The sequence below is a fragment of the Rattus norvegicus genome, chromosome 1, assembly GCF_036323735.1.
Source record: "Rattus norvegicus strain BN/NHsdMcwi chromosome 1, GRCr8, whole genome shotgun sequence".
NCBI classification, from domain to species: Eukaryota; Metazoa; Chordata; class Mammalia; order Rodentia; family Muridae; genus Rattus; species Rattus norvegicus.
Window position 1 is genome coordinate 269879028 of NC_086019.1, and position 124087 is coordinate 270003114.

The 124087-nt window shown below is 41.7% G+C and overlaps 5 protein-coding genes, 2 long non-coding RNA genes and 1 other non-coding gene across 26 annotated transcripts; 4 read left to right on the forward strand and 4 right to left on the reverse strand.

The window, feature by feature from the left end:
• Window positions 1-4685: 4685 nt before the first annotated feature.
• Nanos1 (nanos C2HC-type zinc finger 1) lies at window positions 4686-8584 on the forward strand. The gene has a single exon (NM_001400932.1). The coding sequence runs from the start codon at window positions 4962-4964 to the stop codon at window positions 5751-5753; it is 792 nt and encodes a 263-aa protein (NP_001387861.1). The 5' UTR covers window positions 4686-4961; the 3' UTR covers window positions 5754-8584.
• Window positions 8585-9702: 1118 nt separating this feature from the next.
• Eif3a (eukaryotic translation initiation factor 3, subunit A) lies at window positions 9703-46758 on the reverse strand. Of its 2 annotated transcripts, none has more exons than XM_063282821.1 (22): window positions 39766-46758; window positions 31992-32182; window positions 31705-31841; window positions 31198-31361; window positions 30637-30840; window positions 28727-28931; window positions 26792-26963; window positions 25694-25798; window positions 25257-25355; window positions 23802-23918; window positions 23427-23612; window positions 22613-22960; window positions 21781-21885; window positions 21328-21441; window positions 20401-20523; window positions 19357-19510; window positions 17997-18181; window positions 16840-16928; window positions 15528-16219; window positions 13134-13335; window positions 12027-12226; window positions 9703-10903 (listed from the first exon to the last, which is right to left on the reverse strand). In XM_063282821.1, exons 1-22 carry the CDS (start codon window positions 39812-39814, stop codon window positions 10680-10682), a joined length of 4065 nt encoding a protein of 1354 aa, XP_063138891.1. In that variant the 5' UTR covers window positions 39815-46758; the 3' UTR covers window positions 9703-10679. The 2 variants fall into 2 exon arrangements, with proteins under 2 accessions (XP_063138891.1, NP_001040552.2); NM_001047087.2 differs by having other exon boundaries at window positions 9790-10903; window positions 28727-28935; window positions 30641-30840; window positions 39766-39998.
• On the reverse strand, window positions 24229-24360 carry LOC120093054 (small nucleolar RNA SNORA19). The gene has a single exon (XR_005500142.1). It is a non-coding gene; the product is annotated as a small nucleolar RNA SNORA19 (small nucleolar RNA).
• On the forward strand, window positions 40496-56406 carry LOC134485268 (uncharacterized). Of its 2 annotated transcripts, none has more exons than XR_010063332.1 (2): window positions 40496-40633; window positions 55794-56406. It is a non-coding gene; the product is annotated as an uncharacterized LOC134485268 (long non-coding RNA). The 2 variants fall into 2 exon arrangements; XR_010063333.1 differs by lacking the exon at window positions 55794-56406 and adding an exon at window positions 48092-49651 and having other exon boundaries at window positions 40500-40633.
• A 1589-nt stretch (window positions 56407-57995) lies between these two features.
• Window positions 57996-81479, forward strand: Dennd10 (DENN domain containing 10). Of its 3 annotated transcripts, none has more exons than NM_001127681.2 (9): window positions 57996-58078; window positions 60680-60896; window positions 63990-64069; window positions 66964-67112; window positions 67855-67966; window positions 71970-72070; window positions 76653-76760; window positions 77914-78008; window positions 80100-81479. In NM_001127681.2, exons 4-9 carry the CDS (start codon window positions 66995-66997, stop codon window positions 80271-80273), a joined length of 708 nt encoding a protein of 235 aa, NP_001121153.1. In that variant the 5' UTR covers window positions 57996-58078; window positions 60680-60896; window positions 63990-64069; window positions 66964-66994; the 3' UTR covers window positions 80274-81479. The 3 variants fall into 3 exon arrangements, with proteins under 3 accessions (NP_001121153.1, NP_001385731.1, XP_063144375.1); NM_001398802.1 differs by having other exon boundaries at window positions 60700-60896; XM_063288305.1 differs by lacking the exons at window positions 57996-58078; window positions 63990-64069 and having other exon boundaries at window positions 60758-60896; window positions 80100-81475.
• A 2020-nt stretch (window positions 81480-83499) lies between these two features.
• Sfxn4 (sideroflexin 4) lies at window positions 83500-105822 on the reverse strand. Of its 15 annotated transcripts, none has more exons than NM_001108527.1 (14): window positions 105645-105781; window positions 104481-104546; window positions 102735-102809; window positions 101351-101377; window positions 101211-101265; window positions 99763-99788; window positions 98735-98788; window positions 98594-98650; window positions 98417-98482; window positions 97076-97154; window positions 95806-95921; window positions 89045-89130; window positions 86875-86992; window positions 83500-83841 (listed from the first exon to the last, which is right to left on the reverse strand). In NM_001108527.1, the coding sequence occupies exons 1-14, from the start codon at window positions 105681-105683 to the stop codon at window positions 83764-83766; spliced, it is 942 nt and encodes a 313-aa protein (NP_001101997.1). In that variant the 5' UTR covers window positions 105684-105781; the 3' UTR covers window positions 83500-83763. The 15 variants fall into 15 exon arrangements, 8 of the variants coding, with proteins under 8 accessions (NP_001101997.1, XP_038940686.1, XP_038940688.1 ...); XM_039084758.2 differs by having other exon boundaries at window positions 83501-83841; window positions 105420-105761; XR_005489383.2 differs by lacking the exon at window positions 83500-83841 and adding exons at window positions 94745-94806; window positions 94922-94994 and having other exon boundaries at window positions 86941-86992; window positions 104481-105746.
• A 2841-nt stretch (window positions 105823-108663) lies between these two features.
• On the reverse strand, window positions 108664-121084 carry Prdx3 (peroxiredoxin 3). The gene is made up of 7 exons (NM_022540.2): window positions 121022-121084; window positions 119421-119556; window positions 117448-117589; window positions 116342-116477; window positions 114295-114398; window positions 109796-109961; window positions 108664-109333 (listed from the first exon to the last, which is right to left on the reverse strand). Exons 1-7 carry the CDS (start codon window positions 121055-121057, stop codon window positions 109280-109282), a joined length of 774 nt encoding a protein of 257 aa, NP_071985.2. The 5' UTR covers window positions 121058-121084; the 3' UTR covers window positions 108664-109279.
• LOC134485269 (uncharacterized) lies at window positions 117935-121077 on the forward strand. The gene is made up of 2 exons (XR_010063334.1): window positions 117935-118642; window positions 120918-121077. It is a non-coding gene; the product is annotated as an uncharacterized LOC134485269 (long non-coding RNA).
• Window positions 121085-124087: the final 3003 nt, after the last annotated feature.

A 124087-nucleotide genomic window follows, 5' to 3' on the forward strand; every position in this document is an offset into this window, starting at 1 on the left:
ATGATAGATTCTGCGCTCAGTGATCGTGTTGTCTGTTGATTCTAAACTAAGATTGTCTGGTTATTTTCCTTCTGCGGGGCCTCAGGTGGGCCAAAGGGAATGAACATAGCAGAGGGAGAATTCGGCCAGGCTTTGGGACCAGAAGATTGGGTAAGGACTGAGCTGAAGGGGAAAGGTAGCGAGCGAGCAGAGCGCAGTCCGGCGAGAATTTGCCCCCAGCTAGCCACGGAAATTTGGGATTGTTGAGTGGGTTTGGCAGCAGCCAGCTGCGGGGAATAGATGACTGGGAATAATGCGAGCAGGTTCTGCGGCAAGCAAACCGCAAGAAGTTGGGCAGATGCTGCATGGTGTTAGCCTCGGGAGCAGGGAGACCACGGGGCCAGAGAGTAGCCGGCAATAGCATGGATTGATTCTTTTAATAGTTATACAAAACACTTCATGATCTTTTTCTCCATGTTTAGATTTCCTTTCCGGGTCAAACTCCTACAGAACGCTTGAGAATGAGTAAGGGTGGCAGTGGGAAGCAGTTGTGTCCCAGGATATTCACACTTCTACATCCTTCTAGGACCTCTCTCTACCGTCACCCATGCCTTGAGGCTGCAGGTACTAGACAAGGAAAGCATTTGATCTTACTCATATAAACATTTTAAACTTGGGCTGTCAAGATGGCTCAGCAGGTAAAAGCACTTTCAATGCAAGCTTCACAGTCTAAGCTCAATCCCTGGAGCCCACTCAAAGGTGGAAGCAAACCCTACTCCTGAAAGTTGTCCTCTGACATCCACACTCCTCATGCTGCAATGTCTCTCTCTCTCTCTCTCTCTCTCTCTCTCTCTCCCTCCCTCCCTCCCTCTCTCTCTCTCTCTCTCTCTCCCCCTCCCTCCCTCCCTCTCTCTCTCTCTCTCCCTCCCTCTCTCTCTCTCTCTCTCTCCCCCTCCCTCCCTCTCTCTCTCTCTCCCTCCCTCTCTCTCTCTCTCTCTCTCTCCCCCTCCCTCCCTCCCTCCCTCTCTCTCTCTCTCTCCCCCTCCCTCCCTCCCTCCCTCTCTCTTTCTCTCTCTCTCTGTCTCTCTCTCTCTCCCTCCCTCTCTCTCTCTCTCTCTCTCTCTCTCTCTCTCACACACACACACACACACACACACACACACACACACACACACACACACACACACACGGTGAGCACACAAAAACACAATAATAGTCTTTTGTAAGCTTTATTCTTGCCCAACCCAGGGACTAAGAAACATTTGGAGGAGTACAAAAGTCCTGTTTCTTGTTTCCTCTAGCCTGTCTGAGAGGAAGCAGACATAGTAACCATAAGGCTTAAACTTTTTTTGTTGAAGTTTTTCTCAGAATAGAACTCCCCTTCTCCAGAGCTTGAAAACTTTGCACACATTGAAAGTACACAGGCAGCATAGGCAGATGTACAGAGTGGAATTTTCCTTTTATAGAATAATAATCTTCATACTACTCTGGGGGCCACCATGCTTGTGATAAGAGCTCAAGTTCAGTGTCAGCAAACCTGCCAGGCTTCTGTGGGAGACTGTTTATTTTTGGTGTTGGTGATGGGTGGGGATAAAGGGTGATTTTGATCTTGAGTTCAGCACAAACTTTAAAAAGAAACTACATTGCCTGGCTTCAGATCTCTACCAAACTGTGGAAACTAGGACATGAGAAAGAACATGAAACCCGTATCTTCAAGCCGTAGCTTAACGGTTGATGAAAACAGAAGTCCTTTTCTTGCTTCAGGTTCTCCAGTGGGCTCTGTAGAGTTCCCTGCAGGCAGGAGCTCATGTAGAATCTCTTGCACAATCTATGGAAGCATCATCTGTCGATTTAAAAAACCTATGACCAATCAGCTGAGTTAGGAAATAGGAGGTGGGGGGTTGGGGATTTAGCTCAGTGGTAGAGCGCTTGCCTAGCAAACGCAAGGCCCTGGGTTCGGTCCCCAGCTCCGAAAAAAAGAAAAAGAAAAAAAAAAAAAAAAAAAAAGGAAATAGGAGGTGGGAGTTGGGGGAGGGGGCAGTGGATTATGGGAAAGAATTAGGCACAGGAGATTTGTCCCAAACTCAGAGGAGACAGATACAGGAAACTGAGAAGTAACCAGCCATGTGGCATTCATAGAATAAAATAAACCCCAAAACACTGAAGGAGACAGTCACACGAAACTGAGAAGTTAGACTACAATGAACGGGTAATTAAGCTATAAGCTAGTCAGGAAATAAGCCAAAGTTATTGGTATAGGCATTTATTCTTATAGAGTCATTATTTCAGGGAACAAAGAGGCTGAGTGGAAAAAGCACAAGGCTACAGGCTCAAGCAAAGCCACACCATTCCAACTCACTTTCCAGCTACCAACTGATGCAAATACCAACTTAGCCTAAAAAATCCTTCTGTGTTGTGGTGTTCGAGGAGGTCACCTGGCCCGAGTCCTGATTCTGACTGTCACATAGTCACTGTTTGACCTTCAAGAACTCCATCTCAGGCTGGAGAGATGGCTCAGCAGTGAAGAGTACTGACTGCTCTTCCAGAGGTCTTGAGTTCAAATCCCAGCCACCATGTGGTGGCTCACAACCATCTGTAATGGGATCTGATGCCCTCTTCTGGTGTGTCTGAAGATAGCTACAGTGTACTCATATAAATAAAATAAAAAAAAAAAAAAACTCCATCTCTTCTTGGGGTCTCATTTTCTTCACCTGTAAAGACTAGCTTAGACGATCCCAAAGATTCCTCTTACAAATTACCTGTTTCACCCATACATTCACTCTAACACTAATCCAAACCAGAACCAAGTTCTGAGCATCCTTTGCTGGGTACAGCAAGACATGTGTGAAGTGGGAATTTCTGGTTTTGTTGGAGACTCAGTTGTGTCATGTGATGTTTTTCTGAAAACTGTCTATGAGAGGATGTTTTGCTGAAGCAGACACACGAGAGGATGTTTTGCGAACAGATGTGGTGTTTTTCTGGAAGCTGCCTGGTAAAGGGCATGTGATGTTTGGAAAGAGTATGAAGTATAATCCAACAGACCATGGATGAGGCTGGGCGTTGCTTTGCCTTACTGGTCTTCACTGGACTTTGCTGACTGACACTGGTCTTCACTGACAAGGCTCTGGCATTGGTGCTCCTTGCTTTCCCTTTCTTTGCTGATCTTCACTTTTTGTGACTTCATAGAGACTAACTTGCCACAAAAATCTTCTCATATTTTGGTGGCCACTTCTGTGGACTGGTTTCTTCTGGGTCAATCTGCTGCTACTGATTCATGTTTGGTGACACTACTGAACTGGACTGCTGATATCCCAAAGATTGAAATCACCCCCAAAGAATTACTTCTGAACAGGCCCATGACCCTCTTTGTCCTATTAACCTTTCTTCCTCCCTTACCTTTGGTCGGCTATAAGGGAGCTTGATGTGTTAAAGGACCCTTATTAAAAGTAGGTTTGTGCGGCTGGAGAGATGGCTCAGTGGTTAAGAGCACTGACTGCTCTTCCCAAGGTCCTGAGTTCAAATCCCAGCAACCACATGGTGGCTCACAACCATCTGTAATGGGATCTGATGCCCTCTATATAATAAATAAATAAATCTTAAAAAAAAAGTATGTTTGTAAAAAAAATCTAAGCCAAAACATGTGAATGTGGTTTACCACCTAAGGAAAGCTGATAGCATCAGAGGTCCTATCACCTTGTGCAAAATCAGCTCTCTCCTCTGCCGAGCAAACAAAGAGAAGGCATTTTCTGTTCCTCATTCTAGGTCACATTCCTGAAGAGCCCTCAGCGCCTTTTCCTAGTTTCAAATTGCTTTTTGAGGTTGTTGGTGCTTATCATTTAAGTTGCCTCTTTTCTAGAAAGGACAAGACTACCTCTTAATCTCCTAATAAGTCCTTTATTTTCCAGGGTTTTACCAAAAAGAGAAAATTTTACCTGTTTCAAAGCACTGAATATGCTGTTTTTCAAGTTCCACAGACACTGGATTTCCATATAAGCACCCGGAAGAGGAATTTCACACAAACTGACACATAGTAAGAATTTCTGGTCCAAGTTGTCACCTCTACGGCCCCAGTTTCTGAACACCTACCTGTTGGACTTGCTGTGATCCTCCACTATTCGCTACCATATAAACAATAAAAATCATGAGCTTCCTCCCTGAGCCTCAAGGTTTATAGGAGGACTTCACCCTGTGGAAAGAGCGCCAGAGCGCTATGCCAACTGAAGTCACTGGGTCTCTAGCTGGGCTAGCGTTGGGAATTAGCGCCTAGCCTTGCCTCTCACAGCTTTTCTTGCTGATGATGATAAAAAGCAAGGGGAACGTGGTGGCTTCAGACCATAAACCCGGTCCAGCCAAAGCTGCAAGTGGATGCACGCATCCCAGTGGCCTCATCGCGATCTGTGCCATCCGCATCCTCAATATCCCGCAGGAAAACAAAAACAAAAACAAAAACAAACAAACAAGCTGGGTCACCAGTTGAGGTCTCCACGCTCGTGCAAAATCAAGCACCAGCCACCGCCTCATCCAGCCCCTTTCTGCACAGCCATCCCCTCCCCGCAAGCACCGCCCGCCCCTTCCCGGATAGCCACCAATCAGCGTCCCGACCGGCGCCCGCGGAGTCAGGTCGGTAGCCATTGAGCGCCAGGGCCCGAGGCGGCGCCTCACCCGCCCCCTCGCAGGATGCCAGGCGCCCCGCAGCTGGTGAGGTGGGCGCAGCGCGCGGGGCGCAGGAAGCGCGCGGGGCTGGAGAAGAGCGCGCGCCCGCCTCCGCTCCGCCTCCGTCCGGGGGCGCGGGCGCAGTGGCCCGGGCGGAGGATCGCAGGGGGCAGGGCCGAGACAGCGAGGAGGGGCACGGGAGAAAGCGGGAGCGATAAAAGGAAGCAAGGGTGCCCCACCCCGCGGCAGGCCGGCGGGCAGGCTCCTGCGTCCCTTCCGTCCGGCCCTTGCCGGCGGCGGCGGGGAGGCGCGCGGCCCGCTGCCGGCCCATGGAGGCTTTCCCTTGGGCGCCACGCTCGCCCCGCCGCGCCCGCGCCCCCGCGCCTATGGCGCTCGTGCCCAGCGCCCGCTACGTGAGCGCCTCGGGCCCGGTGCACCCGCAGCCCTTCAGCTACTGGAACGACTACCTGGGGCTAGCCACGCTCATCACCAGGGCTAGCGACCGCGGCTCCCCGCACGAGGGGCCCGGGCCCACGCCGGCCGGGCCCACACTGGGGCCGCCGGAGGACGATGAAGACGACGACGGCGATGAGCCAGAGGCCGGGGGCCGCTACCTGGGCGGCGCGTTGGAACTGCGCGCGCTAGAGCTGTGCGCCGGCCCAGCCGAGGCCGGGCTGCTGGAGGAGCGCTTCGCTGAGCTGAACCCATTTGCAGGGCGCGCCGCCGCGGTGCTGCTGGGCTGCGCGCCCTCTGCCTCCGCCGCCTCCACGGCCGAAGTGACGCCGCGCGAAGAGCCGAGCCCTGCGTGGGCAGCCGAGCCTCGTCTGCACGCGACCTCCGGGGCGACCGCCGCGCGTCTGCTGAAACCGGAGCTTCAGGTGTGTGTGTTCTGCCGGAACAACAAGGAGGCGGTGGCGCTCTACACCACACACATCCTTAAGGGCCCGGACGGCCGGGTGCTGTGCCCGGTCCTGCGCCGCTACACGTGCCCCCTGTGCGGCGCCAGTGGCGACAACGCACACACCATCAAGTATTGCCCACTCTCCAAAGTGCCACCGCCCACCGTCCGCCCGCCGCCGCGCAGCACCAGAGACAACCTGCCAAGCAAGAAGCTGCGCTAGAAGCAGGCTGCATCGAGCTGCGTACACCTGAAACCTGGACTCTTCTCCCGTGGCTCAACTTGGGAAGTCCTCTTGGTTTTATGGAAGCCGCAGGGGCATAGCACTTTCTTGTGGAGTGATAGGTCTCTGACGTTGAAATATTGGATTTTGTCCCTAGTTTCTAAAACGCGCATCCAGAGTGGTGAGGGCTGAGCGGTTGTTCCACTGGCTGAAGTGCGGTGAATGAGGCGCTGTTTACTGTATACGTCAGCCTATTTTAGGTGCGCATCCGTATGAATTGTCTCTGATCTTGGATGTTTTCGTTTTATGAATGGAGGCACTTTATTAGGTCTAGAGTATTTTTAATAGCCTCTGAACTGAGTGTAAAACAATTGTATGGAATGTCGGCAAAATGACTATTTTATTGTTTGATGCAATTAATTTATTTTAGTTTCTCATTCTAATTGCAGGTAAAGCAACTTAGTACACTTCCCAATATTGAGAGGATGTTCCTCCTCGTGGCTTGTTTCTGTCCTAGATGGGAGGCTTAAAGGCACAATCTGTAGCAGGTAGAATACAGTTCCTTATCATTTTATGTATCAGCTATTCTACTGAATTAGCAAGTAGTCCTTCCAACCCTTAAAATTAACTGTGCCAAGGCTTAATCATATCGTGTACATATTTGGAAATGGTGCTGTTTAAGAGACGTGTATTTATACAGTGACAGTATTATGAATCCATTAATCTCCCCTGTAACTCCTACTTAGCATTTTCTCTATGCACCACCCCAAAGGTCCAATTCTGATGCTAAGGCGTGCCCTCCTCAGAAAGGAGGAAACCTTTTAGAGCAGTGTTAACCCACCTTGATTGCTCAAGTTCAGGGTTCCTAAATAGAAAATGGGGAACTATAATGCAATAACTCGAGTTCTAGAAAGTTCTACTCTGGGCTGTTTGCCTTCCAATTTACAGAGGGTGTACCAGAATAAATACTTCGATGCTGTAACAATTGCAGTTGGATACAAGTATCATAATCTCCCCTCTTGGTGGTTCCACTATTACTGAGAGATCCTAGTCTGCTTCCAGAATACTAAAAGATCTTCATGCAAAAGTTCCTAACCCTTTGTTCTCCTGTAAATCTATCATCCTGAGTGCTGGGATGTGGCACAAAGCCACTTACCATCTAGACAGAAAAGGTGAGGGTGAGTTAACATAAATTCAGACATGCACCAACACCACTCTCTGCAAATACCAGTCAAAAGATTAAAGCTTGCAATAGTCAAATTTAGCTAGGAATACAAGTCAGGCTAGACTGCCTTTCATATTAAGCAGCAACTTCACAGCAAACTTACTTTCTGTATAAAAGAAGTCATGTGAAAATACTACCTACTGGTAAAAGGGAGGACATTCTTAGCAAGGAAGAAATCTATCCCTGTTATAGCCCCACAGTCAATGGGCCTGGGCCTAAATTTAATAAAACCATGTTCCTTGTTTTGCTAGAAAATATACAGTTTGTTTTGGGGTGAAGTTTTTCAAGTCAACATAAATTCACATCCTCTAACTGATCTGCCTGTTCAAAAAGGTATTCTCGATATCAAAAGCAGTAGGTATCAAGCCAGGATTGCTGTAATCCCACCAGATGTTTCCCAAGGTGTGTGTGTGTGTGTGTGTGGTGCCAGTATATAAGTACATGAGCTGAACAACTATCATGTGTACCTAATAGCAACTTTGAATTTTTGGCATTTTGCCGGAACTAAAGGATGCTGACACTGGCCCTCCTGCCCTGTGGAATATATTGAGGGATCTGAGAAATATCCTCAGGTAGCTGTTAACAGGGAGATGCTATCAGAAAAGTGCTTCTAAACACAAGGAGCCTAGTTCTACCCCAGCACCTACATGAAAGTAAGGGAATAGTCATGCGCCTATAACCCCAGTGCTCATGAGGCAGAGGCCAGCCTTGCTACATGGTCTGAGTAAAAACATCATCTCATAAACTATATGGTCATCTGAAGTTGGACCTCCACATTCATCTGCTGATTTGGGATAATTTAAGCCAAAGGTAGCTGTGGTATCGCTGGAGAGTAAGGGCGCTCTGCCTGGACTCACTAGCAAGGCAGTCTAGCTCCAGGTATGAAAACTCCAATTCAAAGAAACACCTTGTTGAAACTGAAGTAGAATATGATTGGGTAGGGTAACCTTTGACCTCTGACCTCTATGTACTTGCACACAGTGTATCCCATATCGTGTTCTCCAACCCATGCCAAGTCTGTTTCCCAGCTAACAGATACTGAAGTGTACAATATAAGCAAAAAAAAAAAAAAAAAGTCCTTGTTTTTCTAGTGTTCTAGAGAAAACTTACCCCTAAAAATAATCTTTTAATCCTGACGCTCAGGAGGCAGAGGAAGGCTAAGCAAGCCTTGCAATGTTATAAAGGTTTTGCAAAAATGTTTACAATTGATATCCAAGTTTAGGGCCAGGGGTTTTGCTCAATGATAGAGCACTTACCTAGAATGCACAGAACCCTAGGATCAATACCCATTATTAAAGGGACAAAAATGAAACGTAAAACCCAAAGTTTCATGCAACACTTTGATAAAGTTGGCTTCTGCCCTTAGTAAGAATGCACTGTGGATCTGGCTACACCACAAAAAGGCACAGCATTGTAACAGCTTCACCATGGGCAGAGGCACAGTTTGTGCTGTGCTTTAGCCTGCATTTGTCTGTCCAAATGATTTTAACAGCTTTTTAGTTTTTTGTACTTTATTTTTCCTATAAAGTCCTTTTCAGAAGTTAAATGGCTTTGATTAGAACTTGTCAGATATATTAAACCAAAACCATGTATTTCAAAACTAAAACCATGTATTTCAAAACTATAAGAAATTTGTTTATTTCAAGATTGTTGTCTTGAGTTTTCTTAATAATTTTCTCTGTAGTGTCTCATAGTTCTCTATTATAACTTTGTCAAAGTGTCTTTGGGGAAAACATTAAGACTAAGTTTCACCAGCCAGAACTGACCTGGAAAATTCTGGTATTACAAGCCATGTGACACTGGTGGTTCTTAACTAACATACCCGTTTGATCCCCCTCCTGGATGGCAATCTATAGATAAGCTTAATGTAGATCTAAGGGGTCTCTCTACCTTCAAGCACAGCTGTAGATGCTTTAAAGCTCCATTTGTTTACAACTGCAGAAGCCACAGGGTTCACCTGACACATCCAGATTAGTCAGCTTTCCTTTAACCTGTTTAATGCTGCTAGGTTGGTGGCAGAAGAACTGTGGTAGTAGGAACCCATGAGCTAGACCACAAAGCAAAAGCATCAGATACTTCTGCCTCCACCCTTTTCTCTGGGTTCTGTCCCAAAACAAAAAGCAGAAAACATCTGGAAACCCCAAATGAGCTGCAAGGCTGAGTCTGCAGGAAAACCTGCTCCCCAAACTCTGCATTCACCTAAATGTAGCTGATCAGATATGGCATCAGCATCTGGGGCTCACGAGTGAAAACATACATAGGCAGGTTACGGCCACAAATAAAACCAGTGGTCTTTAAAACAAGCACACCCACAATAACCAAAAACAAACAAACAAACAAACAAAAAAAGTAGTCTGTAAGTACTTTTACTTGTTTTGACTGAGTAAGCCCTCTAGCCACAACAAAACTTCCATGTTTGAAATTTCAGGCCTTGGTACCAAAGTAGAACTATCTACTCTTCTGGCCTGACCGCTTTTAACAGTATAGTATTTTAAACCACTACTTAATAAAAATTATAGGCTTACAGAGCCTGTAAGTTTGTTGCAAAAATCCTCTAACTATTTATTGGCTTTTTCCCCCTAATTCCTGATGAAACCCAAGGAAATGTTTCTGAACAAGAACTTGCTAGCTGCTACTATTTGCTTCCGTTGATAACAGCACTGATAAAAATTTACAGAAACTTAATATATGGAACATAGCACCATCAACAAATCAACACTAACACCAATTATGTAAGTATTTTATTTATCACCAAAGAAATAAAACACAGCAGCAAGTTCTGTGTTGGCTTCAATAAGACCAAATGGTTACTTTTTTTTTTTTTTAAAACACAGCTACACACTCCAAAATTGAAGTCAACACAGTCATCACTACAAATTACTTGTTGAAATAATCTATCCTGAAGAAAATTAGGAAAAAGAATTTAAACAATTCCTCCAAACCACACATTTATAAATATTGTCATATTTAAAATGCTTGAAAGGCATGAATTAGTGGAAAAGCAGTTTTCTTTTGGCAACAGAAAAAAAGAAACCCACAACAGTTTACCAAATGCTCTAGGGACCCAAAGCTGTACTGTTCTGGACCTGCACTTGAGCAGCATCGTCATGATGATGACTAAAAAATGCTTTTATACTCACCTCTCTCAAGTAAGTCTATAGAAAACCCCATTACAGCCAGTGTTTGTAATGTCTACCACACTGATCAGAAGCTATAAACTGCCTAAATATATTTAACAGTAAATACCTAAGAAGGTATATTCCCACTACTACTGATGGGAAAGCTGACAGATCAGTTGTCTTAAAGGGTTTTCAAATGTTTCAAGAGAACCTTACCTTATTCCAAATTAATATCTGATACTTCAAAATCAAAACAAAACAAAAAAGATCAATTGTATACCAAGATAAGGTGTTTACACCTGAAGGGTTCACATTTTTTATTTTTTAGTTTTTTTTTTTAACAAATGATTGATGAAATAATGCAACACCTTAAGTTCCAGAAAATGGCATGGTTTTACAACCTCCTGTGAATACAGTGCATGATCAATCTATTATATATGATTAATACAAGTTCATGCTTTTTGTGTTATGGTGAGACAACATTAAAGAATTCAATTTAGACTGGTTGAAGCACAAGTATAATAATCCTTGAATGTGAGCAAACCTATGCGAACCACAAGTTTGACTCCATCGTCTTGTGATTTAACGTCGTACTGTGGTCCATCCATCTTCATCAGTTTCATTCTTAGTACGACGAAGGGACTCCCTATCTTTCTCAGCTCTCCAAGATGCTTTCTCTTTCTCACCTTCTCGATCTCTCTCTCTTTCTCTCTCTCTTGAAAGAGTTGGGGGAGGAACACGACGAGGTGGATCCCTTTCTTCAGTCCGGTCATCTTTCCTGTCATCAGTGCGTCTCCAGGAGCTTGCTAGAAAAGTTCAAACACCTTTAAGTGTAGGCTTGAACTATTTTTATTGGTTCAAAATGAACAGAAATGAAACTTAAGAAATGCCTGCCTGAAACTATTTAGAAAACCAACAATTCAGAATCACACTAATAGCCCCCACACTTTAATTATCTGTGTCATTTCTGACCAAAGTCTTGAACTTGCAGACATAATTGAAAACTGGAAGGGCTGGAGCGATGGCTCAGTGGTTAAGAGCACAGGCTGTTCTTCCAAAGGTCCTGAGCTAATTCCTGGCACCCACATGGTGGCTCACAACCATCTGTAGTTGGATCTGATGCCCCCCCTGGTGTGTCTGAAGACAGCTACAGAGTATTCATATACATAAAGAAATAATTTTTTAAAAAAAGAAAACGAAATATTTGAATGGTCATAAACCTGACAGGGTAAGAAAAAAAAATCTAAATTTGTTAAATCAAAATATTTTTGGCTCTTGAAGAATTTTTCAAGTAAGTTATAAAATGTGAGATTTTGGGGTTGGGGATTTAGCTCAGTGATAGAGCGCTTGCCTATCAAGTGCAAGGCCCTGGGTTCGGTCCTCAGCTCCAGGAAAGAAAAAAAAAAAAGGGACAAAATAAAATGTGAGATTTTAAATTAGTTTTAATACTCTTCTGATTCTACTGAGCAAACTTAAAAGTGTGTGAGGAAAATAAGTACAATGGACACGTTAATATCACTACAAGTACTTATGGATATGAATTTGTAGATTTCAGAAGAAAACTTTCAGGGAGTGCAGTCTTTTGCTACCATGTGGATCTCCCAAATTGAAGTCAAGTTGTTAGGAGAGAGAAAACACAGAGCCCCTCTTCACTGAGCCATATCACCAGCCCTAATGTCTCCACATTTATACTCTTGTGTTTATCCACAAGGATCTTACATCATTAATGCTGTCTCCATTTTATTAATATCAATTTCTGCTGCCTCTCATTTAAGTCTACTGCTACACTCACCTTAGAGATTACATCACAACCTGACAAGTACACTGAATTTACTCATCATCAGGGTTCATATTAATTTAAGACAATTATAAAGCCCCCATCGGGCCATAAGCAGTTTTTTAATATTCCAACAGCCAAAATATCTCTACCTTCTTCTCGCTCTGATCTAAGGGGAGGGCCTCTCCGATCTCTATCATCTCTTAAATCCCTTCTGTCTCTCAGGTCTCTCAGATCACGACGATCATCTCTGTCCCGCCGTCGGTCATCCCTGTCCCTATCATCACGGCGACTTGAATCTCTCCAGCTTGAAGATTCTTCTGCTGGTCCTCTTCTCCAGCCACCTTCATCCCTGTGGCCATTTAAAGTGACAAGCTCAGTTCTTCACAGAACATATGGATAATAATAAACAACACACCATCTGGGTGGTGTTACTGCTTATCTTTAATCCCAGCACTTCAGAGGCTGAGGCAGATTTCTGAGTTCCAGACTAGCCTGGTATATAGTGAGTTCAAGGATAGACACATCCCCCCAAACCAACCCCCCAAAAGAGAGGGGAAAAAAAGCAACACACTAAATTCAGTTTATTAATCTAAGTTTATCAATCTGAGTTTTAACTAACACGTTAATATGGTTTGGTTATCTGAGGCATAGAAAGCAAACATACGTCACCTGTAGCTATTTACCTAAAGATCCTACAGTGGCACAACCACAACCCATATTCCAAGAGTTAGTGCACTAGCCACAAAAAAGTTGCTGGCTGCCATGCTAAATAAATAACACAGAGAGCTTTTTCTACTAGATTTGTTAGTGGCAAAGCCATTAAGACAGAGAGAACAAACTAGGACTTTCACTACTAATAAAAATTGAGTGTGTTGTCAACTGACTATAGATCAACATAGGTGGATTAGATAAAAACTGGATTTCAGGTCAACCTGAGCTTCACAGAAAGATGCCATCTTCACAAAACAAAACAAAACAAAACAAAACAAAACAAAAAAACTAAACTGAGTCATTGTTCTAAGAAGTAGGAATGGTAGATGTCTGGACTGGTTCCTTTACCAGTTATGTAACCTGCAAGCAGCCAACAGGTTAAACCCAATATTGTCATTTTCTACATGGGGGAAGGGAGTGTTAATCACTCATACTCTATGTGCACCTAAGTGGTAAGTGAAACCAGAGCAGTATTTCTCAGAAGTGATCTGGAATGCACAGCAGAGTTTGAGAGAAACCTGTTACCACAGTAGGTCATTACTAACCTGGGTCTTCTGAAACGATCCTCCCGGTCCCCATCTCTCTCTCTGTCCCTATCACGTTCAAGGTCCTTGTCGTTCTCCTCTCGATCTTGATTATCTCTGTCCTTCTCTTTGTCTCTATCCCATTCACGTTCTTCTGGTGGTCTTGATTCTCGAGGTGGACCCCAACTCTCTTCTCTAGCCTTTTCTTTCTCTCTCCATCCACCTAGTTTATAAAAAGAAGCAATTGTAGGTTTATGTGGTGCTGCTGGGGGTTTAACAGAAGGCCTTATGTATTCTAAGAAAATGCTCTATCATCTGAGCTCATCCCCACCCTTTACAAAGGTATCCTAGCATTAATTCATCATCCTAAACATAAATTGAAGATACTCTGAATTCCCCCCTTTAACAAAAATCATGTGTATCCACGAATGGTTGGTCATTTACAATTTTTGAGTTATGTATCTATAAGGTAACTTAAACAGTCTGGATGTAGTGTTTCATAAAATAGATACTATCAAATTTTTCCTGCTGTGTATGTTGACTGCCAGTATCTAATTTTACTAGACTACTCAGTTAAGCAGGTAACTTGCTTGAGTTTACTGGAGTGACCACCCAATTATGAATTTAAACCCTGTAACACTATCAAAGACTCTTCCTTAGTCCTGTCCTCTGGGACATTTGACCATCCAGTCATAAAACAAGAATAAATGCTTTGATTCAGCCCAGTGTTATGCATGAAGCAAGTGGTCAAAGCGAGGTATGTTCTCACTGTTAATGCATCAAAGCTACAAAGCTAATCATCACCATTGTACCTGACTTTCATATCAACGAGTGCAAAAATATAGACTAAATCCCACTTATATTAACTTGTTTATTCCTTAAGTCAATCATCATCACTGCCAAATTCTTGGGGGTTTTTTGGTTTTTGTTGTTGTTGTTTTAAAGATGGGGTTTCTGTATGTATACCTGGCTGTCCTGGAACTTGCCATGTAGACTAGGCTAACTTTGAATTTACAAAGATCCTCTCCCTCCAGAGTGCTGAGATCAAAGGCATGTGCCATTATGCAGAGATTACATCCAAAATATTTATAATTGCATAATACTTATGGCAATTTTACAATCATTCAGTTCAGCGAAAAAGTTGTCTCCTGACACATGTGATACCAGCTCAAGTTGGTAGCACTCTGCCTCCCAGAAATCAGCTTTTTACTATTAAAAAAAAAAGTCCTTTTAATGGCCCACTTATTTAATACTATGATTTTTCCTGGTTACTTCACTGTTCAAATAACCTTCAAAGCAAAGGTTAAAGTACAATCTCCAACTTTAAAAGCAAAAGGGTATCAGACAGACTGTTAAGGTTACCAGGACGGCTGGCCATAGACTGACTACTATAAATCAGTACTACATCTAATAAAGCGATTCAAACAGAAACACATCAACAAATTATGTATTGATGGATAACAGAATATATAAAGATACCTAACCTTGTATTTCTTCTAGGATTCCTCAATACTTGGTAACTTTTTATAGGACACACTACAATTTACTGAGTATCTATCATACTGTCAATCCCATTTTACAAAAGACATGGAAGCCACTTACTCTAAGATCACATAGTTGACAGTGAAATATGACCAAAGGCAAGAAAAGACAAAAAGGTTTGCCCAGATTATCACAACTGGTAAAGGCAAAAAAGTACTAATTACTGCAGAAAGAACTGGCAGTAGGGGGAAAAATGGCAGAAACCAATAGTAGGGCAAGAGTTCAAAGGAACAGAATGAGGGCTGGAGAGGTGGCTCAGTATATCTCCTTGCAGCCTATCTTCTTGCAGATCAATTCTCTATACCCATGTCAGATAGCTAATAGCTAAGTAACTGCCTTCATTCCATTTCCAGGAAATTTGATGCTCTGGCCTCCATGGACACCTGCATTCACATGTGCATACCCATATGTAGGTATGTATTCACATGTAATTTAAAAATAATACATCTTTTTTAAAAAAGAGCTGAGATAAATGACAGACTTAACACAAACGATGAAACAGAAAACAGAGAACTCCTAATTTACACATTTAAGACAGTGGTTCACAAGAGCAGGTGTGCATTTGGAGAATAGAGAAAAGCATAAGTTTAAGTATGGGTGAACATGCCCAGAGTTGACTAGAAGAACAAAAATGAGCTCCTCAGTATGACCCCATGGGTGGACAGTTGTGTGGATAAATATTTAAAAAGGGTAATTTTTACGTAAAAGCTACTGCATGGGCATAGGGAAAAAGACATGTATATGCATGTGTGTATACACACACACAAATGAATATGGTACAACTCCCATTTAGGCCTATAATTTCATTTACATGTTAATAAATATGTATCAAACATTCCACAAAGCATCTTAATTTTAATACTAGACTCTTACCTGGTTTGACAAATGGTCTCCAGGGACCAGGTCTTGCATCATCACCCCGTCTAGGAACCCGATCGTCATCCATATTTCTCCAAGGCCCCCGGTCATCATCTGCACCTCTCCTGGAAATCCTATCTTCAGCAGCATTCCTCCAAGGTCCTCGATCATCATCCAACCCTCGCCTGGGACCCCTATCGTCATCCATCCCCCTCCTGGGACCCCTATCGTCATCAGCATTCCGCCAGGATGACCGCTCATCATCAGCACCTCCTCGTCTTGGCCCCCGGTCATCATCCATCCCACGTCTAGGTCCTCTGTCCTCTTCTGCTGTGCGCCAGCTTCCTCTCTCATCATCCAGTCCCCGTCTGGGTGGTCTGTCATCATCCAGTCCCCGTCTGGGTGGTCTGTCATCATCTGTGTGACGCCAGCTTCCCCTGTCATCATCACCAATTCGCCTGGGAGGCCGGTCATCATCTGCATTACGCCAGGAAGGACGGTCATCATCTGTTCCTCTACGAGAAAATCTATCTTCATCGGGACCACGTCTAGGCCCTCTGTCATCATCCAGGCCACGCCTGGGGATGCGATCATCATCTGGTCTAAGAGACGACTCTCTCTCTTCATCGTCCCCCCCCAAGCGCCTCAGCCGATCCTCATCTCTCCTGTGAGGCCTCTCATCATCCCGAGTTTCTCGTCTCCACTCCCTGAGGAGAAACAAGGTACAGTTTTAAAGACAAATTTTTCAAAAAGAATATGGATCCTTGATTTTACTATTTCTTACAAATCACTAAGTCTAAATTCATTAATTCTGGTCCTTTAAAATTCTAAATAAAAACTATGCAAAATTCAGTATCTTAAATCAACACAGACTAACAATCACATAATAACCTTGAAAAATTACCCATATTTTACAATGAGCTTTCCTCTAAACTTTAATTTCTGCGTAAAATTAAAGCTGCTGTTCCCATCTACCACTAGCAGTTACCATTAAAAATAGTCCAGAACTGAGCAAGTTGCTTAGTGGTAGAGTGCTTTGCTATGCTAACAGTTACCAACCTTGGGTTCTATACCCATTACTACAAAGATTAAAACCAGGCATGGTGGCATAACAAGCTTGTAAATCCAACCCTTGGGAGGTAAAGACAAAATCTGGAGTTCAAGGTCATCCTAAACCTTCAAAAAACCCTGACCTTGGTTCAAATAACAGATGGGACTTGCATTCGATTCTTACAGAAACTTCATCTCCTTCTTTCTACATGTCTGATTTTAAACCCCAGACACTAAGATCCAAGAAAAAGTGCACTGATCCCCTGATTCTACTTACTTTTCTGGTGGGCCTCTTCTCCACTCAGAGTCAGCTTCTGGTCCTTTTCTCCAGGTGCCTTCTGAATCTCTATCTCCCCAACGAGAGTCCTACAGACGAAGCAAAAAGGTGCATACACAGGTAATAAAAATTATGATTACAACTACTGGAGTTAATAATAAAGCACTTCATTCTTTAAACAAACCTAAAGATCCTAAAATAAGACTGGTTAAAATGAGGCACTGCAGCTATAACTTCACTGCTTTACGACAGAGAGGCAACAGGATCAGGAGCATAAAACCAGCTGTGGCCATGTAAGACCCTGTACTCCCACAGAAATAAACTAGGGACTGGAAAGAGCTCAGTGGTTAGGTGTATGCACTGCTCTTTCAGAGGATCACAGTTCAATTCCCAGCGCTAGCATAAGATGGCTCACAATTACCTGTGACTCCTGCTTCAGTGAATCCTGAATCCAACAACTCAGTACTCATGTGCACATACCCCATTTACATAACTAAAAAAATCTATTAAAATATTATATTGGGGAGGGGGAAAAATCAATAAGCAAACAGTGTTTTTGTTTAAAGGGCAAAGCAGTAACTGGGAGTGGTTGAAGCATAAGCTGACAGCTGAAACTGGTGAAAAGGGTAAGTATGTTTGCCTTTTGCTCTAGGAAATGAGTACAAACCAAATGAAGCAGAGAGAACAGAGAACAGATTTAAGGGACACACCATTATGAAAACTGAAGCAAATCTGAAGGAAAGTATAAAAGGAGATTATGACTGGGAAACAGTTTAGGAATAAAGAAATGACACATGGGCTAATTAAAACTGAACTATGGGGTAACGCAACCATCAATTAGAAGAATTCAAGAAGTGAGAAAAATAAATCATTTTGTATACAAGTAATATCAAGGAGTCTGATTATATTGTTGTACTATACATCCTGAATGAAGTTGGACTGGACCCAATTATCTCTACCAAGTGATGGAGACCTTGTGAATGAATACAAACAGATCTTTGTATCTAAGTAGTCAAAGAAATCAGGCCAGTATCTACATGTAATTAAAACAGAACAAATGAACAAAAGCTCAGTAATAGGGGATTTGCCAGATAAAGCCTAGATTCATGCTCCAGCACCAAAGGGGGAAAAAAAAAGAGAATAACTTCTATACTTACCTTCCTAGAAAGTGGATCCTCACCAAGTCTCCTTTCTTCCTCTCTGCGTCTTTCCCTTTCTTCAATTTCCAGCTCTCTTTGCCGCTTTTTCCTTTCTACTTCTTCCAGTTTCTTGACTCGCTCCTGATATTCTCTAAGTTCTTCCTCACGTTTTGCTCTCTCAGCTCGTTCTCTTTCTTCTCGCTCTATGAAAATTTATCAGGTTACTCAAATGTGCTTCCCACCCATACCTTTTTCCTACCATCAGGGTTACTATTCTAGTTTAAAGCAGAGATACACTCTTGTTTTAGAAGGCAATAGGGGGTGCTTGGGGATTTAGCTCAGTGGTAGAGCGCTTGCCTAGGCTCTGGGTTCGGTCCCCAGCTTCGAAAAAAAGAACCAAAAACAAAAAAAGAAGTTCCCTTGGTCACGATGTTTTGGGGTTGGGGATTTAGCTCAGTGGTAGAGTGCTTGCCTAGGAAGCGCAAGGCCCTGGGTTCGGTCCCCAGCTCCGAAAAAAAGAACCAAAAAAAAAAAAAAAAAAAAAAAAAAAGAAGGCAATAGGATGGCTAGCATTTACATATAATCTATATGTATTTAATCTCAGAACCTGCATGAAAATAAAAGGAAAAAGCGGACTCTTCAAAGTTGGTTCTGACCTTCACCCATGCACCCTCCCCTACACATCACACATACCCAATTTAGAAAAACTTACAGAAATTTAAAGTAGACAGCAATTAGCCAATGGTGATTAAGATTAAAAAAACAAAGGAACAACCCCCCCACCCCCCAAAAAAACACTATTAGTCCACAATGATTTAGGATGGTCCTATACACTGATCGCATTTTTGTTCAGTCACACGAATCTAGGCTTAATTGGGAGGGAAGAATACCGACCAAGGAACTGCCTCTATCAGACTGGCCTATGGGCATGTCTGTGAGGATATGTTCTTGATTGTTGACTGCTGTAGGAGAGGGAATCCACTGTGGGCAATACCATGCCTGGGCAGGAGGCGCCTGGGCTATACAAGAAAGGTAGCCAAGAAACTCACAGGGAGTGATCAAAGAAGCAGCTTTCTTCTGGGGTCTCTGTTTCAGTACCTTGGCAGAAACTCTGGCTTCCCTCAATGATGGACCATGACATGGAATCCAAATAAACCCTCTCTTTATCCCCCAATGTGCTTTTTGCAGCAAGAGAAACCACACTAGAACAAATCTAGTGAATTTATAGGGTTCCAGGTATAGTATGTAGCTATAGGTTGATAGAGGACTCAGCACCAACACATTTAATGGACTGCATTATCTGATCCCTTGGTTTTCTAAGTAAGATTATGAAACATGGCACCTATCAGGCAGTTTATCTAATGGTTACCATGGTTACCTTTGAGCATCTGCTCCTCTGCCCTTCTCTGCTCTTCCTCTTCCTTTTCTCTGTAGTAAGTTATTTTGCGTTCTTCTTTCCGTTGCCTCTTCCGTTCTTCCAGGCGATTATGCCTTTCTTCTGCTAAACGCTCTTCAAACTGTTTCAGTTTCTCCTGAAAATTGAACAGTTACCCCCCCAACAGGTCAAATTTTTAAGATAAAATATGAACAACAGTTTTACACTTGTAAGTTCATAAAATCTGAAAGCCATAGAAAGTGATCACCAAGTAAATACAAAAGCAGAATCTCGGGGTTGGGGATTTAGCTCAGTGGTAGAGCGCTTGCCTAGCAAGCATAAGGCCCTAGGTTCGGTCCCCAGCTCCAAAAAAAAAAAAAAAAGCAGAATCTCTTAATGGTTAAAGCAATGTAGTGTCATTTGTTAAATTATGAATTAATAATATCTACACACTGGACTAATATCACGGAGAGCTGAGTGCTTGCCTGGCACATCTGATGCAGTAGATTCAACTCCCAGTCCACCCCTTACCTCCCCTCCTCCCCCAAAAAGGTCACATTTTACTTATAATAAAGAAATCGACTTAGAGCTTTTAACAAAATATCTTTAATATAATTTTTTTCTTTTTTGAGACAAGGTCACTCTATATACTCATGGCTGTCCTAGAACTCACTACATAGACCAAGCTGATTCCCAGGTGCTATTATTAACAGAATGTACCTAGATGCCTGACCCTGATCTAATTCACTTCTGAATAGTAAAAATAAAACTTAAAAAAAAAAAATAAACCCAAACCACGAATCTGGAGGTAGCTATATGGCGGGCCTGAAAGTCCACTTTCAACTGCCCACACTTCAAAAAGAACAAAAGAATCAACTTTCAGCTTTGGAACATTTGAGAAGATTAAAATATCTCCCAACTCATCTATACAAATACTGAATAATTACCTATTAAACTTTAATTCAAGACAGACTGTATTAAGGGAAAATCCTCAAAAGAAAACTAAGTTCACAATTAACTTTTCCATAAACAAAACAGTGAGCTCACCTCATAGACAGACTGCCGGGCAGCTTTGAGCCGCATCACAAATAGATCTCTGTCTTCCAACATTCGTGACATCCGATTCTTATGTTCCAGAGCTTTTTCTCGTTCTAGCTGCATTGTAGTAATCTGAAAGTACAAAACACTAGGGTAATCTCCAAAACATGATATTACTAATTTACCCCAAGAAGATTCTAATACTGAGAAGCGTCTCCTTCCCCATTGTACTTTGCAGTGAAAACAGGGCATCCCAACAGACCCCCTAAGAGAAGTCAAGAGATTTTTATGATTCCTATGAGATTTTTAACAGTTTAATTTTATTGGAAATTAAGGCAAAATATGTCAGACTTTCTTTCTCAGTCCTATGAAAATACAAAAGCCTTCATATTGTCTGAAGTGTCTTCAAATTCTACTTAAATACTTACACCAGAGGAGAATTATCACAAAATCACAACTTATTCTTTAAAAAAGAGAAAGAACAACACATCCTTTTAACTTTCCAGATGGTAGACCCTGAGACTGCAGATGCCACAGAGCCACAAGTATGTCCTTTCTCTCATTTGTGTGCATATAAGGCTGTAATTAATAGTTTCTTAATTAACCTCTATCGTGAACATTTCTTTTTTCAGTAGCCGTTAAAACATTACATCTAACAAAAGAATTAAAAACTGGTGCTGGAGAGATGGCTCAGAGGTTAAGAGCATTGACTGCTCTTCCAGAGGTCCTGAGTTCAATTTCCAGAAACTACATGGTGGTTCACAACCATCTATAATGGGATCTGATGCTCTCTGGTGTGTCTGAAGACAGCTGTAGTGTACTCATACATGTTAAGTAAATAAATATTTAAAAGAAAAAGAATTTAAAAACTGTTTTTCTAGCTGACTTATAACTTAGCTTACACTCTGTGATACAACAATGAAATGAAAAGCTTACTCTTTCTTCTTCTTGTTGTTCCCACAGGTCCATGTCTTTAACCCTTTGTTCCTCGTAAGCACTCTTTATTAAAGGAATTTCTTCCAAACGCTTAGCTCTCTCAAAATAGTCAATCTGAATGGGATGAAAACAAATGCAGTGTTACAAAATAACCCCTTTTGTTGGCTTTTTCAAGACACAGGACTGCATAGTTGTCTGCCTTGGAACTTCCTCTAAAAAGCATATCAGAGATGAGCCTGCCTCTGACTGCCAAGGATATTAAAGGAATGCAAACACCACCTGGCCAAAATAAGACTCTTTTTAACTTATATGAGAAGATTAACAACCCCACTAATCAGAAGGACCAAGAATTCAAGGGCAATCTCACTTGCAAAGCAGTTTAAAGTCAGTTTGGAAACTTTGTGTAACAATAAAGGGGAGGGGGGAACATCAACCATCAATCCACCTTCTTACCTTCTTTTCTTGATTCTTAAGGCGTTCCTGAAGTTCCTTCTTTTCTTTTTCTAGTTGTTCAACTTGTTTGGCCATAATAAAATCTGGATCCAATTCTTCAAGGTCCTGATGGCAACACAAAGGCAGAATTGTTACAAACATTTTTATTTACTTATCTGAGTCAGAACTTCTCTAAATACAGCCCTGGCTATCCTAGACCAACCAGGCTGGCCTTGATCTCAAGAGATCTACCTGCCTCTGCTTCCCTGAGGCTGGGATTAAAGACGTGTGCCACAAGTCCTGGCTCTGAATATTTTTTTAGAAGACTTAAAGATTTAAATATTTTTTGAAGACTTTAATTATGGGGGAAGAGTTTAAGTGCACTTGAGTACAGATACAGATGCCTAAATGTCAGAAGTTGGAGACAGATTAACAGGTGACGGTCATAAGCCATCTGCTATGGGTACTGGAAACTAGACTGGGTCTTCTGTTAAAAGCAGTATATGTTCTGAACCATCAAGTCATCAAATTAAAGATAAATATAATTATCAGCTGAGCTCACTGCTTTCTAGAATTAAGTCCTACTTTACTTTTTTTTAAAGATTTATTGATTTATTATATATAAGTACACTGTAGCTATCTTCAGATACACCAGAAGAGGGCATCAGATCTCTTTACAGATGGTTGTGGCTGCTTGGAATTGAACTCAGGACCTCTGGAAGAGTAGTCAGGTGCTCTTAACCGCTGAGCCATCTCTCCAGCCCCCTACTTTACTTCTTTAAATGGGTACCCAGTCAGAAAAAATATCAAAATTAACCAAATGGGAACTCAAGAGTATAAAGAAGCTACGTACTTCAATGTCAATATCTTTAAATGCTTTGGCACCCAGCTCTGTCTTCTTGATCTGTTCTAACCGCTCCCGAACAGTTTTCTTCTTGATTTGTTCATGTTCTTGAAGGATCCGTTCCTTCTCTCGCTCCTTTGCCTCTTGACGCAGCCTTTCTTCTTCAGCCTTCCGTACTTTCTGGAGTTCAGCTTCCCTCTGCTCTAGTTCTTCCTTCTCACGTTGAATATTCAGACTCTCAAGACGCTCTTTTCTCTCCTCAATTGTCTGTCTCCGAGCCAGGATCCTCTGATGCTCTTTCCGTGAATTTTTAATATACGCAGTAACTGCCAACTGATGCTGTTCTTCTTTCTCTTGCTTCAAAAAACAATGCATTTACAATGATCATAAATATACCCTGGTATTAGACAGCAATATTAAAAATAATTGTGAAACACTGTCTTTCCACAAATATATGTATTTAGATAATGTTCTAGTACAAACTAGCGGCACTTTCAGTCTCTAACTAGCAATGACACAACCTAGGACACCATTTGCAAGTCTATTATTGTTCTTGGCACCAAATGTATCCTGTCAAACCAAGAAAAATATAAACAGAGCTCATCAACAGCCCAATCACCTCAACAACTGGGGCACGGCCGTGGTTATTACTATAACCCATGAGATATTTTTAAAGGCACTTCAATGGCTTGCTTAACGAAAACATCTTAACAACCAGTGAACAGGAAATCATGAAATCCCTTCTTCAGATTCCATCTCTAACCATATTATGAAAGATAAGTCCTTCAAACTTTTATACTTCATATCACCCCAAGACACATACCAGAATATGAGCAGGCTTGATGACTTCAAGCGCTTTTGCAAGTACCGAGGACATGGCTGTCAGTTGATTTCTTATTTGTTCTGAAGGCATGCTCTGCAGATGAGGACCAATTGGGGCATCTTCTCGAGTTGCATAATTTAAGTCTGATCCAAAACTCAGAGTCCGAGAAGTATGGTCAATACGAACCTTTAAAAATTAAATCACAAGTAACAAAGGATATATTACAACTGAATTTGAGAAGAAAATAGAAAAGTAATAAAAGTTTGCTCTATGGAGTTTTTAAAAGATGCCATTGTATCAAAAACAATGTGTAGTGTCTTTCTAGATCTCAAAAGGCCTTCTAACTTGCCAGTGCTCCCTCCTTATAGCACATACCTGCAGGTCACAGTGCCTAGCTGCATCTACTATGGCCCGTTCCAGTTGGAAAGCATCAACAAAAGGAACCAGAGAGGTCAAACGAGAAAACTCAATGCTCTGATAAATCTGTGCCACCTGCACAAAAAAACACAGGGTTAATAACAACAGCTTCTACTTAATCACACTTTTTCTGTGCAATTTTATGGTAGCTAAAGAAAGCAGAAATTATGCCCATTGTTCAGAAGGGAAAAACTGAAGTTCATACAATTCAGCCTAGCAATAGACTACTGGAACTAGGGTTTTAACCCCAGATTCCAAATCATATGCTATGACTACATTATACATTTCTGAATTTCCAATTTCATAAATATAAAGTCTAATGGTCACATAGTCATAGATAAAGGCCTGCCACTTACCTAATACAAGTATGTCCATTTTACTTTTTTTTTGTCTGAAGGGGACTGGCAGAATTACTATATGCAGTTACTCTGCTAATTAACCTTCAACTATTTGTATAGCACATAAGAAATAACACTGCTCACATATTCAAAAGAAAGCAGGTCAATGAAATGTGCAGACACAACTTAGTAACTCCTCACAAAATAAAATACAAAGCATCTACTCCACTAATAAACTGTATCACTTAACCATAGTCATGGCCTAACATGATGAAAACACTAACTAATAACCAGTCTGAACAAAACGACTATCCACTGATAACTGGTAAGTCTATTACATAAACCGTGTGACTAATTCCACATAGTACAGAAATCTCACTTAAATACAAAGACATGAAGGTGTTAGATGTTTGATGCTGTACAATTTCTAATGAGAAAACCCCTAAAAGGAGCTCCAGTGGTAATGGAAAGAGGTGTTTTCATTATTATAATCTGAGCAAGTGTACTATGATCTTTCAATCCATGAAAAATCATGTAAATAGATTTTTAAAGGAATAAGGGAGCCCTACATTAACAAAGAAAACTCAGGGCTGGGAATAGTGATGCACACCTTTAATCTCAGGACTCGGGGGAGCCAGTAACCCAAGGAAAACTCAGAACATCTTGAAAGAAAGTTAGGGGAGGAAAGAAGTGGTTTAAGTTAACAATTCTGCTTTAAAATAAAATTGGGCAGGAATTTCCAATTTGGTGGGCAGGAATTTGGTGTAGCTTTCACTTACTTCTTATGTTAATTCTAAACTTTTTTCAGTCATGTCATCAAAATAAAGAGGAATGTGGCTATGGATGACAGAGGATTCCCATCGTCAGTCAATCTAGCTAATTTGTGAGCTGCGTTCAGTGACAGACGATCTCAAAATAGAAGACAATAATAGAAAAGACAGCCATGTCCACCTCTAGTCTCCATATACTTACGTGCACATATACAAATGAGTATGTATAGACACATACTACATGATAACACAAAGTCAGGAGCACAAATCTCAGTTTCCCCATTAATCATTTGCTTTTATTTTACCTGTTGCAGAAGACGGAGTATGGTATTGTTCTGTAGTTGTGGCACATATTGTTGCAATTCTGGTTCTTTTTCAGGTTGTTCCCTAACCCAATTTAATACCTATAAAATCAATTAAGTTGAGAAAAAAATGCAACAGACGCAAGGACAGTTCACATTCTTTCGACTTCTTTATATATATAAAACAGCATATATAAACATGCAAAATTCTTTCAACAACACTTATCAATTCTTGTCTGAATGTAACTGACAGAAGTGGCTAAAATAGACATGCTGCTAATTTAGCTCTCAAACCTTAACATCAGAATTATCTTTTCTCTTGATATGAAAAAAATGTGTCTTCCTCAATACATAGGAGAACAATGTGTTCTTTAGACAAGTACAATGCCCAATAATGCCAGCCATATAGTAAAGACCAAAATGCCTATGCCAAAGCCTACCTTTGTAACTCTCTCACAGAGTTTTAGTGGGTTGAATTCCACCTCCAACCAGTTGTAAAGGTCTTTCACTTCTGGGACAACATATTGTAGCACATTAAACCTGACCTACAGTAAGAAAAGCAAAAAGTTTAACTGCTAACGGAAATATTCCAACTGGCAATCTGAAGTGACTATAAATTAAAACTAGATTATCTGACCTTAATTCCCTGTAAACTCACCAAATACCCAAATACCCCACCATGTTGTTTCTACTGATAATAGCAAAATTAAAAAAAAAAAAACCCAAAAACTTGAAGTATAATAAATCGTAATATGATATACAGCTCTGTTCTCGTAATATGAAGGACAGCTCTGTTCTTCTTAGGCTAAAATTAGAATTGCTCAGTGTCCATTAGAAGGGCAGTGACAGGTTCATTAACAGTTTTGGTCCCTCTTGGTCCCTCTATCATCAGGCTCTACATACACTCAGTCAGTATTTACATCATCTTCAAGAAAATAATTGCAGCTGTTTTAAATGCCCTTTTCTTGCCACTGTCACCTAACCATGGCAAATGATTTACATAAGTATTCTAAGTGATCTGGAGATAATTTCAATTTTATATGACTTTATACAATAGTTTGCCCTATTTCAGAATAGCATACTAGTTAGTGGGTTTTTTTTTTAAAGATTTATTCATTTATTATATATAAGTACACTGTAGCTGTCTTCAGATACACCAGAAGAGAGAATTGGATCTCTTTACAGATGGTTGTGAGCCACCATGTGGTTGCTGGGAATTGAGCTCATGACCTCTGGAAGAGCAGTCAGGTGCTCTTAACCGCTGAGCCATCTCTCCAGCCCTAGTTAGTGGGTTTTAATGTCCACTGGGATCTCAGTTAGTATCATGCAGATACTAGGTAAGTGATTAACCGCATACCCTATGAACCATTGCTTTAACCAATTGCCTCAAATGAGCAATAAATATATCCAATTCATCAGTGGTTTCTTGTCCACACATTAGAAGCCTGACAATGAATCTGAGTTCCTAGCATTTAATCATGAATTAAAACTTACCACAAAGTCTTCTCTACAAAGAGATACTCAGAACTTATACTAACCATATCATTAATAAGTCCAATTCGTGTGGGTGGTGCTTGAAGACCTAGCAATGTGGCAAGGCGCCGCTGCTTCTCAACTATAATACCATCCATATCCAAAAGTCGTGCAATATCAGTTCGCTCAGGAGTAATAGGAATGGAAAGAGTCGCCAAAAGGACTCTAGTAGACATTCTGTGGTGAACAAAGTTTTATTTGTTGAGATTGTAAATGTGCTTCTCTTTAATTACTTATTGTATACCTGATTATATATATTACATCATGAAAACTGAACTTTGAGGAAATGAATCCTAGTAGACTCAATCTCATCAACACTAAATGTGACCCAATAGCAGTAAAGAAACACTTCTCACCAAAATAACTAAAGGTAGCTTTAGAAATTAAGAAAACAGACTTTAAGTAAAATAAATACAATTAGAACAGAGAATGGAAAGGGAGAGAAAAGCTAAATTTTCACTTCCCTGAAACACAAAAGTCAACACTATAGAATGCTAAGGTTTCAGTGCCCAGAAGCCTAAATAACACACTCAATGACTCGACAGTAAGTATTACAGCATTTGTATAAAGAACAGTATTAATTCCATTGACGAGGGGGTAAAAAGCCATTTAGTTGATTTTTTTATCCTTCTATAAAACTAAAACAACATACACATAAAAAAGCCAGTGGAGGTTGCAAAGATGGCTCAGCAGTTAAGAGCACTGACTGCTTTACCAGAGGTCCTGAGTTCAATTCCCAGCAACCACATGGTGGCTCACAGCCATCCATAATGGAGATCTGAAGCTCCCTTCTGGAATGTCTGAAGACAGCAACAGTCTTTCCACATCCAAGAAATATGATAGGGTTAGGGGTCTTGCCATGTAATTTAAGCCAGCCAAGAATTTTTTTAAGTAGTTTTGAACTTTTAATCCTCCTGGGTAAGTCTCCTATGTGCTAACTGTAAGAGTTATATGCCACCACACCCACTCTATACTATGATTTTTTTAATAGCCTACAGGCTATGTTTCATGCTATCTCCCAAATAGTCTCCATTTTATGATTCATGTTATAAAGAAAATATATTTTTTGGCCAGGTAGTAGTGGTGCACACCTTTCATCCCAGCACTCAGGAGACATAGGCAGGCAGACTTAGATCTGTGAGTTTGAAGACCAGCCTCCTGATCTACAGAGCAGGTTCTAGGACAACCAAAGCTACAGAGAAAAGCCCTGTTTCAAAAAGCAAAAATCAAAATAAAACAAAAACACAAAATATAAACTATTTTACCATGGTCCCCAAAAAAGGAAAATTTATCTTTACCTTTTGCCAGGCTAGTGAGATAAATTGTAGTATTCTTTAACACTTAGGCACTGTCAATCATCAATGAATGAGCTATAGTTCCTAGCCATGCAATCAATCCTAAGAGTAAACAATCTCTCCACTCCCCAGTACACTACACTGTTGACAGTAGGTAGTGTAACATTGCTTAACATATTTTCAACTTACAGTCTGTTCACCACAATATACTCCTACCACATGTCAAGAGCTGTTTTATATTAATGTTTTATAATTAGGAAGAAAAAAATTTAATGGAACTAATTACTTAAATATCCAATAGAATCTACCAATACGTCGATAGAAGGTTCACATGCTAACACTACCTCTATGAATACATAATCTTCTCATTTAGGTTTCTGGTAGCATTTTTTCAGGGGCCAGGAAGGATAGATGATGGCTCAATACTCTCCAAGGAGAACAATGGAGACACTTGGTAGAGATAACTGGAGTGCTCTCGGCTCCTAAGGAGTAGTCTAGGAATAGTGATCAACACCCTATCAAGCATTAACAGTACACCAAACAGGATTTAGTCAATTTAAAATGTTTAGAAGCCAAGAAACTCTGGGATTAGACCATACTACTGCTTAGCTTAACCTCACTACCATCCAACTGTAATGTTCTTACCTTTGCATCTCATCTTGTGTAAGATTCTTTCTCATTTCTCTAGACAGATGATAAAGACGATGAAGTGTAGATGCATGAAACAAAGCATTTCCAGATTTCCAAAACACCGTTGAAACTTTGTTATAGTAATTTGCCATCAACTGAGGCTTAGGTGGTTTTTTAGACAAGGAAAATAGTCCATGAATATCTTCCACAGCTTTGAAGGCTTCCTAATATGTTGGGAATTAATTTCTAATTAATTAAGCAAATTTTTAATTTTAAACAAATTTTACACAAAATCATTTATTAAAAAGCCAGATGCAAATCTCTTACAAAACTAAAAACAGATTACAAAAAAAAAAAAAATAAAAGCCCTGTACCCCTGTCAGCTCTCCTTCAAGTTCCTGACCTCCTTTACCACGTTACTTTTGCATTGTATTGCATTTTCTGCTGAATAGTGTTCGTGCCTATAATTTAGGTCCCCAGTCATTGCTTCTAATTTTACTACTTAAGTAAGCAGAAATAAGGAGATCAACTTGATGAAATTCCAAGAAGACTGAAGTTGACAAGTGAAAAAGTTGACGAATTTTAAAGACTCATCAAAGGAGGCTGGAGAGTTGTCTCAGTGGTTGGGAGCACTGACTGCTCTTCCAGAGGTCATGAGTTCAATTCCGCATTAACCACATGGTGGCTCACAACCATCTGTAAAGGGATCCCATGCCCTCTTCTGGTGTGTCTGAAGACAGCTGCGGTGTACTCATATAAATAAAAATAAATTAAAAAAAAAAAGCCCAACATTTCTAGAATGTCTGATAAATTGCAATAATTATAAAAATGCTATCTTGAAATCTTTAAACAGTTGAGGTAAAGGTATAATTATAACACAGTAAGAAAATATTTGCTTATTTGCTAATTAGCTTACTACTTGGGACAATATAAAGGAAAAAAAATCAGGAAGTAGACACAATAGAATACATTTGATTGGGGTATTAGAGAAAGTGAGGGGAAACTGTGGTCATAAAATAAGTGAGAATAAATTAGTATTAAAAAAAAAAAACAAAGAATCCAGGTGATCTGTGAGTGATGGAGCAATAGCTCAACATTTCCTTAAGCCTAATCATTTTTCCTAATATAATCATGTTCGCTTGTCCTTTTTAAGTAGTAATTTAAGATGGGTGTCCCTATAAAAAAGACTATGTATGGACAAGAGCAAAAAATTAAACCAATTTTCACTTGGCCCATTTTTTAATTAATCCCTTATCATTTCAATTGATTTTTATGTTAAACATAAAAGACTTTAAGTTATAAATCAACAAAATACTCTGAAACTATCCCAAGGAGGAAGAGGCCAGGAAGCTTTTCAGTGTCACTGCCATCTCTAAAATGAAGATCATATGATGGATGTGCTTCCAAACAGAGAAAAGGACGTGTGTGTGGTTTAAACTTCCAATCACCAACAAATGCTCATCAAGTACAATGAAGTTAGAATGTATTATCAGATTAAACACAAAATTATGAAGAAACTCCTAGCTGTCTCTGGATGTAATCATCCACACTGCGCATGCCCCCTGGGCTTGGTACCCAGCATGGAAGGGCATGCATAAGCACAAACAGATACTAACTTTCCCTATACTAAAACCAAACAAAATGGGGTGGGGGGAGACAAAAGCCTCCATCTTTGCAATGTTTTCCCCAGCAGCTCATAGAAAGGTACCAGATTTTATCAGTCATAATGGAGGATTGTTTTTCTTTTTTCATAAAATGAAATTATTACATGATTTGGCACAGATTTTACAAGCAATTAACTGAAATATTGAAATACTGAAATATGAAGTTCCTGTTTAGAGCTCTTCTTGTTCCATCAAACAATCTTAGATTCTCAGGTTACCTCCTGAAATTAACCAGTAATACCAGTAGCGATGTGATACAACTTGCCTGCCACAATTCCATGCTGATAGCACTGTCCAGCTGAACAAGTCTGGTTTCCAAATGCATGGACTGGCTCTCTGGATTATTAAGATTGATTGCTGTACTTTGGTTATGGTGGCGCTGAATCTGGGATAAGTGCATTCGCAAGTTGTCACACAGCTTGCGGAACTCAGCCTTGCGAGTATACTGGAGGCAGAATTTGAAAGCTGTAAGCATAATTGTCAAACAAGAATTAGATATTTTTGGTCAACTTAAATATCTGTAAGTTTTATATGTCACATATTAAGATCAACTTTAACAAGATTTACTAAGCTCACCATTAACTCCCTCCATGTAATACCTATAGCACAACTCTGAATCCTAAGCAAACCAAAAGACATGGTCATCATTTCTGACCCAAAATAAAATTTACAAATAGGAAATGAATAGAATTTAAATTTAGGAAAGACTCTAGAGCTGGAGAGATGAACACTAAGAATAAAACTAGTTCCATTTTTACATAGTATAGAGAACAAAGTCAACTTTTCAAATCAGTTCCTTTACATTTCAAATTGTCATTTTACCTTGTTGGGCGATATCATGGTAAAGACGCTCTACTCTAGAATTGTTTCGAAGAAGGTCCAAACACTGCCTGTATGATTCCCACAGGAACTTGACCCAGGGAGTCAGTAGCAATCTGTCAGTACGATCCTGAGTGTCTTCCCCACTTACTGCACTTAAGAGAACACTACAAAGAAAATGCATTGAAAACTATTTTAGATGTTTTCCTACTTTGTGATCAGAAATTCCAAACCAACACTGACCACATACAGAATTTCTTCCCATATATAACTTCATATACACTGTAAGCACAATTCTCAACCTAAATTTTAATACATGTCCTACCCCAAGGCATAAATTTTAAATATTGCTTACATGGTTCCCGAAGTATATAAACTTTAGACTTTAAAGATAAGCAGGTTTCCCCCTGATAATTATCTACTTCAAAGGGGGCAGGAGACAGTGCCCCATGTGCAGAAAAACATTGTGATAACTATCAAAATATTTACTAAGGGCTTAAAGTCACGTACCTCTCAGGAGTCTGAATATTATCCAGATCTTCTATGTCTAACACCATTTGTTGGGACTCTTCTTTAGCAGCTTCTGTTTTTTCCTCTGCTAATTTCAAATATGCCCTAACAACATCTTCTAAAGATTTAATGTTTACCTACAAGAAGGAAAATGAATTTATTTTTCTCCAATGAACCAAAAAAAAAAAAGTTTAAAAAGCAAATCTTGATATAAACTTTAATTTAAAAGGTAAATTCCTCAGAAAGTTACTACAAGCACTTGAAAATCACAAAAACAAACTCTGTACCTGCTGACAAATGTTCTTATATTGATATAATCCTTCCTTAGCCAAGTGGCTCTTACGAAGATCCACACATAGTTCCAAGTATTTCAGCATAATTGGCTCGTGTATCTTCTGCCATGTTCTGTGTTTCTTACTTTTCATAACATCATAAAGAACATCCAGGGCAGGCTGCTTTTTGCCAACCTCAAGAAATTCTGGGGGGGAGGGGAATCGAATTAAAATTAGCTGTACATATTATATAAACATCTAAATGACTGACCAAAGAAATTGACTCAATCGACAGGTAAAGGTCCTTGCTGCCAAGCCTGATTCTCTGAGTTTTATCTCTAGAACCCACATTAGCAGAACCCACTCTTAAAAATTGTCCCCTGGCTGCCACATGCACACAAAAGATTTTGTGCATGCCCCGTCACTTCCACAAATTAATGTAAAAGAACTTTAAAAATGCTTGCCTCTTTGCTGATTGCTTTAATTTGTTGACTTAGTTCCCAACTTTTTTTCTTTACATGTTTGGCTTCTAATAGCAATCCTATAATCACTCAATGTATAACGGTAACATGATCTGAAAATACTATATGTGGAAGAACTCAGTGATTTTAAAATTCCAGAAACTGAAATCATGGATGGGAGAATCTCCCATAGTATCTAAAAGTTCAAGTATGACTACATCTCATTTCTATAGCTGAATAAATTTCTGAATAAATTTTATTATATTATTTTATGAAGATAGATTGTCTACTTTAAGACCAGTTGACTACATTTAAATTTACTTCAGGACCTTGCATTCCATCCGTTCTCAAGGAATTTAGTAAAGTGTTAGAATTGGATAGTAAGTGCTCCTACTTTGCCAGTTGGTATCCATTCTCTAACATAGATATTTCCATACCTATGTTTCCATAAAACTTTTACAACCATCTATAAAATAGCTTGCTAAGATTTCGACTGGGATCACACTGAATACAGGTTTAGAGTTGGAAGTTATGACAGTCTATCCACCCCTAGTCATGTAATGGTCATGACAAACTAAATGAAAAGGGTTCATGGGTCTGGGAAAGATGGCTCAATTATCTGAGTCCTAGCTCCCTCACTCAAGTAGTTCAACTGCCTGTTAATGTTCAGTTCCGGGGGATACAATGCCTTCTCCTGGCCTCTTTCAACAATTCACACAGCATGTATGCACACACTTTTTCTTTTGAGTAGAAGGGTCAAACCATGGTCTCTCTATAGAAAACAACTCAAAAATAAACCTTTAACAGCTAAAAAGAGCTGCTGAACTTAGCATCACATACACCTTTAATCCTGGCACTCCAAAGGCAGAAGCAGAAGCTGAGGAAGGTAGATCCCTTAAGTTTGGAACCAACCTGGTCTACAGAGACTCAGGAGTCCTAGGGCTATACATGGAGACATGAGAAAGTTCATGGCGAAGTGTGATAAGTTTTGTTTTTTTTTTTTTCCCTCAGAGCTGGGGACTGAACCCAGGGCCTTGTGCTTGCTAGGCAAGTGCTCTACCACTGAGCTAAATCCCCAACCCCAATAAGTTTTTTAAACACTTATTAATTTTATCTTATGTGTATGTGTATGTTTTGTGCTCCAAAAATGTTTGGAACTAGGGTTACAGGGAGTGTGTCAGCTACCTAATTGTATACTAGGAACAGAACTACAGTCCTCTCCAAGAGCACCAAGTATTTTTAACTACTGAACCATGTACCTAGCTCCAGAAATGTATTTTTAAAATTAACTTTGCTGGTCGGTGGGTGGCACATGTCTTCAACCCATCATTCAGGAGCCATAGGCAAATGCATCTCTTAGTTCAATGCCAACCAAGATTAAAAGAATTTCAGGATAACTAGGGCTACAAAGAAAAATATTGACTTGAGAGAAAAATAAAACTAGTACTTTAAAAACAATTATCAAGAGAAATACTCATTAAGATTCAATGGTATAAATGTTTGTTTAAGTGTTCTCCTAAACTTTGGATTGACACATACTCCCTAACCAAATACTATTAGGAGTTGGCCTTTAAAGAAACAGCAGGATCAAAGAGTTCCACCTCTAAATGCAACAGGTAGCTTTTATACTAGATAATCTGATAGCTTCCTTTTTGTTCTCTCTTATCAGACAAGGGAACACTATTAATCTCCTCTGGATAACAGTAACAAGCCAGTCAGTTCTCTCCACATACGGATCCTGCTACCTTATCATGGATTTTTTTTTTAAAGCCATCAGAAATAAGAGAGATACATTCTTGGTTTTGATAAAGTACCCAGGATGTGCTACAGTAACACAAAGGACATTCTACAAAATGCAGGAGTACTTCTCAAATATGTGATGATGAAAGGAAAAAAAATAGAAAAGTCTGAGACACTGTGACAATGAAGACATGACAACTAAATGTGATGTGGTGTATGGATAGGATCCTAATGCCCAATAGGGAAACTGGAACACAGTCAACACAGGCAAATCTGTGAGTTGGAGGCTGGCTGGAGCTACTGAGTTCCAGGGCTACAAAATTAAGATCCTACCTCTACAAAAAAACAAAATAAATGAATAAATAACTTCAGTTGATGACTCCTTAGTTATAAAAGATGTAACAGATTGTAGATGTTCATTAATGGGAACTGGATATGATGAAAACTGTGCTATCTTTGAGAATGATTCTATGCAACTGAAACTTGCTCTATAAAATTTAAATTAAGGTTTTAAAAAATAAAAACTACAGGACAAAAAACGGTTGACTTTATGAGCTTGAAAGCATTGTGTGTAAATAACTAGATCTCCAAATCTAGCTGCCATATGTAGCAACTTTTCAAATTAGTCAACAGAAAAGACTCTAGATTAAAATGTTATCTTAAACTTGTAGTGGTTTATGCCTCTAATCTTAGCACCTGGAAAGCTGGGGAAAAAAAGCAAAAAATGCTAAATTTCACACAAACACAAAAAACTTTCACTTGGATATTTAAAACTTTTAAAGGAGTTAAGACACTAGTTTTGTTATCTCTCCCTTTTTTAATGTTTATTTTTCTCCTAAAGAATAATATTGGGGGCTGGAGAGATGGAACAATGGTTCAGAGCACTGACAGCTGAATTCAATTCCCAGCAACCACATGGCAGCTTACAACCATCTATAATGGGATCCAATGTCTTCTGGTACACCTCAAGACAACTAAAGTGTACTCGTATGCATAAAATTAATCTTTAAAAAGGGGCCAGAGATAGTGGCCCACACCTTTATCTAGTAGGTAGGCTCAGGCAAATGACCTGAGTGTCAAGTTAGCCAGCCTAGACTACGAAATAAAATCATCACCACCACCCTCTAAAAAGATAATCTTGAACAATTTTTTTTCTTTTCCTGAATAAAGTTGAATTGAGTGGAGAAGCTCTACCTTTAAACAAGCATGTTAGTACCCTTGGGTTGAATCCCAGTACCATTTTTTTTTTAAATGAACAGAATTGAGGCTAGAGAGGTGGCCAAGAGCACTTAATCCTCTTTTAGAGAACCCCAAGCTCTATCCCCACCACCCACATTGTGTCTCATCACCATCCCAGGACTGATACCCTCTCTCTTCTGATCTCTGTGGACACCAGACACACATGATGCATTAACACACACACAGACAAAACACTCATACACATAAAGGCCTATAAAAGTTTATTATTTAGAAGCTTACTAAACTTACAGGCTTAATGACTCTAGTTTCAGGAATGGTGCGTCCCAGTTCTTCCAGTGAAACAATATTGCTCTAATTCTCCCACATACTATGTTTATACTTGATCAAATCACATACCAAACTAATAACCAAAAACCATAGCATACTAAACATACCATATTAAACATCTTTACAAAACATCCCGACTTCATCCTATGGTTTTTCCTCCAGTGCTGGAGACCAAACCTAGGGGCTTGTCTCCAGTGTACCAGATCAAGACACAACCCTAGCCCTACTCCTTATATCAAATATGCAAACCAATACAAACACCTCCATGTTATATGTGGGGAAAGACCATCTTCACTTGGGCCACCCGGCCACCCCTGAAAACTAACACCAATCCTAAATGACACAAGGAAGTACAACTATATTGAAACAAAAATATCTTCCTGTTTTAAGTACTACCCTCTTCCTGGAAATGTGCCAAGGGTTGTTTTCCATGTTATTTAGACATTTTTCAAAACAATTTAACCCAAAAGTCCCTACAACAACAACAACAACAAAAAAAAAAAAAAAAGAAAATCAGTAAATACTGTAACAGCTAGATAGCTTAGCAATTTAGAACACTGGCTACTCTTCAAGGACCTGGGTTCTATTCCCAGCACCTACATGGAAGTTTACATCAATAACTCCTGAATCCCGATTCGGTATTTCCTGACACCCTCTTCTGACCTCCAAGAGAGCACTACTTGCATATAGTAATAGACATACATGCAAGCGAAGCACTCATACCATAGAAATTAAAAGAAAACTTGTAACGGCAACATTAAAATGACATTATACCTAATCCCTAACTTTACAATAAGGATTTAAACTTTAAGCTATTAGTGTTTACAATATGAAATACAAATCAAGTTTAAGTTCAGTACTAACCCCATGATAAAATTAAAATGCAAAACACTGGAAATATAAGAATAATCCACTTTCCCAATGTGTAATTTTTTAAATAGATATAAGGTGTCTTTACTTCTAAAAAAATACATTTTTTGTTTTTTACTTTATGTGTATCAGAGCTTTGCTTCCATGTATAACTCTGACAGCCTTTGGTTGTCAGAAGAGGATGGATCCCCTTTCAACTGGAGTTACAACTGATTTTAAGCAACTGTGTGTACTGGCAACCAAACCCAGGTTCTGCCCACAAGTGTGATTTCTTCCTGTCACTTTTAAATTCTTGCTTAGAAATTTGATGTTGTAGAATCAAATCTCTATCATTTGCACTGAAGGAGGTTGAAGTAATAAGATCAAATTTGAGAACAATCTGGGCTACCTAATAAGGCTCTGCCTCAAAAAAAAAAAAGTACAAAAACAAATAAACGTTTTATGACAGAATTAAAGAGTCATTTTCTTAATGATAGGTTCAAGTCCAAGCCCAGAAATCTAGCTTTTAAAGTTTCAAATAAGGAAAAAGACGCTCACTTGAATATAAAACATCTGCTTGGTGTGATGAAGCGATGAAGCATGCCTTTCACCTCAGCATGAGTTTTAGGGCACAGAGCAGCTGAGGACCCCCCCCACACACACACACACACACTCTCCTTAAAATCCCCCACCCACTAAGAAAAGTAAGGGGAGGGAAAATATAAACAACGAACTGAAATTCGAACAAACTCTTCATGATGATCCATGGCTGTGACTCGTCCTTACTCTTACAACTGAGACTGAGGTCCTTGAAATTACCTAATTAATATTGTGGGAAGGCTTTTGCAGCTAGAAGGAATTATTTCAACACTTAGTTGATTTCAAGATTTCAAGTGTCTATAAACCAAAATCCAGAATTATATGTATTATTAGAATAGGCACTCTGCATTTATCTTTAGGATTTGACTGAAACCATGTATCTACCAATAAAGAAAAGACTCACATCAATCCTTCATTTTTCACCAATTCCTGCAACAGATTAAGTATCTAAGCTATAATGTTACTACTTAGTTGTGGGGTTTCATAATATCAGTTTTACTTTTTTTTTTTTCTTTTTTTTCCGGAGCTGGGGACCGAACCCAGGGCCTTGTGCTTGCTAGGCAAGTGCTCTACCACTGAGCTAAATCCCCAACCCCTCAATTTTACTTTTTAAGGCTGAAGTTGTAGAGTGTAAGGGTAAAAGGCTTTGACATTTTCCCACCCCCTAATTACAGCTTAGAGTGACTTGAAGGGCTATTTATTAAAATAATGCAATAGATTAGGTCTAAATATCCCTGGGGCTACAAATGCTACAGATAAAACGTTTAGGTAAACAGATTTCTGAGGAGTGAAAACCCATTTTATCATCTACTTGTTTTATAAACAGCACCATGTGAGATAAGACAATCTGCTCCTGTCAAGTTCCTTGGAAGCTAAGGTATTACTCCTTAATATTCTGGCAACTGTAATGGGGCTGCACCAAGAAGTCACTACAGGTCTTAGGTAAAATGCACCAACAAGACCTAAGTTAGCCACACTGTACCACAAAGTACTACCCTACTTTGCTGATACTTTCCCCAGATTACTCATCATTAAGCAAGTCAACTTAGAAACTGTGAAAAGGAATTTAGAACACATTATGTAACCTTTCTGCTTTAAAAAGTTATTGAAATATTAACCAAGTTCACATGAAGATTCCAAACAGGAGAGAAAAATAGGGTCAGCATGTTACTATGTATGTATGTAGGCCAAAGACTGTAGTGCTTTAGCTAGACTACTATGGGGAAAATGACTGCTGCTGAATGTTACAGCTTAAACATATATAATAGCTATACTTAGTATGTCTGTCCAATTCCATTTTCAACACCACAACGTGATTCTAAGTTTCAAAACATCAAAAAGTCCTAAATTAGCTACAGTTCTAATTTCAATAATAAATTAGTGCTAGCAGTATTAGGTTATCCACGGTGCATTATTATTCTATTCCAGATTGCCTCCACAAAATAAAAAATATAAGTATGCAGCCAACACATCTTTATTCCTGACAAATTATCAGCAGTATTCTTTTGTAAGTTTTGACTCAAATGGCCTTTTCATAAAATGTGGCTTCCACTTCTAGTAATCTTGCCAAACACAAAACCGGCAACATAAATGGTTTATGTTTGGACTGGAGGAGTTAAAAGGGACACAGATACATAATTATCAGGTTTTATTTTAAAAAACAAAAAGCAGTTTTTAAAGGTCAGATCAGATATATGCACACGACTTTTCCACCACAATATCAGAGATCCGGGCAAGTCTTTCCTGCAAGTGCCAGGCTTAATTAAGCACACGTATGGAAATAGAAATAGCACTCAGTGGCACTGCGGTGGAAGGAAAAAAAGACAGAAGAGAAAAAGGGGGAAAAAAAAAAAACCCGAACTGGATATCGAGAGACCTTGATCTTAAGTTTCCTGACACTTCCAAGTGACCTTGGGGGAAACCACTCTTTCTGGAGCTTGTCTGGGGAGGATCATTTTTAAATCCCTAAAGAATATTAACTTTTAATGATTCGAAATACTTTCGAAATGACCCTTATCGAATCGTGGGGAGGGAAACACCACACAGGAAACAAGTTAATGGAGTAGAGGCCTGAAGTGCAAACTAGTAGTGAGGCAAGTAGACCCTGACCCAGAAGGCCTCCGCGTGGGATCTGGAGCCAGACGTGCCGGAGAGGTGGGGTGGAGGTAGACTAGCCGGGCTCCCGACCCCGGCGGGAGGTGGAGCTGAGGTTCTCGCGTGCATTGTCCCCGGGAGGGAGCCATGTTTCCTCCTCCCGGCACTCCCAGATGGCGGCAGGGAGCGCGGGGCTTCCCAAGCAGTCCACGGTCTGAAAGGCCAGCAGGAGGCCGATCGTGGCTAAGAATCGCAAGATCAGAGAGATCTGACCCGCGGGCCGTGGCCCTCCGACGCAAGCCTTGGGCCGCAGCCAGTGGACACACACGGGAGCGACGGTTCCTGATCCGCGCTTTCCGCCGCGGCCCGCTTGAGTAGGGAGGCCGTGTGAGACATGGCCGGGTGGCGGCGGCCGTGACCACTGGCCTCCACAGCCCGGGTGCGGGCAGCAGGAGGGGGCCCTCGAACTCCCAGGCCTCGGGCCAGCCCTGCGCGGCGCGACCCGCTGCCTTACTCACCGTTGGCGCGCTTGAGGGCATTTTCCGGCCTCTGGAAATAGGCCGGCATCTTGGCGGTACGCTCAGTTCACCCGGCGTCAGCGAACTCCCTAGTGGCCTGGACCGGGAGAGGAGGCGGAGGGGAACTAGCGCGAGCTTCCACGCGCCTCGCCAGCAGTCGCCCGCGCCCAGCCGGCCAGAGACGGAAAGGAAGGAGCCACGTGATTCCCTCGCGGCGGCAGCGCCGCCGCCCGAGCCCCGGATGTAAGAGGCAGGCCTTTGCGCATGCTCCGCCTTTCTCTGCGCGCAGGCGTGCTGGCGTCGCGAGCGTGAGCTGACGTGGCGATGGGTGCCGGGCAGCGAGAACAGTTGTGTTCTTTGGGTCGCGGGAGGGAACCCCAAGAAGTTTTCTCCGGCCACCACTGCTCCAGCGGACATAGGGTGGGAAAGGAAAATCTGCGGTCAGATCTGCGACTAAAAAAGGCAGTGTCTACAACAGTCATTCCCAAAATGACGTGCGCAGAATCTGGCCGCGTTAAGGTCGCAACGGCTGTGCGGAGACATCGCCTGGAAAGGTTCAAAATACTTAACGGAAGTGCTGAGCCGGTATCGCTGTCCAGTGGTGTTCGTTGCTAAGAAATAGGGCACCAGTCGCTTAACTGACAAGGAAGGGGAGGGAACAAGCAAATAATAAACAGAGTTATTTGGTATCCTTGTAGGGTTAGCGTCTCAAGGATTCCTGAAAGAAGACGAGCAGGGGCAGAGCCACCTCCTTTGAGTAGAAGACCCAGGAACACAGATAGAACCGTCTTGTATAGTGTTTGAAAATACGCGAGTGTCATCGATTTTTACATACAACTCACGTCACAAATACAAGAAATGCGTGTTGGTGAGGAAATGGCTTACTGCAAGCCATGTCTTTTATTGCTACCTAACAAATTTAGTGTTCATAGATTAATTACTATGCTTAGAGCTTGAAAGCCATTTAAAACCGCGTCGAATTCTGAGGCTCTTGGTAGGAAATTAACTTGAGTTCAGGGCTGCAGATGTAAAGTGGCTGAGCGCTCCTCTATCACGCACAGGCCCATAATCCCTGGCACCACACAAAGGTTCAGAGAAAATTCAGAAGGAAATGAATAAATTATTGCAAGTTCATTATATATTTTACAATAATATGGGATATGTAAATTAGTGAGATAGTGTATCAATGAATGAGGAAACCTTAAAAAGAAAAGTAAAACCTTAAGCTCAGTGGGAACCCACACCTTTCATCCCAGCACTCAGGAGGCAGAGAGAGGCAGATCCCTGTGAGTTCGAGGTCAGCCTGGTCTATAGAGTGAGTTCTACACAGAGAAACCCTTTCTCGGAAAAACAAATTAAAACTATTTTTAAGCTATTTAAAGGTCTGAAGAGATACTAATCTTGCAGAGCACTTTAGTTCAGCTCTCAGCACCCACGTTAGGTTGCTCATAACCACCTCTAATTCTAGTTCCGTGCGTATCTATCATCTCTGGCTTCCCCAACACTTACATTCACATGAACATACCCAAAGACACAGACACATTAAAAACAAAGAATACTTTAAAGTTGATTTCAAGAGTTCTTCCTCCAGAATACTTAGACCATGCTAAATGCACGAACTTTCACCTCCAAAAGCAAGTACCAGACAGGACTGATGTAAAAGAACATCTAGTGTTACAAGCTTTAGCAACTGTTTTATGGGCATGATCAAGGGACTTCTTTGTGTATATTATAATTAAGTCAAATTTTAAAAGTCAAACATAAAGAGCAAATGGTTCCTTCTTGAAGTTTTTAATTACATAATAGGCTAAAGAAAGATGCAAACAGTAAAATCAAAAGAAACTTGGTCTAAATATCAGAAAAGGCTTTCTACACATTCTCGATTCCTTTATTACATCAGAAAATAGTAAAAATAGGAGCTGAAAAAATGGCTTAGCAGTTAAGAGTACTTTCTGTTCCTGAAGAGGATCCATGTTTGATTCTAAGCTTCCATAAGGTGGTTTATAATCATCCATAACTTCAGTTCTAGGGTATCTGACACTTTCTGACCTCTACAAGCAACAAGTGCACAAACATTCAAAAGGCAAAATAGTCATAAAAGTAAAATGGGTTCAGCATTACCTATGTAGTAGGCCCACAGTCAGATAAGCACTAGAAAATTAAAAAAATGAAGTGAAATGAAATATCTCTCATACTGATAATTTTCCCTTCATGTTATTTAAAGCATAAGAATCATTGGTGATGTAATAGCCAATGATCATGTAAGTGCATTAAAAAGAATGAGACAAATTAATTGTATACAGTGGCTGGTATCTGGTCCAAGCCACTCAAAGCCTAAGACAGAAAGATCACTAGAACCTCGGAGTTCAAGCCAGCTGAGCAATAAACAAGACACCATCTCCAACAATTACTTAGAGTCTGGTACTCTTTGTTAATGAAAGTAATAATGTTGATTACCAGGGGTAAATACATTCCACCAACAGGTTTTTGGTACCAGTTAGCAGCCATAATGTTGAGTGTTAGAGATGTTAAGATTCTCAATGCTTGGGGTTGGGGATTTAGCTCAGTGGTAGAGCGCTTGCCTAGCAAGCGGAAGGCCCTGGGTTCGGTCCCCAGCTCCGAAAAAAAAAGAAAAAAGAAAAAAAAAAGATTCTCAATGCTTCCTTTCAAAGAATTAATGATTCCCTGATAAAAATAGATGTTTATACAATGAAAATCAAGATAGGATCTAGTTGGACCAAGAGAAAAGCATAATTATCTGCTGATTAATGCTCATTTATCAGAAAACAACCATTCAGGCCTGGTAAAGGTTGAAGGATTTTTTTTCCTTCTCAAGTTACTTCTTGTACTTCCTGTGATAGTTTCTCAAATACAATGCAGGGGGTTTTTTGAGAGGGGGTTGGTTTTTCTCTTGTTTTACTTTTGAGATAGATCTCACTGGGCAATGAAAACATTCCAAACTGGCCTAGAATTTTCAATTCCCCCACCTTAGCCTGAAGTGTGCTCAAACAACAGGCATGAACCAACATGCCTAACATCACATTTATCATTTTATTTTCAAAAATATAACAATATTCTTATAAGCTTACAGACTATCATTCAGAGTAATGCACTCATTCAACAAATCTTTATCAAGTGTGTACCATGTGCCAAGCATAACAAATATACATTTCTGATAGGTGTGAGGGTTACAACAGTAAATAAAATAGTCTAACTTCCTAATTTGGTAGAGTCCTAGGAAGAAGCTGTACTTTATTCACCATAATCTCCATGAAGACAGACACCACTGCAGAGCAGATTCTCCTATCTGCTCCAGGCCCACATACTGTATCTTTCAGTGCCCTAAAAGGCCCTGCCCATCTCCTGCATCACATCACTTCACTAGGAACCAGTCATTCCATTTTATTTTATCTTATCTTATTTTATTTTATTTTTGAAACAGTCTCACTATGTAGTCTGGCTGGCCAGAAACAAGAGGTCCACCTGTCCCTGCCTCCTAAATTCTGAAATTAATGACTCCTACCCACCTAACCCTACCCTTGCCTCATTCCTTGTTTTTTTTTTTAAGATTTATTTATCTATTATACATAAGTACACTGTAGCTGTCTTCAGACACACCAGAAAAGGGCTTCAGATCCCATTACAGATGGTTGTGAGCCACCATGTGGTTGCTGGGATTTGAACTCAGCACCTCTGGAAGAGCAGTCAGTGCTCTTAACCCCTGAGCCATCTCTTCAGCCCCCATTCCTTGCTTTTAAAACCAACCTTCTCATTCAGGTTTTGCTTAAATGTCACTTCCTTCAGAAATCTTCTTTGGCACCAGATAAGGTTAGATGCCAAAACTACTTTAAACATTAGCTGAGTATGATGGCATATGCCTTTAGTCCCAGCACTCAGGAGGCAGACTTGGGCATCTATGAGTTTCAGGACAGCCAGGAGTACAAAAAGAAAAGAAAAAAAATATATGTGTATATACATATATTTATAAATATGTAAATATAAATAAAACATGTCTTATCCTTTATCATACTTAAGAATGGATAAGGATGAAAATTTTCTATAGTTCACTGGTGTATATGAATGCTTGGCAAAGCAACAGTCAGATAGGCTGTTTACAAACTAATCATGGAGGATTAACAAATGAAAATCCACATCAATATTTAAATAAGACTTTCCAGTTCTATCTGTAGGGAAGAACAAGGTTAGAAGCCCAATATATGTCATCTTTAGTTCTTAGCACATATGTCCATCTACTTCCAGTTTCCCATATGCTTAAACACAAGAACACAAAAATAAATGAAAATACAGGGGACTGGGGATTTAGCTCAGCGGTAGAGCGCTTACCTAGGAAGCGCAAGGCCCTGGGTTCGGTCCCCAGCTCCGAAAAAAAAAAAGAACCAAAAAAAAAAAAAAAAGAAAGAAAAGAAAATACAGTTTTCTCTACAGAAAGCTCCTGGATACACCAGTTCTAAGCTAAGTTCAATTGTGATTTTTCTGAGTGTCCAAACATAGTGTACTTTCCTATACCCAATTATCAACCACTTAACACAATACTTCAGGCTCCACTCAAAGTGCTACCAAATCATTCTGCCTGACTCCCCGTGTTCTTGGCCCATAACCCCATTAAATTCCATCACAGGACCCATCGCTCTGGCCACCCTGCCCATCCTACAGCCCAGTGAAAGGGCTGGCTGCGTTCCTCCTTCAGTCTACTGCCCCCAGAGGGGAGATCAGACACCAACGACTGCTTCTCAGTAATGACTCTCAGAGCATTCTCTTTCCCTCCTCCCTGAACTCTGAACTTTGAAGCTCACTACTTTCAGATTAGTCCAAAGCTTCTTATGGGATTATTTAACCGAATGTGGTAGTTGCAAAATGTTAGGCAGCAGTGAAAGGTTCCTGAACACACACAGTCAAAAATTAATTTAAAATCGAATGCATAGTAAACCTGGGGCTGCTGGCAGAGCCAGCCCATGTTGCATCATACACCCTTGGTTCTGAACATGTGCACTTTGCACATTCTTTTATACCCAACCATGAAGAAAGCCTGGAAAACGCTAAAATTAGGGCAGAGAGTTGGCCCATCGGTTAAAAGCACTGGCTGCTCTCCATCAGACCTGGGTTTGATCCCCAGCACCCACTTGGAAGTTCACAGCCATCTATTCCTCAGAGCCGGGATCTGACAGCTTTTGACTTCTTGATGGAACTAGTCACACCAGTGGTACAACACATGAATTTCATGTGGGTGAAACACATGAAATTTTTAAATGAAAAAACATTTTTAAAAGATCCGAAGTTGGGCTGGAGAGATGGCTCAGTGGTTAAGAGCACTGACTGCTCTTCCAGAGGTCCTGAGTTCAATTCCCAGAAACCACATGGTGGCTCACAACCATCTGTAATGGGATCTGATGCCCTCTTCCGGTGTGTCTGAAGACAGTGGCACTGTACTTACATACATAAAATAAATACATCTTTAAAAAAACCTGAAATTAATATTTATACAAGAAGTTTTACTTATTCATATAGGAAGTTTGCTACTCTTAAAAAACTAATAGTTTAATTACAAAAATGAAGGCTTTTAGTATTTCCTACCATCATTCCTCAGCATATATCAAATTAGTCTATCTTTAGATTGTATTGTGTTAGACAAACAAGCATATCAACCTCAGTATGCAAATTTGCTTTAATCTTTAATAAAGTGTTGAATCTATATACATACCAAAAATTGTTTTAAAGATCTTAATGATTTATCAGTTTAATTTTTATACTTATTTTATGTACTTTGAACCATGTAAAAGTTTCTCAAATGAAAGGGATCAAAAGTGGTAAAAGTTTAAGAAATCCCTCACTAGACTACCTGATAATCCTCCAAGTTACAACCCGAAACATGTATGAATCCCAGACAATGCCTTTCACCCCCAGTCTGGGGACATGTGAAGAAGACATTTAATAGAATTTGAGCCCAATCTTTGAACATGTTAGGCAAGTCCTCCAGAACTGAATTATATCCTCATCCCTCTTGATTTTTTGAGACAGAGTTTCTCTGTGTCACCCTAAACTGTCCTGGAACTCACTTTGTAGACCAGGCTGGCCTCAAACTCATGGAGATCCACCTCCCTTTCCTCCAGAATGCTGGGAGTAAAGGCATGCACCACCATGCCCAGGATCCCAACCCTCTTTTTACCTTTTGTTTTACGATAGGGTCTTCCTAAATTGCTTAGACAGAGTCTTGAACTTGCAGTCTTCTTACACCAGCTTCCTAGGTAGCTAGGATTACAGGCTGGGTTGAACTTGCTAGGGGCTAGCAAGATGGATCAGCAGGTAAAGGCTCTGTGTACAAGCCTAATCTGAGTTCAATAGACAGAACCCAAGTAACAGTGGAAGGAGAGAAACAACTCCTGTATACTGATGTCTGCACCCACACAGTAGCTTATGATAATTTAGAATTTTCATTCCTTCAAGTCTGTATCTCTAAACTAGAGAGATATGTGTGGTATATCTACAATCACAGCTACTTGAAAAGCTGAGTCAGGATTATGAGTTCAGGTCCATCTGGGCAATATAATCAAATTCTGTCTCCAAAGAACTCTGCTTCCATTTTGCTACCCCTCATCCTCTATTTCCTCCTCCTTTCCCAACTTAGATTCTCTCATTGTTGGTGATATATATATATTTTTTTCTTTTCCAACTCCTCTCACTTTATTATCACCTAAAAAACTGCAGGTCAAATCTGACCCCATACTTCTTCCTGCAACCAGAATTGGCTAGAAAAAAATATGCAGCCATGGAAACACCTCAAATCCCAAACCAGAACCCTTACAACCCCTTAGCTATTCTTTTGAGCTTCTCTAAGTCACTGCCCATTTTTCCAGCCCAGTATCTCCCACCCTGTTCCCTGCTGTGCCATTTAGCAGGTTGGCCTCTTCTGTCTGGAACCCAGCTGCCTTAGTGTTGCACAACCTCCACCCTTCCCTGCTATCTGGCTAAAACCACCCTGCATTCAAACACTTGCTCCCTCACACAGACTTGACCACTTATCCTGAGAGTGTTAGCTTCCAGAACTTGGGAGCATTTTCTCCATATTGGCTTCCAGGACCTGATTTGCACCCCACCTTGGGGCTACCACTCACCTCTCTTTGACATCTGAAATTGAACTACCCCAGGGCTTAGACCTTGAACCTCATTCTCTGATCAGGTCTCATTTTCCTTGTTTCTAGTTCACAGTTTTAGACATTATTTCTACCCTGTATGAAAAATTGCATTAACATCCTTGGATTTCTCTCCTAGGAGTTAGGCTTGCCACACCACACCTGTTTTACATACCAAATAAATGTTTACCATATTATGTACATCTAGTGTGTTACAAACTGGACTCCGTGGTCTCCTCTGCCTTGACTCTTCCTTATCATCTTTCCCAAATTAATGTCAGCAATTCTGTTCTGCCACCTATGCAGATAAAAGATGCCGAAGACATCCTTGACCCCAATTCTCTGTCTCATCTCTACATCTAATCAGACAATACATCCAATTCCATATCCTGCAGTCATCACTATTACCTCAAGATGCCCGGTTCATGTCACTGACATTTCTCTTGTAGAGGAAACAGGAACCTGCTAAATTGGGTTTCTGGTTTTACGATGATCCTTTCCTTTTACCCCCCACATATCAGGAAGGAAATTCTTGTGAAGTAACGGTGAGTTAGTGCCTGTCCCCTGATGAAGACCTGTTTTGTCATTCCAGTTTACAGTGTCTCAAAAGGCCATGCACAGTCCCTGTCCTCTACCTTATCATGTCCCCACCACCACCATTGTCACCCTTACTGTGAAATCTTTTCTCACAGAGTAATAACAATTCCCTTTCTCCTACATTTCTTAGCATCATTCTTTTATTTCCTCCATAGCATTGATCACCATCTGATTCCCAATATTTTATCCATTTATTATTGCCTGCCCCTGTAAAATACAATCATCTTGACAAGGGCCAGGTCTGTTTTATTTGCCATGTATGTGGCACCTAGAAAGCACTCAATAAGTGTTTGGTGACTTCTTAGTTGTTTAAAACAGACCTTTAATGCCAGAGTGTCACACACCGGTAGTCAAATCCAATGGAAGCTACGATGGGAGTGTAGCATGTAGCCTGGCCAATGAAACAGACTTTCCAGGGAGAAAGAGAGAAATCCTCAGTAATGACTGGCCATTTGCTTGCTGATCTCCTGTGTGATCCTGGCAGTCTCAAGGAAGCCAGTGACTGGAACAGTTCATCATTGTATGCAGGTAGTGCCTGGTCCATGGGCAAAACTCAGAAAACATTATTCTCCTGTTTTCAGAGCACCTTGATTATTCCACCTGCAGAAAAAGAAAAAAGAAAAAATATTCAAAGCCTCAGCAAGTCCAATTAAGGTTGAACTCTTCGACAAGAGTGGTGTTGTGCCTGTACCAAACAGCTAAGTGGCTATGGAACTCGGCTTCTGCTTGGGGTTTTAGGAAGTTAGTCCCAAAGCTACCTAAATGAACTGGGCCAAAACAAAATGAGTAAGACACTGAAGAGTGGTTTTCGGGTGTGGCTTCAAAACAAATATCTCTGTTAAATATGTCAAACATGATTACAAGGCTACATGAAGCCACAGGGTGTGGGCTTTCATTCTGGAGAGGTAGAGATAATCTTTATGAAGATTTCAAATTGTGCTACAGAGCAGCTTAAAGGGCACCTGTTCAGAGAGCCCTATTCTCATACCCAAATGTAAATCTGAAGGTCATTCTGTTTCTCCTATAATTTAGACATTTTTCTGTATATTTTACTGTGGTCTTAGATTTGAATTATGCTTTTTTTTTAATTTTTCAAAAGAGTGGGCTGGTGAGATGGCTCAGTGGTTAAGAGCACTGACTGCTCTTCTAGAGGTCCTGAGTTCAAATCCCAGTAGCCACATGGTGGCTCACAACCATCTGTAATGAAATCTGATGCCCTCTTCTGGTGTGCCTGAAGACAGCTACAGTGTACTTATGTATAATAAATAAATAAATCTTTAAAAAAAAAGTAACTTCTGTATGTAGCCTTTGCTGTCCTGGAAGTCACTCTGTAGACCAGGCTGGCCTCAAAACTGACAAGAATCTGCCTGTATCTGTCTCCTGAGTGCGGGTGTGAAAGGCATGCACCACCATAGCACAGCTGTAATTTAGACTTTTTAATGGTGTTCATCTGTTGTACAAAGTAAGGTGTTTCATTATGACATTTTCTTTTTCTTTTTTTCTTCTCTCGTTTCTTTTTGTTTGGTTGGTTGGCTGGTTAGCAGTTTTTGTTTGTTTGTTTGTTTGTTTGTTTGTTTCTGTGTAGACGGGGCTGGCCCGGAACTCAAGAGATCTGCCTGCTTCAGCCTCCTGAGTACTTGAGAACTGGGATTAAAGGCATGTACCTCCATCACCCAGCTACGTTATGGCATTTGCATAAGAGCATATCTCGTGCTCTGAAATAATATTACTCCCCTTCCCCTTTTTCTTTTTATATCACTAGTTTGAATTTCCTACAGAATGCTCACCATTTGGTTACCGTGTCACCAATTCTGCCCAAACTCTGTAAAGCCTTGTGTACACCTGACTCAGGGACTCCTTTAACAGCAGGTTGTAATGGTGAGAACCCCTGAGATTGCGTTGTTGGTGCCATGGTCAGGTGAAGCTCAATGGCAGACTCAGGGGCAGAAGTCCAGTTATCAACTAAGGCTTCTCATGCCAGGTGGCATGTCGCAGACTTTTAATCCCAGCATTTACCAGTCAGAGGAAGGTGGCAGATCTGAGTTTGAGGCCAGCCTGGGCTACAGAGCGAGTTTCAGGACATCCAGGACTACACAGAGAAACCCCGTCTTGAAAAACAAAATTAAAAAAAAAAAAAAGATTCTCAAACAGAGTGCTCAATAGAAAGTAGCACTAATAAATACCAAAACTAATATATCACATCTAACAAGTCATGACAAGTCAGGTTTACCTGAAATTTGGTGCAGCAAAACCTGCCAGAGGGGTTGGGGATTTAGCTCAGTGCTAACAAGCGCAAGGCCCTGGGTTCGGTCCCCAGCTCCGGGGGGAGGGGGGGCGGGGAGGGGGGGAGGGAGCTGCCAGAAATGAAGCTGGCCCTGAACACCTTCCCCTTACATAAGATGAAGGTGAAAGCCATGAAAGTAAACAGAAGAAGGATCTCAAAGAGCTTTGTGGATTCTGCCTTTTTTTTTAATTATTTAGATTATTTTATTTTATGTCTATGAGTGCTTTGCCCGAATATATGTTGTGCACCTCATACATACCTGCTGCCATAGAGGGTGTCAGATCTCCTAGAACCAGAGTTACAGATGTGAAACACCATGTAGTTGCTGGAAAAACCAGGTTCTCTGAGAGAGTAATGAGTGTTCTTAACCACTGAGCCAGCCCTCCCCCCAGAACTTGTTTTTTGAATGAGCAATTTGAATATGATCTGCACATCATAAAACCAAGAGAATTCTTTTTTTGAGCTGTTCTGTAGCCCAGGTTGGCAGTCAACCTGTCTCAGCCTCCTGAGTATTTGGGATTTCAGGGAGGGTATCACCACAAGTGGCTCACCAAGGGCATTTAGCAGCAGTCTTGGTTCATGACTTGTAACAAATGTCTTGATTGATACAAGATTGACAGAGGAAACTGGGTGCAAGTTACATGGTAATTCTCAGTACTACCCTTGTGGCTTTCCTTTAAAACAGGAAAAGAAAGTTTTTTAGACACATCACTGTAAATGATAATGTTTTTTAGAATTCTCTGAGAGAAGTAAATAAGGATCTATGGCGACTTAAATGAGAATGACCCTCATAGGCACATATGATATTTGAACATTTGGTTCTCCAGCTTGTGTGAACCATTTGGGAAAGATTAGGGGATGTGGCCTCGTTGGAGGAGGTGTGTCACTGGATGGATATTAAATTTTCAAAAGACTCAAACTGATGCTATTCTGTTTGGTGAATCTGTCTCTTCTCTCTCTCTCTCTCTCTCTCTCTCTCTCTCTCTCTCTGTGTGTGTGTCTGTCTGTCTTCTACTTCACTATTATAGACTCTAATCTTCTGAAACTATAAGCCCAATTATAAGTTGCTTTGGTTGTGGTGTTTTACCACTGGAATAGGACAGTAATTAAAACAAGATTGCAACTGGCTTTAGTTACATTTGCCTTACTAAACTTTTTCTTTTCTTTTTTTTTAGATTTATTTATTTATGTATATATGAGTACACTTGCCTGTCACTCACTGTCTTCAGACACACCAGGCAGAAGAGGGCACCAGATTCCATTACAGATAAGACACCATGTAGTCGCTGGGAATTGAACTCAGGACCTTTGGAATAGCTGTCAGTGTTCTTAACCACCGAGCCATCTCTCTAGCCCAACCTTTTTTCTTTAACACAACAGAGCTCTAAGCTGGGTTTCTGGAGAGTGTAGCAGAGCATTCCTCATGGAAAAACCTCACTGTGATAGTTATCCTCAACTGTCAACTTGACTGAACTGAGAAATGCCTAGGAGATTATAAGGCACACCTCTAGGGAGTGGAGGTGTCACAGTATTTCCAGGGATATTCGCTCCTGTGAATTCTGACCTGACCAAGCCAGCTCAGTCAGTTAACAGGTTCTCCAGCTCAGGAACAAGGATTAAAAAGAAAAAAGACAATTAGATAACATTGTAGCATGACCCCAGTCAGTTCTGAGGCTGAGGCAGGTTTATTTTTTCCTAGTCTACTTTTATACCATTTTAATTACATGCAAGTACTAAGGTCAGTTCTAGGTTAAGGAACAAGCAAGAAAATAAACACAAATAGTCAAGGAACAAGCAAGGCAATACAGTTCTGTGATCACTGTTTCTATGGTCTTATCAGGATGACAAAATAACTGAGCCTACTTCCCTGTCCTAGCCCAAAGTCATTCTCTTGCCTGAACCATACTTCTTTGTTCTGGCCTAAGATCAGACTCCTGCCTGAGCTGACTTCCCGGGCCTGGTCCAATGTCAAATTCCTGCCAAGTGACCCAAGAAGCTCTCCACACTGACCAATACCTGGATTTCCCCCTTAAGGATCAATAACATAATGGCATTATTGTGAGGTGGTGGGAGGCAGGAAGCAATGCATGGTTTGAGGAGGAAGCCTCTCATTAGGGGCATGTCCTTGGGAACTGCTCATCACCATGGCTCCTTCCTGTGTTTCCCTTTCCCTGTTTTCTAGCCCCCTTGACATGAGATGTTCTGCTCAACCATGCCTCCATGCTACGCTGATACCTCTGAAACTATGACCTGAAATAAATGATCAAATGACCTCTCCCTGTAATATTTTAGATGTTTCGGTCACACCCATGCAAAACTAAATAATATACTTAGATATGATAGAATCCAGTTATCTTTCAGGATAGATTGTCAAAGTTGACGGAACCACCTTCTCAGTACCCTTTTATGAACTCAACAGCCTTTTCAGTACCCTTCAAGGAGTTGCTATTCTGATGGCTCTGCTGACTGAAAGACCCAGTGTCTCATTAATACCAATGATAGAAACAACAATAAAAGAAGAGAACCGGGCTGGTGAGATGGCTCAGTGGTTAAGAGCACTGACTGCTCTTCCAGGGGCCTTGAGTTCAAATCCCAGCAACCACATGGTGGTTCACAATCATCGGTAATGAGATCTGATGCCCCCTTCTGGTATGTCTGAAGACAGCGACAGTGTACTTATATATAAAAAATAAATCTTAAAAAAGGAGGAAGAGGAGGAGGAGGAGGAGGAGGAGGAGGAGGAGGAGGAGGAAGAAGAGGAGGAGAGGGCTGCAGAGATGGCTCAGCGGTTAAGAGCACTGACTGCTCTTCCAGAGGTCCTGAGCTCAAATCCCAGCAACCACATGGTGGCTCAGAACCATCTGCTGTAATGGGATCTGATGCCCTCTTCTGGTGAGTCTGAAGACAGCTACAGTGTAGTCATATACATAAATAAATAAATCTTTATTTAAAAAAAAAAAAGGAGAAGAGAACCATTCTTTCCTCTGGTGGTTCCCAAATTCCATCTGTGAGAGATGAGAGTCCCTTGTACACATAACCAGACAGGTTTGGGCCATTTTCCTTTGTTTGTTTGTTTTTGTTTGTTTTGAGACAGGGTTTCTCTGTGTAGCCCTGGGTGTCCTGGAATTCAATCTATAAACCAGGCCAGTCTTGGACTTTTTCAGAGATCCACTAGCCTCTGCCTCCTGAGTGTTGGGATTAAAGACATGCACCACAACTAACACCACCTGGTGATTTGGGGCATTTTCTAAATCTATACTAAAGTCAATGGCTTCTGACTCTTTTTTGGGAATAGAGAGTGAGCAAGATGTGCCAAAAAAAAAAAAAAAAAGTTGCTATACGGTGCTGGAGAGGGGGGCAGTGGTGAGAGTGCTTGCCTAGTATACATCAGGCCCTAAGTTAAAACCCCTAGCACCAATACATAAGTAAATACTTAGCTGAGTGTGGCAGCATATACCTGTAATCCCAGTAATTGGAGGCAAGAGTCGAAAGTAATAAAAGTCATCCCCAAATTTAGTGTGGTGGTCTTGAAAACCCCTGATTCTTTTTCTTTTTCTTTTTTTTTTTTTTAAGATTTACTTATTTATTTTATGGATATGTGTACACTGCCACTGTCTTCAGACACACCAGAAGAGGGCATCATATCTTTCTACAGATGTTTGTGAGCCACCATGTGGTTGCTGGGAATTGAACTCAGGACCTCTGGAAGAGCAGTCAGTGCTCTTAACCACTGAGCCATCTCTCCAGCTCCCCAGTCAGTGCTCTTAACCACTGAGCCATCTCTCCAGCTCCAAAAACCTGTGATTCAAAGCTACACTTTTCTAAAGTGATTTAAACTTTACTGGGAGAGGTGCACAGTTAAGTGTGTTTAGCTTCCTCTGATTTCCAAGGAGACAAGAGGAGAACTGTGATGTAAGTCAGGCTGTAAGCCTAAGATGCAGAGCAGAACTGGGCTTGGAACCTAGAAAGTCTATTTCTACACCCAGCTTTATCTATGATGGAAGAGGTCCGCCTTGCAGCTAAAGGTTGGCTGGTGAACTTGTCTGGCAGGTCTGACAGCATTAAGTAATGAGATAGGGAGGAAGGAAGGGAGGGAGGAAGGCCAATTTACCAGTTTTCTACTCTCTTAGTCACTGTTCTATTGCTGTGAAGAGATACCATGAGCAAAATATTTTTTTAATTTTTTAAAAATTTATTTATGGGGTTGGGGATTTAGCTCAGTGGTAGAGCAAGCGCAAGGCCCTGGGTTCGGTCCCCAGCTCCGAAAAAAAGAAAAAGAAAAAAAGATTTATTATTTGTTTCATGTATGTGGGTACACTTGCTGTCTTCAGACACTCCAGAAGAAGGCATTGGATCCCCATTACTGATGGTTGTGAACCACCATGTGGTTGCTGGGAATTGAACCTTTGGAAGAACAGCCCATGCTCTTAACCACTGAGCCATCTCTTCAGCCCCCAAAACAGTTTTTATAAAAGAAAAATATAATAATTTTAGAGGCTTAGTCCATTATTATCCTGGCAGAGAACGTGGCAGCAGGTAGGCATGGTGCTAGAGAAGTAGCTGAGAGCTGCATTCTGATCTGAGGACAGAGAAGGGGAAACCTCAAAGCTCACCCACAGTGACACACTTCTTCCAACAAGGTCACATCCCCCCAATCCTAATTCTTTCAAATAATGCCACTCCCTGGTGATTAAACATTCAAATATATGAGCCTAGCAGTGACATTCTTATTCAAATCACCAAACCTATCTTCCCATAAATCATGCCCCCACCTCTAGCCTAGAGTCTCAAAGCATAGACTAGTCACAGCCTTCAATATTCACCCCTCTGCACCCAACACCATCTTCCTTAAATCCAGCACTTAGGAGCTACAGACAGGAAGAGCAGACGTTCAAAGTCATCCCCAGTTACGTAGAAAGTTGGAGACCAATCTGGGATTCAGAAGATCCTGACTCAAAAGAAAAAAAAAAAGAATTTTACTTAATATGTCACCAATTCTCCCAGTCCTCTAAAACCTGTGTATCCCTGCTGCAAGGAGTCTATTAAAAATGGTTCTAACATAAGCTCCAAAACAAATATCTGGTAAGTTAATGGATAGAATATTTATTCGAGGATCTGTAGGGGCCTTTTCAGCCACCATGGCCAGCATAAGGCTGATTCCACTTGAAGCAAGAGGACAGTCCAGGTCAGTTCAACATGACTCAATAGATGGTGTTGGGTCAAGTATAGTCTGACCTTTAGTAGTTTGTTTTAAGCATATTTAAGCACAATTTAGAGAATGTGACTCTTTTAAAGTCCATGTGGCATCTTCCAAAAGATAGCTTCTATAGATTGACTACATGTGACATCTCCAAGGTCTGGGGAGAAATGGTGTGGGCTCAATCATACAGATAGCCCAAACTTCCACAGGCTGTTAACCACCTCTGTACCCAGGCTTCTGAATGGAAAACAGGTTATGTGTCTTTTCTGTTGGAGAGACAACTCTTTGTGTTAAACATTCCTGATTTCCCTGGTACTTACATGTTCCCTGTGCCTCCTACAAGGGACAATATCAAGAAGTTGGAAGGTCTGTCACTCTCAGAGCTCCATCTCAGGGAACCTGTTCTTTTAATAGAGGAGGTAATGGGGAGTTGGGTGGGAAGGTGACGAGGTGGTCTTCATCATTCAGGATGCATCCTTTCTCCTCTGGCCAGGACATCACAATGGACTTCAACATTTTGGGATCGGTTCCTTTAGTTCTTTTTAGACAAACATAACGTTTTTGTAAATCCCTCACAGCAAATTACATGCTTTGTCTTAGTCAAGGTACAAAATTCAAGCTCAATGCTAGCCTGGGCTACATTGCCAGACTGTCTGGGAAAAAAATGTTTTATCAGTAAAGAGCTAAGTTGAGGTGTGTCTTTACAACTTAGAATGCTGCACGTTACCTTTCTGTCATTGTGGCCGATATATCTGAAATAAAAGGAGGAAAGGTTTAATTTGGCTCATGGCTTCTTCAGTTTCAGTCCCTGGTGAGCTGGGATCCTTTGCTCTGGGCCTGGGGTGAGGCCGGACCTTGTGATGGGGAGCATGTGGTTGAGGAGAAGAGAGAAAAGGCTGGATATGATGCGATCCTAGCATTAAGAAAGCTGAGGTAAGAGGAGCTTCATGAGTTTGAGACAATCCTGGGCAACGAAACGACTTGTAGGTCAGCCTGGGCTAGAGTAAGGACTTGCCCCCCAAAACCCATATAAATAGTGGGCTCTTAATTCTAGTACTCAAGTAGTACAGAGGTATACAGTTCTCTATAAATTCACCTCATTCACATAGCAAGTTCCAGGCCAGCCATTAAACCCTGTTTTTAAAAAGCCAATATTAATAAGTAAATAAATGTGGTTAAAAAAATGTTTAAAAGAGTACTCCCCACCCCCACCCGGGGCTGGAGAAATGGCTCAGCAGTTAAGAGCACTGACTGGGGGTTGGGGATTTAGCTCAGTGGTAGAGCGCTTGCCTAGCAAGCACAAGGCCCTGGGTTCGGTCCCAAGCTCCGAAAAAAAGAAAAAAAAAAAAAAAAAAAAAAAAAGCACTGAGGAGACTGTTCTTTCAGAGGTTCTGAGTTCAATTCCCAGCAATCACATGGTGGCTCACAAGACATCTGTAATGGGGATCCCATGCCCTCTTCTGGTGTGTCTGACAGCTACGTGTACTTATAAATAGAATACATCTTAAAAAAAAACACACACACACACCCCCAATAAAGTCTTTCTTCCTCTAGCCCCACCCTCAGTTTCTGCCACCTCTTAGAAACACCATCAACTGGGGATCAAGTCTTCAACATATGAGCTTTGGGGGCTGTTTTAGGGTTTTCTATTCCTGTGAAAAGACACCATGACTATGGGAACTCTTTAAAGATTTTTTATTTATTATATTTATATTAAAGAAAAAGTGAAATGATACACTTCCAAGCATAGGTGCTTCCTTCTACAAACTAACTTTACCTTCATTGTTTAGGATTAAAGATGTGTACTGGGGCTGGAGAGATGGCTCAGCGGTTAAGAGCACTGACTACTCTTCCAGAGGTCCTGAGTTCAAATCCCAGCAACCACATGGTGGCTCACAGCCATCCATAATGGGATCCAATGTCCCCTTCATGTGTGTCTGAAGACAGCAACAGTGTACTTACATACATGGAATAAATAAAATAAATCTTTAAAAAAAATAAAGATGTGTACTAAGGGTGTGCTTGAATTCCAGCCTGAGAGATTAAAGGTGTATGTTAAGGGTTGAGCCACACCACAATTAGAAACAGGTTTTTGTTTTTGTTTTTTTTTTCCAGTAAATAACACAATCTTGGGGCTCATAGTGTGACCAAATATCCTGTAACATCCTAGAGCATTCTTATTATCAATGAATTCAATATTTTAACTATAACATTCTTGGCCTCCACACCCTCCAAATTAATGTATTGATGAAATCCTGGCTTTCAAGATCATGACTTTAGGAAGTTGAGCATTCCCAACACATATTATGTAGGGTAAAAGGGGCCTTGGAAAGAACACTCTGACCCTGACTTGACCCCTAGCCTAAGACCGGGGCCAAGAAACAGAATCCCACTAATCCCCGAGCTGGCCCTAAATTTGAAATCCTACCAATCTCCACCCTGGAAAGCTCAGCCTCCCAAGACACCCTATATGAACCCTGCCTTTTACTCAGTTTCCTACTGAATAGAGGCAGACATCCTCCTGGATTCAGCCCCTCCCCCCACATAAATCTCTCATGTGAGGTTTGTTGTGTGATGTGACTTTTTACTCCTTGACTCCCAGGATTGGAGGCTCCAAAGGATTGCCAGGATACCTCTCGGAGCAGATAAAGCTGGGGACATCATACCCTGCCAGAGCAGAGCTGCTGCACTTAGATTGGGGAAATAACACTTCTGTAGGGGAAGCCTTTCCCTTCAGAGCAGCAACACTTACTTATTAGATCTCTAATTATTATTTGTTTGTAATGAACCAGTGATCGGACACTCCATCTTTAAGGTACTAGACAAACCGAGGGTTTAGATATGTCCCTGTGAAGGAACAAGGACCTAAGTATTGAAGGGCTGCAAGAAGTAAGTTTGGCCAGGAGAGGGAAGCCTGGGACGGCACCTGTAGGGCCTGCTGCGCCTGCCGGAAGGGACGCGACTTGGGTATGGGCGTGGCCAAGAGCTGGGGCGGGACCTGCAGTGCGGAGCCGGGGAAGCGGCGGAAGATGGCTGCAGTTGTAGCAATGGACACCCAGCTGATGCTCGGAGTCGGGCTGATCGGTGAGGACGCAGGCTCTCTGTCCGCCAGGCCATGCCGCAGCCCCGCTTGGGTTCTGGGATCTCCCGGGCTGCCCCTCCAGGGAGGATCTAGATTTGTGCTGAGGACTTTGGCCTCTTCAGCTCCGAGGCTGACGTGGGGCCTGCGGGAGGGCGGGCGGGCGGGCGGGGCTCGATACTCCCGCTGACGGCCCGCTTTGGGACTATGGGGTTGGAGAGCCAGGGCCAGGCTGCGCTTGTTTGCGGCTCCCGGGAGTATGACACCCCGGGAGTCCCGGGTGCCATTGAGAGGACGTGCCAGGAAGTGGCGGAGCCGATGTTGGAACCCGTGCAGGGTGACCCCCGAGCCTCCACTCCTACCGTAGAGAACTTTGTTGATCCAGATGTTCCTTGAGTTCTTTCATGGTCACATGTGGGGCCCTGGCTAGTTAATAGGAATTCGTAGGGAGGAAATTCATAGGCATCTTTGTACATTCCAAACTATGTGTGAGCCTTGTGAAGCCCAAGCAGGTGGCAGATGACAGCACCGCACTGCACGAATGAATGAATCTTTATGAATTCCTTTGAATAGTCTCTTCTGAGGTTCTAATATACACAGGACACCATTCTTCCTTGCAGAGTGCAATCGCGTTGCTTAGGCTTACCAAATAACTGCTGTAATTATTTTCCAGGAGCTCAAATGGGTGTCTTTATCCTGTATTCACTTTTTCTTTAAAATTAAAAAAAAATTGGTGTGAATGTGTGCCTGACTGTATGTATGTGCACCTTGTGCATGCCTGGTTTCCCAGAGGAGGTCAGAAGAGATCATCAGATCCTCTGGACCTAGAGCCATTTGTAAACTGCCATGTAGGTGCTGGACAACGGACCCAGTACCCTTGAAGAACAGCCGGTGCTCTTAACTGCAGAGCTATCTTTAGTTCCCTTGCATTCATTTCTAATGTGATTTTTAAGCTGCTTGAAAACAAAACCTAAGTACCTCAGGCATCTTGGACCTGTCAGTACTTCAGAATTAAGGTTGAATTAAACTGTGAAGATAAAGATGACTTACAAATGGCCAGGGGGTGGTGCATGCCTTTAATCTTAGCACTCAGTAGGCAGAGGCAGGTAGATATCTGAGTTCAATGCCAGCCTGGCCTACAGAGTTCTAGGACAACCAGGGCTACACAGAAAAACTGTCCCAACAAAACAAACAAACAAACAAACAAAACCCAACATATTTACCTGCTCAACAGCTCTTTAGTTTTTAATTTTCTTTTTTTTCTTAGATTTTATTCTTCTGTGCACTTAAAGAATATTTATTTCTAAGCTAAGTGTTGATGGCCTGCTTTTAGCCTCAGCACTTGGGAGGCAGGCAGCAGGTGGATATCTGAGTTTAAGGGCAGCCTGGTCTATGCATGAAAGTTTCAGGAAAGCCAGGGTTACACGGGGAAATCCTGTCTAAAAAAAAGGTATATATTTTTTTTAAGTAAAGGGGTTATTAGACGCATAGTGACACAAATCTATAGATATCAACCACTTTGGGGACTGAGCCAGGCCCTCAAATTCTTTCTTTATTTTTAAATTGAGGTATTTATTTTGATGACAAAAGTACATGATTGGATAGCTTTTATTTTTTTTTTAAAGATTTATTTATTTATTTTGTATATGATGAGTACACTGTAGCTGTCTTCAGACACACCAGAAGAGGGCATTGGATCCCATTACAGATGGTTGTGAGCCACCATGTGGTTGCTGGGATTTGAACTTAGGACCTCTGGAAGAGCAGTGGGTGCTCTTAACCACTGAGCCATCTCTCCAGCCCTTGGATAGCTTTTATTATTGTTATTCTAAAAGTTTGGCGGAATGGTAGAGCTCTTGCTTAGCACTTAAGTTGCATTGGGTTTAGTCTCCAGCATTGAGAAAAATGTGAAGTTTAAATATCTATACCGTATGTATAAAATGAATTAAAGAAGGTTTCACCATCTCCTTCATTGCTGGGGAAAGGGATTAAGGATCAAACTTAAGGCTTCCAATGGTTCTGCCTATATACCTAGACCTCTCCATTTTTCCCTCTAACAACTCTTTGCTATGTATTTTTATTAAAGATTCTTCCAGTTGCATATAAACATAAGTCAGTAAACATTTTGTGAGAGATGATAGAGAATCTTACCCAATATCTAAGGCTGGTTTTGTGCATGTGAACATGTGGCAGGCTTGCCCACATGGAGGTCTGAGGACAGTTTTTGGGAGCCATTTCTCTCCTTTGACCTTGGCAAACACAGCACATCATGGTTAGCAAGCACTTTTACTTGCTTTGGCTAGGTACCCTAAAAACAAAATGATGGGGTGCCATGTTTACATTATCATGAGATTACATGATATCTTGGAATGTCAAGTCTTAGGAACTAGAATTAGGAGGTCAAGGTCCTCTTTGACCATATCATGTGACCAGCTTGGGCGCTAACAATCAAAAACAACTAAGAAGATACAAATCATGAGCCCATAGGACTTTTGGGTTTCGTGATCTGGGTTGTTTTGTGAAGTGGGGTGTTAGAACTGATTCCACAAAATGTTTCTGAGTAACCAATCAATTCACTTCCTTGCTGCTGTTTGACATTCTCACAGTGACCATCTTTCCACCATAGAAAAGGACACTAATGGAGAAGTTCTGTGGGTGTGGTGTTATCCTTCCACGACAGCCTCACTAAGGAATCTGCTGCTCCGAAAATGCTGCCTAACTGATGAAAACAAACTTCTCCACCCTTTTGTCTTTGGTCAGTACAGAAGAACATGGTTTTATGTCACTACAGTTGAAGTTCCAGATTCTTCAGTTTTGAAAAAGGTATGACTCCTTCAAGGTTGAAAAACAAACAACCAAAACCAAAACAAACAAACCAAAATATCTAAAAAGATTTAAGAATATAAGCTTTAGATTCTGTCTGATACACATTTGAAAACATTAAATCCTATTTTCACTGAAACAATTCCCTTTATCATTCCATTCATTGTGTGAAGACTGATATCCATTGTGGTTAGTTGTATGCTGAACAGTATATATATATATAGTCTCTCTTTATCACAGTTACAGTTACAGACTAGAGATATAAGGCAGTTTCAAAGCCATAAAAGCAAGAAATGTTTTCTATAATTGAAAACTGTTTTAGGGCTGGGTATGGTGTAATACACCTTTAATCCCAGCACTTGGGAGGCAGGTAGATCGCCATGAGTTTGAGACCAGCCTGGTTTCTATAGGGAGTCCCAGGCTAGCCTGAGTTATATAGTAAGATCTGTTTCAAAAACACAAAACTATTTTAGAAGCTGTAAGTGATAGAACATGCCTGTAATCCCAACACTTAGGAGGTTCAGGCATTAGGATTGCAAAGTTCAAGACCAGCCTTTACTACATAATGCATTCCAGGCTAGTCAACCACCCCTCCCCCCCCTTTTTTTAACTTAAGCAGTCTTTGATGAAGTCCGTATATGAAATGTTCTGCTTCTGTATCTTCTTGGTTGTTTCTTTCCTGTCTTTGCCTTTCTCCTTTCCTACCTGTCAGGACTTGGCTTTCCTTCCCTGGATCTCCTCGTCCAGCTTTAGTGTGGTGATGTCCACCTTGCTGAGGTGGATGCCCACATGGACAGTCATGCCAAATGCCCAGCCTTTCCTCGATGCACTCATTCAGTGTAGATGACATATTTCTTCCTGTACACTTGGACCACTTTGCCATCTGCTGGCCTTTGAGTGTCCTCGAACAACCTAAACTTCATTATCCTTTTGAATGAGCATAGTCTAACATTATACTTCTTACCTTAGCTTTTAGAAAGAGGGGAAGACACGATCTTCCTCCGAATGTGAGAAGGTGCATTGAAATACCATTTGCAGTTCTTGTTTTAGCGGTTGTGATACAGCGATGGCTGCAAAAGGGAAGAGCTAGTCAAAAACTTTTTAACTTTTTAAAATTTATTTTTATATGTAAAGGTGTTTTGCATGAATGTATGTCTGTATAAATATATGTGTGTCTACTGCCTGCAAAAAAAATCATAAGTAGATGTTGGATCTCCTGGGGTTAGAATTAGAAACAGTCATGTATAACCATGTGGATTCTGGATGTAGGACCCAGGTCCTCTGGAAGAGTAGCCAGTGTTCTTAAGTACTGAACCACCTCTTCAGCTCCTTAAAAACTGTTTTAAAGGATATAATTATTCTTGGTAGAGTTAAGAATTTTTTAATTTACTCGTAGATGATAAAGATACATTATGAACTTAAAGTGATTACTAAGAAAATCTTTTCATAATTATGTTTTTATTACTGTGTTTACTATAGTATTACTAAGTATAGTATTACTATAGTTTACTAAGTATCAGTGTGACTTTGTGAATATGTTATGAGTTTCTTTTTATCTTTTTTTTCCCAGACAAGGATTCTCTGTATATCCCTGGTTGTACTGGAAATCTTTCTGTTGACCAGGCTGGCCTCAAACTCAGAGATCCACCTGCCTTGCCTCCCCAGTGCTAGGATCAAAAGCATACAATACCACTGGCCGGCTAAATTATGTGGTTTCTAACTTAAAGTAAGCAGAGTTTTCCAAGAGGATGAATGAATAAGGGAACAAGCCCCTGAGGTACCTGGGGTGCCTCTTTTCACTTTTCAGGGTTAACTTTTGACATAATGGGACCATGTGACGTGATGTATGTCCAGAGTACAAAGAATAGCATTAACTTTTCCAAGTATAAACTAGGAAAACCATTTAGAAACAGTTATAGGGTTCTTAGAAAATGTAAGTTTGGAAGTTTCAATATATTATAAGATCTTATGAGATCTTTGGGTGTTATTCAGTAAGTTCTTTTTCTCTTTAATAGTTTGTTTTGAGACAGGGTCTTTTATAGCCGAGACTGGTCTCATGTTCACTATATAGCTGAGGCTTACTTTTAAACTTTTTTTTTTTAAGGTTTATTTATTTATATGACTACACTGTAGCTGTCATCAGACACACCAGAAGAGGGCATCAGGGCATCAGATCCCACTACAGATGGTTGTGAGCCACCACATGGTTGCTGGGAATTGAACTTGGGACCTCTGGAAGAGCAGTCAATGTCTAAACTGCTGAGCTATCGCTCCAGCACTGCTTTAAACTCTTGATCCTTCTGTCTTTACTTCCCAAGTGCCTCCATTATAGATTGTGATGGCACGACCCACTTATATTCAGTTTGGTGGGTTTGTTGGTTTTTTTTCCCCCAAATTTTATTTTTACTTTTATTTGTGTGCATACAGGATCATGTGAGCACAGATGTCTCTAGAGGCCAGAAGAGGGCATCAGACTCACTGGAGGTGATAGAGTTAAAAGCAGTTGTGGGTTGCTCTGTAGGTACTGGGACTCAAACTTGGGTCCTCTGCAAGAGTAGCAAATACTTTAACTGCTAAGCCATCACTCCACCTCCTTCATTTCTTTCTGAAAACAATCTTGATACAGCCTGAAGTGGATGTAGCTCATGTTTTGGATTACAGCAGCATTCATATCACAATAGTGTTTCAGATTTTAAAAACAATAGGGTTTAGAAATAGTTTAGAATACATGTTTTTCAAGAGAGCACATTGGCATACACATAGAATCCCAACGTGTTAGAAGGCTGAGGCTAAAGTGCTCGATTGAGACCAACATGGGTTACACACATAGAATCCCAATGTCTTAGAAGGCTGAGGCTAAAGGTCTCAAGTTTGTAACCAACATGTGCTACATAGCAAAACTGTCCCAAAATAAAACAAGGATAGAGAAGCAAGTGAAGACTTGTCATTTTGGTCTTTCTAATGTAGCTACATTGTGTCCAAGAGGTTCGTTAGAATACATTAGTACAATTAATCTGTTATAGCAAGTATCTATTGAATTCTATTTGGTATCTTTAAAAACTGTGCTTTTGTTTGTTTGTTTCTTTTGGACAGGTGACTCATTTTTCTATTGTTCTGACCGCCAAAGATTTTAACCCAGAGAAATATGCCGCCTTCACTAGGATATTGTGTAGGTCTGTATGAAAACTATGTTAAATGCTAATTCACCAAAACAAAGATCTCATTTAGTAGTGACCCAGCAAATGTCTACATGAAGGAAACAAATTCAGCCTTCAGTCTACCTGACTTGATCCATTTTGGCTTTGCAGAGTCTGATCTACAGAGTGTGACTTTCTCTTTGTTTTGTGGGTTTATCTATGATTTTGGGAAATGGGCCACGGGAGAAGAAGTAGCAACTTGTCCAGCTTTTGTAGTTCTTGGGCATCTCAGATTGTTTGCCAGTTTTGATCTGTTCTAATCTTTCTTATATTTTAGGGACATTAGCTTTCTAATAATTCCTTTTCCAACGTTGTAGCTTTCCTGTTTTTTCACTAGTATCACTAGCTAACATTCAATTTTAAATGTCATATGGTTCAGCTCTCTCATTCAATACTTCCCTAGAGAGCTGAAGGGAATTGTTTTTCCTACTGTAAACCTAATAAGTGGTTGCTTTTTTTGTCTTTATACATATGTACCCCATACACATGCACAATAAAGCAAAAATTGAAAAAGTAAACTCGATTACCTAAGAATGTCAGTCAGATTGTATTTTAATAAAGAGAGGTTTTACTGTTTATGTAACTAGCCATACTATAAGGCTTGCTGTGGAAAGCTAAACTCCAGGCAAATGGCTCTCTGTGGAACAGAAGCAGCTGCTGTTCTTGTGGCACTGACATAGGTGATGTTATTGATAGAAGGGTTGAAGTCCAGCATCTTAAACTGAAAACTGAAGAGGTGTTTTCTAAAAAGCTTGACCCTCCCATTGCATCTGACCTCCCTAGTCAGGCACAGTTACTCAGCTGAACTGAACAGGAGTGATTTTGGAGTTCAGAGGGCAGTGTTTCTTCAGATACCACTTCCGCTTCAGAAAGCTGAGAAGACGTCTAGTGCATTCTGCACGCTCTTCCCCTGTCACAGGGCAGAAGACAGAGTGACTCGGAGGCTGCCAGCCACTTCCTCTATCCCTGTGCTTCCTGCTTCCACATCCTTAGCCTCACATGTGTCTGATGCCTTTGTACACAGTCATGGACAAATACTTTTTCATGATGGTGAGAGAAGTGTCGAGGGGCTTACATTTATTTCTGAGGAGTGAACAGGAGGAAGTGTTTCCTGTGACATAGAGCAGAGGCCACTCACAAAGGCGTCAGTTTCTGGGTGGCATCTCCTAGTCCCTTTGGCTAGTGGGGTTTTGTGCACTCCTGGAATCTGCTGCACAGACCAAGTATGGCAGGCCTGAGTGTTCCTGTCTGAACGTGAGCCTCTGGGACGCATGTGTGGTTCTCCCACAGTCTTTTCAAGGGGGTCGTTCTTTTCGGACTCTCATGGCCTAGGGTTGTCATCTCACCGAATCTTATGTTTGACTTCTTCATTACTATAGTTGGTTTCTGTTCATTATGTTGACATTTTTTTTATTAAGAAGCACATAATAAAAAAGTACCAATTATAGGGCTGGAGAGATGGCACAGTGCGTAAGAGCACCAGCTGCTCTTCCATAGTCCCTAGCACCTATATGGCAGCTCACAACTGTCTGTAATTCCAGCTCCAGAAGATCCAATATCCACAGGCAAAACATCTATGCATATAAAAGAAAAATATGTAAATCTTTTTTAAAAATCTTTTTTTGATGCAGAGGAATCTTCAGTAAAATTCAAGATTCCCTCCTGTCTCTTCTCCAGTCCCAGTTCACATAACCCCTGTAACATCCTTTTGTATAAGCTTTAGTTTAAATTAGTGGGTTGGTGGCCATACCTAGCTCACAATATTTATTGCTCTCTACCTTTTTCTCAATTTGTAGCTTGAAATAGTAAGCATTTAGGGATCAGTAAAACTAGATTTTTTTTCAGCTAGTCTACAATAACTATGATTTTCAAGTAGTCAGATATAAAAATCAGTTTTCAGTTTAATTTTCTCTGTTTTCTAGTACATCAGGTTCTGAAAGGCCCAAGTATGCCCAATAATCTCTTTTTTCATTCCTCAGTGCTGCCGATCAAACTCGGGGCTTCAGGCAGGATAGGCCCACTCCTGACTACTGAAGTATAGCCTCAGTCAAGTTTCTCAAGCAAAATGTAGCTCTAAGCCACACACAGTGGCTTAGGCCTTTAATCCCAGCGCCCAGGAGGCAGAGGCAAGTGGATCTCTCATGAGTCTGAGGCCAGTCTGGTCTAGATGGCAAGTTCCAGGGTAGCTGGAGTAGTATACAGAGAGAATTGTCTCTAAACAAACAAATGGATCAATGTCTGTAAGTAAAAGAGAAGTAGTCTTAGTTGTTCTCAGGAAGGGATTTGAAGGGGAAGAGACTTCACTTGGGCTGTATGAATGCAGCTGGCTTCCTGTCAGCATTTTTTGGAAGTCTTTAACTTGATAATAGATGTGTGAATTTATCACTGAAAACTTTAAAGACCCTGGATTTCTTAATTATTTAAATGTAGTTACCTAATAAGCATAGGTTCTATAGCTAATTACTGCTTTCTCTGTGAACAACACCTTGAACTCCTTGTCAAAGGAAGTCGAGGCAATAAAACAGAGTTGCATGTCTGAGAACACCAGTTATGAGCATAAGTCATAAAAAGAAATGAGAATGCAATATTCCTGGGAGTAACACATCCTTGGGAAGCCACTGTTAAATCCCCTGTGTAGGGACTACACCTGATGGCAGGGAAGAGCATTCCTCAGAGACATGGTCTGCATCTGTCAAGTGTTGTATTTCAGAGTAACTTAGAGAAGAAATGCTTGGGCTGGTTTATATATTTGGAAATGCTGCCAGGTTACTTTATAATCTAGAAAATACCAGTGTCTACCCTTGGTGCCTTTCTCCACATTACTTATACTTCATTAAAAAACATTGTCACTTTTTTGTCCTTTCTTACAGAATATATTTGAAATATGGAAGTCCAGTTAAAATGATGGAAAGTTACATTGCAGTTCTCACCAAGGGGATCTGCCAGAGTGAAGAAAATGGCTCCTTCCTTAGCAGAGACTTTGATGGTCGAAAGGCGTACCTCGCCGGCTCCATCAAAGGTGAGAAAGAAAGAGAAGGAAAATCCTGGCCAACAACAAAGGCTCCAAGCCAAGGTTGCTTTCAGCTTCGTTTTTCACACAGGAGAGTACATCACCTCTTACTGACGTAGAATTCTGTCAAAGGAAAACATCTTGTGACAGTCTTCTCCACATTGTGTCTCTTACAGAAATGTTCTTTTAGCTAAATCCATGGCTCACAGTCTCCACTGACTTGCATAGTTTTTATTTCCTCATATCCTAGTCATTAGCTCTTCCTTAGAGAATTCCAGCCTCAGGCACAGTCTGTAACCCTGAGAGAAGCCACCGATCTTGGAGTCCTCTGAAGGTGGGGCTGCCTCACATCCTTCCCGTCCTTTAAGCTTGCCCACTGCTTCCCAATTGCTGTCTTGAGTGGTTCCTGAGCGTGGGGTTGAGGTTGGGTGTTCTTTAAGATGTTTTTATGACACTGAAAAACGCGTGTTCTCCTTTGTGTTATTTGTTGCACTTCTTTAGGAGTCTGGTTTCATCTGTTCATCCAGCACAGAGTCCCCATGGGGCATTGCTGGCAGCTATGATACAGATCTGGTAAACACGCGTGAATACACATACCATCCACCAAATGAAGTGTGCCTGCACTTAACAGCATTTGCCTAGATGTATCTGGTGTATTCAAGATAATTTTGTATTTATATGACAAGAACTGTATTTATTGAAAACTTTATGCCATTATGTATTTAATATAATGTTATCTTTTTATTTTAAGACATTGTATCTCAATTTGGAATGGAAACTATTATCTTACACACAGCGTTGATGCTGAAAAAACGAATTGTTGTCTATCACCCCAAAATAGAAGCTGTTCAGGAGTTCACCAGGTACTCTCATTAATTATTAAAAAGTGTAAGCTTTCCTAACAGTTGGAGAGACTAGATGCTACTGTATGCTGTGTTCTCTTACATGCTGGATAAAAACACGATAGGTTAGTCTGAGTAAAATACCATCTTTGTGATTTACTTTAGAGCTAATAGTTCCCGATCATTGAGTTTGGAAAGGTTCTTTTTCTCATTTTCTTCTTTTTATTTACTTATTTTATGTATATGAATACACTGTCGCTGTCTTCAGACACACCAGAAAAGGTTACCTGATCCCATTACAGATGGTTGTAAGCTACCATGTGATTTCTGGGAATGTAACTCAGGACTTCTGTGAGAGCAGTCAGTCCTCTTAACCACTGAGCCACCTCTCCAGCCCAGGAAAGAGTCTTTTCTTTTTTTAAAGATTTATTTATTATGAATATAGCATTCTGTCCACATGTATACCTATAAACCAGGAGAGGGTGCCAGATCTCATTTTAGATGGCTGTGAGCCACCATGTGCTGGGAATTGAACTCAGGACCTCAGGAAGAACAGACAGTGCTCTTAACCTCTGAGCCATCTCTCCAGGCCATCCAGGAAAGATTCTTATTTAACTTTGGAATAAGGCACTTGGAAGGCAGAGGCTGCTCTCAGGAGACGGAGGCAGGTGGATCTCTGAGTTTTAGGCTAGCCTGATCTATAGAGTGAATTCCATGACAACCAGGACTACACAACAACAACAACAACAACAACAACAAACAGAAAAGAAAAAGAGGCCTGCAGATGTGCATAGGTAGTCTAGAGCATCTAAGGGGAGAGAAGCTGTACTTAACACTTGGTGTATATATGTATGTGTGTTGGAGCGTTGTGTGCACACATTCCTAAAGGAATACTGGGTGCTAAGAGATGTCCCAGTAGTTGAGAGCACTGGCTGCTCTTCCAGAGGTTCTGAATTCAATTCCCAGCAACTGCATGGTGGCTTACAACCATCTATAATGAGTTCTGATGCCCTATTCTGACATCTTTGTATACATGCAGCTAGAGCACTCATTTACATAAAATAAATAAGACTTAAAAACCAAAAACCCAAAGGAATGTTGATTGCAACTATTTCTTTGGCAGATACAATGAGTTAGAAAATTTTTGTTTGAAAGAAAACACCAGTGCTGGAGAGATGGCTCAATAGCTCAGTGGTTAAGAGCACTGGCTGCTCTTCCAGAGGTCCTGAGTTCAATTCCCAGCAACTCACAATCATCTACAGGGGAATTTGATGCCCTCTTCTGGCATGTGGGTGTATATGCAGCAGAGCATTCATACATTAAATAAATATAAAGAAAGGAAGGAAGGAAGGAAGGAAGGAAGAAAGAAAGAAAACGCCAGCTTGGGACTGGAGATACGGGATTAGTGGTTAAGAGCACTGGCTGTTCTTCCAGCAGATCTGAGTTTGAGTCCCAGAACCCACATAGTAGCTATCAACTATCTGTAACTCCAGGCACACATATATGTGTTGCACAGAAATGAACTCAGACAGAACACCTGTACACATAAAATTAAGTGAATTAAAATTAAATGTGTGCGTGTGTGTGTGTGTGTGTGTGTGTGTGTGTGTGTGTGTGTGTAGTAAGTACATATTTTAGGCTTGTGAACCATGTTGTTTCCGTGCCAGTTATTCAGTTGCCTAGCATAACATGTATGCCATGAAGTTAACATGGCTGTATCAATAAACTTTATCTAATGGGGCTTCATTTACAGTTTTAAATAAATGCTTTCTTTGGTTACTCTCATTGTTTTACTCTCATTGTTAGTGGTAGATGGGGTTTGGAGAGTAGAATTTTTGTTTGCGAAATCATTTTTAAATCCATTTTAAAAGCAAAAAGAATTGGCACTTGTCTTGGGTTTATTAAATGGGAATAAATAGGACACCTTAATTCTTACTCATGATAAAAATGCCAGGAAGTAGCAGTCTTATGTTTTATGAAAGAGAAAAAATGAGGCAGAGGCCAAGTGGTGAGATTATGAAAAGGAGAAAAGGCTCTATAGGCCAAAAGTCCTGGGTTAAAATCATGACACAGCAACTTGTTAGCTCTGTGGCTATAAAAGATACTGGCTGTTCTGAGCCTCAATCATTTTATCTGTAAAACAAGGATTGTAGGGGTTGGGGATTTAGCTCAGTGGTAGAGCGCTTGCCTAGCAAACGCAAGGCCCTGGCTTCGGTCCCTAGCTCCAAAAAAAAGAAAAAGAAAAAACAAAAACAAAAACAAGGATTGTAATACAGAGCTGGTCAACTTGTTTTCATCCCGGGAATAATTTATATAATGTGCTTTACAAGTTCCTCTCCCTATATGCCTGCTTTAAAATGATCATCTTTGGGCTGTTTGTCCTGTCTGAGGTGAGAAGGCCAGCATAGTTACCTGTTCCCTCTGTTTGGCCTTACTTCATCACTTTCCCACCTACGTCATTCTTCTTAAACTAGAATATCCTTGCTTCTGAGGTGTTTCCTGAAGCCCCACACATGAGTTCCTCATACGTTCCTGCATCATTATTATTTTAATTTTTGTTTATTTATTTTAAACATATGAGTGGTTTGCCTCCCTGTATGTCTGTGCAGCAAGTGTGTGCCCAATTCCTACAGAGGCCAGAGGAGGGCATTGGATCTACTGGGATTGGAGTAATACATGGTTGTGAGCCCTTAATGGGTACTGGGAATTAAACCTTAGTTCTCTGGAAGAACAGCCAGTACTCTCTCTCTTTTTTAAAAAGATTTATTTATTTGCTTTATGTATATGAGTACACTGTAGCTGTCTTCAGACACACCAGAAGAGGGTATCTGATCCCCATTACTGATGGTTGTGAGCCACCATGTGGTTGCTGGGAATTGAACTCAGGACTTCTAGAAGAGCAGTCAGTGCTCTTAACCTCTGAGCCATCTCTCTAGCCCCAGTCAGTACTTTTAACTGCTGAGCTATCTCTCCAGTCCCCTGCTACAAGTATTTCTGTTTACACCTGTGTTTGAAAACAAACAACACATTTTGCAAGTTTGACTAGAATTGTAATTATAAATAGGAGACTTCAGAAAACTGTCTTGCTGGAACTAGTTTGGACCCCAAATATGTGTCTAGTAGTTGGCAGTCTGTATCTGGAAGAAAACTTAATGATCATCACTCTGTGTAGATCTTTGGAAACTTCACTGTCTTAGGGTATGCTGTGAACAGATACCATGACCAATGCAAGTCTTTTACCTTTTTTTTTTTCTTTTTTTTTCGGAGCTGGGGACCGAACCCAGGGCCTTGTGCTTGCTAGGCAAGCGCTCTACCACTGAGCTAAATCCCCAACCCCAGTGCAAGCCTTATAAAGGACATTTAATTGGGGCTGGCTTACAGGTTCAGAGGTTCAGTTCATTATCTTCAAGGTAGGAGCATGGCAGCATCCAGGCAGGCATGGTGCAGAAGGAGCTGAGAGTTCTACATCTTCATCTGAAGGCTGCTAGCAGAATACTGGCTTCCAGGTAGCTAGGACTAGGGTCCTATTAAAGCCCACAGTGACACACCTACTCCAACAAAGCCACAGTTCCAAATAGTGCCACTCCCTATGCCAAGCACATACAAATCATCACATTCGCCTGGAGATTTTTGTAGCCAATTAGTTCCAAAAGGTAATTTAAAATGTGGCCTTCTCTGGGTTTGGTGGCATATACTTGTAATCCTAGAACTTTGGAGGCTATGGCAGGAGGATTGTCATGAATTTGAGGCCAGCTTGGGCTACATAGTGAGTTCTTAGCCAGCCAGGGTACAATACCCTGCCTCAAAACACTCACATACTTACATGGACATACATCCAGGCATTGCTTTATTGTCAGGTCCAGAGGTATTAGTACATTTAAGGCTTGGTTTCTCCTCTGTTCCTGACTAGCCATCCACAGAACTTCACCCTGAAAGTTTTCTCTTAAGAGAAGGAGCAGGCAAGTGTCCAAGGCTAGCAACTGTATAACTGCATAACTGTATAGTGTTTGCCTTTATTCCTTAGGACTCTGCCTGCCCTGGTGTGGCATCGACAGGATTGGTCCATCCTGCATTCTTACATGCACCTTCATGCTGAGGAACTGGAAGGCCTACAGATGTGCACAGGTACATGAAAACATCCAGGGGAGGAAAGACTGCTTATGCATATTTGGTGTATGCGTTTGTGTGGGTGGGATGTATACATATTGGTAAAATGAATAATAAAACAATTTTTTGGGAATTATACTGATTTTTTTTTCCATTTAAAAGTTGTGAGAAAATGCACAAAACTTAGCATTTTTACTCTTTCCCCCTGGTATTAGAAATTGAGTCCAGGGCTTCAGGCATGATAAGCAAAGCTACTGCCACTGAACTATTCCTAGCCCTAAGTTAATTAGTTAATTTGGTCTTGAATGCTTAGATTTTATTTTGAGCCTCTCCATGTTTTTTTCTCAAAATCATAGTCACTAAGTATATTATTATACATATATGGTAAGATACGAAAATAATTTTTTTACGCATAGCTACAGACTAATTTTCTACAGACTTCTTTTTTTTTTTTTTTTTTTTTAAACTGACAAGTTGTTCAGTCCTCAGGAACTGACTCTTTTTTTTTTTTTTTAATATTTATTTATTTATTTTATGTGTAAGTACACTATAACTGTCTTCAGACACACCAGAAGAGGGCATCAGATCTCATTATAGATGGTTGTAAGCCACCATGTGGTTGCTGGGATTTGAACTCAGGACCTCGGGAAGAACAGTCAGTGCTCTCAACCGCTGAGCCATCTCTCCAGCCCCAACAGACTTCTTTTTTAATTTAAGCTATTACACCCTGCATTTTTATGCCATTAAATATTCTTTTAGGGCCAATGAGATGATCAGCTGGTAAAAGCACTAACCCCCAAGCGTGATGGCTTGAGTTTGATTTCTGAATACCACATGGCAGAAGGAAAGAACCGACTCCCAGAGATTGTCTTTGACCTCTACATGTGTGCCGTGGCATATGCATACTCCCATATAAACATGCATCTCCATGCTCAGGGCATAGATGCAGAAGATGAAGTCTTGGTTGGGGATTTAGCTCAGGGGTAGAGCGCTTGCCTAGCAAGCCCAAGGCCCTCGGTTCGGTCCCCAGCTCCGGAAAAAAAAAAAAAAAAAAAGATGAAGTCTTGTATGGCCTGGTACTTTTCTGTCTAGCATTTAATATTTTTGTGAGATTCATCCGTGTTTATGTGGATGTCTATAGTTGTGTTCATTCTCCATTTGTGTTGGAGTGCACAGAATGACATTCTCATCACTTTTTAAAACTTACTATTTTTATTTATTTTGTGTGTATATATGTGTAGATGTGTGCATCTATATATGTGTAGGTATATGTGTGTATCTATGTGTAGGTGTATGTGTGTGTATATATGTGTAGGTGTGTGTGTATATGTAAGTGTGTATGTGTATATATGTGTAGGTATGTGTGTATATGTATATATATGTGTGTGTAGGTGTGTGTGTATATATATGTGTAGGTGAATGTGTGTGTATATATGTGTGTATAGGTATATGTGTGTATATATGTTTAGGTGTATGTGTGTGTATATATGTGTAGGTGTGTGTGTATATATATATGTAAGTGTGTGTATATATATGTGTAGGTGTGTGTGTATATATATATATATATGTGTAGGTGTATATGTGTATATATATGTGTAGGTGAATGTGTGTGTATATATGTGTGTATAGGTGTATGTGTGTATATATGTTTAGGTGTATGTGTGTGTATATATGTGTAGGTGTGTGTGTATATATATATGTGTAGGTATATATGTGTATATATATGTGTAGGTATATGTGTGCCATTCCATATGCATGGAATCAAGGACAACTTGTGGGTGTCTTTATTGGTTCTTTTCTTCAACCATGGGGCTCCCATGGATTGAACTCAGGTCATCAGGCTTTGGTGGCAGTCACCTTTACTAATTGAGCGATCTCTCTAGCCCATAGGGTTTTTTTTCTGTCTTTGTTTTTGGAGACAAGGTGTTTCTGTGTAGCCCAGGCTGTCCTGGAACTTGTTCTGTAGACTAGGGTGGCTTTGAACTCAGAGATCCACCTGCCTCTGCCTCCCAAGTGCTGGGATTAAAGGGTGTGTCACCACCTGGCCATAGTTAACTATTTTTAAAGCAATGGTGCTTCAAATATCCATATATATCTCTCAGTATGCATATGTAAGACTTTTCATTAAAAACTGTGTACTGGATTTTCTGGTTTAACTCAAGTCACTGGCTAATGCCAAGTGTGCCCCTCAAAGATTATTCCAGTTTGCCTTCTCTGTAGCAGCACAGGGGAGAGTCTGTTACTTCTCTTTGTTAACTGTTCTTGCTGCTGATAGATTGAAATGTTTGTTAGCTTAGAGTTTACAAGAGCATTTGTTAAAGTTATAACTTGAGTTTTTCTGATTCCTGGTGAGCATAAACATGTCTACATGTGTTTTGTATATGTTTTCTCTATAGTGGGGGTTGGGGAGGGGGCTTTCTTATAGTATACACATTTGTGTTTGTGTGTGTGTATGTGTGTGCACATGTGGGCACGTGCGTGCACAGTTGTTGGTGGTGGTTCAGTTGCATGCTTGCCTTGTCACAGGGCTGGAGGTCAGAGGACAACTTGTATCAGTTGATTTTCTTCTTTCACTGTATATGTCTGGAGATCAAACTTAGGTCATTAGGCTTGGCAACAAGCACCTTTATCTACTGAGGCACATCTCTGGCTCCACAAATTCTTAATCTAATTCATGGGAATTTATTAGAAGTCTTTGGTTTTAGTATCTTATATTTTGTTTCAGAAAAAACTTTTCCCATGTATAGAACAGAGAGTCACCTATGCATTCTTTTTATTTTAAGATTTATTTATTTGCTTTATGTATTTGAGTACATTGTAGCTATCATCAGATGCACCAGAAGAGGGCATCAGATCTCATTACAGATGGCTGTGAGCCACCATGTGATTGCTGGGAATTGAACTCAGGACCTCTGGAAGAGCAGTCAGTGCTCTTAACCACTGAGCCATCTCTCCAGTCCCACCTATGCATTCTTAATGGTTTTTTTTCTTTTCCATCTAGTTCTTTAATATGCCTGGGATTATTTTTATATATAGTATCTTGATTTTGGAACCTAATTTCCTTTTTTAAAGATTTATTATTTAAAATATGAGTGTTTTGCCTATATGTATGTCTGTGAACCACTTGTGTGCTTATTGGAATTGGAGTTACAGATGGTTTTAAGCCACCATGTGGATTCTGGGAATCTAATTCCAGTGCTCTAACTGCCGAACCATCTCTCTAGCCTTTAGTGTTTTGGTTTTTGTTTTTGAGAGAGGAGAGAGAGAGGGGGTGGGGGGATGGATGTGTTTTTTCAGTCCTTTAGTCTCTTTGTTGTTTTGTTTGTTTTTTGTTTATTTGGCCATTCACTTTTTCGTGCTGAGAACTGAATATACTGCACCATTTAAATATAATCTTGTCCCTGTTCTCATTTTTATATGAATAATCACTTGGATCCAGGGCATTTATTGAATAATTTCATTTTCAGTCATCAGTGCCTATCCCATTAGGCTTCATATTTGTCATGTGGTTTATTGGGGTCTGGCTTTCAGTAGCAGGTTTTGCTTTTGTTGCTAACATTTTTGCTTTCTTTACTTGAGAACATAAAATGTTAGCAGTGGTAAATTAGTCCCCAGGAATAAAATAAAACAGTGCTAAGGGTATGGCTGAGATTCAAGCACTTTGCCTAGCATGTATGAGGGCCCCAGCTTAGTAACCAGCACTGTAAAACAATAAAAGCTTAATGTTTTTATAATTAACTTGCTCTCTGAAATAACCAGTGTGTGGGAACTGTTTCCCTAAACAGCCAAGTCTGCTGACTCCGTTAGCAGTTATCTGATAGCACTCGGGGATGACCCTTGTCCTGACAGCCAAAGCATGAGGTTGTGGCTTCCCTCCAGACAAGATCAGAAACAAAGACAATGGTTGAGTCCATGTTGCTTTTTGATATTCTTTTTGTTTTTAAACCAGAGTTTGATTTTTTTTTGTAAAAAGATATTTTCAATGTGTTTTGTACATGAAGATTAAGAGAAAAAGAGAAAAGACTCAAAGACACACACACACACACACACACACACACACACACACACACACACACACAAGAACATAGGTATAGGCTTCTTTCTTTCCTACCTCCCTTCTTTCCACCTTCCCTTTCTCCTTCCTTCCTTCCTTCCTCCCTCCCTCCCCCTTGCCCCCCACAGAGTTTATCTGTGTGGCATTGCCTATCCTAGAATTTACTCTGTAGACCAGGCTGGCCTTGAACTCTCCCTCATGAGTGCTGGGAGTAAACGTATGCACCGCCACTGCCCAGCTGGGGATGGGCTTTTTAAAGAGTTACCTACTTACACTCTTGGCCTAAATAGCACTGACCAAAAGGTAAACACTTTACTTTAGCCTATTCATTGAGATTGAACTTAAATTTTAAAACATTTTGAGCCATGTATGTTCCTTCAGGCATCTGACAAAAATATAGCAGCTGCTGAGTGCCACTGATGTAACTAATGATCCTGAGTAATAGGAAACCACCAAGAACAGCAGTCAGTGAACAGCAGTCTCCTTCTGAGACCTTCACCACATGATTTCTTCCTGCTCCAGTAATTTGATCAATTTGCAATGCAGGCTACATTGCTGGCTTTGTAGATTTGGAGGTGAGCAACAGACCAGACCTCTACGACGTGTTTGTGAATCTGGCAGACAGTGAGATCATCATCGCTCCACTTGCAAAAGGTGACTTTCCTGTTTTATTCTGACTTTTCTGTTTTATTCTCTGTTCCAGTATTGGCATGAGGTACAAGACAAGCAGCTGTGTGTTTTGTGCTGCCTCCCTCCCTAAAGTCAGTATTTGAGAGCCTACTTGGCATCTGTTGGAGCTGGAGGAATTTCTCAGTGTCCAGAAAATATGATTAATTCTGTAGGCCTGCATGTGTTAGAAAGCCAGGTGGGACTGCTGTTCATAGCTTTTATGTGGTCTCTTACCAGTTCCCAAATGTGGGAGTAGCTGAATGCTGACTGTTAGGACCCTGTGTTTAAGTCTAATGCTGTGTGGGTTTTATCTAAACTTCAAATGAGTAAACCAGAATTGATCTTTGACACTTGTTTTAAAATTTCAAACATGTAGAAAGTCGAGCCCAACCACAGGAAATATTACCTCTCGTAACACTAAAGGGATTAAAAAAAAAAAATGACTATGGCTAGAGCCAGGAAGGGTGGCACTGGCTGCTTTCTGCTGTGATCTACAGAACACCCTTATTCCAGTGAGCACCATCTGAATAGTGTCACTTGCAGTGAGACACATAGCTTTGTGTTTATCTTCCGGACAGCAGGAGCATCATCTGTAATTGATGTGACCTGAGTTGGTTTCCTTTGCATATTTCCAAGGATCTGAACATATGCTTTGCCAGCACCCGAGGGCCTGCGCAGGAAGCTCATTCACAACTTCGTGCCAGAAAAGTGCACTTGATTTTTGTGACAGAGTCTGTCTTCCATAGTCCTAGCTATACTAGAATTCATTATGTAGACCAAACTGACCTACAACACAGATCAGGCCTCCTCTGCCTTCAGAATGCTAGGATTAAAGGCATGTGTCACTTAGGTTCTCAGCTGTAAAGACTTGGACAAGACAGTCAGGTTTTTCCTGTAAGTCCCAGCTCACTTGTGGTCAGTTTTCACTGCTTATCAGGCAGATGTGAAGGGGAATCTGGTTTGGCATTGGTGAGCACACCTTCTATCCTGCTGTTACAGTTGGGTTGTGAATAAAATGGAAACTTGGGGGGTATCCTTTGCCTTTTGGAAAGTTCAGATTTTCAGTTGAATGGCTTGTTTTGTTTTTTTATTGTGTAATTTCCAAGTCTTCATATAACATTCTTTCTGCTTTGATCAGAGGCCATGACAATGGGCAAACTGCATAAAGAGATTGGTCAACTAATTGTGCAGTCTGCAGAAGACCCAGAGAAGTCAGACAGCCAGGTTATACAGGTAACCTTTGATCTGCCTTATGAAACCCTTCAGCAGGTTCATGATTCTCAGGGCATCGCTGCAGAGGAAGTGTCAGTTGACAGGCCAGCTGGCATTAGTGTTTGTAGTGGCCAAGATGGTGGTGGTTGGGTTTGGGGTATGTCATTACAGGGGCTAGTACTGAGGCTAACCGACCCCAGGGGTGAGAATTTTAACCACTGAGTGGGCTGGAGTGTCTTTGAGGGCCACCAGTACATTTCATCTGCTACAGGAATTGCCATGGAGGAACAAAGGGTAAGACAGTAACTTTGTTTTTTGTTTGTTTTTAAACATTTATTAATTATATATAAATATACTGTAGTTGTCTTCAGACGCACAGAAGAGGGCATCAGATCTCATTACAGATGGTTGTGTGTCACCTTGTGGTTGCTGAGATTTGAATTCATGACCTCTGGGAAAGTAGTCAGTGCTCTTAATCAGTGAGCCATATCTCTAGCCCAAAATAGTAACTTGGGAATCAAGTCTCCACTTTTGAAATCTAAGAACCAACTCGTCTGGGGAGGTTAGCCCAGATGTACTCGTTTGGCAGCCTGTCCTCTGCCCTCACCAGCTTAGGAGGGCAAATGGCTTTTATTTCCTCAGTTTTTCCAAAGCCCCTTTCCTGACCTGAGGCTACTCCAGTCTCTTCATTGTTCTTTTGCCTGTTCCTAACTCTCTACTGAGGAATACACTCCCAGTCTGGGCTCCATCTCAGAACCTAGGCTCATGTTCATCTATGCAACTATGGGAGCATCTATGAAAACTAGGCTCTACTTGCTCACCAGGTCCCATCTGACACATTTCTTCCTGAACCTTTCTATCTATTCAGTGTTCTTAGTGCCATGGCCAATGTGGATTCAATGTGGGAAAAATCTTGTCTTCATGGAGCCTGCTTTTTAATTTAATTTTGCAATGGGTAGTGATTAATGTGGAGACTGAAACTGTTCAAATTGCCAGGAATAAGTGACTGAATGTTCAACCCTAAGTAGGACATCTGTATCACCACTCCATAAGGTACAGAGATCCCACAGAATCATGGAAGAGAGGGTGGAAAGAAGGCCCGAGGATAGAAAAGAGAGCTGTGAACTGCTGATATCGCTGTAGCACTCATGCACCTGAAACAGCTGTGATTACCCATACAAGCCAGTCACAAAGTGGCAGGTACATGGTTCTATGTACACAGTACCAGAGTAGGTAAATTCAGAGGAAGAAGTAGGATGCAGGTCATCAGGAGTCTGCAAGAAGACAGGAGTGGATGGTTCTGGGCACTCGGTGCCTGTTGGCATGGTAAAAGCCCAGCAATAGCATGACATGGCAGCTTTACCTTTTCTTTTTAATTATTGTGTGTTTATTATGTTTGTGTATGTGCATGTGAGTACATGTCACTGCATGCACGGAAGTCAGAGGACAGCTCTCAGGAATTTAATTCTCTCCTTCCACCATGTGGGATCCAACTCAAAATTGTCAGGCTTGGTACCTGGCTTTTACGTGGACTTATGGGTCCTTTTTTTCCCTTCAAAACGTTGTTTCTCTGTGCAGTTCTGGCTATCTTCAAACTCAGGGATCTGCCTGTCTCTGTCTCCTGAGTGTTGAGATTAAAAGTCACCACGCTTAGCTCTTCTTTTGAAGTAAGGTTCACTGTGTAGCACTGGCCACCTGGAACTCACTGCATAGACCAGATTGGCCTTGAACACATGCCTGCCTCTACCTCCCACTAGGATGTCATGTGCCACCATGCCTGGCCCCCACAATGATTATTCTTAGCATCAATGCATTCTATGTTTTAAAATGGTTGTAAGCACATCTGTGACATTGTTTTGACTTAAGAATTTATGAGAGATGGATATAGTGGTGCATGACTTTAATCCCCAATCTTGGGAGGTAGAGGCAGACAGATGTCATGAGTTGGAGGCCAGCCTGCTCTACAGAGTGAGTTCCAGGACAGCTAGAGAAACCTTGTCTCAAGAAAAAGAAAAAAAAATCTATGAAGTTAATCTAGTAGAAGAACCTTAGGAAATAACTATTCACATTCTTAGATACTAACATATTGTGTATTTTCCTGTTCTGTTAAAGGACATTGCCCTAAAAACAAAAGAAATCTTCACCCACCTGGCACCATTCTCAGAAGCGTCAGATGCGGGGAAGGTCTTCCTCAATGTTGAGGCACTGAAGCAGAAGCGATTTCCACCCGCCACAGAAAACTTCCTGTATCATCTAGCGGCCGCTGAACAGATGCTGAAGGTCTGATGGTTCACAACATTTTGCTGTGGCCCCTACAGAACTTCCCTTTTATTCCTAGTACCTATCGACATGTACAGTATTGGAATTATAGGAATGCTCTATTTTTAATGATTTATTTCCAAATAGTGAGAGCTTAGGTGAGAGCACATAAAAACGATTGTGATTTTCTCCCTGTCAATTTGATCCAGTACAGTGTTTTAATTTTAATTGCTGTCTTAATGGTAGGAGCCACATAGATCAGCACATGCAAACCTTCATTGTTCATTCCTATTTAGTCTCACTGTAACCATAAACATAAGCTCGTTTTCAGAAAGCCGTCTCAAAGTTTGCTTTTTTATTCTTCTAGAAAAAAAACTTGAATTCCTCATGAGAGAGTTTGCTTTTTGAGCCTAACTGCTATGTTTTCTTCAGAATTTTCTAGAAGGTCATTCAAGGGATACTACAGTTGCACTTTCTTGTAAAAGAAAATATTTTGGGGCCTTTGAAATTTTTGCCTATTTTATGAGGGTTTTTCATACTTGAGCAGACAACTCCAACAACCCTTACACTGCCCTAGACATAAGCACTCAACAAACATCAGTCATTAGTGCTCTTGGACTCACTCCTGCTACAGTGTCTTTGGAAAAGAGGCCAGTCCCCAACAAAGAAACCCCTTTTAAGTGTAAGCATGTCTAAGAAAAAGTACCTTGGTTGTTTTTGTTTACAATGCTGGAGCTAGAACCTGGGGCCTTGATGTGCCAGGCATTGCTTTCCCACCAAATTAAACCCCCAGCCCAATAATGCTTTCAGATATTGGTAAAGGAACATGAGAACCAATTGCAGAGGCCAAAACTAGACAGTGTCTTCAAGTGACTGCAGTAAAGGGATTTGGCCACATCATCAAGGACACTGTTACTACTCTCTCTTAATTTGAGATGTTAAAATTGCCAAATAAGCACGAATGTATCAATTATGCATTCCTTATGTCTACTTACATTATTTATGAAAGGCCACCTTTCTTAGTATAGTTGCAGAGCATTCAAACCTTACCAGGAAACATGTTTGCAAAAACTTTATGTTGGGTATTTTTTTTAACCTTATTCTTAGACATTTAAGTAAAAATAAAAAAATAGCCTTTCCTTCTTGTCTTTGAGTGGAAACAGGGAGGACTTGACATACGTTGTTTACTGGAGCTAACAACTGAAGATTAAATTTGCACTTTATAAAAAGAGCGACTGATGTCTTTTCATTTTCTCCCTTATCTTGCGGTATCATTAAAATTACAAACTTATGATGCAATAGAAACATTTTGATAAAACTTTAAATATAGTAAGGCAGTCTTCCACATGGAGACTTTGCCCATCTTGTAGTTTCTTGATTTATGTGTATGAGTATTTTGCCTAATGTATATACATGCATCACTTGTATATCTAGTGCTCATGGCAGTCAGAAGGCACTGGCTTTCCTGGGGCTGGACTTATAGATGGTTATGAGCTACTATGTGGGTGCCAGGAACCAAACCCGGGTCCTCTGCCAGAATTAGTGTCCTTAACTGCTGAATCATCTCTCTAGCTCCTACTTTTTATTTTTTGAGACAGCATCTCACTATGTAGTTTTGTTTGGTCTGGAACTTGCTACATAGACCAAGCTGGCCTCAAACTCTTAGAGATCTGCCTACTTCCTGGGTTCTGGGATTATAGATATAGCCACATTCCTTATTATCCTGATTTTGTCCACACACTTTTTTAAAAACCTATTTGTATATATGTGTGTCTTTGTATATGCCACATGTTTGGGTGCTGGATCCTCCTGGAGCTGGAGTCACGGACAGTTGAGAGCTGGCTACATGGGTGCTGGGAAATGAATTCCCAACCTCTGGAAGAGCAGCAAGCACCCTTAATGCTGAGCCATTCTCTAGCCCATGCTTCTACCTTTAATTCTGTGTAGTGTCCACCCATGGCTGCACTGAGCCACCTGGTAGTTCATTTTTTCTAATTTTATCTCTTCGGGCTGCTGTGATACTTTTTTAAAACCAAATTTTGAAGTAACTGTCCTGTAGACAGGGAAACTGAAAGGTACACCTTTGGTGAAGTTAATGTGGAAATATCACTGCAGGAACCAAATGTGTGTGCATCTTCTCTAAAGACAGTCTGCTAGGAAATAGAACCAGGCAACAGGTCTTGAAGTAGTGTGGCCAGGAGCAGGTCTGATAAGAGAAATGGGGTGCTATGGGAGACAGTGGAAGGGGTACCTCACTCAATACTGTGAGCTCTCTAGGTCTCCAGAGAAGAAGCAACAGCTTCTGTAAAGAACCAGAAAAACCCACAAACTCATGTGAGAAACCAGAAGATAGGGTCTATAGGACACAGAAGTGGATGACAAGAGATGAATAAGAAAGAAGTTTTCTAAGGGTGTTAAGGATCAGAACTTGGTCTTCAACACAAGTGGGAAGGTTTAGCGAGCAGCCAGAGCAAGCCAAAAAGTCACAGAGCGATGCCAGCAGGGGGCGCTGCTGCACTGAGCTGAAGCAGCACCTGAAGCCTTGAGTTCCTAACACATAAATTATGCCTGTTGAGTGCCATAGCTGGGTAAATGATGTCACCATTACCCAATATTAGTAGAGAGCTGAGTTAAGGCGTGGCTAAGTCCTGTGGGGCATCCAAATTGCCAAGTAGCAACTGGTTGGGGTCTGAATGGTAGTACAGCCTTGGATGCGGCTTGTGTGAGAGTCATCTCAGCAGAATAGAAGCTGGGACCAACACAGAGAAACCTGTCTTGAAGAAGGTATTGGGGAGGAAGAATCAGAAGAAGAAAAGAAAGGAAGGAAGAAGAAATTTTGGCTAGGAAGTATGTATTGGGTTTTTTGTTTGTTTGTTTGTTTGTTTGTTTGATGAGGCAATTTCAATGCTCCTGAGAGTAGCCTACAGAGAGGGAAATGAGCCAGAGATGCCCCTGTGACTACAGAGCAAGGCCCAGACGAAGGGAAATGGGGATCCTCAGAGAGTTGACTGTATATAGACCTGGACTGGTGTTGAGCAGGAAGCTGTTGCTGGCTGGGGCCTTGGTTATTATAGAAGTATCAGGGTCCTTTCAAACAGGAACAAGGGAAGCTTACAGTATGGGATCAGATGAAATAGTTAGAGAAGTAGGATTACTTAGGGATTAGAAGCCTTAATGAGCTCACCAGAGCTTTGTGTCTATCTGGAGGCTATCAATGTAGTGTTTGTACCCCAGATAAGGTATAACCGGACAAATTTTTTTCAAGTACTCCACTTCAGGCAGGTTTATTCACAGGTTCACATTATCCTTTCCCAGGCTGACTCTTACTTCATCCACGGTTCTCTCAGCAGTCCTCTGGGTGCTGCTCTTCTTTCCGTCAGACTCAGAGCCCCAGGTACAGTAGGCACTGAAGCCAGCTTGCTGCACAAGTGTTGCTGGGAACCCTGAGGACCATGGCAGTGCTCTCTAAATAAACCTTGAGAGGTCAAAGGTTTCCAAACAGGAGATAAACTTGCAGCTATACCCCTCTGTAATAGAAGAGTTCCTTTTCTTCTGTAGAAGACCGAATCATCTCTTCAAGCTGACTGCACTGGATCTGAAAGACAAGGTCACAGTTTTCAAAATTCATGTTTAACTGCCTCAAGACAAGTTTTAAAAACTTCTGAAAGCACCCATTTTTACATCTTCTCCAATGATATCTAATTGATTGCAAGAAGTACCATTTCTTAGAACTTTTTAAATTGAATATTTCAAATATGAACAAAGAATATAATAAGCTCTTGTGCAGCCATCATTCAGCAATAGCTATGAAGAATCTGCCGATCTGATTTCCTGGAGCACTTACCACATCTGTAATGCAGTGGGGTTCCCCCTTTTTCGGTTTTTGGGGCAGGATCTTGATATGTAGGCCAGAATAATCTTGAACTTAGTCTATCCTGCATCAGCCTCTAGAATGCTGGGAATACAAGACTACACCTACGTTTCACTTACAAATTCTCCACTACAGAGGATAAAGTTTGGTACCATGTACACGGGCAGGAACATTATCCCATCTAGCAAGTGTTAGCAATGGACCCCTGACAGCCAGTGTCATTTCCAGCCTTGCAAGGTTGGATGCATTTAAGACCTGATGGCAAGCAGAGGAGCTCTGAAGGGACAGCCTCCCTTTTCAGGATCCTCGAAGTTCTAGAAATGTCCTACAGGGATATCTGAGGAGATGCTGGACCCCTCTCAGCCTTAGGATGACCTGCCAAGCCCGGATATACCATTAGCACAAGACTGCCAGTGACCCATCACCGCCCAGCTAGAGCCAACAAGCACCTACCTTCCAGGTCTGGTGAATCTTTAGGGCAATGGAGAGAGAAACCCTACCTCCTGCCCCTGCTCTGCCCTCTGAGATTCAGTCTCTATGTCTGGCAAGGCTCCTGCATGACCCCTTCAAGCCTACTGCCTGCTCTCTCAGCCTGGTGGTGCAGTGCTAACTTTGGTCTCCGCATCCTGCCAGTCCTGTGGGGTCTTGCTGTCCATTCCTCCCTCCTGTTCCTCCACTGGGAACTCGTTCTTTTAGTTCCATCTCCGCCTGTGCAATTCCAGCCATTTCCAGAGGTTCCCTTCTCCAGGAAGCCTTTCTTGGTTCTAGCCCCTCTGTTCATCACGAAACAGTAATTTCTACACATTATATTACCTTTCCTGTCAGAGCATATGACAGATCCTATCATTGATCTCAAGATCTGTCCTTTCCCACATCTCAGAGGCCTTTTTGTTGTTATTAAGTTTGTGTTCGTTTATTTTATTTGTGTGTATATATGTGTGCGCACATACTTGTGGGTGTATATGCCACGGTTCAGGTATAGAGGGTAACCTTTAGGATTCAGTTTTCTCCTCATGTCACGTGGGTCTCAGGGAATGAACTCAGGTCCCTAGGCTTAGTGGAAAACACCTTTATCTAGCAAGCCTCCTCACTGGCCCATGAGCTGAGTTTTAAACAGGCATAGAATACAACTCTAAAGCAGTAACTCTTGGTACAGACATTGTCTTCCATTTCCTTCAACAGACAAGGAAACTGAGAAAACTGACCAACTAGATAGAGGAACTAGGAATTTTAATACGTAGAAAACATAAATATATTGTATTGCTCTACACAATGAATTATGGGGCCATGTTCCTTCCCTAATACATCATCCATCAGCTTGCTACACGTGAGTATATACATTAAAATTAGAAGGTTTTGGGCTGGGAGGATAGCTCAGTAGTAGAACACTATTCTAACATATGCAAGGCCCTAGGTACAATTTCCAGCACTGAAAAATAGTAATAAAAGTCAGTCAGTGCCTTAGTCACACTCTAAGGACTCAGCAGTCACATGTGGTCAACGTTTGCCACACTGGGACAGCACACAGCGCACTGCATCACTGCAGGAAGACTTGCTGCATAAAGCATGGCTACACAGCTTTACAGGATCTGAGTGTCTTTCAAAGATCTGTTTGTTTGTTGATTGGTTGATTTATTCATAATCTTTGGAAGATGGCCTCATGCAGCCCAGGCTGGCCTCAAACTCACTACAATGAAGGATAATCTTGGGCTTCTGATTTTCCTGTTTCTACCACCAAAGCCCTGGGATTACAGGAATGTGCCACCATGTATAGCTTATGTGGTGCTGGGGATCAAACTCAGGACCTTGTGGAGCTAGGAAGGCACTTTACTCACCGTTACATCCTCAGGTCATAACGTTTTGGGTTTGTTTTTTCAGTATTTATTTTATATGTATGGGTATTTTACCTGCATATATGCTTGTGTACCATGTGCATGCACTGCCTGTGGAGGTCAGAGGGTGTGTGACTGCCCTGAAACTGGATTTACAGATGGTTGTGAGCCAACATATAGGTGCTGTGGTCCAAATCTGGGTCCTCTGTAAGAGGAGAAAGTGGTCTTAATTGCTGAGGCAATCTCTCCAGTCCCAGTGTTTAGTTTCTGAGACAGGGACTTGCTATGAAGGCTAAGCTAGTCATAAACTTAAAATCCTCTACATCGGGTTGGGGATTTAGCTCAGTGGTAGAGCGCTTGCCTAGGAAGCGCAAGGCCCTGGGTTCGGTCCCCAGCTCCGAAAAAAAAGAACCAAAAAAAAAAAAAAAATCCTCTACATCGACCTCCTGCATGATAGGATTACAGGTTGTGTCGCCACTACACCTGGCTAGCTGGCAGCTGCCCTGTGGCTGTTGGGTACTGAGTCCAAGACCTCAGCAAGTGTAGTAAATCTACTACTATTATTGTTATTGTTGTTGATCGAGACAGGGTTTCTCTGTGGTCTTGGCTATCCTGGAACTCACTCTGTAGACCAGGCTGGCCTCATGGGTCATCACTAAAGCCCCAACTTTGTAGTTTTATTTTTTTAAATAAAATTACTTCTTTTTTGTTTTTATTGTTTTTGTTTTGACATAGGGTTTCCCTGTGTAGCCCTAGAACTTGCTCTGTAGATCAGGCTATCCTCAAACTCAGAGATTCCCCTGCCTCCTGAGGGCTGGGATTAAAGGTGTGCACCACTACCACCTGGCTAAAATTATTTCTTTTATTCCTATAAACATGAAATAACCCAACTTGTCATCTGTGGGGAAGCTGTGGGGATTCTTACCTGTCCAATTTGTGGAAACATGCTGAACGACACTGGCACCATCAGGCCCATCATAAAGAGTGTAGAGCTCATTCTCAAGATCACTGATGCCAGCAGAGTCTGTGGGTAAAACCGCGTCCTGTAAGAGACAAGGCACAGCTCACACACAGAGCTCAACACTTTTGGCCTGTTTTCTGAAGCAGGCGTTCTGTTTCAGTGTGGCTGATTCAGCTCAGCATGCAGTTACAGGCAGTGCCTGGATCACTGATCTAAAAGGCACATGGACTGAGCTCTGGGTGAGGGTGCCCTACTCAGGGAATGGGGCATTGACCAGTTAGATGGAGCAACTTGTTGAAACTCCAGAGCCCCAGTCAGATTCTAGAGCATCTGACTCAAATCAAAATGTATTGCGTGATAGTTTTTTATTTGGTTGTAGTTTTTTGGTTTTTTTTTTTTTCTTTTCTTTTTTTTCGGAGCTGGGGACCGAACCCAGGGCCTTGTGCTTGCTAGGCAAGCGCTCTACCACTGAGCTAAATCCCCAACCCCTGTAGTTTTATTTTGAGACAGGGTTTCTCCTGTCTGTTCTGCAATTTGCTCTGTAGACTAGGCTGGCTTTGAACTCAGAGCTCTGCCTCACTTTCTCCTGAATCCTGCCATTAAAGATGTGTGCCACCACTGCCTGGCTGTGTGATATTTAAAGAATTGGAAGAAGCTGTATAGTGATATGTGTAGCATTCCAGCCTGGGGAGTCAAACCCCTGAGGCCACATGAATGGTTTTAATGACAGAGCAGGTGCCCAATGGGAATTCATTTGTCCTTTCTTCTCCTTGGATTTTCTGGGGGTGTGTGTTTGTTTTTGAGGTTCAAAAAGTAGAAATTGAGATGGAAAATCCCCAAGATGCTGTATTGTGGATGCCCTCTGCTGTCCTGGTCCTGAGACACTGGTTCTGTAAGGTCATCTAATGGCTGTGTCCGTCAGACTTCACACCACTCCCTGGAGACAAATATCACTTCAACCTTACAAAACTCCTTTACATCATTCATGTTTGACAAGCACTGCAGCTCTGACAGAGCTATGGGGTTGAGGATGGCAAGGACAGCCCAGGAAGACCCCAACTAAGCAAGTCTCTGCATGCATCTGGCTGGCTCATCTGTGGGAAGAAACTGTTGGCTCTGCCCAGGCTATTCCCTTATTTCCCAAAATGTGCCCCACATAGAGTGCTACATGGGCTTTTTAGCCTTGCCATGGGGCTCTGAGCGGCTGGTTCAGGATAGACACATGACTGTAATGTGCCCACAGAAAGTTCTGGAGTCTTGTCTGAATGAAGAGAGATCTGTCTCTAAGTTTTGCTCTATGGCTCTGAAGGGGAGGCTCTAAGGTGACTGGGGGTTATCAGCAGGTGTGTCTCTCTTCACAGAAGACTTCCAACACCACAGGGCTGAAGAAAAGGGAAACATCCAGTCTGAACATTTCAGGCTCTGTGCTCTAGACTACTACTGCTTGCACCAGATATCTGTGTAAGTGCAGACTGAGTTTATCAATTGGCAGCCACAGGAGCCCTGACAGACACTATGATCTCTGCCTACATCAGGATCTTGTTTATGAGGCAGGCAGAACTTAGCAGGTAGTCCAGTGTGACTTAGAATCCCTCATCCTCCTGCCTCCACTCTCCAAGTACAAGGATTATAATATGCCTGGGATGATCAAATCCAGGGCTTGGTGCAGACTAGATAAGCACTCTCCCACAGTTCTTCAGCCCTAGTCCCATATCATGCCGTTTCTTGTTTCACCAAAGAAATGTTAGTCTACTGGACTTGGAGCAACTTGAACCTATTAAAGTACACTAAAGTGAAGGAAGGGTAAAGACTGAGCAGTGTTCATGACATCAGAGTTGGGAGAACCTGAAGATCACCCCATTCCACTCTGCCTACAGTCAGAAATGGCTCATGGCCATGTCAAGAGACAGTTAACCAAGGGGAAGGAGCCTAGGCTCCAGGTTCAGGCAAACAATTCCTTTCCTGTTTAGATTCTGTCTTACCTGGTCTGTCTTATAGAAAGGCTATGATGGCCTTCATGCCCTCTCCTCCCACCAGGTTTGTATTAGGTGAATTTATAAGGGTTTTGATTTATTTCTTTTCTGTTTTTCTTTTTTAGATGGGTTTTGACCGCCTAGGGAAAGGCCCCTCTTACCTTTTAAAAATATGGATAAAGAGTTCAGGGGCCAAGGCTGAGGTCCCAAACAGCACTGCTCTGGACTTCGCTGTTTCTTTAATAGCCTGGTAGAAAGGCCAAGGGGACAGCTTAGTTAGGAAGACAATGTCCAGGGCCCACATCAGAGACTAGCACACAGCAGCCCCCTTTTAACTGAGGTAATGCTTACTGGGAAAGGTGTTCACAAGATGGCTGGCCTGGTGCTCAGAGTAACTGAGGAGGGATTTCACCTCCTTGATCCTACTGTGGTCCCCATCAATGCATCGAAACACCCCCAATTACCATCCCCAATACACCACCCAAAAGTACATACCAAGGCAGCATCTAGACAATGCCTCACTTAGAATGAACTAGCAGCCTCCAGAAGCAATTCGGGATTTGCCCTGAATTTGGCTCATATTGCCTTTCAACCTTACCTTTGCCCCCCAGCCTCCTATCCTAACCCTCTTACCAGTGGTTCTCATCCTACCATTGGAGAATCTCCTTAAAGCCAGTTTTGAGTAACTGGGCTACTCTCTAGGCAAAGATAATTGTCTATACCCAGCTGTCTCCTGTATGTACCTATGCATGCATTTAAAGTTTGCGGCATTTTGTAGGGGCTAGAGTGGGAGCTCAGAGTTTAAAAGCACTTGGCTGTTCTTACAGAGGAGCTGAATTCAGGTCAAAGCATCCATGTCGGGTACCTCACAACCACCTGCAACTTCAGCCTGAGTGAGCATATCCACTACACCCATCCGTGACACACACAGAGAATAAACTCATAACACACATTCATATAAATAAAAATAAAATACATTTTTAGGGTCGGGAGAGATGGCTCAATCATTAAGAGCAGTTGCAGCTCTTGCAGAGATCCTAGATTTGGTTCCTAGCACTCACGTAGTGACTCACATCTACCAGTAACTCCAGCTGCAGGGAGCCGATGCTTCCTTTTGTCCCATTTGGACATCAGCATGCGCAAGGTTAATACAGTTGATCAAAGGGAGAGAGTAAGTGACTGTGGAGTGCACAGCCCCAAATGGGGCACATATAACACAACTTTTACATCCAAGACTCAGGGGACATCCCAGAAGAAGGGTAAGAAAGACTGTAAAAGCCAGGGGATCTGGAAGAATCCACCAAGTGGTGTCTTCCGAGCATGGCAGGGGTAGGTGTTACATCTGAGCTCTCAGGAATATGGCTACCTGCACAAAACTGCACAAGACCACGCCAGTCAATGCTCCGGCATGGATATAGGTAAGGGCTCACAATGTTCCTCTCCTAGCTGAAGAACTAAAGGCAGACAACTGCTGAGGGAGGGAGAGTCATCTCTCTTCAGAGCCCCCAACAGATTGCCCATGTATAAAGTCACAGTTACACAAAAACACACAAGAATGAAAGAGCTAAGCAGATAAAGGCATTTGCTGCCAAACTTGATGACCCGAGTTTGATCCCTAGGATCTACATGTGGAAGAAAAAAACAATGCCCAAAGTTGTCCTCTTACCTTCATACACACATCACTTGAGCCTTCCCTAAACACTGGTGAGTGTGCCCCCTCCCTCTCAACAAGTACCCTGGAGTTGAGAAGAGCATATAGGCTGCTGAGGCTGTTTCTACACTGGTGGGGTAAGGCAGCCACTGTTTATCAGCCCAAGCATAAAGGGAACATTCCAGAAGGACACTTGTTAGCAGGACACACTGACTCACTCTATTGGCAAATGAATGGCTTCCAAGCCAACGGGTGAAATCCACACTAACCTGAAATTTGATCCAAGGTGCCTGATTATAATCAGATACCTCTGGTTACGCAGTTCTGAAAGTTTAGCCAAGGAAAATAAACATTTCAATGACAGGGAAACCATAAAAGAGCGTGCATGCTTACGCACAGTTGTGAACATTTTATTCCTAAGAGAAAGAAAAAGGTTCTCTTTAAAGCAGACCATCAAATTTTTTCTTTCACCCTAAACTGATCGTCCTGCAGAAGTGCAGTTTGTGCTGGTTGAGATGGCCTGAAGATTTCCACCCCAAGATCTTGAGCAGGCACCTCAAGGTTGGGAATAGACTGACCTTGGATATCCTGAGCCTACCACAGGCTGGCAGAGGAGGAGCTAAGCAACAGGCTGATTAAAATCATGTTTTCCCCATACTTTCCAGCTTTATGAATACTTCATGAACTTTAAAGATACTAATAACTAAAAGTGAAAACTGAGTCAAAAAGAAACACAAGTATGTTCAAATCCCAGCGATCACATGGTGACTCACAACCATCTGTAATGGGACCTGATGCCCTCTTCTGGTGTGTCTGAAGACAGCTGCAGTGTACTCATATATAATAAATAAGTAAATCTTTAAAAAAAAAAAAAGAAATGCAAATATGTCCTCACAAGGAGCTGCTGTCAGTCATTGGCTCAGAGCGTCTTTATCCCTATGAGCCCAAACGCCCCATTCCCTGGAGGGTTAATACGGATGAAAAATGTGGGCCACCCAACAATGGACTACTAAACAGTGAGAAGTTGATATTAATCTCATACTACATGGCAAGTATGAGGCCAACCGAGGCTGAATGAGACCTGTCTGAAAACAAATGCAAACATTAAGAAAGGAACACTGACACGTGGTAAGAAATGGATTAGCTACAGAAAGGTCATACAACCACTACTATGTGATTCATTTACCAAGATTTCTAAAAAAGGCAAACTGTGGAAGACACATACAGATTGGTGTTCCTCTGGGGCCAGAGATGATTAAACTGACAGAAGGAAAAGTTTTAGGGTGAGAAATACTCCACAATCAGCATGCCTTTAATCCCAGCAGTTGGGAAGCAGAGGCAGGCCGATCTCTGTGAGTTCGAGGCCAGCCTGGTCTACTGTGTGGTTTGAATATGCTTGGCCCATGAGAAGTGGCACTGTTAGGAGATGTGCCCTTATTGGAGGAGGTTTGTCACTATATAGGTGAGCTTTGAGGGCTCCTAGGGCTCAAGCTCCACCTAGCGCACCTAAGTGCAGAAGAGTCAGTCTCCTTCAGCCTGCCTTTGGACCAAGATGTAGAACTCTTGGTTCTTCCAGTACCACATCTGCTAGACACTGCCATATCTCCTGCCATGATGGTAATGAACTAAACCTCTGAAACCGTAAGCCAGCTCCAGTTGAATGTTTCCCTTTATACGAGTTGCCTTGATCATGTTGCCCTTTCACAGCAACGAAACCATAACCACAAAGCTATTTCCACGACAGCCAGGGCTACACAAAGAAATCAAGTATTGAACCAACACCCTCCCCCACAAAGTGAAGCAACAACTCTGTCTTACACTGTGTGTGGCTATATAGGTCTGTGTGCATGGAGGTCAGAGGACAGCTTGCAAGAGTTGGTTCTCTCATTTCACCACATGGGTCCTGGGGACAGACCACCAGTCCTCAATCTTAGTGGCAAATGCCCCTAGTCTGCCCACACCTTCCCCTGAATGAAATATTATTTTTAAATTTTTTATTAGATATATTTCTTTAATTACATTTCAAAGCTTATTCCCCTTCTTGGTTCTCTGTCCATAAGTCCCCATTCCCTCCCTTCCCCCTCCCCCATATGGGTATTCCCCCCATACATCTCCCTTATTGCCCCCCCATATTCCCCTGCACTGGGGGTCCAACTTTGGCAAGATCAAGGGCTTTCCCTTCCACTGGTGCCCCAACAAGGTTATTCTCTGCTACATATGAAATATTATTTTTATTATGGAGATGGGGTTTTATTTTTTTTAAAGAAGATTTATTTTATGTATATGAGTACACTGTAGCTGTCTTCAGACACACCAGAAGAGGGCATCGGATCCCATAACAGATGTTTATGAGCCACCTGTGGTTGCTGGCAATTGAACTCAGGACCTCGGGAAGAGCAGTCAGTGCTCTTAACCGCTAAGCCATCTCTCCAGCCCCGGAGATGGGGCTTTATAATATAATTTAGTCTGCTCTAGAATATGCTGTGCAGCCTTAAAGGTTGACCATAAATTTGTAATCCTCCTGTTTCAGACTCTGTAGTGCTGGGATTATAGCCATGTGTTATCACACCTGGCTAAACATTTATCATTTTATTTTTTTTATTTTTAAAGATTTATTTATTTTATATATATGAGTACATTGTAGCTGTCTTTAGATACACCAGAAGACGGCATTGGATCCCATTACAGATGGTCATGAGCCATCATGTGGTTGCTGGGAATTGAATTCAAGGCCTCTGGAAGAGAAATCAGTGTTCTAAACCACTGAGCCATCTCCCAGCCCAACATTTATTATTTTAAATGTACAAAGCTGAGTGTGGAGGCTTGTGCCTGTAAACCCTGACCATGCAGGTGGAAACATGAGGATCACTGAGTTCCAGTCAGCCTAGACTACAAAGTGGTATCCTATCTCAAAACACCAAAATCCATAAAGTATGAACTCCAGCTGGGAGGTGGTGGTGCACGCCTTTAACCCTAGCACTTAGGAGGCAGTGGCAGGAGGAGCGCTTGACTTTGAGGTCAGCCTGGTTTACACAGTGAGTTCTAGAACATTCCAGACTACACAGAGAAACCCTGTCTCGAAAAACAAAACAAACAACAACCATCACAACAAAAAACTAACCAGAGCTGCACTGAGAAACTCTGTCTATAAAAACAAAACAAGAAAACAAAATGAAAAATAGATAAATAAATGAAGTCCATACTCCAATGAAAGGTTCCTCTAGAAGAGAATCCTACTGGATTCTTACAGAAACAACTGTGCTGAATCGAACAAAGGAACCAAAGTATTCACCAGTAAGAAAATATTAAAAACTAAGGCTTTTATATGGACTTATTTTAGACCAGAGAACTGGATTTCCATAGTCTGTTCTCTACAAAGGATTGTAAGATAAAGACTGCAAACCCTCTGCTGTGAGGTGGAAGAGATGGAGTACAGGGCAGGCTGGGAAAGGAAGAGCCAGGAGGGACTTCAGGCAGCACACACAGAAAAGACAGACTATGTGCAAGCTCCCGCGTGCACCGCCACTCGTGAGATGTCCCTAGCATAGGCAGTCTCATGGGCTAACTCAGCGCTAGTAACCAGTTATTTAATTTTAAAAAGTTAGAGAGAGAGAGAGAGAGAGAGAGAGAGAGAGAGAGAGAGAAAGAGAGAGAGAGAGAGAAGACAATCTTATGCATTTATGCATTCTAGGGCCTTTGAATATAACATATAGTGACCTTGAACTTCTGGTCCTATGATAGAATTATTACAGGCATTCCCCACCATATCTGGTTTGAGGGATAAAACCCATAGCTTCATACAAGGCAAGCAATTGCTCTACCAACTAAGCTACATCCCTAGCCCAGTACTCAGTTACTTAATCAAATACTGACCCTAGTAGGAGTATTCTGCTAATATCTATAATTAACTTACTTAAAATAGGAGACCTGACATTCATACTGTGGGTTACCTCATCCAATTAGTTGACTAAAGTAAGACCAAAACCTGAGCCAGGACTCAGTGCAGTGCAGACCTGTGATGCCAGTTACTCAAAAGACTGAGGCAGGAGGATCACAAGTTCAAGACCAGCCCAGGTTACATAGAGCCAGTCTCATAAATCAAAGCAAAACTCACTCTGGAACTAGAGATATGGCTCAGTGGTTAAAAGCACTTGTACTACTCTTCTAGAGGACACAAGTTCGACCCAATGCCCACATGGCAGTTTATCACCTTTTGTAACTCTAGAAGATCTCGTGTCTTCCAGTTCCAGGAGATCTGATACCTTCTGGTTTCTACAGGCCAAGAGTAACACACATAGGGAAAACATCCATAACATAAAATAAATAAATTATATTAAAATTCTTAATAATTACCCTAATTATTAAGGGTGGTGGTATCAGGGCATACCTTTAATCCTGGCAGTCAGAGGCAGTCAGATCTCTGTGAGTTCAAGGCCAACCTGGTCCAGGATGGCCTAAGGCTACACAGAGAAACCTTTGTCTCAAAAAACAAAGTAAAATAAAACAGAAACAAAAAAATCCAACAACAAAAAATTTACCCTGAAAAGCATTTGCTTGGGTGCAAGCCCCAGTATTAGGGTGGGGAGGAAACCAAGGAAGGGGAGGCAAAGGAAAGGGGAAAGAAAGGAGAAGAGGGACAGAGAAAGGGCAGTATGTGGAAAACATGCCTGGAAGGCCAACACTCTTAAGGCTCAGACAGGAATATTAGGAATCAGAGTCCAGCATAGGATACTAGGCAAGAACCTGTCTCAAAACATCAACACACACACACACACACACACACACACACACACACACACACACACACACACACAAAGAGAAAAACAAAGACTGAGAAAGAGAGGGGAGAGAAAAGAAAAGAGAACAGAGAGAAAGCAGGGGAAGGGAGGAAAAAAAAGAAAACAAACAAAACCCAAGGTTCTCCAAGAAACAATTCTGCCTCCAATTGGTGTGTGGGATCTGCCTCCAGCCTGTAGGCTTGCTCTATGGGGCTGTAACTCAACAGCCCGAACAGTCCTGTGAGCAAACTCCTGGATAAGAATCTCTAACTGCCCATACACACATCTTGCTCTGTTTCTCTGGCAAATCCACACCACTGCACCATCTCTTAAATAATGAGGTACAAAGCACAGTATCTTTTTCTGGCATGACCAGGAGATGTGCCCAGGAAAAGTAGAAAGCAGACAGACACTAGGTTACAAGCTCTCAAACACAAAATCCAATTCTGTACCCAAGAATAAGCAGTAGCAATAGCCCTGCTGTGTTTCAAACCTTTCTCCCAGCTTTTCTGGAATAGCCTATGACATGGCCTTCCTTATCCATCACCTCAATTCCTCGATGGTTTTCAAAACTGCGGGATGCAAAAACATTCATTCCGCTGATTTGGGCTGTAGATAAAAAGAGCAAGAAGTAGAAGTCTGAGTTAAAGACAGTAAGGGAACACGTGATGGTGCAACAGCTGCCCTTCTCCTGACTCTCGGATTCTCACCTGCTACATAGGCAGGGCCACCCAAGCTTTCCTGGGGCTGTAGGGGTAGGATCAGAACCTTTATCCACTTGGTCTCTGATCCTGACTGCAGCCAGATAGAGGGTCCCAGAATGAGGTCTCCCTGGCTCAACTGCTTAAGAATCCCAGGATTCTTGAAATGACTTACTTAACATGGATTCACAATATGTCTGCAACATCACTTGCTCAATTTCAACAACAACCTGCCAATACTTCAAATTTCTTTGATTCCCCAAGCTTAAATGTGGAACAATAAACAGAACACCTGTAGGCTGGGGAGCTCAAAGTATTTAGCAAATCCAAATGGAGTCTCTCATTCCCCATAGTTGGGATCCCTATACTGCCACCTGCTTACTGCGTGAGCCTGAGCAAGTTTTTAAAGCTCCCTGTACTTCAAGACTCCTTACTTGTTAAAGGGAGTATTTCTACCCACAGGTTGTCAGGATTGTGATGAACAGAAATGTTTGTATAAGGCAATCTTTAAAGTGTAACTGGAGTGGGTTGGGAATTAGTTCAGCAATAGAGTTCTTGCCTAGGATATACAAGGACTTAGGTTTGACCCTCAGCACTGCAAATGACTACAACAATAAAAGTAATTTGTGGTTTCAGGTTTTTGTTCATTTTTTAACAATGAAAAGTGTATTCATAGTGCTGTATCCAAAAGCCGGCTCAGCAATAAGAGGATACCGTTCTTGCAGAGGACCCGAGTTTGACCCAAGGATTCATACTGGATGGCTCATAACTGCTTATAATTCAGTGCCCTTTTCTGACCTTCATAGGAACCTGCACTCACATGTAATATCTATACCCAGACACAAACTAAAAACATGTAATATTAAAATATAAATTTAAAAAAAGATATCTACAGAGAAAATATCTCTCCTCAAACCAAAAATTCAATTTAGGCCAGAGAAACCCAGCAGGCTACAGTGGTACTGCCACAGGTCACAACATGGCCAAGTTACCCAGGGTCTCTGGAGATGAAGTGACCAAAAAGACAAGCCCAGCTACATGCCCCCATCCCTTTCTGCTTACCAAGAAAGATGATTGGCAAGAATCTTTTAAGCCAAAGGTTATTCAGGGGATACTTCAGTTGAAAGAGATGGGGAATTGACTGGAAAATAAGAAGGAAAAATCATTGCACCAAAGCAAAGAATCAGCTGAATCAACAACACAACAGCAGAGCTGGCACAGTCTGGTTCCCACTTCAGGTGGGATTGCAGTCAGCACTCACACATTTTGTTTTAATTACAACCCTGAGGTAGTTCTCTCTGTGTATTCCAGGAGTAGAAGGGACAAAGGGAGATTCTGTAACCCCTTTGCTCATAGTCTCAGAGCTGGGTTAAAGCCAGACTGGGAAATTGAACTGGTTTGCTTCTAAAGTCTTATTTATGGATCTTGCCATGTGGCCTAGACTGACCTTGAACTCATAATCCTACTACCTGACTCCTGAGTGTTGGGATCACAGGCCTATGCACTGTGCCTGGCCTTAGGATCGCCAGCTGTTTTCTTTCAATTTTTCTGAGACAAAGTCTCAGAATGATGCATTTGCATCATTATATACTGTATATATTATATACATTATAACTTACCCTAGTTCTTAAATCAACTCTAAATTAGATAGAATAGCCACTGTAATATAAATGCTACAGTAATATTATTATGCTGTTTTGCTGAGAGGATGATAAGAAAAGCATTTATAAATGTTTGGTACAGATATTGTCAAACCAGTGTTAGTTCCCTGGATGCAAATCTCCCCATGCATGTCTAGAAACTTAGACTAGCTAGCAGGTGATTATTCTGAGGATACAAGAATACACTACTTGTATTTTCTACTCATACATTCTAAGTTTATGGGTCAGAACAGAAACAAAATTTGTAATTAGAATCAGTTCCTTCCTGCCTTTCTCTTTTGTTTTGTTTTCATTTTGAGGAAAAATGATTTCACATGTATCCTAGTTAGAATGTCAACTGAGGGATTGCCCAAATCAGATGGGCCTGTGGCCTTACCTATAAGTGACTGTCTTGATTAATGTTTCATGTGGGAGGCCCAGCCCACTGTGCCATCACTCTCCCTAGGCAGGTGGGCCTGGACTCTGGGAAAACTAGGGGAGCATGAGCCAGGGAGCAAGCCAGATGGCAAGCAGTATCTTCCACGGTTCCTGTTGACCTTCATCAACTCTGAGAGAGTCGCTGGGTCAAAAGTAGAGCTGTGGGGAACAGCAAGGAGTTGTGCCTCAGGTTCCTGGCCTGACTTCCTTCAATGATAGACTGTGACCTGGAAATGTAAGACGAAATAAACCCTTTCCTCCTCTAAGTTGCTTTTAGTCAGAACAACAGAGATGGGTTGGGACAATAGGGTACAAGAACACCTACTCCAAAGAAAGTTGAAGACGCAAACACCCCTGCTCCCAACAACGTTCTCTCTACTGGTCCATGACTCTAAGGAAAAATCAAAGAACATATTATAGTAAGCACTTATCATGGTTTTGCTCTGCAAGGATAATTTGTTAAAAACTCAAATCCTATCTTCCTAGGGTTCCCACTGCTTACATAACTGGCATTTCCATTGGTGATGTTAAAGGCTGTGGTATATCCATATAAGCAACCCTACAGAAAGAGAAATCAGTGGATCACTTTCTGGAATCAAGCATAAAAGAACCCTGAAAATCATGACATTTAAAGTGCTACTACCTGAGTTAAAATGATGGACTTTATTCCAGTGTCTGGCATCATCATCAGAAGTACCTTTGAAGAAAACAGAATATGCTTATGCGTCTCAGGTGCAAAAGCAGAGCCTTTAGAAACAAAATAGCTCCCAGATACTCAATACAGGATTGTGGTCCTGAGTGAAAATGGCCCCCATGAACTCATGGGGAGTGGCATTGGAGGTTTGGGCTTGTTAGAGGAAGTGTATCATGGAGGGGAGGGCTTTTAGGTTTCAGAAACTCAAGCCAGGCCCAGAAGCTCACTATTTCTTCCTGCTGCCTGCAGGTCCAGGTGCAGAGCTCTCAGCTACCTCTTCAGCACTATGTCTGTTTGGATTCCCCCATAATGGACTAAACCTCTGAACTGTAAGCCATCACCAATTAAATGTTTTCCTGTGTAGGAGCTGCCACGGTCCTGGCACCTATTCACAGCAATAAAACCCTAAGAGACAAGATCAAGAACCGTAGTGCTTGCACAGCATTAAGTGGACACATAGCTAATAGTCAGGAGGCACACCCATGTTGGTGTGCACCTAGTCACTCCTGAACCAGTGGTATTGTGGTACCCACAGAAGCCAGAGGCTGGCTTCAGGATACCCATGGGACTAGAATTACATTGTGTTAGGAACTGCCCAAGCCAGAAGAGCTTTTATCCACTGAGCACTCTCTCCAGCTCCAACCCCCATCTAAAAAGATTTATTTTTGTTATCTGTGTGGGTGTATGAAATTTTTGTTTTTATACACTGATTATCTCACATGTTTGTTTAAGTAACAGAAAGCTGATTAACACAGAAAGTAACGGACACTTTCATTAGGGCTGTGGCCAGCAGTATTTCCCAACTCACTGACTGTGCTGTGATGTTTTCATGGGCTTTTGAGAAGTCCAAATCCTGACTGAATTAAGTGGAATAGGGGTGTAGGTATAGAAAAAAGTAGACAAATGCCACAGCAGGACCTATAATTATCTATCAGAGACCCAGAGCAGGAGGTACACACATGCAGTCAGGAACTCACCATGGGTGCTGTCACAGGCAGGAAAGCTGTAGGAAGAACAGTATGTTAATGATCATGGCTACCCAGGCAGACAAGTTCTGAAAGGACAACATCCCTTGAGAGAACTTTCTGCAGCCTCCTAAGGACTCAAATGTTGGGGGACATTTTCTTTTTCTTTATAAAAATAACATCTATAGGCATAGGAAATGGCTCATTCAATGAAGTTCTTGTGGTATAAACGTGAAGAACTGGGGTCGGGTCTCTGGTACCCACAAAGAAAGCCAGATATAGTCTACACAGGCAGAGAAAGATGAGTCTTTGGAGCTCACTGGTTTATTAGCTTAACCAAATCTATAAGATCCTGGTTTAGTGGGAAGCCCGATATCAACTTTTTTTAAATGGTAGAGAATAATAAAGGAAAACATCAGATATCATCCTCTGGCCTTTGTGCACACAAGCACATACACAAACATGCACACATATGCACACACACATATAAACACGCACACACATACACACACATAAACACAGACGCACACTCACACATACATACATACACACAAACATGCATACACACATGCGCACACATACACACACACACACACACACACACACACACACACACACACACACACAGTGCATATTGCAGAAAAATTAAGACCAGAGCACAGGAAGACCTACCCGTAAAGACACCCTCCAGCTTTTCCAGACCTCTACCTGAAGGTAAATGGTAATGACTCTTGTTCATCTTTCTAGATTTAAAAAAATTTTTGAGACAGGGTCTCATGCAGTCTAGGAGGCTTCAAACTCCCTGTGTAGCTGAGAATGGGCTACATGCCAGTCTATGTGGTGTGGTACCGGAGATCAAACCCAAGGCGAGGGAGGTACTCTACCAACTGAACTACATCCCAATTTGTGTGTGTGTGCATGTGCGTGGGTGGGTACATGTGAACGTTTATGAATGTACATGTGGATGTCAGAAGACAAATTCAGTGTTTTCTTCAATAGCTCTCTACCTTCTCTGTTTAAGATAAGGTTTTACTATATAGCCCTGGCTGGTCTGGAACTTGCTATGAAGATTGAGCTGGCCTTGAAGTCACAGAGATCCACCTGTCTTAGCTTCCCAAGTTTTGGGATTAAAGGTGTATGCCACTATTTCTAGCTCTGCCTTATTTCTGAATCTGGAGCCCACCAATTCTGAGTCCCAGGAATCCTCCAGTCTCCACCTCCCGAGTGCTGGGGTTATAGGCCTAGCTTTCTACAAAGGGTGCGGAAATCAGAACTCAGGTCCTTGTGCTTACACAAAAGGTACTTGACTAAGCCACTTCCCAGCCCCTCTCAAGTATTTTTTTAAAGCTATGGCTTCCAGAATTTCCATCAGCAATTCCTGTAAAGGAAAATAAAGTAGGCAGTTTTTCTGCTTTATGCCAAACCTTCCCACCTACTTCTGAACAAGAGAACCAACTCACCTGCAGGTCGGAAAAGATGGGGGATCAACTTGCTGCTGTCAGGGTGCACAGTTGACTTCAAAGGGGCAGAAGAAGGGGTTAGATGGATGATGGATTTCATGATTTAGAAAACCAACAATTATAAAGGAGCAGAAACTTACAAGACTCTTATTCCATGCGTCTTTAACCTAAAGAGAGATAATAAGAAGTATCATATTTTTAAGGTGTTTCAATAGCAAACAGGATCTCTTGGCCAGTCTTAAATCCTGATGTCACATTTATACTGTAATTCAGACAGGGTAGGCCAGAGACTAGTAAGTCAAAACCAATGTACCTAATGAATCAAATAAGTAAAAAATAAATTAACAACAAGCCAAGTGATGAACTTTATGCCAAGAACATTAGGAAGTCCTAGCACCATGGAGAGGACTGTCATCTAACAGCCCTTCGGTGGGTCTAGAATAGTCCCCAGGCAGAGATAGCACACAAAGACTTTCCAATGCCATCAGCCCCACCCCTTGTCACAGAGCTACCTGTCAGTCCAGAGGCTTCAAGTTCTTAGAAAAACAAAGCTGATGTGAACTTTCCACGGTTTGTTTTGTTTGAATTTCAAGACAGAGTTTCTCTGTGTAGCCTTGGTTGTTCTGGAACTAGCTCTGTAGACCAGGCTTGTCTGGAACTCAGATCCTCCTGCCTTGGCTTGACAAGTGCTGAGAATAAAGGTGTGTGCCACCACTGCCCAGCTGCCATGGGATATCTTGGGGAACTAATCTTTATGAGTTTGAGAAACCCTTATGCAGCAAGATAGGTTAAAAAAATACTTGTTCTGAGCTCACTGGAAGGAATACAACCCCAAAGCAAGAATGGCAGGGTCGCCTTTATATAAATGCTGGGGGCCATGCATCTGCAAAAGCATCTCCTGCAGGAGGACCTAATTGAGGACAGCCTGAAACACCAGCATTCCTGCAGGAGCACCTAATTGAGGACTGCCTGAGACACCAGTATTCCTGCAGGAGGACCTAATTGAGGACCACCTGAGAGACCAAAGAATGCTAGTGCAAATAATGCCAGCCAATCAGGGACTGTCATTTAGAAGAGATGCTTTCTTGGGACCAATGGGGGCGTGGGTAGAGTGCTCAGATGAACTTGCTACAGTATCTCTCGCCTGCTCCTGGACTCTGTGCCAACTCACCCTCAGCCCCCAAGAGCAGGCACAGTTGGGGGAAATGCTGTCCAGGGTACAGGCAACACAACCCTGCATTGGAATCCTGCCTACAATGGAATATGGACTCTAAGTTTGCTATGGGCCTCCAGGAATTGGCCATATACGAAGAATTAACACTAGTAAGCATGTATAGGAGGAACACTGCCCTGGCTGTATTATAAGATAGAATTCTAACTCCCCATCTTTGTAAAGTGAATCCCCTAGGCAACATGTACAATGGCAGGATTAGTTACCAAACCTTACTTAATTCGACTCTGTACAAGGTAAGGTCATGTTGAACCATACACATCTGTGCACATATGAGGTCATGAGACAGATACCCTTTGGTTATCCAGGTAGTGTTTGGGTGCATCCTCAGTAGTAAACAACAGCTGTCGTGATTTTTCTATGCTTTCCTGTAAACAAACATCAAGAAATCAGGCAATAGTCTCAACATAGTCTGTGTTTATCTCATCTTTAGAACACATCCATCAGCCCACAGTACTTCAGCTCCACACTTGATTTCAAGATGTGTCCCTGGGTTTCAATAAAATAACAATGCTGTGTGTTGCTCAGAATTAGACCTTCTGGCTTCCTAGACCGCTCCAGCAACCCCTATTGAAGCCTCCACCTTCCTGGCTTCTGGATGTCAACTGCCTTCCTGACTAGAGTCTTGGCAATCCCTAACAGTTCATCTACGTCCATGGCTAGCTGGTTCAGTTTTGTTCCTTAGCTCTTTTTTTTTTTTTTTAAATTCTGAGGGAAATACATAAAATACAAAGAATAATTATATAATAGAACACCTTACCCAGAATTAACGACTGTGAAATATCTTTATATTTGTTATATATTTGTTTCTAATTTTATTTTATTATTCAAAACAAACCATTACTCTACCTCATTTCCTCCTCATTCTATCAGAGATACCAGACTATTATGAGTTTAGGGTGTAATCTTCCAGTCCATAGTTACACTTATTTATATATACTTGGATACATATAGCTATAAATAAATATAGTATTCATTATAATTTGCATATGTGAAATACTTTATACCTTGTCTCACAGACATCTGTCTTCTCATTTGTTTACATAGTTTTTGCAGCTTTGGGGGATGAGCCCAGAGCTTTGCCCATGATAGACAGGCAGCTCATCACTGAGCTACGTTTTGAGCCTCCTGTTCTCCCATTTAACATCATTCATACTATGCATTTCCACTAAGTGAAATATTGATATCACTTCTCACTTTTAATGACTAGTCAAAATTCCACTGTATGAAATACCATAATGTATATTTCCCCTACTGCTAGACATCTAAGTCCTTTTCTGGCTCTTAATACAGACAAAAGGTGAGAGAGATCTAGAGCGTGAATACTGGTATAACCTTATGTTCTCTCCCTTAAGAGTTATTATTGTGGCAAGGTAACTCCTCTTCATCTCTAACCACAATAATTCAAACTCTTGTCTTTTACTGGGACAGTCAGCCATCCCCAGAACTTACAGTCTTGCCCACATATGACCTCTCTGGCTAGTTACTATTTGGCCACCAAGAGGCCACTTGGCACACAAACCTCATCACTTGGCTCTGTTGGGAAAGTGCCAGCTTATAAGACCCTGCAAAATATGCCTGGACTCCTAGACTAGAAACTGAGGGAGGCCCCACTCCCTAGCCTTGGGCTCTACTTACATCCCCCTTTCCTGACTCTTTTTTTTTCTAGACACCCCATCCAGAGAGTCTCCTAACTAGGTTAAGGCAAAGGAGTAGCTCTGTTACAGTCTTGTTGGATGGATTTTTGTTTTGAAACAACTCATTATGCAACCCAAACTGGCTCGAATTCACAATCCTCTCTCAGCCTCTATGGCAAGCAACTGACTCCTAGAAGACTGGGCTGGATTAACTTTGAATTGCAGCATCCAACCCAGGTATGGTATCCTCTGCTCAACAGACGTGTGTTTAACTCATCATATTCAAAAAATTACAAAAAATTAATAATCTACACACATGTATACACAGATGTGTGGGCTATTATTTCAAGTTTCAAAATAAAGCATGAAATTCATTATTCCTTAAAACAAAACCATACTCACAACTGAAATAAACACGTTTACAGGATCTAATAAATCCATCCACTGACAAAATCTTCGAAAGAAGGACTGAAGACGGTGAGAAAGAGACACACCAGAGAGCAAGTTAAGAGACATGAAACTTATTAAGGCAATCCCAGTTCACTTCAGTGGAGGCGTACTTACTAAAGAACTGTAGGCAGTCTGACTTTTATCAAATGTATCTCCTCTAACCACATGGGATAGTTTCCTTTCAGAATTAAAACCTAGAATTTGGGGTTCATATTTTCTCTTCATATCTCCATATGACCACAAGGTAATGACCTAGAAACACCGGACTCTTGCCTGACTTTCTCTGCTGCTATAAGGCTTACCTATAACAATAAGAGGCAGTCAACCCAGCAAGGGCTCAGATAGGGTTACAGCTCAGCTCACATGGGAAGGAGGTGGGTTCTGCTCCAACAAGCTGCCCACGTTCGGAACAGCTTCAGCCTTAAGTACTGGATCTCCACAAACAAGGGTGGGCTAAACTTAGTTTAAGGTCAAGGCCTCTAACAGAGTATTTAGAACCTTGAGGCCCCTGAGGATATGTAAGAAGTGAAACTGAGCCAGACTGCTTGCACGGGTTACACACTGGACTTCAAAGTCTTTGTACCAAAAAAAAAAAAAAAAAGGTAGAATCTATTTTTTATTACATGTTGAAATGTTATTTGGCATTGGTTGGACTCATTATGTCATTAAGATTAATAGCTGTTTAAAACCTTTTAATATGATTACTAGAAACACTACCCAACAGTGACTTCCCAGCCTCTAACCTGCTTAAAGCAGGGCGTAAGTGTGGTCTTAATCTAAATGGCTGAGCCAGGCATGCCTAGGAAGCCTGGAAGGACTTGTTTTCTCTTCACTGTGCCGCTTGTCAAGGGCCGTTCTACTGAGGACTGGAACTCCTTAGTGAGGCCCTACCATCGTTTGGGAGTGACTTTGTGGCCTTCTCCAACACAGTCTAGGACCCAAGTAAGAGATGCAAGAGTGTGGACTGAAGAGCTTGGGTTTGTTTCCCACCCCCAGTACAGGGGAGTTACTCGGCCCAAAACCATCTCTGACAGGAAAGTCACGATGACGCAGGGCAGCCGGTCAAGGTCACTCTGCCCAGGCCAGCCTCCCGCCCCAACACCCGGCCCGGAGTACTTGGCGTTCGGAGATCCAGAAATGCAGGTTGGGTTCCATGTGGACCGCGGCGCCACTGCGCCCTTGGCAACGCCAGCAAGCGCCTCCTCCTCTTCCTGAAACGAACCGGAGGGCGGTGCAGGACCAGATAGCTCTGCAGCTCAAGGGGAGGAGCCTACCGACGAGTCCCGCCCCCAATACAAACGCTCCCCTGCTATAGGCTAAGTCCTCCTCTTCCGTTCCTCACTTTATAAGAATCCAAATGTTCCGGGTACAGAGGCGATCACTCCCACTTCCAGTCTGCAGTTATGGCAGGGATCCTGTAAAAGGAAGACCCTGTAAGGGTTGCAAAAGACCCTCTACCATCAGTCATGCCTGCGCTTCTGCTTCTTACCAGGCGCACATTACCCCTGAAACCCGTTGTGTACACGAGATGGGTCAAGCCAGAGCCAGCTACATAATTTTCGCGGTGCAGTGAAAAATATGCCACTTGTTTAAAAAGTATTGAGAGTTCCAAAAGTGTGTATTATTGAAGCAAGTGTGGAGAAGTTGGGTAGAGTGGACCAAACTTTCAGCCAGACTGGTTAGGTTTTAATCGGTTTCTTTCTAGCATAGGTCTGTCATGTAAACTGAAAGGAGAGCAGAAATTGATTTGGTTGGTTAGAATTTCAGTACAGTGGAGAGACTGGAAAATTGTGTGACCTACAGGCGAATTACCTTGAGCTAAGTTCTGGCCTTCCAAAGCAGCCATTCCTTGCCCACCCTCTGTGTCAGAACTAACTTCTCATAACAATAGACAAAGTCTTTAGTACCTATTGATTGATTTGGCAGGCAACTAGCTCCAAACCAAAAGTTAAGGATGCCATCAGATAGCATCTTGAGCGTATGGGAAAGCTTCCTCATAGTGATGTACATGCCTCTCTGATGTACTCAGCAATGTATTTTAAAGCTTGCCTTGCCTTATGACATTCTCTGTTCTGTAAAACTATAAAAACTTTGTGAAACTGTTTCCACATTGGAACGTGAGATTTGGAGTAACCTCAACCTGTGTTCCCAGGCTATGATGACTTAAAATAGCTCCAGAATAAACTTACTCTTTTTTTCTTTAAGAGTTGTTTTTGCTTTGGGGATTTTTTTGTTGTTGTTGTTACGGTATGGTGTTTGTTTGTTTTTGCATCAATCCACTTTGGTTGAAAGCCAGATCAACTACAGAGTCAAATGGGCCTTTCCTACCTTCTCTCATCCCATTTCCAGGCGTCAGTATAGATGGACTAGTTGGTATGCACTTGAATGTGTGGACAGAGTATGCATGGTGTTCAGTAAGACTCCAGAGCTGGAGCCCCAGCACAACACTTAACTAAGTGATTCCCCCATGTCAGTATCTCCAGGTCTATCTTCTCATCTGGAAAAAGGAGTAGTAATTGTACTAATCCTAGGTTTGCTTAAGATTGAAGGAAATGATTGAGCCAGGCTGAACCCACTGGAGGCGGCCAGTGATAGCCATGACCACCACCTAGAAGTTATCAATCCCTGCTTTTCCCATCCAGGAATTCAGACCGTCTGTCAGCTTACGTGGCTCTTCTCTTCAGTCGCTTCGTTGACCTGACTCACTTTGCCTTCAGCAGCTGGGTAAAAGGACCCCTCCTCAGCATTCCCATTTTGCCCAGATATACACTTGTGGTATCATTACGGTCTTTCGCACATTGCATTGTCTGATTGGCTCTACCCTTCAGTGAGTCACAGATCCAGTCCAGCTGGCTCTGTGCTTTATCACCTTGGAAGTCCTTCAGTTGAAAGAAACAGAACGATCTTTAGGGTGCGTTATTGTCCCTTTCTCCATTCTGAGGGAATACAGAAGGTAGCTGTGGCAAAGTCTCATCCCATACTGTAGCCCAGGCTGGGTTTGATCTTCCTGGATATGTACATGCATGAGCTGTGATGTCCATCACACATATTCCCCCATCACATTTAGAATCCACTCCTTAGTTTGCCTGAGAGACTGGGTCCCTAACTGCCATTCTGCCACTTTCCCTAATACTCCAGTGGCATGGCCTCCTTCATGTTTCCTGCCTAGAAACCCCTTACTTCCTGCGGTGGTTTAAATGAGAATGGATCCAATATGCTCATATATTTGAATGCTTTGTCCCATGTTGGTGGAACTGTTTGGAAGGATCAGGAGATGTGGCCTTGTCAGAGGCCCCAGGGATGGGATAGATTGGAGATTCTAAGGCCCACACCATTCCCACTTAGGTGTCTTATCTCAGGCCTGTGGATCAGATGTAAGCTCTCAGCTCTGTTCCAGTGCCATTCCTACCAGCTGCCATGCAGGTCACAAACTAATCTTCTGGAACCACCCGCCTCAACTTAAATTCTTTCTTCTAGTCTTGCGTGCTGGTGATACACACCTTTAATCTCAGCATTTGGGAGGCAGATGTGGATAGATTTCTAAATTTGAACCAGCATGGTCTACAAAGTATTCTAGGACAGCAAAAGCTGTTACACAGAGACACCTTATCTTGAAAAACCAAATAAACAAATAAAAAATCCAAAACAAATTCTTTTATAAGTTGTCTTGTCATGTTTTGTCACAGCAAAAGAAAAGCCACTAAGACACTTGCTAATCCCCCTTTCTGTTTTTTTCCTCAAAACCCCAAGATATATATATATATATATTTACACTCATTTTACATATGCAAAAATAGAACCAGACTCTTCTCCCTAAAGACTTCCCTGAAAAACCTACTCAGAACCCTGCAAGTACCTGATTTCTGTTTATTGAGCTTCTCTTCCAGAATCAAGGGAATAAAGACAAAGGTTTATTTTTCTTCACTCCAATGCCTCCAGGACCAACCTGGCATGGTTTTCATTCCAGGAGCTAGCAAAATAAGGGATGAAAGTTTAGGTATCTTGCCTGCTAATTTCAGTTTCCTAAGAGTGGAGACAGCTCCGTGTAAAATGCCCAGTAAACAGGTACTTGTTGAGCTAAGTCATCAAAGGAGGAGCAGTGCCCCAGAATAAATTGACAGTTAATGATGTCAAGTATCTTAATGTTTATTTTTATTCTTTACATCCAGCACTTGAAGAAAAGAAAATGACATAGTGTTTTAGAAACATAGTCCTTCATGATTATAACTCATCAATACCTTAGAACACACAAGGACACTGTGAGTTAATGACTACACTAAAAAATAATGGGAAATTCAGCATAATTAACAAAAATCCAAGAGGAAATTTCAGGACCTTGATCAGAAGCTTTCACTAAGTGCTGGCACTATATGCTACTTCATTTCACTAAGTGCTGGCGCTATGTGCTACTTCATTTCACTAAGTACTGGTGCTATGTGCTACTTCACTGTAGACCAAGCTTCAGGGCAGGCTAAGAAATCTTAACCCTCTGAAGACATGATCTAAGAAATGGGGACCAAGCACTTGTAGAGAATTGGTAGCCATCAAGAAGTCCCTAGTAAGGACAGCTATGGAAGGAGCTGGCCACCTTTAACCTGAACCTGTCTTAAAATTACAAAGCCCATGGAGCAGTACTTATAAACACAAGCATGGTGAGGTTTTGCCATTCTATAAATAATCTTCAGGATTCCAGCTGGGGCTCTCTTTTGGCATGAGAAGCTTCAGGTAAACAGCAGACATAGGATGACCTATTATTGATGGACCTTCTCAAAGTACTCTTTTGAAGCTGTTGGACTTGGCTTGATCTGAAAATTTAAAAAAAAAAAATTAAATAGTTTAGGAGGAATTTCATAACAGTCGTCTCAAAAGGGAGCTCAAGGATCACAGCTTTTTTTGTTTGTTTGTTTGTTTGTTTGTTTGAAGACAGAGTTTCCAATGGCCCTGGCTATCCTGGAACTCACTTTGTAGACCAGGTTAGCCTCAAACTCAAAATGGTTCACCTGCCCCTTCATCTAGATAAAAGGTGTGTGCTACCATATCTGGCCCAAGCTCTTAGTCTTAAACTAAAATTTCTTCACTGTTGAAGATTAGCCCATTTTGTTTAAAACATATAGATGAAAATTAACTAGCAGCCTCAGTAGAAACTGTCCATCTAAGTGTCACCCACCCACACTCAGCCAGCACCTCTGTAGCCTTCCTTGACAGAACACCCTTGAGACAGAGGAGACCTGGGGTTGGGGCGTAGTGATCTGAGGAAAACAACATACCGTAGGGGACTCTGGTGTCCAGTTGGCTGGGCAGACTTCTCCATGGGTCTCCACAAACTGGAACGCCTTTACCAAACGGAGTGTTTCTTCCACACTTCGGCCCACCGGAAGGTCATTGACACTCAGGTGCTTGATGACACCATTAGGGTCAATAATGAAGAGACCTCTGCACAGAATTTATCCTCATTAACAGGAATAGTGCCAACAACTCATTTCTGTCCTTTTATGTCTTCAGTTCTCCTTTTAGTAAATTCATCAACTTGTCAAATGCTTTAAAATGGGAGTGTTAGGGACTGAAGAGATTACTTAGCAATTAATAATTTTTACTGTCTATCCAGAGGACCCGAGTTCAGTTCCTAGATCCCATGTAGGGGAACCACATAACTGCCTGTAACTCCTGCTTCTGGGGATCTGACTTCCTTTTAGAGCCTCCAAGGGCAAGTAAGTAAATGTACATGCTTTTACAGAGTTACACACACATAGTTAAAATTAAATCTTAGAAAAAGAAAAACCAACCTGGAATTAATATATATTTTTTTTCTTTTTTTGGAGCTGGGGACCAAACCCAGGGCCTGGCACTTGCTAGGCAAGCGCTCTACCACTGAGCTAAATCCCCAACCCCTGGAATTAATATTTTAAGAAAATTTATCACCTTTCAATAATGACATGCTCTGGTAATACAAGACCACCACAGAAAGCATACATTATAGGAATATTGCAAAACTGTATCCCCAATGTGATAGGATACCTAAAAAAGATGAACTAAAGACAGAAGAGACCTTTACACAGTGATCTAGCATGCACTCTTTGGACTCCCGGTTCAGACTGGTAATGTGACCTCATATACGTAAGAGGGAGATTGGAACTACATCCAATATTTAAAACTTCCCTTTAAAAGATTTTATTTTTGTGTGTTTGTTGTTTATGCATACGTGCAAACACCCATGGAGTCCAGAAGAAGGTGCTGGATTCTCTGGAGCTGGAGTTATAGGCGTCTGTAATGTGGGTCCTGAAAATCAAACTCTGATCCTCTAACATCAGTGAGCACTCAGGACTGCTGAGTCATCTTTATGGCAGCTCACAATCCCTTTTGTTTTTCTTTTGAGACAGGGTCTTTCTACACAGTCCTGGCACTACTATGTAGACCAGGCTAGCCTAGAACTCAGAATGCTTGGATTAAAGGTGTGCACCACATCAAGCTTTATCCCCCTCAACAGGATACAGGGACTTCAAGTGTCAACTACACAGGGAAAAGGCAAAGTACAAAGAAGCTTCTCTTTCCAATGCCTGATGTTTGGAATCAAAGCTTTGAGTCTGACCTTACACTTCTTTTGCTTGGTCTTTGAGGGAACCAGGTGCAGTCTCTAGAGAGAAGTACAGGCAGACCTGGGAAGGAGCAGGGCATATACACTCTACGTATCAGCTAGACTCAGCTTTCTTTCCCCTCTTAGCCCAGAAGAAAACTGATAGGAGTTTATAAAATCAGAAAACCCTAGGGAAGGAATCATAACAGATTACACTTTCTCCTGCCACAGTCAACTATGGAGGAGCTTGGCTTTGGTTTACTAAGGGAAACAGTAATACTGAAGTCAACAAGGCGAACTTCCCTAACCCTGCCAGAGGTTCAAGATGTGTTGGGCGTAGCTAGTCCAACTGTATGGCACCCCAAGGCATGGTCCTCTTTTCCAGATGACAACTGAAGCCTATGTTCCTGTGAAAAAGGCTGCAACTGAACATGTGATTGTGTAAGACAGGGAACTTTCTCCACTTCCACGGAATGTAAGAACATAGAAAGCACGGGCTATGACAACTGCATGCCCTACTCCCTAAACTACCTGACTAGGTTACTCCTCTGTACCAACCAGATTCACCTTCATTTTATCTAAGAGAATATTGCAGCCCAGAGTCACACAGCCATTAAAAGGCAAAGTTTAAAAAGAAAACCTGTAGTGGTTTGAATATGCTTGATCCATAGGAAGTGGCACTAGTAGGCATGGCCATGCTGGAAGAAGTGTGCTACTGTATAGGCAAGGCTTTGAGATCTCTTCGTGCTCAAGCCCTGCTCACTGCAGAAGAGCGCCTCCTCCTGGCTGCCTGCAGAAGAGTCTCTCTTGGTTGCCTTCAGATCAAGATGTAGAATTCTCCTTCTAGCACCATATCTGCCTGTACACTACCATGCTTCCCACTATGATGATAATGGACTGAACCGTTGAAACTGTAAGCCAGCCCCAATTAAACGTTTTCCTTTGTAAGAGTTACCTAGATCATGGTATCTATTCACAGCAATGAAACCCTAAGACAAAATCAAATATTGGTTTATTCAGTTTCACAGCTTATACAACACCGTCTACACTGGGAGAAATTGAGACTGACACACACACACACACACACACACACACACACACACACACACACATACACACACACAAGAGTGTGGGGGGAGACAAGAGAATGAACTTTGAAAAGTCTTTCTCCAAACGGTCCAGTAGCTTAAGTACCAGGAAAAGCTGTTACAGAAGGGTTCCTGGACTGGTATCAGTGGGACCATCAAAACATAGGCACCCTTTACTAAAAGGAGACCCAGGTAGTGGACAGGGTACACGTCTTGGCCATTTCTGAAAGATATGCAACCCTCACAGACACTATTTAGTGCACAATTTATTTATTTATTTATAGACATAAATAAAAATGGCTTTTTCTGGGGATGGGGAAGCAGTTAAGAGTACTTACTGCTCCTGCAGAGGACTTGGGTTAGATTCCCAAAACCCATATGGCAGCTAAGAACCATTTATAACTCTAGTTCCAGGGGATCTGACCTCCAGGACCCATTTCTAATCCAAGGAAAGTGCTTACAACACAGACATACATGCAGGCAAAACATACCCATACACATAAAATAAAATAAATTTGTGATGTCTACTCTTGGTTGTTAACTTGACAAAATCAGGAATTAACTAAAACCCAAATGATTGGGCACATCTGTGAGGAAACTCTTTGCCCCCCTTTTCCTCAGATTGGGATTCTCTATGTATAGTCTTGGCTGTCCTGGAATTCATTCTGCAGGCCAGGCTGGCCCCAATCTCAAGCAATCTACCTGATCCTGCCTCCTGAGTGCTGGGATTGAAGGTGTGCCCCACTACTGCCCAGCGATTACTTTCTTAATTAAGTCATTTGAAGTAGGAAGAATATATCCCATTTCTAATCTGGATATTTGAAGTAGGAATATGTATTTTTTTTTTTTAAGATTTATTTATTTTATTTACTGTAGCTGTTTTCAGACACACCAAAAGAGGGCATCAGATCCCATTACAGATGGTTGTGAGCCACCTTGTGGTTGCTGGGAATTGAACTCAGGACCTTTGGAAGGGCAGCCAGTGCTCTTAACCGCTGAGCCATCTCTCCAGCCTAGGAATATATATATATCTTTGATCTGGACCATGCCTTCTCCCTGCAGCCTATATAAAGGACATGAAAGGAGGAAGCCTGCTTCTTACCTGCTTGCTAGCGCTCTTGATGGTAAGTAAGTCAGTTCTCTCACTAGCATTGGACCACTTCTTAGCATTCCTGCGGTTGAGCTTTGGTCTTTGGCTATGTATTGTAATGTTAATACTGGCCCACAAGGCCTGGTCAGGAACTAGAGAGTCTATGAGTAACCTTGTTCCCCAACTCATCCCTCTCTGACTGGTGAAAAGATAGAGTCTATAGCCTTCTACAGGCAGAAGAGAGATTTTTGAGTTCCGGGCTTGGGGTTGGAAGAGGAGAAAAAAAGAGGAGGAGGAAGAGGAAGAAGAAGAGGACTGGAGAGGAAGGAGAGAAGATGGAGAGAGAAGCCCAGATGGAACATGGAAGTTACAACTCGGGGTTGTTGATGGGGAAGTAATTTCTAACAGCTTAGAGGGTAGATATCTGCCCAGCTCTAGTGCTATAAAGGCTTATTATAAATATAAAGGGCGTGTATCTTTTATCTGGGAACTGAATGACCAAGACAGGGTAGAAACCCCGATTTGAGATTGCTAAGATTAGTTGGACCACAGCCTATAAGGCATTCTAATAAACCTATGTATTTATTACACACACACACACACACACACACACACACACACACACACACACACAGTGTAAATTCATTCTCTAAGTTCTGAGCCCTAATATACAATCTAAATTAAGAAAAGAAAAAGGTTTTGCTTCTGACAGCGTTTATCATCCAGGTATCATACTTGTGATACAAACGCATAATCCCAGCACTGAGATAGCTAGAATGAGAACAAATTCAAGGATAACCTGGTGATATGTATGTATGTATGTATATATGTATGTATGTATGTATGTACCCTGACTCAAAAATCAAAACTTCCACCAAAGAACCAAAGCTGTATTTCTTCCTGAGTTTTGCCAAAACTGACAAACAAAAATGCTGTAGAAGAGACCTTATATATCTTTAAAAATCAAGATGACACTAAAATATGCCAAACCATCCTGTCTGTAAGAACAGCTCTTACCTGAGCGCAATGCCAGCACTTTCCAACAGTACTCCGTAGTCTCGGGATATCTGCTTAGTTAAGTCCGACAACAGCGTGATGTTCATGTGGCCCAAACCACCATTCTAATAAAAAGGCAAACAGGACTGGTTTTTATTGGATGGTCCAACAAGGTCTGAACCACATTCCAATGTTAAAAACCAACAATGATGGTGGCAAGTAACAGTAAATGCACGTAAGGGAATTATGTTTAACTTACTTCCCTCTTACAACCAGCCCAACCCTGTTATTTATATTTTACGTGTCAGAGAGTTTTACCTGCATGTAAGTGTATCTATCATAAGCATGTAGTGTTTGAGAAGACCAGGAGAGGGTATCTGGTCCCCTGAAACTGAAGCTAAAGGCAGTTGTGAGCTGACATGTGGATGTTGAGAATTAAACCTGGGTTCTCTTAAAAAACAGCAGTGTTCTTAACCAATGAGCCATCTTTCCAGTACCTATGATCTTGATGTATTAACTGATGTGTGTATGTTTATGTGTGTGCGCAAACGTGGCATTGCATACGTGTGGAGGCGAGAGAACAACTCTCTGGAGTTGTTCTTTCCTTACACTTTATGTAGGCTCCAGGTTGTCAGGCTTGCTCAGCAAGCACTTTTCCTGCTGACTGACCTCAATAGCCCATCTCCATCATTTTAAAGAGGAGGAAACTAAAGCTCAAAAAGTGAAATACTTTTCTTCAGGCCACTGCTAGAAAGAGACTGATTGACCTTTATCTTTTGAGGAAGGGTCTGTCTCATGCAGCCAGACTGGTCTCCAACTTTCTATGTAGCCAATGATGATCTTCAACTTCTATCTTCCTGGATAATAGGCTGTGCTAACACATCCAATGTATGTGGTACTGGAGACTGAACCCAAGGCTTTGTGTATGCTAGGTAAAAGCTGTGAGCATACCCGCCCTCTTTTTCCAATTGTTAAAGCAGCTGTTGAATTGAAAACTAAATTCTCAAATATAAAAATGAAGAAAGTAAATTATTCAAGTCACTATTGTTAGTCCTGAACATACCTAGTGAAATTTTGATTTTTTTTTCCCCCTTAGCAGATTTGTAGACATCAAACAGAACAGTACAGTCAACTACTAAGGGTTCAAGAGGAGGTGACAGACAACAGCCACATCCCTTGTCCCACTGAGCCTATCTCCATTACTTGGAAGAAATATGTGGAATGAGCAGTAAAGATATTGTGTGGTCTATATCATATGTTATGACCATAGTTTACAAACTGCTGACAGGAGAGGATCTATAAGTAACCTACTCCAGAAGGATATGGCTCACCGGTACATGTACAGCATTTGATCCCAGCAAGGCATAAACCAGGTTCTGGAAGGCTGAAGGATCAGCTCAAGGTCATCTAAGCTAATATACCCTAATCCTGAGCCTGGAATACACAAGACACTGTTTTTGAAAGGACGAAAAGGGGAAGGCAGGGAGGCAGGCAAATGCTCCCTTCAGACTATCTAAGTCTTGACAACCTCTAGACTTTGTATTAAATCTCTTTTGTTAGTGCAGAGAGCAGGGGTAGCTGGGGAATGAGCAAGAGACACTGGCCAATGATTAGTTAGATAAGAGGAATAGGTTCTGTTCTTCTGTACAATAAATGACTACATATCAGTTTTTAAAATTAGCTAAAGAAGCATCTTTGTTTGTTTGTTTGAGGCAGGGTCTCACCATGTGGCTCTGGTTGTCCTGGAACTCACTACATAGACCAGACTAAGTCAAAACTCACAAAGATCATCCTGTCTCTGCCTTCTGAGTGCTGGGATTAAAGGTGTGAACCACTTCCACCAAGCTGAAAGGGATTCTGAATGTCATCACCACAAAGAAATGACTCAGGAAAGAGTACTGAATAGCCTGATTTGATCCTTGCACAATGTACACATGTATCAAAACATTGCATTGTATTCCATAAATATATACAATGTTTTTATTGTGTGGTCTGTATTATTTATGAAGTAGAAATGAAACCAAAGAATAAAATAAAACCAAGAAAAGGTGACTGTCACTCAACCTACCTTTCTTGGCGTGTTGATCCAGGCAAGATGACTGAAGTGGGAATCCACAGAAACAGCAACTACTTCACAGTTTACGTCATGAAACTCATTGGCTTTGTCACTGAAAGCAACAATTTCTGTAGGACACACAAATGTGCTTGGGGGGAGGAAAAGAAAGGTTCATCAGATCTAAAATCTTACCACAGTTGGTAGTCTAAAACTAAATTGATTCACTTAGGGGTTAAAAAAAATGTGAAAATGGGCTGGGCGTGCTGCATGTGGTGGTATACACCTTTAATCCCAGAACTCTGAAGGAGGATCTCTGTGAGTTCAGACCAGTCTGGTCTACATATGGAGACCATGACGACAACAACCAAAAAAAAAAGGAAGCTTCCTTATGGGCTGGTGGTGTCCAGTTTTAATCCAAGCACCCAGGAGGCAGAGAAAAATCTTGCCTCCAGTAAACAAACAAACACACAAATAAACAAATGAATGAAGGTGGTTGGGAGGCATATTTAAAGAGTTAAAAGAAAACCTGTACTTTCAAATAAAGTAACTTTATGAAAAACTCATTTTATTTATGCATGTATGAGTTATACTGTTGCTGTCTTCAAATACACCAGAAGGCACTGGATTCCATTACAGATGGTTGTGAGCCACCATGTGGTTGCTGGAAATTGAACTCAGGACCTCTGGAAAAGCATCCAGTGCTCTTCTGAGTCACATCTCCACCCCCACGCCCCCAAAAAAGAATCATTTCTTATACTACTTCCACCCGGACTGTTGTAAAGTTTAGACTGGCTTAGGGAACCACTAATCGAAAGCATATGAGATAAAACTGTATTAAATGCTGAATGCATAATCCAGTAAGAGTGCTTGCCTAGCATGCACAAGGCCCGGGGTTTGATCCCCAGGATCACCGGAAAAACCAACAGAACCACACTAAAACTCCTCCATTAAAAGGAAGGACATTTCCTCCCATTATGTTCACATGAGCTACAGATGGCCAAGGACAGTGGACAAAAATTAGAAAGAACCTTCCTCTCCACTAAAAGAGGAATTTCAGTGTGGGTTAGAGATCAACACCAGCTCTGAGGGACATGAAAATATTATAAAATCAAACTTACAAATCCAAAGGGTAGAAGAAAAGCACCAAGTATTTCCCCTTAAAGTCGTCGAGACTCAGCTCTTTGAACTCTCCATTGACAACAGCAGTACCTTTAAAATGGGGCGCATGCTGGGTGACAGCAGGGGTGTGGAATGAAGAACCTAAAAAAGATCACACACCTGTATGTAGCTGGTCATCTACCACATGAAGTACTGCATGATTTTACTTACCAAGTAAATTTACTATTTACTGTAACTGGTGACAAAAGTTGTTTATTAACACAATGCAGTAAGATGGTTCACTTCAATTGTACATCTTAGGTAGAGTAATTTTTCCTTCAGCACAGTTCCAAAGCATATACAAACTCAACTCAGTGGTAGGGAGTGCGTGCGTGCGTGCGTGCGTGTGTGTGTGTGTGTGTGTGTGTGTGTGTGTGTGTGTGTGTGTGTGTGTGTATGTGTGTGTGTGTGTGTGTGTGTGTGTGTGCGCGTGCGTGCAAAGCATACTCATGAGCATGAATATGGAGAATGGAAGACACACAGATCCTCAGAAGACATTTACCATTTTTTTTTAAACCCTTTCTCTCTTTTAAGAGTCTTTTATAAACTCAGCTTACCAAGTAGGGTAGGCTAGCTGACACTGAGCTCCAAGGACTCAGTGGTCTTCTCCTCCCCAAGTGCTGAGACCATCACATACTACCATGCTGGGTCTTATGTGAGTTCTGAAGGTTGGTCAGAACTGACTGACTTAGCTATCACTCCAACCCTAAAGAAAAACACTAGAACAAACACTAGAAGAAATGAAATGAAATGGCTTGGAACTAAAAGGAAGAGGAGGAAGGCAATAGAAAGAATCAGAGAAGGCAGTCAGACATGGAGCTAGCTCAGACTTGGGTGTGTGTATCACAGGAAACTGCCCATGGTATTGTTTGACTTGACTGAGGGGCCAATACAGAGGGAAGGAACAAACTCAAAACTCAGAGCAGGTCTTAAAAGGACCCTCAACAACAAGCAGTCGGATTAGCTCTTCACGGTAGGGAGAACAGAGTCTAGGAGGCTCTAGTGCAGGAAAACAGCTGTTTCCAGGCAGATTAGGCCATCAGAAGGATAAGACTGACAGGAGCAATGCCTGTCGTTATCTTAGTGAGAGGCACTGAGGCGTGGCAGAGAGAAACCAAGAGCAAGATGCAGGACATATTCCAAAGCTGGGATAAGGTATGGTAGAGCTCTGTGGTGTTTTGTGTATTCATTTTATCTAGTAATTTAGGTATCTTAAAGGATTATTTTTTTTAAAGATTTATTTATTATGTATAAATACACTGTAACTGTTCTCAGACACACAAGAGGGCATCAGATCTCTTTACAGATGGTTGTGAGCCACCATGTGGTTGCTGGGATTTGAACTCAGGACCTCTGGAAGAGCAGTCAGTGCTCTTAACCACTGAGCCATTTCTCCAGCCTGAGGAGTATCTTTTAAGTACATTATATAAATATTTTCTTTTTCCTAGATTATAGCCCTTTCTACTCTTTTTTTTTCTTTTCTTGGGGGGGGGGGGGCATTGCTGTTTATTTGTTGTTCCCAGACCGTCTCACACTATGACATTATCATTGGCCTGGAACTTTTTTTTTTCCTTTTTGGTTCTTCAAGACAGGGTTTCATTGTGTAGACCTTGCTGTCATGGAACTCTATAGATCAGGCTGGCCTCTAACTCAGAGATCTACCTGCCTCTGTCTCCTGAGTGCTGGCATTAAAGGTGTGTGGCTCCACCACTGGCTTCCATTTTCTTCCTGTTTTCTTAAAAGTAGGTTTTAAAATTTTGACACTGCCAAGTACTGTTCCTAACAGTTCCTTATAGATCCAGCCATCTCTATGCATTCTCACACTGCACTTTTAAAATCTCCAAGGACAAGCCTCATGTAGAATAGCCAGGGTCCAGAGTAGTTGATATGGGCCCCTTTACCTGGGTGCCAACTAGAGCACAGTAACACTTACTGGTGCTAAAGGCAAACTTTGCTTGGGGACAGGCAGACCACAGCATGTCTGTCAAGCAGGTTCTTCTAGAAGCAACAGGCCTAAGAACTGTTGAGGCAGAAATACTCCGGAAAATAGTGCTCGCAGGCCGAGCCACCTGGAAAGAAAAATGCTTTCTATTAGAAAGGCTCTTTGGAAGGGTGCTGTGGCTCTTTGTTAATGATCCTTTTCCCAATGAAACAAATACCAAATCAAGTTAAGAGAATGGGTTGAGTTTACTTATTTTTTTAAAAAAGTATAGAATAGAGTTTATTCAGGGCATGGAGAGGGGAGTTGAGAGGGTAGTAGAGGCAGGGAGAAGAGAGAGGGAGGGAGAGGAGGGGGAGGAGGAAAGGGAGGAAAGGGAGAGGAGTAGAGGCCGGCCATTAGCACGTGGAGAGAAGGGGGAAGGGAACGAGGAGAGAAGAGACAATCGGGGAAGAGCAAGAGATCAACAGAGGAGAAAGAGCGACTCTACATTTTCTTAAAGACTGCAAGACTTAAAGATTTTCTTAAAGACTGCAAGGCCAAGAAAATCATAAGAATATAGCCTCAAGAGTAAATTCAATTCCAAAAATTCGGGAAGGCCAGGCCAGGCTGAATAGCTGTACCCTTCTCCGTCTGGAGCTAGCTATCTGTTGCATCATGTAGCCACATCAAGGTTTTTCTCAGAAAAAGGCCCTTCCAGGCTCTCAATCAAGGAACAGCGGTGAAGTTCATACACTGGGAGGGTTTGGCCCAAGCTCAAGGTTAATAGGGTTTGCTCAACTTTGATGTCCATTATGGGACAGAGAGTTAGGAGCTGAGCCCTGCGATGAAAAAAGAGAGGAGGATGGCTAACAAGAAGACAGTAAGTAGGCTGCTACTAGAAAACAGCAGATACCAAGGCTGAGTCCAGCCTGAGTATGGAGTAGAAAGCGGCTCCTGTTACTGTTTTTATTCCCATTACTTTGTTTATACTCAGATTTAAGTATGAGTTCACAGCCATGTAGAAATGTGGCATCACTCTTTCATGGTAAAGAAAGGAAAAACGGAGATTCAGAAATGTGAAGTCAAGCCAGGCGGTGCATGCCTTTAATTCCAGCACTCGGGAGGCAGAGAAGGGCGGATCTCTGTGAGTTCCCGACTATCCTAATCTACAGAGCAAGTTTCAGGATATCCAGGGATACAGAGCGAAACCCTGTCTCGAAAAACCACGCATACATACCTACACTCCTCTCCCCACCCCACCCCCACACGTGTCACTTGCCCAAGGTCGTATTTGGTGACAGACCCTAGAGCACGGTAGTCAACACACTAGCCTCAAAAGCCAGGCCTGGGTGCTTATTTTAGAAGTAGTAAGGAAACCCTCGAACGCTAGGACTTGGGGAGCACACTACACGCGCGGGGAAGAGAAAAGCTGTCCTGCGCAGGCGCAAGACGGCCTTTCGGGCTACAAGAGGCCCCGAGGTTCCCGAGCTGAGAACTCCCTCCCATAAGGGCTAGTGGCCAGCAGACCCAAGGGGGCGCGATCCGGTCCTGGAAGCAAGTGCTGGTCAGAGTGTCTGTTATGTCATGCGCCTGCCCAGCTGCCAGCCACTCACCGAGGACCAGAGCAACCTTCCCGCAGCTGCCGCCATCTTCAGAGAACGCAAGAGCCACGATAGGCGGAGACACCCACGAGCAGCTGGAGGACTCCCGGTGTGCTTCTGCCGGGGGCGTGGTTTCTGCTCCCCGCTTCACCCATGGGGGCGGGGCCTCGATAGGCGAGGTGGGGCTTTCGGGGAGGGTGGGCGGTCCAGGCAGGAGGGGTGCGGCTTACGTGAAGGGGCTGGACCTCGGTGTGCGGTTGTGACTTAGGGAAGAAGGCATAGAACCGCTCCTTCCTGCCCAGGAGGAAATTCCCTTTTGACCTAAATACCCGAGTGCTTGTTTTCCCATTTATCGCACTAACCTAAAAAGATAAAATTCAATCTAGGAAGTAGACATTTATTGACATATTCTCTGTTGATTTTTGTTTCGCTAACATAGTGTAGTAGAAACTTTCTGACTGTGAAGAATCCAGTTCCCTTTCTACCTCAGGTGGGATCTTCTGCCTTCTGCATTCAATGGAACAAACTTAGTTGTTTGAGTTCTTTAATAAGCTAAGTGGCTTAGAGACACCAGAGCTTCGTGTGCTTGAAAACCTTTGATATTGAGTGGGAGCTTCCATTTGGCCTTTCCTCAAAATTGGGATAATTGGTACACATTTCAAATCAATGTATTTGTTAACGTAGATACCAAATAATGATTGGAGGGCACGATTTTGAAGTAGCACATCAAACACAGAATAAAATTCACATGATAACCACACTAAATGCCATGTCTAAGCTGTTTTTTTCCAAGCACTGTTCTGTTACTAATAAAGTTTCTGAAATTTGTATATTATCTAAATAATATTTCCTTTATGCCTGCTCACTTTTAAAATGCAAATAATCTTATTTGAAAAGAAATGTTAAGTAGGAAATAAACTTCTACTTATAACAGTATAAATAGAAGAGAATTAATGCAAAATACGGCAAAGTTCCAGCTAGATACAATTAAGAATTATTTGCCGAAAGTCTGAGTTTTGTTGAAAAGGGAGAGAGGTTGTCAGAGGAGTTCTCTTCTAGTCTTGTTTGTAGGCCAGAAGACTGAAAGAAAACTAAAAACATTTTTAATTTCTCATGCTGAGATTTGATGTTATTATTTATTTTGCTCCCTACTATATCAGAAATACTCATAAAAGAAAATTTCTTGAAGCTGGCTGTCCATGCACCCTTAGCTGCTACCCAGGGTACCTGCCTTGTGCAAAAAAAAAAAAAAAAGCCTTAGACCTAAAGAGACGTCTCAAGACCTCACAACACTTGCCTTGCGCTCGCTTAACTGATACCCAGTGTACATGTTTGGTGTTCAAATCAGTGATAATTCAGACATTAAAAAAAAAAGAGTGAAGGCTGAGCTTGATGACTTATACTTGTAATCTCAGCACTTGAGAGACTGAGGCAGGAGGATGGCCAAGAGTTCAAGGCCAGATTTGGCTACAAAGTAAGATTCACTTTCAGATAGAAACAAAACAAAACTCTGAAGTGTGCCACTTCTTAGTACTGAGATTACAAGTGTACTCGGTACTCAGATTACAAGTATAGGTAGAATTTGCTTTGGGAGTAAGGAAAACATCATGTGATTAGTGGAGCTGAGAATTGTAGAACATTAGATTATGGTAGGTTATGTCTCTAAAAAACAAACAAACACATTCAAGAGGTACAGAACTTGATGCCGCTGAACAGCTGTGTTTGTGGTGGCTGGAAGCAGACCCAGCACCAATTACTTGCCACTGTGTAAGATAATGATCTCCATTTAATTCTTCTTATTTTCCGTCACACTGAGGGTGTTTGCATGTTTGTTTGTTTTGAGACACAATTTCACTGTGCTGGCTTCAAATTCTCAGAGAGCTACTTGATTCTGCTCCCAGGTGCTGGGATTAAAGAGCTATACTACCATGCTAGGGGACATTGAGAGTTTTAAAAGTTTCACTGCTGTATCTAGAGTAAGGAAAAGGTATATGACAAAGAAAAGCCAGGAGGTATTAGATTTTTTAAAAAACCTACTTTTAATAAAGGTTCTCAAATGCTTCAACCTCACTTTCAAGCCCACCATCCAAAGGTAGGGAAGAAAAGATGATAAAAAAGACAAGGGAATGTGGACCTGTTTAGAAGTAGTTCTTGGGGCCATTCCAATCTTTGATCCAAACAAACTAGAAACTGCTAGGCCTCCCCTGAATCTGCATAAGCCAGTGGGAGTGACTAGGACCAGCTGGGACTCCTGGAGAAGTTCTCTGCCTTGTGTCTTTCTCAACGAAGTGAAGATCAGCAAAGATGAAGACTTGAGACCAATGAAGCATTGCAAGCTAGCTATGCAAGCTTCCCATTACTGCTGAGTCCCGTTTATACTCTTTTGAAACATCACATGAGTCCGTATCACCTGACCCAACCAGAGTCTTCCACTTCATGTATCTGTCTCTTCTCCTTTTATGGGTAGGTCTTTGTTTCTGTTCTTTCCCTAGCACTTTGAAGGGCTCCTGTTTCCTGATATACATAGTGTAGTGGGGTCTCCATCATAGGGAAGCAGTTTGGTTCGCACTTACACCTATATGCACTGTGAAAGTCAGTCCAAAGCAAAGAGCAGGGTGAAGTGCCCCACCTTCTCACCCACCTCCTTCTTCTGCTTCCCATGCTAAAGGGCATGCATCCATCGGCTCCATCTCATCACAGGGCTATGTGTAGCACCACTTGCACCTGCTGTCTAATTCTTCACCTGCTCTGTCTTGCAGTTTAGAGTGTGTTCCTGGTATTCTCTTGACTCCAGCCTCCCTTAGCTTCTGAAATATTTTTCCTTTCCAATTCAAATTCTAAATATGGCCTTCTGGTGTTGTAATAATCACCATGTGCGTGTGCGAGTGCATGTGCAAGTGTGTGTGTGTTTGCATATGTGTATCCATGTGCATGTGGCAACCAGAGGTAAACATTGGGTATTTTCCTCAATTGCTCTTTACTGTGTGTATGTACGTGTGTGTGTGTGTGTGTGTGTGTGTGTGTGTGTGTGTGCGCGTGCGCACACGCACGCGCGCACTTGCCCTTGTGTGCAGATAT

What these genes read in the sequence shown, in the direction of transcription:
- Prdx3 (NM_022540.2), bottom strand. Translation starts at nt 121,057, where the DNA reads ATGGCGGCAGCTGCGGGAAGGTTGCTCTGGTCCTCG. An exon ending in TTCTTCTACCCTTTGGATTT is followed by an intron (nt 116,478 to 117,447) that starts GTAAGTTTGATT and finishes CCTCCCCCCAAG; the next exon opens with CACATTTGTGTGTCCTACAG. An exon ending in AGTGCTGGCATTGCGCTCAG is followed by an intron (nt 109,962 to 114,294) that starts GTAAGAGCTGTT and finishes AATTCTGTGCAG; the next exon opens with AGGTCTCTTCATTATTGACC.
- Dennd10 (NM_001398802.1), top strand. Translation starts at nt 58,024, where the DNA reads ATGGCTGCAGTTGTAGCAATGGACACCCAGCTGATGCTCGGAGTCGGG. An exon ending in GCTCGGAGTCGGGCTGATCG is followed by an intron (nt 58,079 to 60,699) that starts GTGAGGACGCAG and finishes TTTCCACCATAG; the next exon opens with AAAAGGACACTAATGGAGAA. An exon ending in GCTGTTCAGGAGTTCACCAG is followed by an intron (nt 67,967 to 71,969) that starts GTACTCTCATTA and finishes TTTATTCCTTAG; the next exon opens with GACTCTGCCTGCCCTGGTGT.
- Nanos1 (NM_001400932.1), top strand. Translation starts at nt 4,962, where the DNA reads ATGGAGGCTTTCCCTTGGGCGCCACGCTCGCCCCGCCGCGCCCGCGCC.
- Sfxn4 (XM_006231684.5), bottom strand. Translation starts at nt 104,594, where the DNA reads ATGTCTCTTAACTTGCTCTCTGGTGTGTCTCTTTCTCACCGTCTTCAG. An exon ending in ACTACCTGGATAACCAAAGG is followed by an intron (nt 101,378 to 102,734) that starts GTATCTGTCTCA and finishes ATCTCTCTTTAG; the next exon opens with GTTAAAGACGCATGGAATAA. An exon ending in TGCCTGTGACAGCACCCATG is followed by an intron (nt 98,789 to 99,762) that starts GTGAGTTCCTGA and finishes TTTTCTTCAAAG; the next exon opens with GTACTTCTGATGATGATGCC.
- Eif3a (XM_063282821.1), bottom strand. Translation starts at nt 39,814, where the DNA reads ATGCCGGCCTATTTCCAGAGGCCGGAAAATGCCCTCAAGCGCGCCAAC. An exon ending in CCATGATATCGCCCAACAAG is followed by an intron (nt 30,841 to 31,197) that starts GTAAAATGACAA and finishes TTATGCTTACAG; the next exon opens with CTTTCAAATTCTGCCTCCAG. An exon ending in TTAAAGATATTGACATTGAA is followed by an intron (nt 21,886 to 22,612) that starts GTACGTAGCTTC and finishes TGTTGCCATCAG; the next exon opens with GACCTTGAAGAATTGGATCC.